We start from the raw sequence: 143712 nt of genomic DNA, 5'->3' as shown, positions 1-143712 counted from the left end.
ATCTAAGTGAAAGTTCTCCTAGAATTCTAATTTCATGGAAAGTCCTAAGTGATTTGATTAAGTATTTACGAGAAAATTAATATACAAAACACCACAATTTGTTTGTGGTGCCGACTCGCGGGTGGTATGCCATCAGACATCCAAGCTGCCTACGTACCCAAGCCTTACTGGGATCAGAGTCGACGTAGTTCGGTGCACCTAAGCTAAGCTACTTATGCCTAACTCAACTAGGACACCGACCTAGACGGGATTGACTGTTTCAACAGTTTTAGGAGAAGTTATTTAATTCAAGTTGAGGATTTTATTATCTTAGGATTTCATCTAAGATGCTATATGATTCTCATCTAAATGCAAATGGTCCCTTAGACTAATGCAGGTTTGCCTACATCCTAGTTTACTAGGCTTGTCCTAGGGAAAGATTGGGTGACTAGTGTAACTAGACCTATGGCACGGTTGCTATACATAGCAAACGTCCGTGATGAGGCTGGACTCCTAACTCTAGGACTCCCTAAAACCTAAGACTCCCTAAAACTTAGGACACGACACGACACCGGTGTTCCTAAATTGGGCTCTAAGGGTCCTTACGACGGAAACCATAATCCAATGGTTCCGAGAGACACGAGATGAATCGAGATGATGAATAGTGTGAGGGAATGGGAAAGATAGAGAAAGGTGCGACTGAACTTGGGAGTGCCAAATTGCCTACGTACCCCGTGATGGGGATCAAGCCACACGTAGTTCCACTGGGGAGGTTGCTTGGATTTTGGAAAACAGGTTTGGTATTTGGATCAGGAATCGGGTTTGTATTTGAGCATTGGACTTGAGATTCAAAAACATTGATATAACAATGGGATTTTGGAATTGGGAATTTGCATCAAAGAATTGAGCATATTGGAATCATCAAGGGTTTGAATTTTCGGAATTCAAAGTGGGCGGGCTTATGAGATTCGGCCAAATGGATTCAGACATGCGACTCGGATTGTGTTGGGATATGACTTGGTTGGATTGGGTTAATGGTTAGGGTCAAGTGAGTCGGGTCTAAGTTAGGAGCAAACCCGAGACTAGCCATGGTCTAACTAGGAGGAAGCAGGGTACAAACCAGGGTGCGGACCAGGGTGCACCAGGGTGCGAACCAGCAGGGAACCAGGGTGCGAACCAGCAGGGAACCAGGGTGCGAACCAGCAGGGGAACCAGGGTGCAACCAGCAGGGAACCTGGGTGCAACCAGCAGCGAACCTGGGTGCAACCAGGGTCTAACCAGAGTGCGAACCAGCAGGGAACCAGGGTGCGAACCAATATCGAACCAGGGTGCGAACCAGTAGGGAACCAGGGTGCAACCAGCAGGGAAGCAGGGTGCGAACCAGTAGGGAACCAGGGTGCGAACCAGTAGGGAACCAGGGTGCAACCAGCAGGGAACCAGGGTGCGAATCAGTAGGGAACCAGGGTGCAACCAGCATCGAACCTGGGTGCAACCAGCAGCGAACCTGGGTGCAACCAGGGTCTAACCAGAGGCTAACCAGGGGGAAAACAGACCCTACATGCTTCCTAACATGGTTTTTCTTTTAAAGTAAAAGATATGCATGAAAACAGACCCTACATAGAATTGAAATAAATGCCTACCTCTTTGGAAACCCACTTTGTGTTTGATTTTTCTTTGATGGTAATTCCTTGAAGATGATTCCTTGCTTGATAATGACTGCTTTTGATATATATCACCCAACGTATAAAATCACCCGATCCGGCAAGGATGGCCGAACCCTTGAAGAGATGAGGGAGAGGGATGAATTTTCTAAGAGAGGGGTTCTTTTTCTTCTTTTTGTTGGATGGTGGGATGAGAGGGTATTTATAGGAGAATGGGATAGGAGGTTAGGTGAGGTTAGGTGAGGTTAGGTAAGGTTAGGTGAGGTTAGGTGGTTAGGTGAGGTTAGGTGAGGTTAGGTGAGGTTTGGATGGTTAGGATGAGAGGAGAGGTTAGGTGAGGTTAGGTGAGGTTTGGATGGTTAGGATGAGAGGAGAGGTTAGGTGGTTTTGGATGGTTAGACCCAGGTCAAGATCTGCCATTGATCTAACGATTTACGGAAATCGGGTCTCGGAATGGAATCAGGGTTCGGGCTATGAAGTGACCCTATCTTATTTTGTCCCGATTGATGATCCGTAAAGTCAGATCAAGATATTAATGACCTAAAACATATATTAGGTTATTGTTGGTTAAAGTAAAGCAAAATGTGGGTGTCTACAGATGCCCCTCTTTGGTAGAGACGACGTAGTCATCGAATACCAAAGTTAAAATGACAGAACCATTTTGCGTAACTTTAATCGACAAAGGAACCCCCTAAACACAATGCAACCTAATATAATGCAAGACCTTAGATGAAATCCTAGAATTGGAATGCAATAAAACAAACCCGCTGCGGTGCCGCTGGCAACGAGAGAAATGGGGTACCATTTTCAAATGGATTTTCGGAGGGAAAGGAATATCGCTTTTGAACAGCTTCAGAGGAAATGAGACGTCATTTTCAAATGGTCTCAGAGAGAATAATGGATGACTTTTGAAAGATTCTTAATGAAAATGCAGCATCATTTTTGAATGGGCTTGGGCAAGATAAAATACCGTATTTATACGGATTCCAAGGAAATGAGACATCATAGTTGTATGATGTTCAAAGGGTATAAGAGATCATTGTTGTATGGACTTGAAGAGAATGAAATACCGTATTTGTACGGATTCCAAGGAAATGAGACATCATAGTTGTATGATGTTCAAAGGGGATAAGAGACCATAGTTGTATGGACTCGAAGAGAATGAAATACCGTATTTGTACGGATTCCAAGGAAATGAGACATCATAGTTGTATGATGTTCAAAGGGTATAAGAGACCATAGTTGTATGGACTCGAAGAGAATGAAATACCGTATTTGTACGGATTCCAAGGAAATGAGACATCATAGTTGTATGATGTTCAAAGGGTATAAGAGACCATAGTTGTATGAACTCGAAGAGAATGAAATACCGTATTTGTACGGATTCCAAGGAAATGAGACATCATAGTTGTATGATGTTCAAAGAGGATAAGAGACCATAGTTGTATGGACTTGAAGAGAATGAAATACCATATTTGTACGGATTCCAAGGAAATGAGACATCATAGTTGTATGATGTTCAAAGGGGATAAGAGACCATAGTTGTATGGACTCGAAGAGAATGAAATACCGTATTTGTACGGATTCCAAGGAAATGAGACATCATAGTTGTATGATGTTCAAAGGGTATAAGAGACCATAGTTGTATGGACTCGAAGAGAATGAAATACCGTATTTGTAAGGATTCCAAGGAAATGAGACATCATAGTTGTATGATGTTCAAAGGGGATAAGAGACCATAGTTGTATGGACTCGAAGAGAATGAAATACCGTATTTGTACGGATTCCAAGGAAATGAGACATCATAGATGTATGATGTTCAAAGAGGATAAGAGACCATAGTTGTATGGATTCGAAGAAAAGAGGCACCGTTCACAAACGGGCTCAAGGAGAAGACAAGACCATTCACAAATGGACTCGAGAAATGAGGCACCATTCACAAACGGGCTCAAGGAGGACGATACCATTCACAAATGGATTCGAGAAAAGAGGCGCCATTCACAAATGGGCTCAAGGATAAGACAAGACCATTCACAAATGGACTCGAGAAATGAGGCACCATTCACAAACGGGCTCAAGGAGAAGACGAGACCATTCACAAATGGATTCGAGAAATGAGGCACCGTTCACAAACGGGCTCAAGGAGAAGACAAGACCATTCACAAATGGACTCGAGAAATGAGGCACCGTTCACAAACGGGCTCAAAGAGGACACGAGACCATTCACAAATGGACTCAGAAAATGAGGCACCGTTCACAAACGGGCTCAAGGAGAAGATGAGACCATTCACAAATGGACTCAGAGAGTGAGACACCGTTCACAAACGGGTTCAAGGAGAAGACGAGACCATTCACAAATGGACTTGAGAAATGAGGCCCCGTTCACAAACGGGCTCGAAGAATTTAGAGATTTTTTATGAACTTGAATTTGACGTAGGATTGGATTTTTTTTATTTTTTTTTTAATTAAGGATTTGGATTTGATAAATTTTTTATTTTTGGAAAATGAGGTACCGTCCGCAAACGGGCTCAAGGAGAAGATGAGACCATTCACAAATGGCCTCGAGAACAGAGGCACCGTTCACAAACGGGCTCAAAGAGGACATTAGAGCATTCACAAATGGACTCAGAGAATGAGAAACCTGTTCACAAACGGGTTCAAGGAGAAGACGAGACCATTCACAAATGGACTTGAGAAATGAGGCCCCGTTCACAAACGGGCTCGAAGAATTTAGAGATTTTTTATGAACTTGAATTTGACGTAGGATTGGATTTTTTTTTTATTTTTATTTTTTTTAATTAAGGATTTGGATTTGATAAATTTTTTTATTTTTGGAAAATGAGGTACCGTCCGCAAACGGGCTCAAGGAGAAGATGAGACCATTCCCAAATGGCCTCGAGAACAGAGGCACCGTTCACAAACGGGCTCAAAGAGGACATTAGAGCATTCACAAATGGACTCAGAGAATGAGAAACCTGTTCACAAACGGGTTCAAGGAGAAGACGAGACCATTCACAAATGGACTCGAGAAATGAGGCACCTTTCACAAAAGGGCTCAAAGAGGACATGAGATTTTTCATGAACTTGAATTTGACGTAAGATTGGATTTGTTTGAATCGGGGATTGGATTTGATGAATTTTGGATTTTTTTTTTTTTTTTTTTTTTTTTGAACTCAATGAAATCGGGGACATTATAGATCGTGCCCAGTAAAGATATTGGAAACCAAGACTTTGACGAATGATGAGACGACCAACCTTATGAACGAAGAACCATTAGTAACAAGAATGGATTAGGAACACTTTTATGAAACTTCAACAAGATTTTTCTCAATGAGACTGTTGGTCTTGTCTTCTGGGGATTTTGATAACTGAAACCTTGAACAAGATACTTGAAATTGGTAATTTAGAACAACGGCTCTCTAACATGGAAAAGCGGGATCTGTTTTTTGACAGGTGCTTAGATGAACATTTCTTGACCAGGATAGTATTTAACTAACCGGAAGGAAATTCTGAATTTTAATGGTTCATCTTTCTGAGAAATTGGCTCAACCACCATTGCATCTGGGGCTCTTCCAAGCTTAAGGTGCCTTCCTGGGGTATGATCTTTTTACGGAAGCTGGGCTTTCTGATGTTTCTACTTCTGAACTCTTCTGAGTTGATCTTCTTTGAAATGTAGCTGTTTGACTAGATTCTCGAACCCTTTCAGGTATAATTGCAGGGAGCTGCCTAGGCCGGGCCTCCTTCACCAAGACAGTTACATCATTTGGACATAGGAACGACGATTGACTCTTTCTAAAGAGAAAACTTAGATGAAAGGCACTACTCAAAGGATTGAGCAGCCCTGAAGGAGTGAACTTAGAATAACAAAGATTGACTGACTATACTGACAAACACAGTGATGCTTCTGACTTAGTTAATATTTTGTTTGGTAAGTCTATCCTTGCAAGGAATAGTTTTTCAATTGGTAAACACCGGACTTCTTCCTCGAAACAGTAATGCCTCAAGAATTTAATTACGACCCCTAAGATTGCTTAGCTTCAATGCCCCCAGTTTTGAGGATATCACTTGAATTTGCTTGAACTTCAGTTGATCTTCAGTCTTGATACCGGCTGTAGCCTTCTTATAATGATTCTCTTACCGTGACCAAGTCACCTCTTCAGGGTTTTTAACTTGGCGGACCGCGCTAGCCTTAACTTTTGCCTGAACCACCTTTCTAGGTTTTCGATCCAGCAGGCTATCCCCTTAGCTTTTGCCTAAGCCGCCCTTTCGGGTTTTCAACTTAGCAGGGGAATGATCTTAAATTTTGCCTAGACCGCCCTTTCAGGTTTTCAGTCTAGCAGATCTTCAAACTCCGTTATTTTTCTTATTCATCATCATTTCATTTTTTTATTGTATCTCAGGACCTAGCTCATTAGTTCTGAACACCAGAAGGACTTTTATAGGTAAGATAGGGCTTTTCAAAGAATGGCTTAAGGCTCAACAAAGATTTCGACCGAACCTGTGAACAGGTCGCCTACATATCCCAAGGTAGGAATCAGGTCGTGTGTAGTTCAGGGCGAATGCCCCTAGTTTGAAGATAAATTGTTTGATTTTTTTTTCCTTTTTTCTTTTCTTTCTGGAACAATTAACTTCTCTTCTTTTGGAACTTGTCCCTCTCTTTTTTTTTTTGAAAGGATTGAATTTCTTTTCCTTTTTGAATCGACCGAACTCGGTTCAACCGAGTTGCCTACGTACCCCAGTATAGGGATCAGGTCTCGCGTAGTTCGGGGAAATGCCCCTGGTTTGATGGGTTTTCAAGAAAATTTTACTCAGGCTCGAAGGGTTTGCAATCGGTATTCTTTTGACGTTGGGTTCTGATTTTGGGATTTATTCGGCCAAAGGAGGCCTTCTGATGTTCAAATTGGGAATCGATCTAGGTTACTAGAGTCCCTCTGGTACTGATTATTTTTTTTTCTCTTTTGTTTTTTTTTTCGCGGAGTTTGACGGCATTTCCAGGTAAGAGATAATGGATCTTCTTCTTTCAAGATTCTAATACGTGCTTTTGACTTTCATAGAGCGAAACTTGTTCTTTGACATCCTCCATCTATGGATTCGTACTCTCGATATCTGATGATCACTTTTCATTGTTTGCTTTTGAACTTTTCATCTTGAATTTGTTGGCTTTATGAATTTGAGAACCAAGGTCATTGATTGGAAATATGAAAGTTGTTTCCACTCTATGCCCCTTGTATAGCATATATCTTCTCACTTTCTTCATATTCTTTGAGCTTTCCATCTATGTCTTGCCCCTGGTATCGGTTGTAGCTTTTCTAGACAATCTTCTTATTCTTGAAATAATTTTATCAATTCTTCACACTCTTTAGAGGGTAATGTATTTTCAATCGGCATTTACTGGATCAAGGTTTTAGTGCCAGTGTTTACCACTTCAATTTCATCTTTGAAAGGCTGAGGTTGGCGCTCCTCCTCTTGTTCAAGTAATTGCTGTGACTCAAGTGGAGTTTCGTCAATTTTGTCCTCATTTGAGGAGGGAGTCTTACTTTAAGATCAGAAGCATACTTAAGAAACAGACACAAGTGAACTATTGAAACTTGGAATTTTATTTAAAGGAAAGGCTGTTACATCTGACGACCTATCCTGAACATGCTCAGGATTCACAACTCTGAATAAAGAGAAAAGCAAACGATAACTTGCCTGGACTAGGCATTAACCTTGAACTGTAAAACCGGACTCAACAATTGCACTGACCATGATGACTGACTCAACATAAAATAGTAAACGACTAAAACTTTAACTGCCGCAACTGTCTAGCTCCGGAGGCTCGGCGAAAGCTGGCTCATAAGTGGTACTTTCAACTTCTGATTCTTTTCATGGCAACCGGGCCTGTGCTTCTTTGAACCCTCAGTTATCTAAGCATTGCGATCGGCTGGCGGCAGTACTGCATGATTCGGGTAGGCTAATTTTTTTTCATCAATCAACTTTTGGATCCTGAATTTTAAGGCAATGCAATTATCAGTAAGGTGGCCAGGGCCTCTATGGTATTCACAATACTGGTCCATTCTCCAATTTGCTGGTAAAGGATTAGGAGGAGCCCTAATGCCGGGTAGGGTAATGTGACCTGAAGCTAACCCTTGCTGCAAAATGACTGATGGTGGAAATGGGAGAGGGGTAAATTCCTTCTTGAGCGCTTGCTTAGGTGTTGCCGTTAACTGATTGTATTTGAATACCATAGGGTTTTGTAACTCCTTGATTTTTTTCGAAGTAAAATTGCCTCTGTTATAAACCCCATGTATTGTGGCCACTTTGATTTCCTGACCTATGGAGACCGGGCTCATCACTGTACATTGCTGGTCGTGATTATCGTGAGACTTTCTCTTCATTTGCTCAAACCACGGTTTGTGGTCATCAGGAAAGGATGAAGCTTCGCCGCTTGACAAAAGATTTTGAGGGTCGAGGAGCCCCATGTCTATAAGGTCTTGAATATCATATTTCAAGCTGAGGCATTTATCAGTTGCATGACCATGACGTAAATGATAATCACAAAATTCTTTCATTTGGAAGGTCCCAGGACTGGGAAGAGGATTAGGAACAGGCTCTGATTCCAATAGTGTTATCATTCTTTCCTTGAGCAACCATTTCAAAGCATCAGGTCGCGAGATCGGCAAGTCAGTGAATTCTCTTTTAGTAGTCTCAGATGGTGGCTCTTGGTTATATTCAAGAATTAAGGGCCCAATAAAATCCTGCTGGTGCTGAGAGATAGAGTTTCTGGTAACAACACCTTGGACTTTGGTATTTTTGTCAGCGAAATGCTTCGAACTTTGGGACTGACAATACCAGGTTTGCATTTGTTGCTTCATCTGATGAACTTCTTCTGTTAGCGCAGCCATTTGTCTAGAGAGATTCACAATTAGTTCTTCCAAACCCATAACCATGGAGAGGCTCGGATTTTTGCCCTTAGAGACAACAGTGGTTGGACCAAATTTCTCAGTAAGTTGAGCTTTGATGAATTGATTTTCTTCCTTCAATTCCTTCATCAGTTGGACGAGCTGGGCCAGGGTTTCTGTGACATGAAAGAGCTGAAAATTTTCCATAGAATCGGCCATCGGTAGGAAAAAGTGGATAGAGAGACTTCCAAAGAAAATGGGGAAATAGCTTCTTCACTGGCCACGAATAGATTCAAACCCAAGAAGCTTTCCTGGATTTTCAGCAGTGAGCAATCCTGACATAGGAACAATAAACACGAGATGCGAGCTTGAAATTCAGGGAATTTCTCCTTTCTATGATTGACATGATAATTATGATACGACTAGATAAGGAACGAGAGGTAAAATGATGGTTCCTCAAAACAAATACACACAGCAATGATGACATGACAGCACGCGGGGAATGCCCCTCGTTCAAGGATTATGAGAGTAAACTCTGAAGGATTCAGCAGAAATATTCTTGAAAAAGGTATCCCCTAGAGGAGGAAGAGACCAAGGGTACAGGCAAGATTGGATCATCAAGATTGCATGATCAAATGATTGAGACACAATTTCCGCCAATGAAGACACAATCGAATCCCACAAGAGACGAATGATAGACACATGATCAAAATGTGAGATTGCATAGGATTACTTTCAACGGGTAGATTAAGAATAACTAATCCTATGAGATCTTTAGAAATGATGGGATTTATATCCTAACCCCAAAGGAAAAGTTTTTAGTCTTCGCACATTTTAACAGTGTTACCTGAAGGCATCAACCCTAATCCTAATCTAGCGGAGTGGAGAGAGGATCTCGACTCATGACTTTGTTTGTGTACCTAGGACCGATCGTAGCCATTGGAAGATGGACTACGGCCTAATCTAGACACAAATGGGTAAGATATCCTAAACTAGGCTCACACATGTGGTGCACATGTGTTCGTATACTGCATGCATGTGTGGGTTAATCTAGGGGTAAGGCCAAGAGTTCCCTTAGCGCGAATCCATGTTCGATATACTGTACCAGTGTCCGGCGTATCAGTACGTGAACAAGAGATCCGTTTACGTACCATAAAGGTACTAGGCTAAGGGTGGAATGCTTCTCTAGCACAGAGGCACCAGGTGATGAAATCCCAGTCAACCATGCTAGATAACACTCCGGGTTCCTAAAATAGGACGTGTGTGCACGTGAGATGCAGAGTTTAGATGCAAGTGATGTAAGTGTGTGCACTAAGTTCACGCAATCTATGATGCCTTCAGGTTTTGTTAGATTAAGTTCAAGTAAAATGTGATGAGAAAATAAAACAAGACAAACTAATCTAACAAGTATAGAGTTTTTATGAGCCAGTTAAATTAAATTCAAATGAATTATCTTTTGAAATTTTAATGAAGTTAGGTGGTCCCCAGCAGAGTCGCCAGACTGTGGTACCCGGATCCCGCGAGAGGGGTGTGGGGCGCGAGCCGCCGCGCGCTCTCCTTTTGGTCTCTCGTTTCCACGCGATTGGCGTGTGCATTTTAATGTTGATTTGAATTAATCTTTCCTGTGAACTTGGGATCACTAAGGCAATCCGAATTCCACACGAAAGAGACTGACAGAGTCGCCACCTAGATGTGGGATCTAGGACCCGTAATTAACCAGAAATCTAGACTCGCTACCTGGTTACGAGAATGGAAGGTATGGGGAGTTATCCGCCACATGCACCATTCCTGCCCGATAATCGGTCTTCGATTCCAAAAGCTAACTCTTTTAAATTTATTTTAAATGGCTCATTCAACTCTATGTTAATGTGCGAACTAAGTGACATGCATCCTATGATCTAATTTCAATGAGAATCCTAAATGTGTATCTTGATTTATTAATTTGTCTGGATTCAATCTAAGTGAAAGTTCTCCTAGAATTCTAATTTCATGGAAAGTCCTAAGTGATTTGATTAAGTATTTACGAGAAAATTAATATACAAAACACCACAATTTGTTTGTGGTGCCGACTCGCGGGTGGTATGCCATCAGACATCCAAGCTGCCTACGTACCCAAGCCTTACTGGGATCAGAGTCGACGTAGTTCGGTGCACCTAAGCTAAGCTACTTATGCCTAACTCAACTAGGACACCGACCTAGACGGGATTGACTGTTTCAACAGTTTTAGGAGAAGTTATTTAATTCAAGTTGAGGATTTTATTATCTTAGGATTTCATCTAAGATGCTATATGATTCTCATCTAAATGCAAATGGTCCCTTAGACTAATGCAGGTTTGCCTACATCCTAGTTTACTAGGCTTGTCCTAGGGAAAGATTGGGTGACTAGTGTAACTAGACCTATGGCACGGTTGCTATACATAGCAAACGTCCGTGATGAGGCTGGACTCCTAACTCTAGGACTCCCTAAAACCTAAGACTCCCTAAAACTTAGGACACGACACGACACCGGTGTTCCTAAATTGGGCTCTAAGGGTCCTTACGACGGAAACCATAATCCAATGGTTCCGAGAGACACGAGATGAATCGAGATGATGAATAGTGTGAGGGAATGGGAAAGATAGAGAAAGGTGCGACTGAACTTGGGAGTGCCAAATTGCCTACGTACCCCGTGATGGGGATCAAGCCACACGTAGTTCCACTGGGGAGGTTGCTTGGATTTTGGAAAACAGGTTTGGTATTTGGATCAGGAATCGGGTTTGTATTTGAGCATTGGACTTGAGATTCAAAAACATTGATATAACAATGGGATTTTGGAATTGGGAATTTGCATCAAAGAATTGAGCATATTGGAATCATCAAGGGTTTGAATTTTCGGAATTCAAAGTGGGCGGGCTTATGAGATTCGGCCAAATGGATTCAGACATGCGACTCGGATTGTGTTGGGATATGACTTGGTTGGATTGGGTTAATGGTTAGGGTCAAGTGAGTCGGGTCTAAGTTAGGAGCAAACCCGAGACTAGCCATGGTCTAACTAGGAGGAAGCAGGGTACAAACCAGGGTGCGGACCAGGGTGCACCAGGGTGCGAACCAGCAGGGAACCAGGGTGCGAACCAGCAGGGAACCAGGGTGCGAACCAGCAGGGGAACCAGGGTGCAACCAGCAGGGAACCTGGGTGCAACCAGCAGCGAACCTGGGTGCAACCAGGGTCTAACCAGAGTGCGAACCAGCAGGGAACCAGGGTGCGAACCAATATCGAACCAGGGTGCGAACCAGTAGGGAACCAGGGTGCAACCAGCAGGGAAGCAGGGTGCGAACCAGTAGGGAACCAGGGTGCGAACCAGTAGGGAACCAGGGTGCAACCAGCAGGGAACCAGGGTGCGAATCAGTAGGGAACCAGGGTGCAACCAGCATCGAACCTGGGTGCAACCAGCAGCGAACCTGGGTGCAACCAGGGTCTAACCAGAGGCTAACCAGGGGGAAAACAGACCCTACATGCTTCCTAACATGGTTTTTCTTTTAAAGTAAAAGATATGCATGAAAACAGACCCTACATAGAATTGAAATAAATGCCTACCTCTTTGGAAACCCACTTTGTGTTTGATTTTTCTTTGATGGTAATTCCTTGAAGATGATTCCTTGCTTGATAATGACTGCTTTTGATATATATCACCCAACGTATAAAATCACCCGATCCGGCAAGGATGGCCGAACCCTTGAAGAGATGAGGGAGAGGGATGAATTTTCTAAGAGAGGGGTTCTTTTTCTTCTTTTTGTTGGATGGTGGGATGAGAGGGTATTTATAGGAGAATGGGATAGGAGGTTAGGTGAGGTTAGGTGAGGTTAGGTAAGGTTAGGTGAGGTTAGGTGGTTAGGTGAGGTTAGGTGAGGTTAGGTGAGGTTTGGATGGTTAGGATGAGAGGAGAGGTTAGGTGAGGTTAGGTGAGGTTTGGATGGTTAGGATGAGAGGAGAGGTTAGGTGGTTTTGGATGGTTAGACCCAGGTCAAGATCTGCCATTGATCTAACGATTTACGGAAATCGGGTCTCGGAATGGAATCAGGGTTCGGGCTATGAAGTGACCCTATCTTATTTTGTCCCGATTGATGATCCGTAAAGTCAGATCAAGATATTAATGACCTAAAACATATATTAGGTTATTGTTGGTTAAAGTAAAGCAAAATGTGGGTGTCTACAGTACCCAAGTTTAAGAACTGGGTTTCCAGTGAGTACCCAAGTTTAAGAACTGGGTTTCCAGTGAGTACCCAAGTTTTGTGAACTGGGTTTCCAGTGCGTACCCAAGTTTAAGAACTGGGTTTCCAGTGCGTACCCAAGTTTAAGAACTGGGTTTCCAGTGCGTACCCAAGTTTAAGAACTGGGTTTCCAGTGAGTACCCAAGTTTTGTGAACTGGGTTTCCAGTGCGTACCCAAGTTTAAGAACTGGGTTTCCAGTGAGTACCCAAGTTTTGTGAACTGGGTTTCCAGTGCGTACCCAAGTTTAAGAACTGGGTTTCCAATGCGTACCCAAGTTTAAGAACTGGGTTTCCAGTGCGTACCCAAGTTTAAGAACTGGGTTTCCAGTGAGTACCCAAGTTTTGTGAACTGGGTTTCCAATGCGTACCCAAGTTTAAGAACTGGGTTTCCAGTGCGTACCCAAGTTTAAGAACTGGGTTTCCAGTGAGTACCCAAGTTTTGTGAACTGGGTTTCCAGTGAGTACCCAAGTTTTGTGAACTGGGTTTCCAGTGAGTACCCAAGTTTTGTGAACTGGGTTTCCAGATATAAAAATGACACTGAATTTGCAAGAAGATTATTTATTCATAACAACAAATATACAAATATACAACTTTACAAGATCACCTTTTCACGCCGGATAATTCGACTACTGATAATATTTCCTGAGGTTTTTGGAGTTCCATGCATGAGGTAATAGGTGCTCCTCCAGTGTCTCTAGCCTGTAGCTTCCTGGCCGGATAACTTCCTTCACTCGATAGGGTCCCTCCCAAGTTGGGGAAAGTTTCCCTACTTTCGTCGGCTGGGAGACGGCTGCCTTTCTTAGGACCAGATCCCCTGTCCTGAATTCTCTGGGGCGGATTTTGGAGTCGTGATAATTCGACACCTTCTGCTTATAAGCGGCGACCCGGATTCGAGATTCCTCCCGGATTTCTTCTAGTAAGTCGAGGTTGGCGCGGAGTCCGTCGCTGTTCAGTTGCTCATGGAAACTGATGACTCTGGGAGATGGGGTGCCTATATCAACAGGTATCACGGCTTCAGTTCCAAAAGAGAGGTTGAATGGTGATTCACCAGTCGTCGTGCGAGGAGTGGTGCGGTAAGCCCACAGAACATGGTAGAGCTCATCTGCCCATCGGCCAGCCTTTTCATCCAGCCTTTTCTTTATCCCTTGAAGCAAGATCCTATTGGTTACTTCCGTTTGCCCATTGGTCTGGGGGTGAGCTACCGAAGTGAATCTCTGTTCAATCTTTAGGTCAGAGCAGAACTTCCGAAAGTTCCGGCAGTCGAACTGTTTGCCGTTATCTGTGATTAAGGCACGGGGAATCCCAAATCTGCAGACCACTGCCTTCCAGAAGAAATTCTGTATATTCTGCTCAGTGATCTGGGCTAGAGGTTCTGCCTCCACCCACTTGGTGAAGTAGTCGATTGCCACCACTACGAATATGCGCTTTCCGGAAGCCGGTGGAAAAGGACCCAGAATGTCCATCCCCCATACTGCAAAAGGGAGTGGACTGATAATTGGGGCCATCGCCACAGCAGGCTGGTGGATGGTGGGGGAGAATTTCTGGCATCTCTCGCACTTTTTAACCAGATTCAGCGCGTCTTGTCGTATGGTGGGCCAATACAATCCTCTGAGGAGTACCTTGATCGCCAGGGCTTTGCCCCCCAGATGTTCTCCACAGATTCCTTCATGAGTCTCTTGCAATGCGTACGCGGCGTTACTTGGTCCCAGACACTTCAGGTACGGGAGAGTGTAGGACCTTTTATACAAAATGTCACCGCTGAGGGAGAATCGGGCGGCTCTCTGTATCACCTTACGGGCTTCCTTCTTATCTTCGGGAAGTTTCGCGTCCCGTAAGTAATGAACGATCTCATCCATCCAGCACGGCTCGTTCTCCACCTGCATTATATCTGCGGCTTCTCTTTCGATGCTAGATCTTTGTAGAAATTCCATACGTATGCTTCCAAGAGTGGTGTATCCAGAAGCAGCCAGCTTCGATAGTACATCTGCTTTGGCATTTTCTGTCCGTGGTATTCTGATGACCTCGAAACTGGCAAACCGGCTGGAGAGTTGATGAACCTTAGCAAGATACTTAACCATACGCTCATCTCGAGCTTCGTAGACCCCTTGGATCTGATTTGCTACCAGCTGTGAGTCGCAGTATGCTTTTAATTTCCGGGCGCCGGTATAAATTGCTAGGTTCATTCCGGCAAGGAGGGCTTCATATTCTGCCTCATTGTTGGACGCACGGAATCCGAATCTCAGAGCATAATCCGCAGTGAACTCCTCAGGCCCAGTGAGGATGAGGCCTGCTCCACAGCCGTTTTTATTTGAAGAACCATCGACATATACTTCCCAAGTTGGTGTGCTGGTCATGGAGTCCTGCTCTGCCAGGGGTTGCAAGATTTCTGTCTGAGTTTCTGCTGTGCATTCGTCAGGAACCGCTTTCTCTGCAACTGGGAGTTGTACCGTTTCAGGGTCGGCGACTTGCTGGGGGATGGTGCACTCTGCTACGAAATCTGCCAGTACTTGGGCCTTGATGGCTGGCCTTGGAGCGTACTGGATGTCGAACTCGCTCAGCTCTACGGCCCATTTCACAAGTCGTCCGGAGATATCTGGTCGATGGAGTACTTGCCGGAGCGGCTGGTCAGTCAAGACCTTTACAGTATGAGCTTGAAAGTACGGTCTTAATTTTCTTGCAGCCATTACCAGCGCGTAAGCCAATTTCTCGACCCGCTGGTACCTTGTTTCTGCGTCGTGAAGAACCTTGCTGACATAATAGATTGGTTTTTGCTGGCGGTGCTCCTCGCGGACGAGGACAGCTGCCAGTGCCGTGGAGCTAACGGAGAGATATAGAAATAACTCCTCACCTGGCTCCGGCTTTGTTAATAATGGCGGGGAGGACAGATACCTTTTCAGCTCGTCGAAGGCAATCTGGCATTCTTCCGTCCAGGGCGCAGTTTTGAGGCCCTTAACCGCACTGAAAAAAGGCAGGCATCTCTCCGCCGATTTGGAGATGAAGCGACCCAGCGCCGCTATCATTCCCGTGAGCCGCTGAACTTCTCTGATGGTTCTTGGGGCGGTAAGCTCTATCACAGCTCTGATCTTCTCGGGATTTGCTTCTATCCCTCGCTGACTCACCATGAATCCCAAGAACTTCCCCGAACTGACACCAAAGGTGCACTTGGTGGGGTTGAGTTTCATGTTGTGCTTCTTGAGGACCTGAAATGTTTCTCTGAGATCAGACACGTGGTCCTGTGCGCTTCGACTTTTGACCAGCATATCATCCACATACACTTCCATATTTCGGCCGATCTGGTTCTGAAAAAGTCTGTTCACCAGCCTTTGGTAAGTAGCTCCGGCGTTTTTGAGGCCGAAGGGCATGACTCGGTAGCAATAAGTCCCTTGATCTGTGACGAATGAGGTCTTTGGTATATCCGATTCGTACATCCTGATCTGGTTATATCCGGAGAAGGCGTCCATGAAGCTCAACAGTTCATGACCCGCTGTGGCGTCGATGAGCTGATCAATCTTCGGGAGCGGATAACTGTCCTTGGGACAAGCCTTATTCAGATCAGTAAAATCGACGCAGGTTCTCCACTTTCCATTAGTCTTCTTGACTAGGACTACATTTGCTAGCCAGTCCGGATATCGAATCTCACGAATGAAGTCAGCCTTCAGAAGCCTCTCCACTTCTTCTTTTATTGCCTGTCGCCTTTCAAAAGCAAAGTGTCTCCTTTTCTGTTTCACCGGTCTGCAGGTTGAATCGACACCAAGCCTATGAGTGCTGATCTCTGGATCGATGCCGGGCATATCGGCAGGAACCCATGCAAAGACATCTGCATTGCCCTGGAGAAACTCGGTGAGTTGATGTTGAATGCTACTACTAAGGGAGGAACCGATCAGAGCGACTTTCTCACCGTCCGCCGGGCACAGTGGGATGGAGAGTAGGTCCTCAGCGGGTTGAGTACCCCTGAGTTCGTCCCTTACATCAAGCAGTTCGATTGGCAGTGATTCCACTGCGTTTTTTCCTTTCAGTGCCATTGCATAGCACTCCCTTGATTGAGGCTGATCTCCGCGAACTTCCCCCACGCCATTAGGGGTTATGAATTTCATTTTTTGGTGGTAGGCTGAGGCGACTGCTCGGATCAGATTCTGGCCAGGCCGTCCCAAGATAGCATTATAGACCGAGGTGGCCTTCACTACCAGGAAGTTAACCATGGCGAACGCTTGACATGGTGAATCTCCGACAAGAACAGGGAGCTCGATCTGTCCTACCACTTTTACGACCTCTCCGGAGAAGCCGAACAAATCTGAGTTCGCCGGCCTTAGACGGTCGTCGCCTATCATCATTTTCTCGAAGGCATGGTAGTATAGAATATCCGCTGAGCTCCCGTTGTCCACAAGAATTTTCTTTACCTCCCAGTTGGCAACGAGCATGGTTAACACCAATGCATCGTCGTGGGGCAAAATAAGGCTGTCCAGATCTGCGTCTGAGAAGGAGATCTCATTCTCCGTTCTTGACTTTTTGCTGGTTGTGTGAACGGCGTTAACTTGCCGTGCATATGCTTTTCGAGCAGCAGAGGAGGTGCCCCCGGCGGCTGACCCGCCCATGATTGTATTGATTACCCCCCTTGGTTGAGATCGGGGTGCCTCAGGCTGCGCGTCGGTGACCTGAGAAGTCTTATCCTGAGGAGGGGGCTGCGGTGATCTTCGAGGGCTACGGCCCTGGGGACTCTTTCCTTTGCGCCCTTGGGTGCGGCCGTCATTCTGGATGTATTTTTTCAAATAACCCCGGCTGATCAGCTGCTCAATTTCTCCCTTGAGTTGCCAGCAATCCTCTGTGTCATGGCCGTGGTCCTTGTGGAACCGACAGTACTTTGAAGGATCTCTTCTGTTTCCTTTGGAGATCATTCTAGGCGGCCACTTCACAAACTCCTCCTCACTGATCGCCGCCAGTATGTGCTTTCTAGAGGTATTGAGAGGTGTGAAGTTCTCTTCTCTTCTCTGAGGGGGTGGAGACTTCTCTTTCCTGGGAGGTTTATCCTCCCTACGCTGTTTAGGCAGATTCTTTTCTTCAGAGGTTATCCTCCGGTTTGAATTAAGAGCTGCCAGTGTTTCTTCCACTGTTATGTACTCTTCTGCCCCGGCCATGAGATCCGCCAGTGAGCGCGGATTTTGCCGAGCCACCGCTCGACGGAAATCATCAGATCTTGCACCGGTGAGGAGTGCGTTCATAGCCGCTGAGGGATCTAAATTGGGCACCTGTAGTGCCTCCCTGTTGAAGCGGCGGACGAACACCTTCAGGGGCTCATTGTCTTCCTGTCGCAAGGCCATCAGGGAAGCTGTTGTTTTCTTTGGCCTGCGGCTGCTCATGAAGTGGCGGACGAGGTCCTCTCCAAAATCATCGAAATTGTTGATGGAGTTTGGTTTGATCCTGGAGTACCAGTCTCTTGCCGCGCCAGTGAGCGTCGTTGGGAAGGCTCTGCAGATGAAGCCGTCGGAGGCGCCGTGGAGGAGCATCATTGTTCTAAATGTCTCCAGATGATCCACGGGATCGGTAGTGCCGTCGTACTGAGGGACGGCGGGCATCTTAAATCCTCTGGGTGCTGGAGCACTCAGGACATCCTTAGTGAAGGGCGTTCTGCTTGAGAACGCTCTAGAGGCGGGCCGGCTCTGATCCTTCGCAAATTCCTCTATCCGGTGGTTCATCTCCTCCATTCTCTGTAGCAGCGGATCCGTTCTGCGGTCTGGGGACCTGATTCTTCCCGCAAATGGGCTTGCCGCAGAACCGGACTGACTTTCCGGACTCCTACGACGAGGCCGAGATTTTGCCGGTGGCAAACGATCTTCGTGAGGCCGGTGCCTCTGCGTGGAGCGAGACCGCGATCTTTCGCGGTGATGAGGTTCTGTCTGGGCGTGCCTCACTATGGGGCGATAAACTTGTCTAGCGGAGTGATGAGTTCTGCCCTCCCCATGACGTGATGACTCTCCCCTGTGGACTCCTTGGGCAGATCGCGGGGCCTCCGGAGGAGGTGGAGGGGGTGCTTGAAGTAGTTGTTGGTACTGACCAACAAGGGCCGTCATCTGCTGGAAGAGGGCTTGGACTTGCTCCGAGGTGGGCACGGGATTGTGGTGCTCCGAGCGAGAAAGGCTTTGGTCGGCAGAAGCTGCCACTACCATCGAGGCGATTCGACCGCTCCGGGTCCTGCGAGGTAGCGCGGATTGGTCGTTCTGCGCAGAAGCTAACCGCGCACTCTTGCGCCCTGCCATTTTGTAAGTGAGATGTAAGAACAGCTTTTAGTTCTAGGTCCCACGGATGGCGCCAATCTGTTAGACCGAAAATCGGTAACAGGTACAGCAGTGGCGTAAGAACAGAGAGCGAGTGATGAGGGAGATTGAGTATGAGACCTGAGTGCTTAGTCCTGAGTGCTTAGTCCTGCACAAGGCAAACGAGGTCAGAAGACCAGACCGGATTTTACTCCGGACAGGTCCTTCGACACTCAAGTCAGTATGAGCAAGAGTGAAGGGAAATGTCAGAGAGTTTAGGGAGAGAAGGGATTTTCGCATTACCCATGAGTCTGAGCTTTAGTCCCCTATTTATAGGGAAGATCTGTTGAGGTGTCCTGGACAGGTGTCCAGGACAGGTGGCGGCTTGTGAGAGGCTGGATCTCACCTACTCTGAACAGGTGGCAGCCTGTGAGAGGCTGAGTCTCACCTACTCTGGGACAGGTGGCAGCCTGTGAGAGGCTGGGTCTCACCTACTCTGGGACAGGTGGCAGCCTGTGAGAGGCTGGATCTCACCTACTCTGAACAGGTGGCAGCCTGTGAGAGGCTGGGTCTCACCTACTCTGGGACAGGTGGCAGCCTGTGAGAGGCTGGATCTCACCTACTCTGAACAGGTGGCAGCCTGTGAGAGGCTGGGTCTCACCTACTCTGGGACAGGTGGCAGCCTGTGAGAGGCTGGTGTTTTCACACCCTATCAATCCCCAAAATACCCTCCTACTCTTTTACATTTTCTCTTGAAAGGTGATGTTGAAACAGTTCTTGATAGGAACAACCAATAGAAATTGCTTTTCTCTTGAAGGGTGTTCCTATCAATGAGAATGCAATAATTTTTATCAATCTATTGCGTAATTGTAAGGGTACTATAGCTGTTTACCACATCAACGTTACCTTTCTCTAGAAGTCCATCTCAAGGCCAAGATGGTCATTTCCCCAAAATGGAATAGAGGGCATGGTCATAATTTTACCTATGAATCGAGGGCAAATTCATAAGAACTCACTATAAATAAACTCAAAAGAGTGCCCACGAGACTCAAAGCCCCTGAGGAAGAGGAGAATGAAAATGATGAATTTGAATCAAGTAGTAACACTAGTAGAAGAAGAGCAAATGCTACTTTTCTCTCAGTGTTGCTCAGACTTATACACCAAGAAGCCACAAGGTTAGATCATAGCATCTACGCAGTTCATTTATGTTTCTCTTTAACTATTTGTTAAAGTGTTCAGATTTTAGACTCTGGTTCTTCTCTACTAATGTAGTAGTATTTTTTGTGAGTGTAGGTGAAAAGAGGGTGCGGCGAAAGAGAAAGAAGGCGAAAAGAGAAGGAGAGGGGGTGGGATGGAAGAAAAGAAAGCTGAGTGATGAGCAAATTAATTTCTTAGAGATGAATTTTGGGAGTGAACATAAGTTACAATCGGCTAGGAAGTATAGGTTGGCGGCAGAGATTGGGTTGGAGCCTCAACAAGTGGCTGTGTGGTTCCAGAATAGAAGAGCAAGGTGGAAGGGTAAGAAAATTGAAGAGGAGTATTTAAGATTGAAGACTATAAATGAGGGTATTGTCATTGAGAAGTGTAGGCTCGAAGCTGAGGTTGGTATCTGTGTTTCTGTTTCTATTTGTGTGTGTGTGTGTGTGTGTGTGGGTGTGTGTGTGTGTGTGTGTGTGTGTGAGAGAGAGAGAGAGAGAGAGAGAGAGAGAGAGAGAGAGAGAGTCATTCTGTTTTTATAGATACAGTTTCTTTTCAATACGTCCAACTCCCAAAGAGTTCTAACGGCAAACACTCCCCTCTTCACAACTTCTGGCCTTGAACTTTACGAAGAGTAGAAAAGAGTGAATGTGTGGTGTATAATTTTTGGTTTCTTATTTTATTATTAATGCAAGGAGGAAATGATATTTCCACCTCCTTTTTCAGTATTCATCCCTGCTCTTCCAAAAGATGACTGCATTTCCACCCCGTTGTTCTTCACTTCTTTGTCTTTTCCCGGAAATGAAGCTCAAGAGAAAAGAAACAGTAGGGGTTGAAATGCTAAGAATACATTGCAACTGGCTTAGTTTCAATTGGGATGGTTAGGCTTTGAACTCTGACTATCAAACTTTCTTTCAATATAAAGGAAAGGGATTTGCTAGGGTCCATCGCAAAAGGCATTTCGCAAGCCACCTCGTGAATGATTCATTCACGACGTGGCTGGTCTTACATGCGACAGACCAACTGCGAAATGCCTTTTGCGATGGACCCCAGCAATTCCCTCAAGGAAATAGTATCTATTGACATATGTTTCTCACTTTATTTTTCTGTTTTGCTTTGCAATGTAAAACAAAAAAAAAACCAAACAATAATAAAGGGCAGTGATAAATCAACCCCCTAATTTCTTAAAGGGAAGTGACATATCGGCCCCTTTTGATTACTTGGGACACCCAGCAGCAGTGTATCAATGACTGCAGAGGGGCTGACATGTCAAAAGGACTCCATGGGACTGATTGCCACGTACACTGTTCTGGGTGTCCCAAGTAATCAAAAGGGGTGGATTATCACCTCTCTTTCTTAAATCGACTACCATATCTCTCTCTCTCTCTGCACTGCCCTATATGGGTTCAATTTATTACTGCTCATAATAAAACATGTTTGAAGTTAAATTTAGAACAACATAAATATTTGTCTCTCTAAGAAAAATAAATACGGGTTGCAGGTATTGAAGCTCGGAGAGGAGCTTTCAGAGGCTCGGAAAGAGATACAAAAGCTTTCGGGGTCGGACGGCGAGAGGAGCCGCAGCTGCTCATCTTCCATGAATGCCTACCGCCCTTTTCTTGGAGAAATTGAATTTGAAGAAAATGAGAATTTGTTGTACACTCCTGAAATTAATTATAATATTGGTATGGAGTGGTGTGATTATATGTCTCCCTTTATAATGTAAAATTGTTAATCCATGTAAATGATCTTGTTCTCTACTTGGACAATAATAAAATTCTCGGCATATGCTGAATTGTTTTCAGTTTTTTCTTTCTTTTCTTGTTCTCTACAAAGTATAATAGTTTTATTATATATTATAACGGTCCAGAAATGAGATCAGCACTTTATTTTAAGGTTTTATTATCATGTTAATAGATTTTTAGGAAGTTTAACACCCTCTATTATTTAGCTAAAATACTGTGAAACAAAGAGTGGCATTATTAAAACAAGACTGCAGATATCCTCCCCCGAGACATGATAAAAGGAAAATGATTTGGTAACTGAGAATAAGACCAATGGGAGAAACCAACAGTAAGAATGTGGCGTGTCCCAAAAAAAAAAAAACACTTTTTTTGGTGAGTTTCCTAAACGGGTCACTTGTGATGTGTTCGGTTTCCTACTTGGTTGTAAAACAAGTTTCCCAGCATTACTCATGATAAAATTATGAAAATATTATAATCTTGGATTGAAGAAGAAATAGAGAGAGATTACGTAGAAAGTCTTTGGACTCAACACTTGAATGCATTTTTTGGACTCACCCCTAAGAAGAAGGAATAAAAAAGTTAGCTTTTTGAGTGCAACCGTAATTAAATGATGCTTAAGGATCCATGGGCCATCCAATCAAGGTGCTTTCAAAGGCATCTATCAGGACTTATAGTTGTCATTTGGATCAGTGTTTCAAAATGAAGAAGTAGATTAAAACAGGCCAAAGTAAATCCCTGTGAACTTGGCAAGATATAATTTAGGAGGGTGAAAAGAGTTGGGAAAAAACGCGAACTAGGACAAAAACACAGCCAAAGTAGAAGGAGTCTACTTGGGGAATACGACGATGAGGAGTATTGAGACTATAGTTTTTGGACCATTATTAGATCTGACACTGACACTGTACACGAAGCACAATGGAGCCTCTCTATTTTAGCAGTTTCTGTGAAAACAAGAGTGATAACCTGTTATCCAAATTATCCCTTGATACCCAACAAATAGCCAAAAATTCTACCAAGTACAATTTTTCTCACACATTACTGGGCAACTTGGATATCATAGATAGGTACAGAGAGGGGATGTTTGGATAATGCCTTGGAGAGACTAGTAAATCTATGACTATTTTGGACACCCCTGCCTTTTGAGTGTTTATTTTTTATGATTTTAAAAAAATATATACATATTTGTGGTTTTTTTTAATAATTTTAGGCTTTTCTTTTGTCGTGGTTTGGCTTATCGGTATTAGTTTCCACACATACAACAGTAGTTCTATTGATGAATTAGCTTTGAAATATTAGTCAATAACTATGCAGTTTTGTTTTTTATTCTGAATATTTTTGCAGATTACGTTCTCCTTGACTTGGCAAATTTTAAGAGTAGTTCTAAATTACACATTGTTTCAATTTTCCTGCGTTAATTTCCGAGGTCTGAAACTTTGTTATTTTGAATATTAGGTTTAAAAATGAGGTCTGTTTGGATGCACCAAGAAGTAAAAATCATATTTACTTTTCCTTTCCTCATGATTTATTGAGAAACCCAAAAGGCTATTATTTGATAAATTCCTTGAGTCCCTTTGAAAGAGAAAATGACATCACTTTAATTCCAATTCCCAGTGAAACACTATTTCGTTGGCAGCAAAACAGAAAACTTCTCTTTCTTTTAATTCTTAAGATTTTTCCCTAGTAATACATTTTCCAATTTCAAGTGCAAATTAGTTGTTTGTTTAATGATTTAGGCGTGGAAAGACGAGCGGGGTTCGTAGATGACTTTAATTATCAGTGCAAGTTTTCAGGTTCAACAAGGGCAACTTCTTGGGTACTAAATACTCAACACAGAGAGCAGTTTAACTTGTTCTTCTGGGACTAGAGTTTCTAGTTCTTTCTTTTGTTGCAAAAAGAAACAATTGAAGGGTACTCATGTATGTAATAAATTACTTAAAACCATGGGAATATCCTTCAGAAGTCGTATCCAATCCACATATATTATAAATCAACTGAATCATAGTAAGGATGAGAGCCCATCCCATATTCAGCAGAGGCAATCATGATCACATACACCTAGCCAATACTAAGGTTTGAGAGGCCAAATTTTACTTTCCTTTTCACTTCCTGCTCTCTTTTGAACCACTCAGAATGAGGGATCTCCAACTCCCCACCTTATGAGACAGAAGATGAAAAATCATCTAAAAGGTTCAAAGGATTTTTTAGGCCATCTTCAGTTTGCATGTAGATCACCTAGAACACTTCTTTCAGGGAAGTATATTGTGCCTTGATAGTCGCATATAGCTCCTCTAGAACAGTTCTTAATGTCTGGTTCATATCTTTGCGATAGTGACGTATATTTGTGCTAGAAACATCTCACTCAGCTTTTTTAATGTGGACGAGAGAAAGATTCCACTGAAGTGTGTGTTTTTTTTTTTTTTTTTGAAACATGTTCTCATTTCATGGAATAAGGTTGCTCCATTGTGACCTAGTGGTCACAGGTTCGAGTCACGGAAAGAGCCTCTCTGCAAAGCAAGGGGTAAGGCTGCATACATTTAGCCCTCCCCAGACCCCGCAATGGCGGGAGCCTCATGCACTGGGCTGCCTTTTTTTTATTCTCAATTCATGGAATGCTGTTTTGGTGCAGAAAACACTTACATTGCTAGAGAGGGTGTTTCTTAAATAGCTCTTAATGACACCCATACTGAGCATCTTAGGCCTATGTACATCAGTATACGACAGTATTATCATGTGAACTAGTAACAAAAGTATTAAAGACGCTAAAGATAAGTCAATATGCTTGATTCTTAGATATCACCAGTAGACTAAGGATTGATAATACCGAAGATGAAATCACTACTTCAAAAGTATGCAGTTATGTCATCAGGTGTGGCATGAAAACTAGCAAGCCCATATTTGCACCTGCAAAATGAGTAAGAAGCTTAATTTAGATGATGGTGGTCTGATTGTAGAATATAGAAGAGCAGTAGATGCAGTAGAAAGCCCTTCACTAGACTTGACATTACAGTTGCATTAAAGAGTTTTTTCGGTTAATACACAGATCCAAGACACCAACACATGCAAACTGTAAAGAGAATTCTGATATACGTACAAGGCGCCATAAATGATGGGAGCTACTCATGCATAGAAGCTATACATCTTAGAAATGCAAACTAGGGAGGACTAAATTGTAGCAGGTATACTTCAGACTATTTTATCTTCTTAGGAAGAAATCCTTTGATGCTGAGCACCTTAGGTCAAGTGTAGCCATGGAATATAGTCACCGCAAATTCAATATCTGAAATTATTTGTTTAGCCAAATTCTAAAGGATTCCCAAGAAATTTTCTTGGAGAGCTTTAAAAAGTAAAGTGGTAATTGCCTGTTTCGTAGTATTTGTCTAAGTAAATGGAATAGTGAAACCTGTGTTGGCCATCTGCATTTTACACCTGGGGTATCATTGGAGAGCCCTTGATATTCGTTTGTTCATAAACTTCTGATACATGAATGGACTAGATCAGCAGACACACAGTTCTCATAAGTCATAACATTATTGTGTATACTAAAAAGAGAACGAGAAAGCCAACTTTAATAGGCTGGCTTCTAAGCTTTTCCCAGAAAATGTTTACTAGTTGCAGGTTCAGCAGTATTTGGCCAAAATGGAATTGAAGTTTGGGTTTATGATGCAGATGACTAATGTAATCTTGCTTGCATCTGGTCAGCTTTCATCCACCACTACATATTCTCTGATATAAGATCCAAAAGATGGACGAATTGCTTCCACCGAGATTGGCCTGGATGCAAAAACGAAAAAAAAAATGAAATTGAAGAAAAGAAGTATGATTGCATATTAGTTGACCCTGGCTCATGCGGTAATTTTTTGTATTCAAAGCTTCTTCCCGATCGGGTTCTCCTGCAGCAGTCGCAGTTAGCCCTTGCAAAAGCCATCATGATTATTATGGAAGTGCCCATAAAGGTTACCTGATTACAAGTTTCCTTCTGATCATGAGTGCTCTCGATTGAGTATACATTTTTAGCATATAAGGGGATGTCTTTTGTCTTGTAAGCAGTACTAAAATGTGAAATTGTTAACTGTCTTTTAGAAGTTCCTCACTAAAATTTGGGGATACTCTGATCCCTATCGTGCAATGTCAAACATTTTAAAATAAGATTGTTAACCATTATGTTGGTAAAGTGTCTTGTTTCCTATTTTTTGTAGGAAGTAAAGAGACCCGTTTGGGCTTTTCGAAAGCCATTTGTATAAAAGCTCTTAACCTACATGAATAGTGAGTGAAGGCTAAGGCTTTTGGGCGTGAGAATGAGAAAGAGAAGGGGTGGGAGGGGAGAGGGTTTTCTTGGGCTTTTTCTTAGGTTTAACTCTCAGGGTTCTCTTAATCTCTTCTGTACGGTCTTGGGTTAGAGAAGCAAGGAAAGGGTTGCAGCGGGTTTGGGTTAATCTATTGTAATCCTTCTATATTATTTTTCTCATAGTGGAAGATCTTGTTCTCGCCCATGGATGTAGGCATCTTGGCTGAACCACGGAGAATCTGTGTGCATCTTGTGGCTTGGTTTTATTATTTATTTTTCTGTTTACTTGTGCATGACTGGATCGAATTTGCGTGACGGATTTTCTCAACACATTCCAATAAGATCCAATAATGCCGACCAAAAGGTGGTGGCTAAAGTGTTGGCTAATCGGATTAAAAAGGTTATAAAGAAGATTATCACCCAAAACGAGTCAGATATTATCCATGGACACCAGATTCTAGATGGAGCTTCGTTGCCAAATAGTTGGTTGAGTTCTACTCAAGCAATGCACTCAAAGGCATAGTGTGCAAGATAGACATAGAAAAAGCGTTCGACCCGGTGGAATGGGAAGTTTTGGAGTACCTAATGGGAAGAGTGGGATTTGGGGCAAAATGGAGACAGCGAATCAATAGCTGCTTATCTTCTGTATGGTTCTCCATCCTAATTAACGAATCACCACAAGTTTTTTCTTAGTTCTTTTGGAGGGTGAAGAGAATGAGATTCTTTGTACCCTTTCCTCTTCTCCATAATGATGGAATGTTAGCAAAATGCTAGAAAAGCTAAAAGAAGTGCCCCCATTGAACGGTTCAGGATAGGATCCCCAAGAATAGAGATTTCTCATTGCAATATGCAGACAACACTTCGCTTTTTAGAAAGTTGAAGATGACAAGATTTTAAAACGTTAAGCGATATAGAGGTGCTATGAAGTGGTGATGGGACAAAGGACCAATTTCATCAAATTAAATCTAACGGCACAAGAATCCGAAAGAGCTACGAGCCTACTAAGGTGCTCCATGGATACCTCAGCCTCTTGTTATGTGAAGGAAGACCCAAAAAAGCGCATGGGACCCAGTTATTGAGAAAGTAGAAAGACACCTATGAACCTGGAGGAGGAATTTGATTTCCTTTTTGTCGTGGATGCGCGAGCACGTGTGTGTTGTGGGGTGGGGGGATATAACGTTGATTAAATCAGTACTAACCAACTTACACCTTTATTACTTTTCTTTATTCAAACGTCTCAGAGCTGTTATTCGCTGCCTCAAGCAGATTCAGCAGAACTTCCTTCGGGCCAATTCAATCAAATAAAGAAGATATCATCTAATAAGATTGGAGGATCTGTGCCCTAAAGTAAATGGTGGTCTAGGTTTCCAAAACCTCAAGATGATGAATAAAGCCTTGTTGGGAAGATGACTGGAGATTTGGGGAGGAACGACCGTAGCTATGGGCCTCTATCATTGAACATAAATATGGGATTGATTTCAGTAGATGAGCAGCGTGTGACAAATACGGGCATAGCAGAACCATGGTTTTTTTTTTTTTTTTTTGAATGGTGATAGGTAGAACCATGGTGTGGAGTGCCATCATTAATAGGCAGATTACATTTAACAGAGGGATCTGATACGGAGCCTACAGAGGCGATATAATTCAATCTTGCACACTCTCGTGGTATAGAGAAGTGACCCTTAAGTGTATGTTCCTCGAACTCATTGCAGTAGCATATAGTAAGGATGTTTACATCATTGCCATCTTGGTACGTGATGAAGGAAAGATTTCTTGGGACTTATGCTTTGGTGCAATTTTTCGATTGGAAGATTGATAGGGTAGCATAATTAATGAAAATTGACATTTATAAGAAACACAAGGGAGGACAAAAGAATTTGGGAATGCAACTCTACTGGGTTCTTTACCGTAAATCTTTCTACCACAATGCTACCAGCTTTGCATGCTTTGCCGCTTAACAGGATCTAGAGGATTCCTGATCCGCCTAGAGTTTGTGCTTTTGGTTGGACCGCGATCCTCAAGAGCATTTTGACGGTGGATCACCTCCGAAGTAGAAAGGTTCTCATCGTGTATTGGAATGAGTATTTAGAACAGAAACCCTAGCAGTTGATGCATGTTGGTTCGTTTGGAAAAAAGATGACAGTTGGGCGTTTTTGTTTGGAAAAAAGATGACAGTTGGGTATTTTTTTGGCCTAGGTAGATGGCATCAGCTGGTTCCTCTTGGAGCGGACAACGTTCACAAGGTTCTGCCTTTACACCATGCCACTATGGACAACGAGCGCCAATGAGGACATCATGGACTAGCAGTAACTTCGGGAGAAGGTTTTTGGGCTGTTCTGCGTATGAGGTGAGCAATCTTTTCTTAATGGTCATGCTTTGGATATGAATTATGGGGTAACTCTAAATGTCATTTTCTGATTACAGATGGGTGCTTCCTGTAGTCTCTTTGAATGGGTCGATCCACCGATATGTGTTCGAGGAAGTGCTATGGTACCAAAGGTTATGGAGAGGTTCTCAAAGGCGCTGGAGGCGATTGAAATGTTGGACGCCCAAGTCAACAAGTATCGTCGCAGGGCAAAGATTTTGCAAACCTTACTTACCATGTCATGGGGTGGTGCTCTTCTATGTGCTATTTTCGTAGTAGGTGTAGTTTATTGGAATGGGACTATTAGTGGGAAGAAAATGTAGTACCCATGGATTTGTCTGTATTGATCTGATGTTTTGAAAGATTTCTAATCTAACTCTATGTAAGAAATGTGTTGAAGAAATGAAAGTGAATTTTAATCTGTTTCTTATAATGAAGCTTGCTTTGATTTCAGTGTTTACTTCTTAATTGGGAAATAATGAAAGCACTAAATGAACATCAATAGGCAATGGAATACATACACATTGAATAACCGGTGTGAATTAGAAGCAAAATTTGTACGAATACAACATGTTTGAATACAAACATTTCGGATTACACACCCATTACAAAACCTGGTTGAAACAACATGTTTGAATACAACCATTTCGGATTACACACCCATTACAAAACATGTTTGAATAAATCTGTTCCATTTTCAAAATCTGTTCCATTTTCATTTTCAACCATGCAAAATTTGTTCCAATCAACCTGTTTGAACACACACATGCAAAATATGTTCCATTTTCAACCTGTTTGAACCTGCAAATGAACCTGTTTCAATCTGTTCCAATCAACCTGTTTGAACACAGACATGCAAAATCTGTTCCATTTTCAACCTGTTTGAATACAACCTGTTTGAACCTGCAAATGAACCTGTTTCAATCTGTTCCATTTTCAACCTTTTTGGGTTGTTTTGCGCATTGAAACTGAACCTGCAACTAAAGCCTGAAGCCTACAGCCGCATTCATTACATCCAACATTCACTACATAACATTAGCATTGAAACAAATTACTGAAGTCTGAAGCCTGAAGCCTACAGCCGCATTCATTACAACCGCATTCATTACATAACAGTTGTATTTCTTGCAAAGGCTTGATGACCATCACTTGTTTCATTCCGTGTAAACTTCGAAAGGAAAAAAAGCATGAATTTGTTTCATTACAACCCACTGTGCAAAAGCATGAAGGCCACTCTATACATCATTTAAAATTCAAATGACGTTGTCCAAAAAAAACAACCGTGAAGCAAAAACACCAAAGCAAGCAGCTCCAACTCCAATCACCTCCAGATCCCATAAGCAAGCAGCTCCAACACCAAAGGGTCTCCAAATACCAAAATCAGTTGCCACCAGGAGCTGCGGAATGCTGAGTCCCAAAATATGGTCCCCCTAACTAAACACCAGAAGTACTTCCCACGCACGAAGTACTAGCACCTTGTGTTCCACTAGATTTCCTGGGTAAATAGACATGTTCCAACAAAAACAAGTTAGGTGATATACTATAATTCGTATACTAAGGTGAGATAACAACTACAAAGTTTTTGACTTACATGTCTAGTTGGATATGAGAAATAGTGCCCTTGATATATACCAACTTCAAAGGGTCCACCTCTACCACCTCTTCGTCCTCTTCCCCCACCTCTAGTAGCCTCTGCTCCACCTCTCCCACCTCTTCCTCCAATATCAACATTAGCTTGGGTAGTATTGAAACAAAAAAATTAGCTAAACAAATAATAGTAATTATTCTAAAGAAGCACCAAGCAGTGATTTGATTGAACTAATAGTACCTGGTCTGTGCTACTCCCAACCCCTCTGCCACCTCTTGATTGAACTAATAGTACCTGGTCTGTGCTACTCCCAACCCCTCTGCCACCTCTTGATTGAACTAATAGTACCTGGTCTGTGCTACTCCCAACCCCTCTACTACTTCTTCCCCTACCTCTAGTAGCCTCTGCTCCACTTCTCCCACCTCTTCCTCCTCTACCCCTGATAACTGGTTCTTTGCCTTTACGATGTTCAACATCCAAGGAAGTAGGTGCCCTTGTCCCTCTAGAAGGAGCATTTCGTTTCTCTTTGATTGGCCCCTTACAAGTGCGGGTGTTGTGGCCAAATTGACCACACTTACCACATTTTAGGGAGCTATGCCTTCTTAACAACTTGAAAGGATTAGCAGCTCTTCGAGGCTCATCTACATCCCTCCTCCTCAATTTCTTTGGCCTTCCTGGAAGCCTTCTCACTGGAGGTGGCTGAACAGGATCCATGTCTACTTGAGGCCACTGCTCTATGCTCGACATAGGGTGAATTATTTCTCTGTAACTCCTTCGGAAGGCATCAGTATGGTAGTATGGGTGGACCTCTGATTTTTGGGCAAATTGGGCCTTCGTACTTATACATCTTAGACCTCTGATTTTGAAACCTCCTCATTAGAAGCCTCCTGATGGTTTCCAACAATGGCAGAATAGGCTTGTCCCTAGCAGGTAGAATGAATCCATTGAATGTCTCAGACAAGTTGTTGACAAGAAGGTTGCACTTTGGCTTAGGGTTGAATGCCGATCGTGACCACAAAGTTGGATTAATTTTCTTCAAATATGCATACGCCTTCTTATCTAGCTTCTCCATCTCTTCCATTTTCTTCTGAAACTCAATGGGAGTGGTAGCATAGGCTGCTGACCGCATTGTGTCTTTTAGAAGCTTCCCTTTGAACTCGGCCTTAAAGTTGTTATACATATGCCTCACACAAAATCTATGATCGGCATTTGGTAATATTTCCTCAAAGGTTTCAACCAATCCCTACAAAAGAAGGTAATAAGGAACAATTAGATAATAACATAACAGCTACAATGTCACATAAGTATTGTAAATTATAAATTAATGAGTTATACCTTTTGTCTATCGGAAATAAACGTCCACCCATAAGTCTCAACTGACCCAATACCATTGAGGAGTGTCCTCAGAAACCAAGTCCAGGAATCCTTCAATTCAGCCTCAACCACTGCATAGGCTATAATGAACATCTGTTTATTTGCATGCTTCCCAACTGCACTTAAAATTTGTCCTCCCCAGGGCCTTTCAAATGGCACCCGTCCAAACCAATGAAGGGCCTGCAACCGGCCAAGAAACCATGTCTCATAGCATGGAGACTAACATAAAGCCTCTAGAAGGTTGGCATCATATCTAAAGTTGGCCTTTCAACCTTCAACTTAACAAAACTACCTGAGTTTCTAGACCTAACAAGGTCACAATAGTCCCAGACTCTAACATATTGCTCCACATACCCACCCTCAATGCATACCATCGCCTTCCTCTTCGCCCTATATATCTTTGAGTTGGAAACATCAACTTTGAAATCCCTTTTCACACTCTTTCTGATTGCATGTATGTTCCAGTTGGGGTCATCCCTGATCTTCTCAAGATACTTAGAAGACAACCAAGAAGAAGTCACCTGGTGATTCTGATATGATCTGAGGCACTTATGAGTGGGCACATAACTTTTGATTTGAAAATTTTTGCCCATCTGCATATGAGAAGCGTGTATCCTCCAACCACACTTACTCTTGCACATTATAGTCACTCTTGAACTATCATTATTCTTCACAAAAGTATAGTCGAACCCATGCTGGATAGCTTATTCCTTCAATGCAGCTTTAAAAACTTGAGGGGAGCTAAATTTCATCCCCACAACCAACATTGGCTTCTGCATATCCACATTCTCATTTAACTCTACTTTAGGTTTTCGCTCATCTGAGGAAGACCTTGGACTTCTTTTGCAATAGTCATCTTCATCTTCTTCATGCACATTTTACCTTAGAGGATCAGAACATACAACCTCCTATGGACATTCATCAGGTACGTCTCCTTCGTCATGTGTTTTCTCTTTCATGTCTTATCTTGGCGTAGTTTTATGCATTAGTTTCCGGCTTCATGCATTCTCTCTTTTTCGGGAGATGGTTTCCCATCATCGATCAGCTCTCTTACAGCGACGACTTAGTTTTCCTGTCGACCTTTCTTCTGGGCGATGGTTTCCCCATCGTTGGTCGGCTCTCTTACAACAACAACTTTGTTTTCCCGTCAACCTCTCTCGTCCGGGCGATGGTTTCTCCATCGTTGGTCGGGTCTCTTACAACAACAACTTCATGTTCCCGTCGACCTCTCTTTTCCAGGCAATGGTTTTCCCATCTTTGGTTGGTTCTCTTACAGGCGAAGGCTTCGTTTTCCGCTGACCTTCTTTTCCGGGCGATGGTTTCCCCATCGTTGGTCTGTTTTTTACAGGCGACGATGTTCATACCGTCGACCTTGTCTCCGGACGATGGTGTCTCTATTGTTGGTTGATTATCCTCTTCCTATCTTCTTATCTTCAGGTCACGATGTTCATGCCGTCGAACTTGTCACTAGATGATAGTTTCGCCATCGTTGGTTGGTTATCTTTCTCCTTCTTGTCTTCTTCTCTCCAGGAGACGGTTTCCCCGTCGTCCTTGTCTGCGATGGTTTCCCCATCGGTGGTTATCTTCTATTAGCGTGGTGCTGCTTAGCTGGTGTTCCTGCTCGTGGTGCTTCGCTGTTTCTCATGTGCACTCCCTTGGTGTGCCTTTTTTTGGTCGATGGATCGTTGCTATTTCCTTGCCGAGGTGTCTCTGTTTGATCCTTCGTGGTTTGCAGATCCATTCGCTGGGCTCTCATTCAGGGGGAGACCCCTGTTCTGATCGCTCCCGCCTAGTGCTGCTTCAGGGGGAGCTGTTCCTTTTTTGGTGGCCGCTGATCTCGACGATTGTACTCTCATGGTGGCCGTTATCTTTTATTATGCTTTCATTATGTATTCACCACACCAGCTTGAGGATAAGTGTTATACCAGGCTGGATGTATGTATCAGATTATGTAGTTTTTGTTATTTTTTGTTGTTGTTGTAGTTTTATTTGTACCAAGATGGAGTTCAATGGCACATACGCTCAAGCTTGAGAAGGAGTGTTGAATAACATGTAAGGGTAGTTTAGGTATTACTTGTAGTTTTAGGGGTATAGTAGTCATTGTACATCGGATGCCTTATTTGGACCTATATATACATCATTTACATGAGGAGCTCTCTGGTGGAGACTCTCCCATATCCCTACTCCTCTTCGTCCTCTCTTCTAACCCTAATCTCATTTCTAACAGAAATGAATGAGAAAAGAAATGGCCCAACTTTGTGTGCCATAACTTTATTCAGTTTGTACTAATTCAAAAACTATGACTATTGAACGGTAGAGCTGAAGACCTCATCGGTGGAGAGTCGAAAATGTAAAGGCTATCCGCTTCATGACCACTACCAATTATCTTCCCTGCCACCAAGTTAAAATGCACAATGACTAGGAAAAACTAGTCGCACAACAATTCAAAGTGTTACTATGCTGTTAATTGATAATAAATTTTCACACATCATGCCCTGGGCACAAGTTGAAGAAAGACAGGAAATGGCCAAAACCCAACGAATCAAATGATTTCGGGGAGAAACCAGTGCAAGAGCGAAGGATCCAGGGAGAGGAAGAATCTAGATGGGATGTAGAGCCAAGTGAAGAGGCGAAGCTCCGTGAAAAGGCAATCCATATTGATCCAGTTTGTGGATCGGAGTTGGGATCTTTGTTTGTGGAATTAGAGAGGTTGAAGGAGAAAGTGGTCGAGGATTTTCTCACTGGTTTGGTGGGAGATAGATGGAATCACACCTCAAATGCAATGCGATTCAAACTAATAAAAGAATGTTGTGAAAAAATATGTAAATAATACACAAGGAACGGTGAGAAGGCAGGTAGGCTACACTTGTCCTGAACAGGGTAATCACCAATTCTACGTGTGGATTGGTGGTGGGACATGTGATATGATATGACGTGTCCCAAGGGTATAGGCCCCATTCTGCGGACTAATAAATCTGGCGTTGGTTCCGAATCCAAACAAGCACATACTACTAAAGTTGGTTGAAAAAAAATATATGGGCCTATGTCGACTTGTATTAGGTTCAAGAAAAAGGAAAGGACCTCCGTATTGGTACTAGTCGCTATTGTTGTAATCATATTGTGGTCAGTTAATTTATATTTTAGAATCTAGAGTACTCATGAATTGAACAGGTGAAGTTCTTCATTCTGATATCTGTGAATGAATAGGAAGCCTTCAGTGAGATTCAGTAATATTCAAGGTACCCTTATTTTTTTGTCTTTATGATCTACATGGGAATCTAATACTTTCTGATGGGGTATAAAAACAGCAGCCAATCAGCTATCGACACGTGGCCCAGGAGGGCCCACCGCCAGCTCAACTGCTGCATAGGGGTATTATGGTAATTACCTCGGAGTAGGTAAACTCTAACCTATGACAAGCCAACACCTGTTCTGGGGTAGGTAATCCAACCACCCCAGGTTTCCCTCTATAAAAGGGCTTTCAAAGTTCAAACCAAGGGTAATAAATAACTTCTCACCCACCACTCTTAAAACTAGCTCTGCACTCCTGCTCATATTGACTTGAGTGTCGAAGGGCCTGTCCAGAGTAACACTCCAGGTTGGTCTTCTGCCCTCGCTTGCTATTGTGCAGAACACAGTTCCTTCACTTCTGCTCCTCACGTCTTCCAGCTCAGCTCTGACGTCACTGCCGTATTTGTTACCGATTTTAGGCCTAACACTGTCCGAAATTGGGCTAGCTAAGAAGCGAATCTACCATACGGTAATAGCCTATCTAGTATTTTACAGCAGAAACGCGATTGAAAATTCATGGGTCGCTTCCAAAATATTTCTAAACCAATGGGGTTTCTTATTTTACTTCCATATGCTTGAGTGCAATAGCAAGAGAAGCAGTGTGATCTTATGCTGTAATTTTCTTACAATTTCATCGCTAGTTAGACTGTTAAGAGTGACTTTGCCCATTGCTCTCATTGTTCTTGACCATATTGATAAATGGCTACATTCATATAGAAGATAAAAAGAATAATATCAATGTGTGTCTGCGCATGTAAAACTAAATAATCTTTTTGGTGTTCTGCAGGTTTGTTTTGCCAAAGACAATTCGGATACGTGATCTGTAAATTCTCTTATAGATGATTCTATGGTCACCAAAACCCCACTTCCGTACTCATACGTACAGTCCTAACCCAGAAAATAGGTATACTCTTTATGCATACAGTCCTAACCCATAAAATAGATATACTCATACATAGTAAACCTACTATTCAGTATTTGCAAATAGAGTAACATGATTTTGCTAATTTGCAAAACGAGGAATACCCTTTTTACATTTTTTGCGAATGGAGTGAAATTGACGGTGACTAGACTGAATTTAAACGGAAGAGGTATTTAAATTTCAAAATGACAATATTACCCTTTATTTAAGGAATGTTAGGGGTGGCATTATTAACTTCCCACACCCCATCATTTTAGAGTTTTTATATTTTTCAAAAAGTACTATACCGGCCACACCATAGGATGATCTAAACCGTCCATCTGAAGGGCCACAATGTAAACTTCTATAGATCGAAAGGCTAGGATCATCCTATGGAGATGATTCTTGGCTCGCAACATATTTACATTGTGGCCCTTCAAATGGACAGTTTGGATCATCATATGGTGTGGGCCATATAGTAAGGCTATGATCATCCTATGGTTGGCTAGGATCGTCCAGTGGAAAAGATTTTTTGGGTGCAACCTATTTACGTTGTGACCCATCAAATGGATGGATTGGATCATCCAATGGTGTGGGCTGTACAGTAAGGCTAGGATCATCCTGTGGAAATGATTTTTTGGGCACAACCTATTTACATTGTGGCCCATCAAATGGATGGTTTGGATTATCCTATGGTGTGGGCTGTAAACTTTTTGAGAAATACTTAACTATGCAAGCTTAATCACACCATATAAACTCAAAAAATGAAGGGGTATGGGAAGATTATAATGCCACCCTGACAGTCTTTTGAGTGTTGGAAATGGGGCAAATATGGTACTAGGCAGTACACTGACTATTAAGCCCAACTCTTACTTGCAAGGTAATTAAGGTCTCATGCACAAATGTTTATTAACAAGCTTGTAGATGAGAAATAGAATAGGGTTTTGCGTTTAAGGAGTAAAGGGTATTTTTGTCCTTTTCTAACATAGAAACTGCTGCCTTATGGTAGATACCATGTTTGCAAAAAAAATGGACAAATGATATTCCTCTTTTTGCCCATTAGCAAACCATGTTACTCTATTTGCTGCATAGCAGGTTACTCTTTTTGCAAAAACCCCTTTACATTTTAATAAAACTTTGAAAGATTTCTTTCAGATTTCCCTCCGCCCCTGGTGAGGAGTAAAATGGGTTGTGGGCTGTATAAAGACAAATAGAGGGGATGCAAGGGTAATTTTTCTTAGACAACCATTAAGGTCTTTCAATGAAGTTGGTTTTCATTCAAGAGAAGAGAACGTGAAGTAGTTTTTCTTCTTCCTCCTCTCATCAAACCTGCTAAATTTGGCCTGACCATCAAAGCGCACAGACGTTTAAGTTTTGTCGTGGTGGTGGGATCAATGGTGGGCGTTGTTGTAATCAGTGGTAGATAAAATTAAAGATTTGATTAAACTCGGCTAGTCCTTATTAGCAATAAAGAGTGCTTATATATGCACTTTCCGATAAACATAGTAGAATATAAAGATATGAGATAAAAATAAGGATAATAATTCTAATTTAAACAACCTACTACAATCAGTCTTTAAATAAAAAAACGGTCAAATCTAAGATATTTTCTAGGAAATAGAAGAAGAAGAGGATGAAGAAAAAACTAAAATTAGGAAAAAAAAAAACCGGGGTAAGAAGACCAAGAAGAGGAGGAAAATGAGCCGGTAGGGGTCCGCCTAACCCCTACTAATGAAAAAAGAGGAAGAAAAGAAAAGAAATTTTTTTAAAAAAATAGGCTTGTAGTATACACAGTTAAAAAAAATAAAAAAATTGTTGGAAGACTCGTTGCAACATTCCCCTTTCCATACTCAAGGAGAAAAGGGAGCAGTAGGGGTTGTTCGATTATAGGCTTGGTCTTTATGGATAGGAACTTATCTCGTGTTACCTTGTATTCTAGGAACACAGGTTAGTTTTTATTTTTGAAAACAAATCTTAATCTTCCAATAAAGGAGAAATGAAATTCTACCATTCCATTCCATATGAAACACAATGATTTCACCACAACCATGCGCTCTCCTAGCTTGACAATTATTATTTAATTGGCTTTTAAATGTTTTTTGGGAATCGTAATAATCTTTCTACAGCTATTTAGGTGCGCGTTTGTAACATGAACAAAATAGGAACTTCCTCCAACCCCTCTAAACTCTAGGGGGCCGGGCCGGGCCGGGCCGGGCCGCTAGAAAGTCACCAAGCGCATCTAATACTCTTTCACTTGCAACCATCATAAATGCACGATTGTGAGGTGCAGCCAATGGGAGCGCCCTGGTGCTCTCATTCCTCATGACACAACTATCTTAGTTCTCAAGAGATTTGCCGAGGCATTTTTGCGGATGGGCAGTTGCATGTGAGAGTTGCCACCTCATGAATGAAGACAGAATCTGCTGAAATGTGAGCCTATGTGGCTGCTCTCACAATCAACAGCCCATCGCGGTGAACGCTAGCAAATCCCACATTTTAGATATTAAGAATAAGAATATTTTTAGGATAGATCTCATCATACCTAGCTGTGCAACAAATAATGCCTGGAACATATCCGATTGATGAGAGCTTTTATATGGTGTAAGCTCTTGTAGTCCCGTATTTTTCGAATAATACTGTACGGTATGTAGATCCAAACTGTCCATGTGATCCAAATCATTTACATAGGATGATCCTAGGCATCCGATCTATAGAGGTTTGGATCGTCCTATGTCTGTTTAGTACATTTTGAAAAATAATAAAATCTCGCACAAAGAAGCCCCAGCAGCTAGCATTGGATTCCGGGAGGGGAGAGGATCTAGGCAAAGGAGGTCACCATGGTGGAGAAATTAGTATGAAATTGAGGGTATCCGTGGATACGCGTAATCTCAACGCGACTATAAAATCGCCGGATACGCATCTAAGATATCCGTGGATACGCGTAATCTCGACGCGACTATAAAATCGCATTCACCCATAGCGTACTACACAAATCCCAATACCAGGAACAGCAGAGCAGAGAGAGAGAGAGAGATGGAAGATCCTCTAGACTCGTTGAGACCTCTAATGGCTTCCCATTCCCCTCCTCTCGATGCTCTCATCGTACCATCTGAAGACTATCATCAGGTTAGATTCCTCTCTCTCCCTCTCTATTCTCTGTTTTTGATGACAAAACCCTAATACTTTTCTCCTCTAAGCCATATCTTTTGCAATCGCTATGATTTTTCTTCTGTTTTTTTTTTTTTTTTTTTCTTTCCAGTATATTCAATTAGGGTTTTAGATGATCATTTTGAGAGATTATACATATGTCAACGTGTATTTCTTCGGTAATTACCTTGCAGAGCGAATACGTTTCCGTACGGGACAAGAGGCGCGAATTCGTTTCTGGATTCACAGGAAGTGCTGGTAATTTTTTACTTATTTAGTTTCTTTTCGGTTTTGATTGATTCGCTTGTTATTGTTTTATGGATTTGAAATTTTGATGGATTTGTAAGTTTGGATATATTGGAAAATGTGAGAGAGCTATTATCTGGTTTGGTTTCTTTATTCTCTTCTATGTATTCTTTCTATCTGTTGGAATTGTATTACTTTATTTGCAGTTCTAAAATGTCTTTTTTTTCAACTTCATTCTTCTTCCATTTGAAATTAAAAAAAATTGATACCCTGAAGGATTTTCATCTATGATTCATTACAAGTTGCTCCTCTTCTGAACAATAACTTAAACCTAACCAGATGGGTGTGTGTTTTTAGGGTTTTCAATTACATTTTGTTAATTCTACTTTCGGACCAGTGAATATGGACCATGTCTGCTTTTTATTTTTAACTATCCCTTTAAAGGACACCAATCTAACACTTAGAGCATGTTTGGCTCCCATGAATTTCTTTCCATGATTAATCTGAGTCTGAAGTGGCTAAAAATCAGGAAACAAAAAAAATAGGAAACTAGTGTCTCTGGTGATGAGATATGACAAAAACAGCGGATCGGATTTTGAGAAAAGAACCCTCTTTAGGGAGTGCAATAGAGAACCTGAGATCCGTTGTGAACAATCAGTCGAATGAGTGTCTCTGGTGATGAGATGTGACAAAAACAGCAGATCGGATTTTGAGTAGAGTTTTTTGTTTCCTGAACTTTAGCCCCATCTCACCACTTGGAGACGCTAGTTGCCTGTATTTTGTTTCTTGATTTTTAGCCACTTCACCCGCCCAACTCCTCCCTCACCACTTGGAGGCGCCAGTTTATCACGAAAAAAAATTCCTGGTAGCCAAACGTGCCCTTAAGATCATCTAACCTGTTTGGTTTTGAGTATCGTCTGCATCCATGGTGGGGCCCACTGTAATGGCTGATCTGGAGACTGGGTTCCGGACCCATCTGTTGTACAAACATTTATGCACAATGGTGTGCGACAAACCCATCTCAGTTGATCACAATGCAAAAATCCATTAATTGGAGGGTTAGGATCACTTGATAGGTGTGATTTTTTTATTTTTCTACCGTGGCCCATCCACAGTGGGTCCCACAGACTGGTTGGTCCAGATCTCTGACTACAGAGGCACTTTTACAGTGACGATGCTTATGAATTCGTCTTGGTTTTGTTGTGATGGACCAGAAACAAGCTCCTTATTTGTTTTGAATGAGATTTCTCTTGAAATATATTCATCGGTTGCTTGCTGTACAAAGTCGCTGAGGCAAAAAAACTCTAAAAGGTGGGAATTAGTCCCTTCAAGAAATTACATTTGATGTTCAATTTGATAAGTGGTATTTTTTAGTCTATTAGATTTAGCTAACCAGGAATGTTACCTCTGGGCCATTTTTTTTCAATGGCTCAGGAATGTTACCCCTGGGCCAATAAACGTTCATATCATCTTAGCTGCAATGGATTTCATTTGTTGCAGTCTTCCCATAATATAACACATTTATACGATACAAGCCATTCATCCCCCGAGCCATTGAACGTTCATATCATCTTTTAGATGCAATAGTTTCCGTTTGTTGCTGTCTTCCCATAATATAGCACATTTATGCGATACAAGCCATTCATCCAGTGGCTTTAGTCCCTAATATCACAGCTAGTGGATGGTCCTAACCATCCAGTCGGAACATCTGCAAATGGATGGTTAACAACAATAATGGGCAATAGTCGTTATTCAATGGTTAAAAGTCCTCATTAGGTTAGGATGGTCAAATTTATGCTTTTCTCCATTATGTGGTCTGCTGGATGGCTGTTCTGAATCCCCTACACTTATGCCATGCACATAGTTTTAGATTGAGGGACACCAAATTCATGTCCATTGGGGACACTGAAGAGTGAAGTTCACTCCTCTTCGTGGCCATTTTGTCTTTCTAGTTTGCTTTACATTTTTCGTGCTGTACTAAGATCGATATAGATGTATACGTTTTGCAGTAGTCATTGTTATAATTCTTAAAAATATTTTTTTTTTAATGGTATAATTCTTAGGAATATTGAAAAATACCATTTTTATATGTCCATAATTGGATCCTTTGTTCAGGTTTGGCACTTATAACAATGAATGAAGCGCGGCTGTGGACCGACGGGCGATATTTCTTGCAGGCAACACAACAACTAAGTGACAGGTGGAAGCTCATGCGGATTGGAGAAGATCCAGTTGTAGAAAATTGGATAGCTGATGTGAGTCACTGTTTTCTTTAATAAAGTACTTGTTCAGTGAATGTTCTCAAGCTTATAATACCATTCAGATTCTACTATTGAGAACGGCCTATGGCTGATTGCTTCCAGATTTTCTAGTGGAACCCTGGAAACTGGTTGATGTGCTTGCTTGATGATTCAAAAAAAAAAAGGAACTCTGGTAAACTGGTTTTTTCAAACCTTGGGCACGCATCATCCATACTTCTTGTGGATGCATGTTGATGAACTTGGACCTTCTTGATTTTGGGTTTTGTAGCAGTTTTCTTGTCTATCTTTTGCTTGTCGAACTTGTTTAGTAATATGAGAATTCAAAACGGTTTATGTGGATGTGTTTATTTTGTTACCAGAACCTTCCGAATTGTGCTACTGTTGGTATCGATCCTTGGTGTGTATCTGTAGAAACTGCGCAAAGATGGGAGCAGACTTTCTCAAAGAAGAAACAGAAATTAATTCAGCTATCCACAAACTTGGTCGATATAGTTTGGAAAACCCGTCCTTCACCAGAAATTCACCCTATCATTGTACAGCCACTAGAATTTGCGGGCTGTTCTGTTGCAGAGAAGTTAGAGGACCTGAGGGGAAAACTTGCTCAGGAGAAAGCTTATGGTATCCTTATTACAACACTTGATGAGGTATCCCCATCGTATCCCTTTCACTGACATTGAAAGCCAATTAATTTATCATTTTTCAGAGTAGCCTGTGTCATTGTATCTATCATATAAGTGTGCCTGTGGAGAAGCATATTCATATACCTTTCGTTACCCATGCAGGTTGCGTGGCTCTATAATGTGCGGGGGAATGATGTATCTTACTGTCCAGTTGTTCATGCATTTGCCATAGTAACATCTGACTCAGCTTTTTTTTACGTGGAAAAAAAGAAGGTTTCTCCTGAGGTCAGTGTCTGATACACAACCACATTTCATGTAATGCTGTTTTGGTTAAACTTGTTGGAGAGATGTAGTTTTTTGTTAAAGTATTACGTATTTAATAACACGTTCTCCAACAGCTTAAGCTTTTGGAGTAATTGGTTGTTTCACATGGTATCAGAGCAAGGGTCCTCGGTTCAAACCTCCTTGATAGTAAAATTCCACATGAAATGGCCAAAACCCAAAAAAAGGGGGCCACATGTGCCACGTGTAGGCCAAACCTAAAAAGAGGGCCTCACGTGAGGGGAGTTTTTTTTTTTTTTTTTTGAATGCCAGGAAGATTTTATTAAGAAAAAGACGGGTGACATAGGGAGTCAACCCAAAGCATACAAAGACAGAAAAAAAAAAAACAAAACCAGCAAGGAAAAGGAGAAAATACAGAATTATGCCCAAGTCAAGGTGGGAGATAATCAAAACACTCCAAGGCTGTTTGAATTGTTTCCTAATTGCCTAATTGGATGGGAGTCTCTTACACAAAAATTGGAAAACCTTTTTTTTTAATGGTTTGTAACTGTTTTGCCTCTAGGGTTTCTTTGTGTTTATAAATTGTAGGCCTCATGGCCATTGTTGTATGATGATGACGGTCTCCAAACTTTTCTCCTTAGGGTGGGATTCCTACAGGATGTTAGAGATGGGATGCCTTAACCCAAGTTATCTTTAGTAGGTATTCGTCTCTTGTATTCTTGTTTGTTCTTGATTTCCTGACTCTAATCGTCTCGAAACTGCCACATTCATTTGATATCGGCCGTTGATCAAATGGTACAGTTTAGATGAAACTCTAGGGTTCCTCTCGAAACTATAGGCAACCGTCACCATCAAAATCCAACATGATCCAATGGTGAGATGGGGACTTATGATCATCCAGCCCTAGGAATTGATTTTTTTCTGCAGAATTGATAAAAACACCCAGATCTGAGTTCTATTGCTCCAATCAACCTCAAACTTTGGTATTAGCTACCAACAATGTTTTCCCACAACATAGCCGAATTTCATGAATATCCAACAGTCAGATCATTATCAATCTTCTATGATCGTTGCTAATTTTAGCATACTTTCTCCATTTCAAAATTACACTTGTTTCCAATTGAAGCTTTTGAATCAGATTCCATCTACTTCATCTCTAACCATCCAATCCTAATTTCCCAACCTTAGATCGCAACCTATCCTTTCGTAGAAATCCTATTTCAAGAACGTTTAACATTAGCCAAACACTGAAGGGAAGATTGGCTGGTCGTCCATCCTATATTCCTATGAATTACAAGCTTATAAGATTACAAGTGTAAAATGTCATATCAATCAAAAGGTACCTTACGTGAACCAGTCTTGGAACAACTTAAAAAGCACATGAAAAGAAAAACAAAGGAAATTAACCTAGGAACAATGTACAATGTATGAAGAATTAAAATACTAAATTCATTCAAACTAGGAACAATGTACAATGCAAGGAAAAAATTAACACCGGATTCCAATGCTGTCAACCTTTGGAAAATGCAACTCTCATAAATATCAATTGGGGCTCCCAACATGTAGTCATAGTATATATTGACCATAGTTCTTTTCTTTACAAAAAATTGCCACCTCCCTCTCTCCAATGCCTTGTCTCTTTTATTCTTTCCCATTCTATCATTTTTTTAGCATGGTAAATGTTGAAAAAGTCCTCCTTAAGTTTTAAACCTTTTTTATTGACTTCTATGCTTTGGACTGCATTACTTGTTATCTTCATTTTACATCTGGGGTATCATCTATGAAGAGCCCTCTGTCTATTCATCCTGCCATTGCCTGAAAAGAATAGATCGGAGTTCTAGTTTTCATAAAATCATTGCATGTACTGGAAACACTATAGGGGTAACAACTTATTGTCTTTTTAGCATTTATCCAACTAATGTTTATTATCCACAGGTTCACCATTATTTGGCCAAAAATGGAATTGAAGTTCGGGATTATGGTTCAGTGGAGTCAGATGTAGTTTTGCTTGCATCTGGTCACCTCTCATCTGTCACTAAAGATTCTTTAATTAAAGGCGCAAAAGATGGAGGAATTGTTTCTACTGAGACTGGACACAATGAAAATGGAACTGAAGAAAATAAGCATAATCTCATATGGGTTGACCCTGGTTCATGTTGCTTCATTCTGTATTCAAAGCTTCCCTCTGATCAGGTTTTCATGCATCAGTCACCTTTGGCCCTTGCAAAAGCTATCAAGGTAATTATGGAATTGCATGTACAGGTTAATTGATTAAGATTTTTCTTCTGATAGGTAGCTTTCTGCATTGAATATAATTACATGTGTTTCTTGTAAGTAGTGCTAAACTACAAAATTGCTGAGTGTATATCTGTTAAAAGTCTCTGTTTAAAATTTTATTGATGTACTGATCCTTGTTAGGAATTGTGAAAATTTCAAGTTCATTTTAATAGGAATTAATAAATCTGATTGGTAATTCTATTTTAAGAACTTTTATGAGGTATTTTAGACTTTTTAGATTGTTAACCATTCCAATAAGATCTAATCCTGTAATGCTAACACCAAAATAAATACCCTTGAGTTGCTGACATTGTCCAAATGAAATAAGGTTTTATATGATCAGAGTAGGTTATTAGTTACTATTTTTATAACCATGCTGTTTTATTAATAACTTTTATCCAGTCTTAAAAGATAGGGTTTTTGAAATTGTTTGATCTTTTGGTTCCTGTAGGATAATTTGAAGGACTAGCAATACCTGCAATATCCATTGCTTCAGGACACAAAACTAAAACAACTGAAACCTCCAAGCAAGGATGTTTCTTAGGCACATCATTATTTATAAATAAAAAACTGAAGATCGATATATGTCCTCTCTACTCTTTCCTCCTTTTGAAAAATAAGTTGTTCCAATCATGTCATGTCTCAACTATTGGAATGAAATGGTAAAGATGCTAACACTTGTTTAAGGCATAGTTGCCGGAAACTCCTAGGGCGGGTGGGAAGCCCGTTTCCCCTAAAACGCATTTCTCGCTGGGAAGCTCGTTTCCTCTAAAATGAGGGAAACACGTTTCGGAAACATTTCCAAAATATGATACAAAATTGGAGAAATGTTTATGAAACACATTGGAAACATCTGGAAAACTTATGTAAATAATGTGTAAATGCGTGCTAAATGTATGCAACACTCGTAGAAAATGCATATAAAACGTGTAGGAAACATGTGTGGAACTTACGAAAATCATTTTGAAAAAAAAAAACACATCATTTCCTAAGACGTTTCTCGTACGATTTTCTATTGTTTCTCATTTCTCGTTTCCCCCGTATTTTTTTTCATGCGTTTCCCATTTCCGTTTCACGTTTCGTTTCCCGAATTCGTTTCCCACCCTGGTAACTATGGTTTAAGGCTTCAGATGATCGTTAAGATGCATAAAAAATCCATGTTTTGGCAAATTAGGTTGTTAAGGTTGACCTTTGGTTCTTATAATTTTCTATTTGATATGAATGAATGAATGTAATTATTCAAAAATAAAAAATTCATATTCCATGGATATGTTTCCCATAAATAAAATATGATTTATTCTCTCCAACTTTGACCTTAGCTGTCATACCAAATTCACAGGCAGGGCTCAAAGAATTAAGCATTGCCAATCTTTGGTACTCTATTGATTTTAAATATAGCCTATTAACTTGTGCTCATTGACTGATAATTTGTTTGCACTCTAGAACCCTGCTGAGTTGGACGGTTTAAGAAAGGCACATATTCGAGATGGTGCTGCAGTTGTGCAATATCTTGTTTGGCTGGATATTCAAGTACGTTTTATACCCAAGTGAACCTTTTTTCCTTCAATCTTTATTGTGATAGCTATAAAACTCATGTCTGTCATCTCTTTATTGTTTTGTAAGCCATCCAATCTCATCCAAAATTTCTATGCCATTCCGAGTATTAATTGCCAGTGTACTTGGGACCTGTTATCATTAAATTTACATTGTTCCCCTTGTAGATCCATACAGGTATCATTATTCTAGTGTGTGATTTCATAATTTTTTCCAAGGATTTATAGATAATGGTTGCACTCTAAAGTATCTTTTCCTTATTAGGAGGGAAATTTTTCCTTATTGCCAATGCAGTTCAAACATGGTAATATTATTGCTCCCTTGTATCCCCATATTGGTATCATTATTTAGGTGTGTGCTTCTAGGAATTTTATTAAGGATCTATACTTTATATATGCTCTCTGAAGTTTTCAATTTCCATATAGTAAGGAAAAAAGGCAAATGCTTACCTAGATGGGAAAGCTTGGAGTGTTGAAACTAATGCTCTGAGGGAAGTTTGAATGTCAAAGAACTAATGGCTTGGGTTGGGAAATATTAGTTTGAGAAATAAAGCCCTCTTAGGTAAATGGATTTTGATGTTGGGAGAGAAGAGGGACCTGGCAGCTTGGCTCATTATAATGTGTTCACAAGTAGGGGGTTGGATAGGATGGGAAAGTATGAATGACATTGGATGGATCACACATGTATGAGGTTATCTAGAAACTGGAACAAGGGTGATAAACTATGAAGTTTTGGATGTCTTGGACTATGAATTACTACTAATAATAAACGTTGCATAAATTTGGATAGCATGTAACTCCTATGATTCAACCATGAAAATATGATTGAACAACATAGATTTTAAGAGTCTCCATAAGTAAATTTAATTATATAATAAATCTACACATAAGCATGCAAGTAGCAAGAATATCAAGAAGTCACAAACAATTAGAAAATTTCAGCAACCACACAAAGAATGTATTTCAATCCCTATAGTTAAAAAATGTATTTCAATCCCACTTACAAAATCTCACAAGATCTCAAAACAATAGCAATATACATACGAGGAAGATTTTGGATCTCAAAGAGAGCTTTTGGGAATGGCAAGATAGGTACTAGATCCTATTTAACCCTTATAAGTGTATTATTTACTGAATAATAGTTTGGAGTTTGGAAGCTTGATTGTGAGTTTGCATGTGCTTGTCATATGCATATGCGTTTGTTAGCCTTTGCATTCCCACCACGTACTTCTGTATTTTTTTAATAGTCAAACCTCTGATTTAGCCGACACTTCGAACTTATTGCTGACACACGTGTCCTGCCGTGTCCATAAGTTTCGACACTCCTTTGGACACTTCTAAATGAACGGCTAGAAGTGTTTAGACTTAATGTGGGCATGCATACTCATTTTTGTACCGTGTCAAGTGTGACATTCTTATTTATATTAAATATTGTATTGACCTCTTTTACTTTTTACTCTTCTTTTATTATAGACTCTTCTTTTAGCTCCTTTTTAACTAATATTTGCTGTTATATCCCCATGCCTAAACCTAAAACCCTAAAGAAATTGTTATTCTAGTACTATATAAGTCCATATTCATTGTATCATATTGGTCTCCCTTTCCCACTGTATATTGGAGACGGAAGGGAACCAGATTAAATTGATGAATGCGTTGTTATTTGATTATCTCATGTTTGTTTTAATAGTTGATTAATTCTGAGATTTATTAGTTTCATTCAAAAAAACAAAAATATATAAGATTTATTAGTTTATTAAATGAATACCATATTTATGTTGTTACAACTTATGATAGTAGTTAGTAATTTTATTTGTATGTACGTGTTAGCATTTCTAGAATTTTAGATGTTGCCATGTCACACAACCCATATCCGTCTTGCAACTCGACACTTAAGTATGTATCCACAAATCATGATTATATATACTTTCTATTTTAGCCGTGTCCCTATTTCTAAATTGTGGGGGTTTGCCGTGTCTGACACTTCATGTCCGTATCGACACGCGACACTCGTGTCCGTGTCCACAGATCATTTATTTGCTTCTCATGTTTGTTTTAGATTATAGTTGATTAATTCTGAGATTTATTAGTGCCATTCAAACAAAAAATAAGATTTATTAGTTTATTAAATGAATACCATATTTATATTCTTACAACTTATGATAGTAATTAGTAATTTTATATGTATGTACGTGTCAGCATTTCTAGATTTTTAGATGTTGCCATGCCAGACAACCCATATCCGTCTTGCAACTCGACACTAAAGTTTGTATCCACAAATCATGATTATATATACTTTCTATTTTTGCCGTGTCCCTGTTTCTAAATTGTGAGGGTTTGCCGTGTCCGACACTTCATGTCCATATCGACACGCGACACTTCATAGTAGTCAACATTATTGAGCTGTATATGTTTGAAGGTTATTGCATGAATAGCATCTAGGGTATCTTAGTGAGTTAACTATTCAGCCTACTGCATGTTTCATTTTATTTTTAAGACACCTAATCTTCTGGTCATTTCATGTCTTATATGCATTGTTTAGCAGGTTATTGAGATTCCATAATGCTGATTCTTGTTTTAGTGCTCTAATTTGTGAAGACTTATTAAGTGAATTTCATTTTGTAATTTTCCAATTCAAATTTTTGGTTTTTGTACTTCTTCGCCCTATGACCTCCTTGGTCATGGGCGTTTTTTTTCTCTCTTTGATAAAGATTTACCATTTCAAAAAAAAATAAAAATGGTGGACATTAACTTGTTTCAAATTTGCAGATGCAAGAGATCTATGGAGCTCCTGGTTACTTTTTGGAGCCACAGGGAACAAATAAGAGAAAGCATTCGTAAGCTTGTTAATTTGTTATCCACTTACTATCTGATACGCCTTTTCTAGTAAGATCATGAGATGATTTGAAATATATTTACATTCTTGTAGATAATGAACTTTTTAGCTCTTTGTAAATTGAATTTCTGTCTTTCTGTTTTCATGCATTCATCAGATGTTTATGAAGGTGCTAACTGGTTATGGAAAAAGTGAATGAAATGCTGCTTAGCGCTACGGATTTTCTGTTAAAAGTGCTTATTTGCAAAAGAGTTATGTTTGATCTCTCTTAGAGCACTGACACAAGCTCAAATGAGTCTAGAACTCCGAACTAACGAAATTAGAACCTTATGGAGGAAACAAACAAAAAAAAAATTGATGGATCTAGATAGTACTATGGGGAAAGGATCTATTCTTCCTTGAGAAGAAATTGTGTCTCTTTTGGGCAGGGGCACACTTGGGATCTTTTCCTCATCTGTTAGGCCTGTGCCTCGGCGCATGATCAGATGTGCTTTCCCAGGGTATAGGTGAGGCTCCATGCATGTCCTTGATCACCTTTGATAACTCCAATCATGAGGCATGCTTTGATTTCTTAGTTGAACTTTGTAGACTATAATGACTTATAGGTTGATAAATTCATGGAACCTTGCTCATGGGAAGAACTTGATGTGATTCAGTGCTGGATGTGGTAGATTTGATTACAATGCATCTTTGATCAGAGCTGTTTATAGGGCTGGGTCCATCTTTGCCATTGTTTCTAGGGTCTCCAAAATGTCTCATTTCACGCTTATTTGTGTACTTGTGACATTCTTTAGTCATGTCTGGAGAACTTTATGGAGCAAAATGGGGATACCACTGCAGTTTAATAGTGCTTATCATCTCTAAATAGATGGACAAACAGAGGTGGTCAATCTGCTAAGATGTTCAGCTGACGAGAAGCTTCATCAATGGGACTTGGTTCTACCTCAAGCGGAACTTGCTTATAATAGTTCCACTGGCAGATCACCTTTTGAGACCATTTACATATACCCCATTCCTCATCCTTTGGAACCATACCCCTTTGTCCTATCTCGGTTGGTGGTGTTGAGGCGTTCTTCACATCAATGAGGTACAATAAGAGGTGATTGAGCAGCTACGTAAGCAACAAGAAGTACAAGGTAGCTACATATTAGCACTGGAGAGACCAAACATTCATCATGGTGGGTTTGGTGATGACTTGTTTTCGATGAGAGCATTCCCAGTTTGAGCAGCTGGGAAATGGAAGCGGAAGAAGTTCGGACCTTACATGATCCTCAAGCGATTGGGTCCTAATGCTTATCTATTTGACGTCCCTGAGGATGTCACGACTTCTCTCATCTTCAACAGTGTCGATCTATACCAATTTCATGGAGACCTGTCACAACCCAACTCCATCATTGTTATATTGTTCACAACAATTTCATCTATAGGATCATGCTGATGACATCATGGACATCAGGACAACAAACACTTGTCTTAGATCACACCGATGATATCTTATTCGTTGGCACGACCAAATTTTGACGGATTGCATGTGGATTGAAGGAGCCGAGTTACGACGAGTTCGAGAGAACTTATATCAGTTATCGATGTTTACTCGACAAAGTCGAGTTCTTCCCATACAGGGGAACTGATGGGACACGACCCACTTAAGAATTCTATTTTCTTCATTATGTTACATACTTACATGAGACATTCTATATAGGTTTACTTAAGTGACAAGAAGAAAGAAAAGACACTATTTTTAGTAAAGACAAGGTTACTAAAATAGTGATGGAAAATTTCCAATGGAAAAGTTTACATGCCATCATGTCTTAACTAAGACCTTGACGCCACCATTGACCCATGCGATCTCATATGGGAGATTTAACGTCTCGGTCTTCAGCTGCAACCGCTCTACCATCATGGTTGGGACCATGTTCTCAATACTTCTTCCATCGATGATAGTAATAGTGCGGATCTTCCCACCTGCTGTGCAAGTGGTGTGGAAAATACTGTTTCTTGACCATTCATTCATGCTTAGGGTCTGAGGGGATACTATATCATGACGAATCACACAAATGGTCGTCACATGCTCCCCATCCCGTACCTCAAGCTCGTCCATCACCTCTTGTCAAGCATTCTTATCTTAGGACCCATGTTCTTCTTCAGGTTCGGTCTTATCCTCATGTTCTACTGGTTCTGCTATGTTTGTCTGAGGATTGAATGTCCTAAGCAGTCATTCAGACGACCCGTGGCCCGGTTTACCACACTGAAAATATTTAAAGATGGTAGTGACTAGTGAGTGGCTTGGGTCCTATAAGACCACGCTTTGCACTCGTCTTACCTAGTTAGAGAGGGGTTCGTTTGACTAGTCACAGGATTCCTATTGGTCGAACTAAAAAGGCCTCTATCAATATCCTTTCGCTGAAAACGATGGGTCGTCTTCTCATCCTTCTGGGCCAATCGGAAGGCATCATCAACAGCGAGGAGGGTGTGAAGGGAAACTGACTCCTGGATATGAAATTGCAGCCCATTGATGTATCGAGCGGTTGCCTGCTCTTTATCTCCCATCAATGCATTACGAGCTATTAAAAGATGGAACTCTTCCATCATTCCGTTTTTCCCTCACGGGTCAAGCTCCGCTTAAGGATGGGTCGTCTCTGGTAGAGGCTGCCCCCAAAATCAGATGGTAGGTATTTACCTTTCATGTTCTTTTTTCATTTTGACCCAACTACTAATCTTAGGCCTTTCCTCTTTGAGTTCTACTAGTTTGGGCTTGTTACAACCAAATATAGCCAGCTACCTTGAGTTTCGTAGTAATAAATTTGACCTCTTTATATTCTGGGAGATCTTTCCACTCAAAGAAGTGGTTGATGCTATCTATCCACTCAAGGATTTCGTCAGGATCTAGGTGACCCTTAAAATCTTACACACCATCTTGAATCCCATTGTCTTTAGATCCCTCTATGGCCCGCACTACCCTATCTGCATTGTGGGGCCCAAGCCCATTGTAAAGCCACATCGGCCCCTCATAACTCATAAGGCTCAACTTCATCTTAAGGGTCTGATCGGCCTTCTGAGGAGTCGTCCAGATTTAAATCTCTGGTGCCGACATTACATAGCATAGGTGGGTGAAGTGGGAGTGTAGGCCTAGGTGTCATGACACTTCTGGGAGGTAATGCCCCTATGTGCTTATCGATCCGGGTCATTGCAACGCTAATATCGACCAACCTGGTCTAAATCCCGGCTCAACCTGGTCCCTGACGTGGATCATTGACCCTGTTAGCCATGGCCGATGCATATGGATTCTCAATACCAAAAACCATAATGACTCAACTGACGCTAACTACAGACTAAGACAACCCTAGATGACGGAGGTGACACTTAACTGACCTAGACAAATCCTAAGACCCAAAAACACTACTGGAAACTCAATTCCTACCTGAGACACACTAACAGATTGTAATGAGATCTAAACCCTAAGTGGAAATCTAGCGAACCCCTAGATGGTGTATGGGTTTGGAGATGACTAGGAATCAGAGTGTTGGGCTCTGATACCACTTTGACGCAAAACTAGCTCTGTACCAAATTGGTATCAGAGTCAGATTCATATCAATTTGGTATCAGAGCTAGGTTTGCATCAGAAATCTTTTAGGAGTTCCACCTTATCACTTCTTGAAAATTATTAATTATGTCTCCACAAACCTTATATGCACCAATCAAAGCCTAATTTGGAGAGCTTGTATAATCATGAATTTCTGTATTTACAAACATTTGCAGTTTGTGAAGCTAATTCATAAATCATGTAACCAAACTTCTATTTTAGATGGTATAGATCAATTTTGGGCATTCAATTGATCCCTTCTCTCTCTTAATTTCAAGAATGATGATGATAGTTTATATTAGTTTTTATATTTCCAGTTGTTTTATGGGTTGAAGGATTTTACTTCTTTGTTTGCTGGTTTCATTGTTCCCATTACTAATTGATGATTGGTATAATTTTTAGCAGTGAAACCTTGAAATTAACAGAGGTATCTGTAAGCGATAAGTTAGAGGGTTTCCGTTCAAAGCAAGAGGTAATGGGCTCCTTCTTGTTCTAGGTTCCATGTTTGCAGGATGAGTCAAAAACTCTTCTTTAAAGTTTGAGTCATAATAAATGCCATTGTTCTTCATATTTTTATCTTTTTCTTTTTTGATGCTGGTGGAATTCCCTTTTTCAATGGCTTTCCTGCCTGAGACATAGGTGTCTGTTCCTTGTCATGCTCTATCATAGTTTATTCTGATTGGATTTTATTATCTTGTTTCTTCTACAGCATTTTAAAGGGTTGAGTTTTCCAACCATTTCATCAGTTGGTCCGAATGCAGCAATTATCCATTATGCACCGGAGGCAAAAACATGTTCTGAACTTGATACAGATAGCATATATCTATTTGACTCTGGAGCACAGGTTTTTTTTACAACTTTAAGTGATCAAGAGTCCTAAGCTGACATTTTCTAACCATGGATTATCATTTTTCTTCTTTTTGTTCTCAATCAGTATTTACTTTTATTCTATTTGGGATTTGCTGACACTGGTTATTGTGGTTTTGAAGTATCAAGACGGAACAACTGATATAACACGGACCGTTCATTTTGGAAAACCTTCACAGCATGAGAAAGCATGCTATACTGCGGTAGGTGGACTATTTTCTGACAATTTTAATACATTGATTCCCATAGAATATTTTCCCTCTCCCGGTATAGCTTTAGAGTAATGTAATTTTCACACATAAGCTCATTTTTATCTCCTGAACAATAACTGAGTTGATCTTATCCTTTTATCATTCTTGCTTGAGAAATCAGGCGTATTGATGTTTTGAGGCATGTATTAATTGGATGGATAACTTTCCTCGTGCTTTTATTCTGCAGACTCTGAATTGAATAATCTTGGTTTGTGGTATATGTTAGGTTGATTTATTCGTTGCTTGCCTATACTCCATTTAAAGGGATTGTTTTTATGCAGTAGCTTGATTTATCAATGTCTATTGGAAGCAGGATCAATCATATGGAATTTGTGATTCATTGGATACATTTTAGGTTGTTAAAAAGCATGTTGTGTTTTTGTCTCCAAAGTATACCTCTGACTCTGTCATCCTTAAGTGATATAATGTTTACATCAAGATGTAGAACTGATGTAATTATTTTTATTTGATCATCATATGCACTTCTTCAAGCCATTCAAAAAAAATATATTATATTTAAGTGCACAGTTTAATTAGAAAGACAGGAGTTAAACAACGCTTTGGGTTGTGCTAACTTTACCAGATGTAAATTATTCTCTAATTATATCATGTCATCATGTGCCACTTCCAATATCTAATGGGATGTGATTTAACTTGAAAGGGTTTTCTTATCCCATTTTTCCATTTTGTAGGCGAAACATTCTATGGCTTTTTGCTATTGTGTGACTAGTCCTTTTTGTTTAAAATATTTTTCTGCTTGCAAGCCTTTATGTTGGAGGTCCTAACTGATGCTTAACTTGGCTGATGGAGATAGGTCCTCAAAGGTCATATTGCATTGGATACTGCCAAATTTCCCAATGGGACAACTGGTATAATTGATTCTTTTTTACATTTTGTTGCTTGACATTAACTTTTTATATAAAATGTGAATGCAGTCTAATCTAGACATGCGCCGATACATTTCTAACAGTTAAGATTGTAATGGTCGCATCCTTTTAAAGTTTGAATGGGTTGCTTTGTTACAGGACATGCACTTGACATTCTTGCTCGAATTCCACTGTGGAAGGATGGTCTTGATTATCGACATGGTACCGGTCATGGGATTGGATCTTACTTGAATGTTCATGAAGGTCTGGAGTCTGTAGATAATTGACTTAAGAATGTTCTCATCAAATTTCATTATGCTTTGTATTCCGATTTCTTGCTTTGATGCGGTTGTGATCCTCTAAATGGGATTTTGTTTTACATTGTATTGGGGTTTATGTTGGGCAGGTCCTCATTTAATTAGTTTCAGACCTACTGCTCGAAATGTGGCATTGCAAGCATCTATGACTGTTACTGATGGTTAGTATTGTTCACTGCTATTGCTTTGTATCCAAGTTACAGAATTTTTATGGTGTGAAATTTACTACATTTTTTTTTTCGTCCAATGCTCATGCTTTCTACATTAGCTTACTGGTGCCTCTTGTAAGTTGTAACCTATGATTTGTGGACACAGACACAAGTGTCGTGTGTCAACACAGACACGGAGTGTCGGACACGGCGAACTCCCAAAATTTAGAAACGGGGACACGCCTAAAATAGAAAGTATATATAATCATGATCTGTGGACACGGATTCGTGTGCCGAGTTTCAACACGGATTTGAGGTATCTAACATGGAAACCCCTAAAAATCTAGAAATAGTGTCACACTCATACACATACATACATATAAAGTTACCAACACTTCTAGCCGTACACTTACAAGTGTCTAAAGGAGTGTCGACATGTGTGGACACGGGTGTCGTGTTGGACACGACACGACACGTGTGTTGGCAATAAATTTGAAGTGTCGGCCAAATCATAGGTTGTAATCAAGGATTTAGGATGATATGTACACAGGCCAAAATCTGATGTCTGCTATACAAATGACAAAACATTCCTAAAATATAGAGAATAAGTGGGGAAAATCATCATAAGTTATAATAATTATATAGAATATGATTTATCACATTGTTGATAACTTTGAAATGTATTTATATGGTATACAAGTGATTAATGTGTTCAATAACCGGTCCACTCTTGTGAAGTTGAAACAGCTTAATTCTGCTGCAATCATTGTTAAGGTTAGCCTAATCCTCTTTCTACCATACTGAAGAGAGAGGCTGCCTCTCCAGAACTCTTGATCAGTGTTAAAAATTCGTAGTATTGTGAGTAACCTGCAAAAAGGTAAAACTGAGTTGACTTGGGCGAGAAATTTTTTGATTGATGCCGAAACTTTCTAGGCGAGAATGTTTGGTGCGGCGCCTTTTTAATTATCGACAAATCTTTTTTGAGTAAATCGGTAGGGTCAAACCTGAGTCAATTTGGGTGAGTCAGTGATTGTCTCAAGGAGTTTTTTAATAACATTCTTTGTTGGAATAGAAAGAAATAATAAATCTTGGAAGGCATCACCCCAGTAGTTAGATTAGGCTTAGAGGATGAAGAGAGAAGGTAAGAAGGAAAAGAAGGCAGAGAATTGGGAGGATGATGTCCAACCCAAAGCTCCATAAGTTTTATACAAATCAACTTATGTGAATTACAAAAGTGCGACCAGGGCACCCATTATGATGGGCTCCTAAGAGCTCACTAAAACATCTGAGACCACACACATAAAAGCTATTAGATCTTAGTACTCATCAAGCTATTGACCAAGTACTCAGCCACGTCAACTGAGTACTCGATCACGCCGCGCCGAGTCAACTAGGATTTTCTTCAACCATGTTTTTGACACGCATCCGCATTTTGAAACACTGGCCTATGTTATAAAATGTTAAAATTTTAACAGCATGAAGTTGGTGAATGTGAAAAGGACACGGTGGAATGAAGGCAATATTCGTTTTATCTGGCTTGGGAAACTTTTACCTGTAAAACAATGCCTTTCTTCGGATCAAATTTGAAGATTTTGCATGTTATACGCTAAACTATTTTCCACTTGTTTGGTTTAATGTAAGGAAAATGATATGGAGACCTAGAGTACCACCTAAAACGGGACCTGCAATGAGAATATGCCACGTGTTAAAGAAAACTTTACTTTTTGGTGATTTCCCTAAACATAAGGGATTGCTCACGTCATTAGTGATGTTGTGGCATGAAACAATTTGTTGGGTCCCCTTTTAGGTCCTACTCTCGGTTTCCCTAGCATTACTCTTAATGTAATTAATTGTGTTTGAGTCTTGAAAGTTTGGTGAATATATTATTTCATATATCAAGACAATTTAATATTAAGTTTCATTTGAATTAAATTAGTAGTTACTGAGATTCTTATGGAAATGAACAATATAGTAGTGAAACAATGCTGGTTCTTTTGATCATAAAAATGTTGATTCTTAACTATGTTTTAACTCTTGTCACATGTTTTTATTATTCAAGAACATGAAAATGTGTGTTGGCACATTCACAAATTCTTGTAAAAATATCACCATTTTCTTGTTTTTAACGTTGCTGCCCTTGGATAATTGTTTTCAGAACCTGGTTACTATGAGGATGGGAAATTTGGTGTCCGATTGGAGAATGTGCTGATAGTCAAGGAAGCTGATACAAAATTTAATTTTGGTGAAAAGGGCTATTTATCATTTGAGCACATAACATGGGTGAGCCTATTCTTCTATTAGTGGAGATTATTACTTCCTATCTGATTAGGTCAGCTATTAATATCTATTTAAATTGATTAGCTTATATTGATAATTTGGTCACTGATCTATTTTGACTTCATTTATGTACACATCCAAACATTTAGGAAAATTAAAGGGTGGTACATAATGTCCTTGATACAGTTGCTGGAAAATCAAGGAAACGATGAAACAAATCAAAAAGCGATTCACTTTGTTTCAATTATAAAAGTCACTTATCATTTCTCATACTTAGCCACGTGCGGCGATCTGCGCACACACTTGAGAGAGAGAGATGGAAATAAACCCAAGAAAAATATATATATACCTTAAGAGAATCATGGCAGTTCAGTCAAAACCATGAATTTAAATTTAAGTTTCGGTTTCCCGAAATTTCGGCCAAAATCCGGTAATTAAAAATTATTATTTTATTAATTCCCACACACCCACCATTGATTTTCTTTTTCCTCTTACATTGTATTGTAGCTTCTCTTGTAACATTTGCCGAGACCTTCTTGGTCTGTTTTTTCAATATATTCTACTTACCATTCAAAAAAGAGAGAGGATTTGCCGGTTTTGTAGCGACGTGGGAGAGAGGAATTTAGAAAAATGTGAGAAAATGGGACGAGTTGAGTTGAGTTGAGAAAATGGGATGAGTTGAGTTGAGTTGAGAAAATGGGATGAGTTGGTAGCAGTTTACCCTACGAAGAGGCAACTGTTGATGGTGAGTAGTGCTAACTGGCTTAAGGAACTACGGTCGGTGATTTTATCAAACCTAAAACATAGGTTTTTTGTTTTCTATTGCGGCCCTCCCCCCATCCCCTTAAAAGGTGGGAGAGGGTGCTTCGCTTAAATAACATACTATAGATTAGTAATAAGAAGAGAAGGGGGCAATTGCTCTATGAAGAAGCGCTTGCAGATTCTCTTCAAATATAAAAATGCAATTTATGCATATGGCACATTGAAAGAAACGAGCTAAGGCAATTTTTTGGTTTTTATTAGTAGTTTGTTTGTTCTTGCAGGCACCGTACCAGAAAAAGTTGATGGACCAAACCATGTTAACACCTGAAGAAGTAGAATGGGTTAATGAATACCATTCTGCCTGTAGAGAAATTTTGGCACCATACCTGGATGAAAGCGAGATGACATGGCTTAAGAGAGCCACTGAACCCGATAGCGTGTAGTCTCAACTGAAGTTCCCAATTCGCCTCCGCTTCAACCGTTCAATGTCAATAGCTCTGGGTTTTTCTTCATTAGCTGAAATGTTTCTATTATCATCTATACATTTTCTTTTTGGAATTGAACCTGCAAACTCAAGGTAAGAGGCACCAACCCTCATCCAATAATAAAGCTACAGGCCATTATCATCTCAATTTCTCCAACACTCTGGAACTCCATCGATCAGTATAGTACTGACCCTTTGAAACTTATTTCAAGCTTAGTCTCCGACCGATTATTGGACAGAAAATTGCACTAAATTTGAGTTCAATAATCGGTTGGGGACTCCACAATAAGTTGTCATAATCTAAAACCGACAGGCCCTTAATGATATCATGGACATGGTTGGCATGCTGCCCTGATGAAGACATGAAGAGGCCAGAATGGGTATGCTTAGAGATGATGTAACAGTCCTGTTTCAAGAATATGGGGCATTGTTAAATGAATGATAGATATATCTACATGCGCTACGTAATTGAACTTTTTATTCTGTTCACACTGTTGAATGGCTTTTGTTCTACATGGAATTCTGTAACTCTTGGTCCTTCCCTGGCCCTTCAGATTCTTGGGTCTTGCTTTGATGGGTGTTCTGAACACCACAGGAGAACCTTCCTATGTTTAGTCAAGCGTGCATAATCCTTGGAAAAGCATTAGCAGGCAAACCAGCAGATGGGTTCTATCTATTTGATCATCCAAACTATTCATCTAACCTTTCAAAAAATAAAAATAAAATCCAAACTATTCATCTGCACTATTCTTTCCAATACCAGGTATAGAAGAAGTGATTTCAAATCCAAGTGTGAAAAGCCAAAACCTCAAGAACATATAACATTGGCCCAACCCAACATGGTCCCCATCTGTACGGTCCCTCGGAAAGAAACCCTAGTGAGACAAGAGTTTGTGGAGTGATGAGATCGTGGTGGTAGATTGGATTGATATGCAACCTATCTCCACACCTACATAAGTCCAGTTGCAGTGTGCTATCCTTAGAATAGAAATATTACTTGCACAAGAGCTTAACATCACTAATCTCCATATGGGGAGGGATTCTACCAATGTCAACAACAAACAAGGGGAATGAACCAGAATGGGAGATGTGGGCCCTCTGTCGGGATTGTATTTGAGTTATTGCCCACTTATTTCTTTGGTTGACTACCCAAAACGTTCATTGGATGAATCTGAGCCTTTGATTGAGCACGATGAAAAAGAGGACGATTAATCAATTGATATCAATTGATTTTTGTACGCGTCAATCTTGTGAGAGATATCTTCATTCGATGTGAGGCCTGGATTTGGAATTGAGTTTTGAATTCAAAATAAATAGATCCGCCAAGCTCATGCTGAGAGAGAGAGAGAGAGAGAGAGAGAGAGAGAGAGAGAGAGAGAGAGAGAGAGAGAGAGAGAGAGAGAGGGGGGGGGGGGGGGGGGATACTTCCTAGTGGAGGGGAGAGGTTGAGGAGTAAAGAGGGTTAACGAAACAACCAAATCGATGATTTCCATTTACTTATTTGCACAACATATTTGGAAATCTGATTTTTTCACAAAAATGGGCTGCAAATGTGAGAAATCAAAATCAATATCTTCTCGGCATCCAAACAAACGGGGCTTTTGTAAGCCAAAATCTTGTGAAAGATATCTCCGTTTGGCATGAGACCTGGACTTGTAAGGTTACTTTGTGATGGTCCATCAAATCAACAGTCTCGATAGATGTCTTTTGAGCCATCGATTTAAATCTCACGGCATCCAAACTAGGCCCACCCTCTAATGGCCCATGAAATCAACGGTTCAATAGCCATCCTTTAAGTCATTGATTTTTGTATGCGTGAAGGGATTATTTGCTAGCGCCCATTACAGAAGGCATTTCGAGGGGCATCTGTTGCACGAGGAAGCAGCCACATAGACTCAGATTTTGTCTTATTCATCTAATTCATCCGAGGTGGCTGTTCTCTCATGCAACAGACGCTCCGCGAAATGTCTCATGGGATTGTCTCTAGCAAATCCCAAACTTTTTGAAAATAGCCGTTAGAATACCACCTTCTTGCTTTGCTTAGCTTCTTTTCCTTTTTTTCTGGTATGGTATGGTGCGATGCTTTTTCTTAACGGTAAGGAACTTCCAAACCAAGTCTCTCTCTCTCTCTAAAATCCCAACCGTTCCCCAACAAAGGAATGAGACACACCACCTAAACCACTTCCAACGTCGGATTTCTCCACTTTAAACCTCCAAAACCCACTTCACATTTCTCAACAGCTTTCTATCGATACACGGAACCCCTAGACTGAGAGATTCTCGAGCTGGATGTAGCTGAAATTTCCGTTTTCTCTGAAACTGGAGTCCTGCAAAAAACCTAAGTTGAAGAAATCTAGGGTTTATCTCAATGTCTAACGCTAGGGTTTTGCTTTCTTTAACCGAACCGGAATCTAAAACTCTACCGCCCGGAAACAGAGCTAGGGTTTCCGAATTACCAGAATCGATTTGCAAGAAGACACTAGCAAAAAATCCTCAACGAAGATCGAGTAATAGGTTACTGAAATCCATAGTCCGTTGTAATGTTTCAGCAGATGGATCGTGCTCTTCAGATTCGTCTGCTAATGTTTCTTCTATGAAGAAACCGAATTTTCGGCGCCCTAGGATGCTCAACGGTGTGAAAAAGTCTGTGAAAATCGTGCCTGATGGTATTGATTTGTCGACATTACCAGAATCTGTTCTTGAGAAGCGAAGGTGCGGTTGGATCACGCCGAAGTCTGGTACGTGTTTGAATCAGCTTCAGTTGCTATAAATTAGGTGTTTTTTGTTGCCTAATTTGATTTTTTTTTTTGGGTTCTTTTCTGGTTATCATTTTGAGTGACTTTAGCTTGTGTATAATCTTTGGGAGATAGTAGTGTTTGGGACTCATGTCATTGTTTTCTGTTTGACCCATTGCTGGTACTTTTATTTTTTATTTTTCCAATTTTCTGGATTTCTTTTCTTAATGTCTGATAACATCTTGCACGCAGAAAATTACATGGAGATGTCTTTGGTTCAAGTTTTAGTTTAAAACACAGTGTTAGAGTTGCTATTTTTACAAGTCATGCTTGTGCGTTAAAATAGGACCTTTATATTTTTCTGAATTTGATATGAAGCTTTGTTAGGATTCTTTAGTTGTTAATGTTAGGAGTTTTTCAAGTGATAGTAAAGGAAAGAAGAATGGTGAAATCCTGTGTGTTGGGTTGCTGGGTCAAAATGTGAATTTTGTTGGTGGAATCTATGGCATTAACCTATACATTATTTGCGGGTTTGAGGTATTTTCTGCATGCTTATAGTTGAAAAATCCTTCTCTATCGGAATTTGATAATGGTTTGTCACTCTTTTCTGGGTTTTATAGAAGAACCTCTCTTTTTTGTTGCATATATGATTAGTGGTCCGATATGGAAATTCCAGCCTCTAGTTTGTTGCATAACTCTTTGTAGCACCAAGGTTGATCCCTATGGCCTCCATAGAGATCTTCATCTACATTTTTGGGCCCTTCTTTAGTGGATTGATTTTTGGTTTTCTCCAATCCCCCTTCATTTTTTTTGAAATGGTAGAATGATTTCATTAGAATAAGGGAGCGGGCCGAGGAGGACCACTCCCGAAAGTACAAGAGAAACAATAAAAATAAAGATACAAAAAAACTCTCAAGGAGGGAGGAAGTCAAACCACTCCAATGTCATACGACTAACCCCACCCCTAGCCAAAGAATCCGCCTCCCCATTGGTAGATCTCCGCACATGATTGAAAACAATAGCAAAGCTCGAGATTTGATCATCTATTTCATCAAAGATAGATGAAAATCTCCAGGGAGGCAACACCGCCCCCTTCAACCATCGAATTACATTGAGTGAATGACCCTCCAATCCCCCTTCATAATATTGGTCTAGATGTCCTTCGTCTTTCAGCAAGTTAACTTTGACATTTTTTGATTCTGTGGACATTCAAAATTCTATGTCCAGGCAAATGACAGTTAAAGCACACATATTGAGAGGCACGATATTGGCTCCTAGGCACAATAGCTACTCATCCAACAATTCCTTCCCCATTTGGGGTTCATCCTAGTTGGGATGAGTGGGATTGGTTGTTTCACACAAGCAACCATATGTTTATCCTCATTTTCCCTCTTTGTTGTTCATCTATAGATGTCAATCCATCGTTTCAAAACACCCGATTTAATCATTTACTTCCCTCAATCAACTCAGTTTTAGCCCCACTGAGTCAAACTTTGACTCCCTGAGTAATAAAAAACTCGCATTAATGCCATTCAAAGAAAAAAACCTCTTATAATCACTGACTCGTTCTAGTCGACTTGGTTTTACCTGGGGGAAGTTCTTACTCGAGGCCAAATTTTTAAACATTGGTAAAGCCTTATTAAGAGCGAATGCCCTCCCAAGGCTCTAACTGGTGATCTCCTCAGCCTTGAGATTCAAAATATTTGCATTTTTTTATCTTATCCTTATTGCTAATACCAATCCATGTTTTATATTTTGATTCAGTCCATTAAGATAACAAGAGGTCTTCTGATCCTCAAATTCTTTGAATCTACATTGAGATGTCAATCCATAGACCGTGTATATTAACTTACTGATTTTTCCTTTGCCTGCGATTTTGATGCCTTTGATATAGATCCCCATTGTAATTGATGGTTAGGCTCCTTCGTCGCATCTTGGTCTTCATCTTCTCCCATTAAATAAATTTATCTTACCATGACGAAGATGGTTGACTCAAGCATCATCCCACCGTGCCATTGCTTGTCCGATGAGCTTTGTTGCCACAAACTTCGCCAATGTTTGATGGTTCAAGCCATTATATTTGAAAAGCTTCCTCTGCATACTCTACCAATCCAGAAATTTATCTATGTGCAGATCTCCATAAAATTCTGGAATGTCAATCTTCACTCCTTATTTCATCTGCTTCAAACAATGGTAGGATACCTGTCTTGCATGGATTCAGATTTGCGTGTCGGGCTCAACAAGGATTCAAGGTGTCGGATTCAGCAAACCCCACGTGAATCCATGTCCGAAACGCGTACTCAAATTTCCTTTGAGTACTCAAATTTTTTCATGAATATATATATATATATATATATATATATATATATATATATATATATATATATATATATATATAGAGGAAAGTGTTTCTACTCGGCCGAGTAGAAAAGCTTATCTACTCCTCCCTTTAAAAAGTACAGTGGGCCCACACATTGTGGATGATCCAAAGCATTCATTTGATAGGTCTTATCATAGATAGGGTGTGCCCAAAAAATCAGCACCAAAGGGTCATCCTAGCCCTTCGTTTTGTTGGGCCTTGTAGAAACAGAATGGGCCCACTGTACTTTTTAAAGGGAGGAGTAGATAAGCTTTTCTACTCGGCCGAGTAGAAACACTTTCCTCATATATATATATATATATATATATATATATTATTTTATTTTATTTAATAAAAATTTCCGAATCTAAGATTTCTACTTTTTGGGGTTTGCCGAATACAATGTGTGAAAGTAGTCTCTTTTTTTTGTTGGGGAGGATTTTTCTTCTCACAGGTGTAGAAAATCAGAACCCTGTCTGTTCCTTAGGTTGTTTATATGCAGGTTTGAGTTTTTCTATGCATGTTTTTAGTTGAAAATTCCTTCCTGATTAGAATTTAACTTGTGATTTTTCAAAATTTCTAAGTTCTATTTAAGAATTTAATTGCAGATACATGATATAGAAATTCCGGCACTCTAGTTTCACTAGCCTTTTTGTATTAGTAAATAAAAAATAACCTTGCATTCCTTAATTTTTAGTTTATTTTTTGTGTTTTCCTGACAGACCCACTTTATGCTTCCTTCCACAATGAAGAATGGGGAGTTCCAGTCCATGATGACAGGAAGCTATTTGAATTGCTTGTTCTATCTGAAGCATTGGGAGAACTCAGCTGGCCAACCATTCTTAACAAGCGAGACACATTCAGAATATCTTCATATATTTTTAGATTTAATATTAGTTTCATCTCCATTAGTGTTTTCTTACTTGTTTGGTTATTGGATCTATTTGGTAGGAGGCTTTTTGACAATTTCGATGCAGCGTCCATTGCTAAATTCACTGAGAAGAAGATATTGTTGCTGAAAGCAAGTGGCAGCACTTTGCTATCTGAACCAAAGTTGCGTGCTGTTGTGGAGAATGCAAGGCAGACACTTAAGGTAAAGATGCTCTATCTCCAAAATTGCCAAATGTTATGCTTAAAGTCCAAATTATATACACAAGCGTTTCTGTTTAAAGAGTCTTTCGCCTTTTTAAAGGGGCCAAATTAAACACCACAAGCATGATCGAATGCAATCTCAAGACTTCCACTAATTTGCTACAACATATTCTATTTTAAGTAATTGAAATGTCACTGATTTGGCCAAAAATTTCTGCACTGCCGTCATTTTTTTTCCCAAACATTACTGAAAGCTTTCTGATATACAGAAATGATAGTAAATAAACCATGTTTCAAGATCCCCATGTCAGTTAATAAATCAAATAGAAGTTTATACAACTCCTTGCTACAATCTTGTGTTGTACCTGGGACTAACAATTACTTCAGTCACCTCGGATTCATTGGGCCTGCAATCCACGATTCTTAAATCCTTCTAAATGCTGAAATTGATTGGAGTGTATACTTAAAATTGGATCCTTTAAAACAATGTATGGGACGATCAAATTTAGAGGATCCCCAGACTAAAATATTGTCATATTGGTTACCCATATTTAATATCAACCATATCTTGGAACCGTACCAGTAGGTTATTATGCTTTCTCATATCCCCAGTGACAGATTCTGATGATATTCGGTTAATCTTTAGGAGAAAAAAAAGAAGGTCTTTGGTTCTTTAGATAACCTTGAATTTAGTGTTTCTCATCCATTGGTAGTGATGTTCATCTCTTTGCTTGCTTTCCACAAAAATTAAGGGACTCTGTGGTCTAAGTCACCATTCAGCTTTCTCTTTCTTCCTTTTAGTTTTTAATTGGCTTTCTATTCGAAAGGGGCACTACCTTGGATTCCTCTCAATTGACTCAAACCCAAGATTTTATTTCTTACTACAACTTTCTTGATAAAATCAATTTGAAGGAGCAGCTAGAGTTGATGAGAATGTCACTATGTCTTCTGTTACATTGTCATTATCCTATCAGTATTCCCTATAGAAAATAACCAGCTATATGGTTTCTATATTTTAAATATTGGTTGATGCAAGTTTCAGTTGGTTATTAATATCCAGCAAAGACTATCTTCCAATTTGGTTATTGTATTTTTTGTCTAGAAGTCTAGTATTACATCAACATTACTAATGATTTGAGTGATGAAGAATCAGATAGTTGTATCTTTATAATTCTCAGGATCTCAAAAGAAAAACAAAGTAATGGATCACTGGATTCCTCTCAATTGACTCAAACCCAAGATTTTATTTCTTACTACAACTTTCTTAATAAAATCAATTTGAAGGAGCAGCTAGAGTTGATGAGAATGTCACTATGTCTTCTGTTACATTGTCATTATCCTATCAGTTTTCCCTATAGAAAATAACCAGCTATATGGTTTCTAATTTGGTTATTGTATTTTTTGTCTAGAAGTCTAGTATTACATCAACATTACTAATGATTTGAGTGATGAAGAATCAGATAGTTGTATCTTTATAATTCTCAGGATCTCAAAAGAAAAACAAAGTAATGGATCACTGGAAAAACATGGATATAAACAAGATAGACTACCGATTTTGGTGCTTTGTTTTAGGCTTTTATGTTGTTACTTTAGTCATCAACCTACAGATTTGCTGTTTGGTGAATCAGCATTATAATTATGAGAAGTTTTGCCTTTGATGCAGATTCACCATAATTTTACGTTCTTCCTAGTTTGTGGATAAATCCCTTACAACCATCTTAAGAACTGATTGAGATGAGTGTGGGGTTTGTGGTAAATCATCTCCAAAGTTAACCACAACAATGGCTTTTATATAGATAAGGTGTTATTTGCTGTCGGCAGGTCAGCAAGTCACCGCCAAATTATTGGAACCTTTTGAAGAAATACACCATTTATTTAACAAAAGATAACCCCCCCAATGAAGTGGTTCAAACTCATGTGGATAAATTCCTTTTCTGAAAAATAAGTGAAATTCTAAAATGATGATGATTAGATTGCACATTTTCAACAACTTTTAAATTTCTATTCACTGTTACCTGGCATCTGGCCACGGTGTACCATTTTAGGTCCTCGTTATGATACCCTAAAACAATCATTTTGAGGGTTAATTTTCCTCATGCAACGAACACACTTCCATCTATATGTCTCAATTTACAAAAAAAAGAAAGAAAATGCCTATACTTTTTAGATTAAATGTCATTTTTATTGAAAAGAACTAAATTGCATTCATTTTCTTTGTCTTGCAGGTTGTAGAGGAGTTTGGTTCATTTAGTAACTATTGTTGGAGCTTTGTGAATCACAAACCAATTGTGAATGGATTCCGATATGCACGCCAAGTGCCTGTTAAAACACCAAAAGCTGAAGCCATGAGCAAGGACATGATGCGAAGAGGCTTCCGTTGTGTTGGTCCAACCGTCATTTATTCATTTATGCAAACAGCAGGTATAGTTAATGACCATCTTTCTAGCTGCTTTAGATACAAAGAATGCAATTCAAATTTCAAAGATTGTGAATCCAAGGTTGAGGAGATGAAGGCACTAGTAAAAGCAGTAGAGAAGACTTGCTTGTTACTAGCATGACCACCCACACTAATTTGAGAGAGAAGATTTAAAAGATGGGAAGAGTGAAGTTACTGGTGTTGAGTTAGTTTCTTTTGTAATTGTTGTTTCTTGTCATGTTGTTTTCTTGTAATGTTTGTATCATTTGGACCTAAATAATGTTTCCTTTAGTCGAAATTTTCCATTCGTTATTAATTTGCATTTGAGTTTCAAACTGATAAATCCCAAATTCTTTTGAGTCTAATCATATAATCACCCAATTATGTTTTGAAGAAAGTAATAAGTTTCTTATTTTTCAGACGTACTGTCGGACACTTACCCCCGCCCAAAAAAAAAAAAAAAAAAAAAAAAAAAAAATATATATATATATATATATATATATATATATATATATATATTAATGTTTCCTTTAGTCAGAATTTTCCATTCTTTATTAATTTGCATTTGAGTTTCAAACTGATAATCCCAAATTCTTGTGAGTCTAATCATATAGAGGATTTATATGATGGGTGGCCGTGAAAACACGTGAAGTCTAAAAAAAGTAGGTACCGCCCACTTTTTTTTATGATAAACCGTTAATCTGTTTTAGACCCCGCAAAATGGGACCCGTACCCGCGGGTACACCCGGCCCGCAGGGGTACAGGTATCAATTTCAATACCCGCGAAAAAAAATACCCGCACCCAACCCGTACCCGTGACCCGCGGGTGGGTCTAGGTCGGGCGTTGGTGCCCGCGGGTGCCAGCGGGTTACCCACCATTCGGTTTTTAACTTTTTATTCTTAAGGCCTAAACACTAAACACTAAAAAATAGACTATGAGGGTGGGCCAACAAAACAAGTCAAAAGCAATCAGACCATGTAACTGGTATCTTTGGTTGTACCAAAACAAACATTTGTTAAAGTAGATGAAAATTTGTATGATGAATGGGTGTATAAACATGTACTCATCATCCCATCCTTGATATTTGATCCAACAACAGCTGACTTGTTAAGAAGCTGTTGTTGGATTAAATATCAAGGCTTGTACATCCATCGTACCACATTTATGTGTTCATACACCCATTCATCATATAATTTCTTTTCGTAAATATATATATAATTTCTTCTTTAAATTTGCCGCGTTACCCGCGGGTATACCCGTACCTGCCCGGGTGAGTTCCGGGTTCATGAAAGGATACCCGTATCCGCGCCGGTATTTCTTACCCGTACCCGCCCGGGTTGTACCCGTACCCGCCCGGGTTACCCGTTTGCCGGGTCTAATATGTTTGGGCACAACGTAAATAGGTTGTGCCCCAAAAATCAGTTCCATAGGATGATCCTAACCCTCCGATCTGAACTGATCTGAATATGGAGATTTCCAAAAATCATTTATGGAATCTTCTACAGATCGGAGGGTTAAGATCATCCTATGGAACTGATTTTTGGGGCACAACCTATTTACGTTGTGCCCAAACAGATGAACGGTTTGGATCATCGAAAAAAGTGGGCCGTACCTACTTTTTTTTAGACTTCACGTGTTTTCACGGCCACCCATCATATAAATTCTCAATCATATAATCACCCAAATATGTTTGAAGAAAGTAATAAGTTTCTTATTTTTCAGACGTGCTGTCGAACCCCCCCACACACACCCACACCCACACACACACACCCACCATGGACAGTTTAATTTTTCTTTTGCTCTTTTGTAATAGTTTATATACTAAATATTAATATTTTAGAGCATTATTGTTTATCTAGCTATATCTCAACTCAACTCAACAAAGCCTTTGTCCCAAACTAGTTGGGTTGGCTAAATGAATCCTTTAGAAAAATCTCATGAAGAAGGTGAATGGAATCTACCCGGCTGTAGTTGGGTTCTTCTACGTGGATCATTTTCTTCCATTCTATCTTATCCAAGGTCTTGTTCTCTGTTACGTTCCTAGCTATCAAGTCTTTCCTCATTGTTTCTACCCAAGTTGTTTTTGGTCTATCCCTACCTCTTTTTACTCCCCAATTTGGCACAAGTCACTTCTTCATACCGGAGCATCCAAAGGCCTACGTCGGATATGTCCAAACCATCTTAAGCGGTGCTCTCTCATTTTCTCCTCAATTGGTGCCACCCCCACCTTTTTACGAATGTCTTCATTTTTAATTCTATCTAACCATGTGTGGCCGCACATCCATCTAAGCATTCGCATCTTCGCTACACTCATCTTATGCACATGTTGCTTCTTGGTGGCCCAACATTCTGAGCCGTACAACATGGCTGGCCTCACAGCTGTCTAATAAAACTTTCCCTTCAACTTGGTAGGGATTTTACGGTCGCACAGAACTCCTGAGGAAAGCTTCCACTTCAACCAACCTACTCTTATTCTATAGTTAACATCCTCTTCAATCTCTCATTTCTTATGTTTATCTAGCAATATAATTTATATAATAACTTGGATAGAAAAATTCATTGAGGTTATTGATCTTGGTGGTGTTTGTGACATGTAGTTTGAGGAAATCATCTATATCTAGTTGGAAGTTTGAGGAAATGCAAGATTTCTTAAGTAAAAACTTGGATAGAAAAATTCTAAAACAATTATTCATACTCTAAAATAACTGAAATTGAAGCAAAATCATTATATAAATGGAAGCGTATATATCAGTGAACATGGAAATATGTTTTGAATGTTTGCAATACAAACATGAAGAACAAGAAGATTAAAGAAAAAGAAGAAACTGAGTGTAACAGTTGTAGCTGTTAGGCTCGCTTCATCTTCGGTATTGGAACTAGACTTCTCTTGTAGTTGTATACTACTATGAAGTGAGGACTACATATTTGGCAAGGGTCATCTCCATAAGGGCAAAAATCACGCTTTATCCTATCAGGCATTTGGAACTCTTTCAGCTCTCTTGTCTTCGGATCATAAGAGAAGACCATCCATCCCATCCAAAACAGCACCACCTTTGCACCCTCACAGGGCAATGGCCATGGATTCCGAATGTACATACCCTTCTCTCTAAGTATTGTGTCCAATCCAATCAAATACCTCTTCAAAAATTGCTTGTATTCGTTCATGATCCCTATTTCTATCTCTCTGCCTCTGATTATAGTGCAAGCAAGCCTACCTTCCCATTCTCCGATCGCGATATCATATTTTGTCACCCTACCATCTTTAAATGGGATGAGACTGGCAGTGTTTCCATCCGGGTCGAACTCCACAATGTTATTGGAAAGGTAAGGTCTCCAATACAAAAGGCCGCCCATGTAAAATGAATGCAAACCAAGATAAAAGTTCCCAGAGAAGATTATATTCTTTCTAGATACCTCCCACTTGCCTGTCTTCAATGAGGAATTCTCCTTTTGATTTCTTTTCCATCTCCATGTTTCTTCTTTCAGTATAGGATTGGGCTCTCGAAAGGAAGCCTTGGAGAAAACTAAAAAACAAAACAGAAGAAAGAGCAAAATTGTGGGATTGGATTTATAATGATAAGATATTGGACGTTGGAGAGTTTGGAGACGTGGGAGAGTTATCCTATCCCTGATTTATTGTGATTTGTGACTAACTTCCTTTTCTGATGCTCCTACTGCTAACTTCCTCTTCTTATTTCCACAAAAAACTCAACTTTGATTTCCTATTATCATTCGATTCCCTATTAGCATTCAGTTTCCTAACACTTGACAGTTTAGAAACTGTTGATTGATGTTAAGAGGATTAACGGATCAAAGAGGTAGGACCATCCGATCAAGGTCTTCTATACGGTATTCGGCTGGACTTGTGGTTGCGGGTCGGATCATCAAATGCCATCAGACAGGTGGGGCCAGAATCTCTCTTAAGAACGAACCTAACCTATATAAGGTTGCAACTCGGGTTGGGTAGAACGGAATCGACTCTAAATGGGCTCAAAAATAAAACGGGTTGGTTTTACAAATCATGGGTCTTGGGTTGGGTAGGGACCCGACCCAATCTTGGGTTGCGTCGGGTTTTTAAAAAAAAAAAACCCGAAACCCAACCTGACTCTCATAAGTGTACTAAGACTTTCTTAAATATCTCTCGAATAACATGGCAATTATTTTTTAATATATTGATATAATTGTTTTCCTTGGGCTTTCTTAAATATCTCTCGAACAACATGGCAATTATTTTTTAATATATTGATATAATTGTTTTCCTTGGGCTGATCATGTTTGTGATGTGAAAAAAAACAATTTCCTTCTTAAATTCATGCACTTGATGATATAAACTTAGATTTTTAGCCTGAAAATTTATTGTTTTCTACAATCTTTGAAATTAGTCATTATCCTACGCTAAATAATAAAAACCCGACCCTACCCAGGCCAACCCGAGAAACTATCTAGGACGGGGCCGGGTTTATGAATCTAGATTTTTCCAAAGAAAACTAAACCCGACTCAACCCGAGATAATTTCTCGAGTAGGGTAGGGTTCTGGAAAACCCGACTCACCTTACACGAGTTGAAACCCTACCAACTTATTACCATTTTCCAATTAAAACAGAGAAATTGAAATCCACATTCCCTTGTTTCAATAACAACACTCTGCTCTTCCTTTTGTACTTTACAATTAGTTTTTCGACCCTGATATTGGCACTACCATGTTTTGATAATGGCCCGAACACTCCTTGTTTTTAGAAACAACAATGTGAGTTCGGTAGTGCCAATAGCAGTAGCCTCAATTTTATTTTTTTATCCCTTCTCTCTCAACAAATCTCCATAGGATGGACTGCCGTAAAGCTACAGCCAAAAGTACCATGGGACCCACATAATTAGATGATCTAAGCAATTCATTTGTTGGGCCCCAACTTAAAATCTTCCCCATAGGATGATGATCCTAACCCACTGATTTATGGAGGTTTAAAATAGATGGCTAGGTATAGAAACCCCAACAAATTAGTGTTGTAGCTCCTTTTTTACTGCAATGTTGCTAGAGGGTGTTCCCCGTATTGAAACTCTTCCCAACGCTTCTGATGAAAGTGCTTAACAATGTGTACTAGGGGTGCAACTTGGGTCGGGTTGAAGCTGACCACAATTCAACCCGGACCTCTAAACTGTCAACCTGAACCCGACTTGACTCTCAACCCGATGAAGGTTAACCCGGCGCAACCCAAAAAATTAATATCCTGATTTCCCAAGTCGGATTGGTTTAGGTATGGTGATATCTTTCCCCTTAAGGTTTTTATGTTCTAAATAGATAAAATAGAAAAATGGTAAAAAACATGTTTTGCTTTTTTACAATTGTCTGGTTTTTAGGTTTCAACTTCCTCAACCCGAACCCCAACCCCACCCGTGTTTTTTCACACGAACCCTACCCGTGTTTTTCAAGTTACACCCCTAATATTGTGTAGACTACAAATATCAAGATATGGGAGTGTGGATATCATCCCTCTTTAACAATTGCTAAAAAAATAAAAAGGAAAACACTTTCTAAAATGGAATTCCTTCCTAAAAATAAAGAGAGGGTAAATACGGTCGTTTGATTTGGAAATTTTAACGTGTCTTTAGGATTTGTTGAGATGCGCACCCCTACTTTTTTGGTCTATGGGCACGATTAAGGATTCCGTTCAACCCCCATATAAAAATGATTAAGAATGAGCATAATTATGCTCTCAAGGGGGTCAAATACTACCATGTTGGATGATGATTATTTTTGTCATTAGGAAGCCTTTTGTGTGTGTGTGTGTGTAGACTTAAATCTCTAAAAGAAGTCCTTGATCCAATACTGAATAGTTTTAACCATGATCCCTTTAATTTAGTTGAGACCATTAATTCGGGTGCATTTCTCTGATCATGCACAGTCAAGTGCAAGTGGTTTGCATATTGATTGATACCAAATCTTCTTGTGAGTAAAAAAAAAGACAAATAAGTTAAAAATGATAGAAATTTACCTTAAAACAAACATGGAAGATTGGGAGAAGATTAGGAGGGAAATTTGTGAGTGGTGTTTGGTTGCATGAGAAAAATTGTGGAAAATGTAGGGTGTCATTATCAAAATGTAGGGTGGAAGATAGAGAAAGAGAGAAAAAGAATAAGACAAGAGAGATTCTCCTAATTTTCCTAATTCTCCACACAAATTTCTCCATTTTGGTGAAAAAAAGGGAAAAAATTATGGGGGGGAACATCTCCGCCACGTAGGCGCCACCTAGGATAAAATGCAATAATGATGTGTAGAAGTTGTCTAGTGGTCAAATGTCTAATTGACAACCAAACATGTTTTGGGGAGATCTTTGGAAGATCTCAAGCATTTGAAACTCCCACAATCCCCCCAAGATAAGCAACCAAACAGAGCAAATGTCTGAAAATCTCTGAAAATTTGACAACATAAATGAAAATGTTTTGCGGATCACATCATAATTTCATTATCCCCTAGATAAGGTAGTTATAGCAAGTTAAATATGGATAAATAATCACAGCAATGCTCACAAAGTTAGCACTCGTTCCACCACAGTATCGGTAAAATCAATGGACAAACTATAACTCATTATTTATTTCTCTAGTAGTTCTATCAGAAATTGGCAAATGCTTTACATGTCTTGAAGTAAAACAGTCAAAAGAAGAATCGATGTAGAGATAAAGAGCAAGAGAGAATAGCTAGGGTTGTGAAGTGGGTGTGACTATGGTTTCATGCCACGGTTGTTCTTGTGCAGCTAGTATTTTGGCTGCCATAAATTTGAAAAAAAATAAAGAAATTGTTAAGTGGGAGATAGAAATGGCCAGAGATAAACAAATTGCATAAAAATCCCTGGAAATTAATAGGAGGAAATGGGGGAAAATATCAAATGACCATTGCAGACACCATAGAATTCTTTTACACATTTTCGAATGCAAATCAATAGAATGTGTGCAAAGATATCTACATAAATGTGAATGAGAGGTCCTCAAAATAGTGAAATCTAGGGTTAAGCGAGGTGTAATGTATTTTGGTCAATTATTTCATGTTGCCGTTGACAATTATTTCATCTTCATCTCGTGCAAAGACAACTTGTGTTCTAAGGAAATCAACTCTATCCAAGATTTGAATAGACGGCTTACAAATCCTGCTCAAAATACTCTACAAAATTATGGATAAAATTACCAAATTCAGAAACATTAATCAATTTACCTCGTAGGAAATTTGGTTGGAAGTATCTGAAAAATTAAAAATTTTAAAGCTATGGAGATCTAAAGAGTGAAGTAGATAGAAAAAGGCGAAATTCCTCAAACCCAAGAGGCCCTCCTTTCCCGAATTACGCCAAATTCATCTGGGCTAAATGCAGGTTCTCCATGTTCTACATAAAATAAGTAAACCTTGAATTTAGTAAATTAAGAGAGAGAGAGAGAGAGAGAGAGAGAGAGAGAGAGAGAAAGAGAGAGAGAGAGAGAGTAGGGCGTACACAGAGGTCGGAAATGATAATAGATTTCACCTTCGATTTTCTCCAGTTGCATTCACATCTCCAGTTCAGAAGCCATTTACGCCGAAACTTCAAACCCAGCAAAGATTGTAGAAACTATTGGCTCTATGTAGTGGAATCGGGATTCTTTGGTGTTGAGAGAGGCTTTGATAGGGCAAAGCTTATTTGTTTTAAAATTTTCAAAGTGTTTCCCCGGAAGAGGTTTCAGTAAAGAGAGAAGCTTCGTATGCCAAGATTTTTTTTTCACATAAAATCAAGTTCAAATTAAGAAAATAGTTACAAAATTTATCTGGTTTGATTTTACTTTATGTTGCTTCCTTTACTACAGATTGATGAATTTTTCTATTTTTAACTGATTTTGTTGCTTATTCACCACATATATCTTTGTAATTTCTTCTTCTCCATGCAATTTCCAAGAGGAAACTGTTAGTGAAAGGCATATCTCATCACGGCATTCTCTATTAATGGAAAGCATTGTCATTCCATGAATACTATCATAATACACTATAGCATTCCTTGTATAGAAGATTCTTTGTATATGTTGTTACCTCTTATATCCCTTGTAAAGTATATATACACACATGCATATGAGATGAAACACACTCACAGAAATAAACGTTTTCTCTTCTCTTTCTTTTATCCAGTCAAGTTTATTCACAGAAACAACTACAACTCGCCTAGCCAAAATCGCCTACCCATTGCTTGTACATTAATGTACAGGTTTTTGCCGTCATTAAAATTGCTATCTTGCTTTTTTATAAAGATACTATCCGTGTGAGGATTTTTTACAGTAATGATCAATTTATATGACAATGGTTTGCAGTAATTTCCATCCATTGTGATATCCCAAATAAATGGACTCTGTGGTTTGCAGAAACTTCCAGCCATTGTGAGATCCCAAAGGAATAGAGTCGTGCATTCATGTTCTATGCCAAAGACATGAATTCTTGCATTTCTATGACAATGGTTTCCAATATGCTTCTATTTCTGAAGTCTGTTTTTTACAAGACACACAATTACATGTATATGTGACCTCTCTTTGTCTAATAAAGCATAAAATTCAACTTGTTTTGCCTATTTACCTTTCTTCTGAGAAGCAACCAATTTGGTGTGTGAAGATCATCTATGGCTAAATGGTTACAATCTTAAAATTATTCAGAATTAGCTGGGTGGATATGAAAGTACCAAGAACGCATGATTTTTAGATCGTAGGTGCAATGCACGTACATATTTTCACTAGTAAATTTAAGTTCAAGCTAGCTTACCTATCCATTAAAAAGCCCCATCATAAAACACGACTTCACGGTTACCTATCCACAAGAACAAAAAAAACTTACCAACAATGGCTCTAAAAGTGGAGTGATTGGTAATTATGACATTGAAATGTTTTATGGGAGTCAAATAATACTACCCAACAAATTCAAATCTCTCTCCATATGGAAATTTGCAGACATTCAACATGGCATCAGGTTCTGACCGCCGGTCTGCTTTTCTCATCTCCGAGTTTAGAACTATCTCAAGCACCAATTCCACAAAGCAATGATTCAAACTTCTCAGTCGAGTAAATGAGAGAAACGGTTTTAATCAGATAATCTGATATCTACAAAAGAATCAAAAGGACCAAGTTTATAAGTCGATGACTCAGGTTTCAATCACAATTAACAATCTTAAGGGTTCAATTCAAATGCCAGACATAAAAGAAATTTTATAAATGACACGCTCAGAGGAGACACGAAAACGATGACAAAATAAATCTAATAAATTAGAATGTGAAGAAACATAACATATTCTGAAGCATGAAAGAACATGGCATCAGACAATACGCAAAGTTGTATTCTACATATGAAAGTTCAGTGTAAAGGATAAGATTATTTACATCATTTGCCTTTCCGAAGTGAGATTGTTTACATCATATTCCTTTCCCAAGTGAGTTGATTTTCATTCATAGAATGCAAAATTAAGACGTAATATTTTTCCAAACTGGGTGCATAAATAAGATTGGGTATATTAGAGTGTACACACTAATCTGGAATCCTAACCGAATACGGAAAGAAGACCCAAATCTCAATGAAAGGCACGATAGCCATAATTATGTCGCTCGCCATCGCATCCAAGAAATTCATTGAGGCTATAGATCTGGGTGGTGTTTGTGCCATGCAGTGTGAGGAAATCTTCTATGTCTACTTGGGGTTGGGGACACGTAGTTTGAGGAAATACAAGCTTTCTTAAAACAACTTGTATAGAAAAATTCTGAAACAATTATTCATACCCTAACAAAACTTGGGACAGCAATGGCTTTTATATAGATAAGGTGTTATTTGCTGTCGGCAGGTCAGCAAGTCACCGCCAAATTATTGGAACCTTTTGAAGAAATACACCATTTATTTAACAAAAGATAACCCCCCAATGAAGAGGTTCAAACTCATACGGATAAATTCCTTTTCTGAAAAATACATGAAATTCTAAAATGATGATGATTAGATTGCACAGTTTCAACAACTTTTAAATTTCTATTCACTGTTACCTGGCATCTGGCCACAGTGTACCATTTTAGGTCCTCATTATGATACACTAAAACAATCATTTTGAGGGTTAATTTTCCTCATGCAACGAACACACTTCCATCTATATGTCTCAATTTACAAAAAAAAGAAAAAAATGCCTATACTTTTTGGATTAAATGTCATTTTTATTGAAAATAACTAAATTTCATTCATTTTCTTTGTCTTGCAGGTTGTAGAGGAGTTTGGTTCATTTAGTAACTATTGTTGGAGCTTTGTGAATCACAAACCAATTGTGAATGGATTCCGATATGCACGCCAAGTGCCTGTTAAAACACCAAAAGCTGAAGCCATGAGCAAGGACATGATGCGAAGAGGCTTCCGTTGTGTTGGTCCAACCGTCATTTATTCATTTATGCAAACAGCAGGGATAGTTAATGACCATCTTTCTAGCTGCTTTAGATACAAAGAATGCAATTCAAATTTCAAAGATTGTGAATCCAAGGTTGAGGAGATGATTGCACTAGTAAAAGCAGTAGAGAAGACTTGCTTGTTACTAGCATGACCACGCACACTAATTTAAGAGAGAAGCTTTAAAAGATGGGAAGAGTGAAGTTACTAGTGTTGAGTTAGTTTCTTTTGTAATTGTTGTTTCTGTCATGTTGTTTTTTTTGTAATGTTTGTATCATTTGGACCTAAATAATGTTTCCTTTAGTCGAAATGTTCAATTCGTTATTAATTTGCATTTGAGTTTCAAACTGATAAATTCCAAATTCTTTTGAGTCTAATCATATAATCACCCAACCCCCCAAAAAAAAAAAATGTTTCCTTTAGTCAGAATTTTCCATTCTTTATTAATTTGCATTTGAGTTTCAAACTGATAAATCCCAAATTCTTGTGAGTCTAATCATTTTTTTTTTTGAATGGTAGCAGAATATATTAAATGAAGACTGAGGAAGTCCCCCTTACAGAAACAGAAAAACATAACACTCCCACGGAACTGAAACAGCCCCGGGAGATACAATTAAGGAGGGAGAAAATCATAAAGTTCTAAATCCTATAATCACCCAAATATGTTTGAAGAAAGTAACAAGTTTCTTATTTTTCAGACGTGCTGTCGGACCCCCCACCCCCCCCCCCCACACACACACACACCCACACACACAGACACACACACACCCACACACACCACCACCACCACACACACACACACACACACCAGCTATAGGGACAGTTTAATTTTTCTTTTGCTCTTTCGTAATAGTTTATAGACTAAATATTAATATTTTAGAGCATTATTGTTTATCTAGCTATATCTCAACTCAACTCAACAAAGCCTTTGTCCCAAACTAGTTGGGGTCGGCTAAATGAATCCTTTAGAAAAATCTCATGAAGAAGGTGAATGGAATCTACCCGGCTTTAGTTGGGTTCTTCTACGTGGATCATTTTCTTCCATTCTATATTTTCCAAGGTCTTGTTCTCTGTTATGTTCCTAGCTATCAAGTCTTTCGTCATTGTTTCTACGCAAGTTGTTTCGGTCTGTCCCTACCTCTTTTTACTCCCCAATTTGGCACAAGTCACTTCTTCACACCGGAGCATCCAAAGGCCTACGTCGGATATGTCCAAACCATCTTAAGCGGTGCTCTCTCATTTTCTCCTCAATTGGTGCCACCCCCACCTTTTTACGAATGTCTTCATTTTTAATTCTATCTAACCATGTGTGGCCGCACATCCATCTAAGCATTCGCATCTTCGCTACACTCATCTTATGCACATGTTGCTTCTTGGTGGCCCAACATTCTGAGCCGTACAACATGGCTGGCCTCACAGCTGTCTTATAAAACTTTCCCTTCAACTTGGTAGGGATTTTACAGTCGCACAGAACTCTTGAGGAAAGCTTTCACTTCAACCAACTTACTCTTATTCTATGGTTAACATCCTCTTCAATCTCTCCTTCCTTATGTTTATCTAGCTATATAATTTATATAATAACTTGGATAGAAAAATTCATTGAGGTTATTGATCTGGGTGGTGTTTGTGACATGTAGTTTGAGGAAATCATCTATATCTAGTTGGAAGTTTGAGAAAATGCAAGATTTCTTAAATAAAAACTTGGATAAAAAAATTCTAAAACAATTATTCATACCCTAAAAAAACTGAAATTGTAGCAAAATCATTATATAAATGGAAGCGTATATATCATTGATGTTAGACATAGAAATATGTTTTGAATGTTTGCAATACAAACATGAAGAACGAGAAGATTAAAGAAAAAGAAGAAACTGACTGTAACAGTTGTAGCTGTTAGGCTCGCTTCATCTTGGGTATTGGAACTAGACTTCTCTTGTATACTACTATGAAGTGAGGACTACATATTTGGCAAGGGTCATCTCCATAAGGGCAAAAATCACGCTTTATCCTATCAGGCATTTGGAACTCTTTCAACTCTCTTGTCTTCAGATCATAAGAGAAGACCGTCCATCCCATCCAAAACAGCACCACTTTTGTACCCTCACAGGGCAATGGCCATGGATTCCGAATGTATATACCCTTCTCTCTAAGTATTGTGTCCAATCCAATCAAATACCTCTTCAAAAATTGCTTGTATTCGTTCATGATCCCTATTTCTATCTCTCTGCCTCTGATTATAGTGCAAGCAAGCCTACCTTCCCATTCTCCGATCGTGATATCATATTCCACCGTACCATCTTTAAATGGGATGAGACTGGCAGTGTTTCCATCCGGGTTGAACTCCACAATGTTATTGGAAAGGTAAGGTCTCCAATACAAAAGGCCGCCCATGTAAAATGAATGAAAACCAAGATAAAAGTTCCCAGAGAAGATTATATTCTTTCTAGATACCTCCCACTTGCCTGTTTCCGAAGAGAATACATGGAAGTGCAGTTCAGGTTTGCTCCTACACTCGTTGTCAAGAGGGAGAACTAGTTTATAACAAGGGGTGGGTTTCGACGGGTTGAAAACCAATCCTGCAGCATGTAATATATAGCTTTTCCCAAAGACAGAAATCACATGGGGGTCAGGGATGAAATCCACTTCTCTAGTTACAGGGTTGTAAAAATGTACATTTTACTACTTCTGTTATGACGAATGACAAGCAATCCATTGCACGATGCAATGATCTCATAGTCCATGACACTTGTGTGGAAGAAATCGAGGGAAGACTCTAAATGGACTCAAAAATAAAACGGGTTGGTTTTAGAAATCATGGGTCGGTTGGGTAGGGACCCGACCCAATCCAGGGTCATGTCGGGTTAAAAAAAAAAAACCCGAAATCCGACCTTACTCTCATAAGTGTACTAAGACTTTCTTAAATATCTCTTGAATAACATGGCAATTATTTTTTAATATATTGATATAATTGTTTTCATTGGGCTGATCATGTTTGTGATGTGAAAAAACAATTTCCTTCTTAAATTCATGCACTTGATGATATAAACTTAGATTTTTAGCCTGAAAATTTATTGTTTTCTACAATCTTTGAAATTAGTCATTATCCTACGCTAAATAATAAAAACCCGACCCTACCCAGGCCAACCCGAGAAACTATCTAGGACAGGGTCAGGTTTATGAATCTAGAGTTTTCCCAAGAAAACTAAACCCGACTCAACCCGAGATAATTTCTCGAGTAGGGTAAGGTTCTGGAAAACCCGACTCACCTGACCCGAGTTGAAACCCTACCAACTTATTAGCATTTTCTAATTAAAACAAAGAAATTGAAATCCACATTCCCTTGTTTCAATAACAACACTCTGCTCTTCCTTTTGTACTTTACAATTAGTTTTCGGCCCTGATATTGGCACTACCATGTTTTGATAATGGCCCGAACACTCCTTGTTTTTAGAAACAACAATGTGAGTTCGGTAGTGCCAATACCAGTAGCCTTAATTTTTTTTTTATCCCTTCTCTCTCAACAAATCTCCATAGGATGGACTGCCGTAAAGCTAGAGCCAAAAGTATCATGGGACCTACATAATTGGATGATCTAAGCAATTCATTTGTTGGGCCCCAACTTAAAATCTTCTCCATAGGATGATCCTAACCCACTGATTTAGTGATTTATGGATGGCTAGGTATAGAAACCCCAACAAATTAGTGTTGTAGCTCTTTTTTACTGCAATGTAGCTAGACGTTGTTCCCCGTATTGAAACTCTTCCCAACGCTTCTGATGAAAGTGCTTAACAACGTGTACTAGGGGTGGAACTTGGGTTGGGTTGAAGCCGACCACAATCCAACCCGGACGCGGACCTCTAAACTGTCAACCTGAACCCGACCTGACTCTCAACCCGACGAAGGTTAACCCGGCGCAACCCAAAAAATTAATATCCTGATTTCCCAAGTCAGGTTGGTTCGGGGATGGTGATATGATATCTTTCCCCATTAGGTTTTTATGTTCTAAATAGATAAAATAGAAAAATGGTAAAAAAACATTTATTTTTTTTTACAATTGTCTGGTTTTTAGGTTTCAACTTCCTCAACCCGAACCCCACCCATGTTGTTTCACACAAACCCTACCCGTGTTTTTCAGGTTGAACCCGACACAAGTTACACCCCTAATATTGTGTAGACTACCAATATCAAAATATGGGAGTGCGGATATCATCTCTCTTTAACAATTGCTAAAAAAAATAAAAAGGAAAACACTTTCTAAAACGGAATCCCTTCCTGAAAATAAAGAGAGGGTAAATACGGCCGTTTGATTTGGAAATTTTAACGTGTCTTTAGGATTTGTTGAGATGCGCACCCTACTTTTTTGGTCTATGGGCACGATAAAGGATTATGTTCAACCCCCATATAAAAATGATTAAGAATGAACATAATTATGCTCTCAAGGGGGTCAAATACTACCTTGTTGGATGGTGATTATTTTTGTCATTAGGAAGCCTTTTGTGTGTGTGTGTGTGTGTGGAGACTTAAATCTCTGCATGAAGTCCTTGATCCTAAAGGCTACTGAATAGTTTTAACCATGCTCCCTTTAATTTAGTTGAGAACATTAATTCGGGTGCATTGTTCTGATCATGCACAGTCAAGTGCTAGTGGTTTGCATATTGATTGATACCAAATCTTCTTGTGAAGTTGTGAGTAAAAAAAAGACAATAAGTTCAAAATGAAAGAAATTTACCTTAAAACACACCATAAATGTCTGAAACTCTCTAAAAATTTGACAACTAAGTGAAATAGTGTCACATCATAATTTCATTATCCCCTAGATATGGTAGTTATAGCAAGTTAAATATGGATAAATAATCACAGCAATGCTCACAAAGTTAGCACTCGTTCCACCACAGTATCGGTAAAATCAATGGACAAACTATAACTCATTATTTATTTCTCTAGTATTTCTATCAGCAATTGGCAAATGCTTTACATGTCTTGAAATAAAACAGTCAAAAGAACAATCGATGTAGAGATAAAGAGCAAGAGAGAATACCTAGGGTTGTGAAGTGGGCGTGACTATGGTTTCATGCGATGGTTGTTCTTGTGCAGCTAGTATTTTGGCTGCCATAAATTTGAAAAAAATAAAGAAATTGTTAAGTGGGAGACAGAAATGGCCAGAGATAAACAAATTGCACAAAAATCCCTGGAAATTAATAGGAGGAAATGGGGGGAAATATCAAATGACCATTGCAGACACCATAGAATTCTTTTACACATTTCAAATGCAAATCAATAGAATGTGTGCAAAGATATATCCAAATAAGTGTGAATGAGATGGCCCCCAAAATGGTGAAATCTAGAGTTAAGCGAGGTGTATTGTATTTGGCCAATTATTTCATGTTGCCGTAGACAATTATCAAATGACCATTGCAGAAACCATAGAATTCTCTTACACATTTTAGAATGCAAATCAATAGAATGTGTTCAAAGATATCCACATAAATGTGAATGAGATGGTCCTCAAAATAGTGAAATCTAGGGTTAAGGGAGGTGTATTGTATTTTGGTCAATTATTTCATGTTGCCGTTGACAATTATTTCATCTTCATCCCGTGCAAAGACAACTTGTGTAGATCGTCATTTAGGTGTCTGGTTCTAAGGAAATCGACTCTATCCAAGATTTGAATAGACGGCTTACAAATCCTGCTCAAAATACTCTAGAAAATTATGGATAAAATTACCAAATTCAGAAACATTAATCAATTTACCTCGTAGGAAATTTGGTTGGAAGTATTTGAAAAATTAAAAATTTAAAAGCTATGGAGATTTAAAGAGTGAAGTAGATAGCAAAAGGCAAAATTCGTCAAACCCAAGAGGCCCTCCTTTCCCGAATCACACCAAATTCATCTGGGCCAAATGCAGGTTCTCCATGTTCTACATAAAATAAGTAAACCTTTAGTAAATCAAAAGAGAGAGAGAGAGAGAGAGAGAGAGAGAGAGAGAGAGAGAAGCAATGGGGCGTACACAGAGGTCGGAAATGATCATAGATTTCACCTTCGATTTTCTCCAGTTGCATTCACATCTCCAGAAGCCATTTATGCCGAAACTTCAAACCCAGCAAAGATTGTAGAAACTATTGGCTCTATGTCGTGGAATCGGGATTCTTTGGTGTTGAGAGAGGCTTTGATAGGGCAAAGCTTTTATTTGTTTTAAAATTTTCAAAGTGTTTCCCCTGAAGAGGTTTCAGTAAAGAGAGAACCTTCGTATGCCAAGATTTTTTTTTCACATAAAATCAAGTTCAAATTAAGAAAATAGTTAACAAATTTATCTGGCTTGATTTTAATTTATGTTGCTTTCTTTCCTACAGATTGATGATTTTTTCTATTTTTAACTGATTTTGTTGCTTATTCACCACGTATATCTTTGTAATTTCTTCTTCTCCATGCAATTTCCAAGAGGAAACTGTTAGTGAAAAGCATATCTCATCACGGCATCACGGCATTCACTATTAAAGGAAAGTACAGCTCGTCACAGCATTGTCATTCCATGAATACTATATTCATACACTATAGCATTCCTTGAATAGAAGATTCTTTGTATATGTTGTTACCTCTTATATCCCTTGTAAAGTATATACACACACACACATGTATATGAGATGAAACACACTCACAGAAATAAACGTTTTCTCTTCTCTTTCTTTTGTCCAGTCAAGTTTATTCACAGAAACAACTACAACTCGCCTAGCCAAAATCGCCTACCCATTGCTTGTACATTAATGTACAGGTTTTTGCCGTCATTAAAATTGCTATCTTGCTTTTTTATAAAGATACTATTCATGTGAGGATTTTTTACAGTAATGATCAATTTATATGACAATGGTTTGCAGTAATTTCCATCCATTGTGATATCCCAAATAAATGGACTCTGTGGTTTGCAGAAACTTCCAGCCATTGTGAGATCCCAAAGGAATAGAGTCGTGCATTCATGTTCTATGCCAAAGACATGAATTCTTGCATTTCTATGACAATGGTTTCCAATATGCTTTTATTTCTTAAGTCTGTTTTTTACAAGACAAACATAATCACATGTATATGTGACCTCTCTTTGTCTAATAAAGCATAAAATTCAACTTGTTTTGCCTATTTACCTTTCTTCTGAGAAGCAACCAATTTGGTGTGTGAAGATCATCTATGGCTAAATGGTTACAATCTTAAAATTATTCAGAATTAGCTGGGTGGATATGAAAGCACCAAGAACGCATGATTTTTAGATCGTAGGTGCAATGCACATACATATTTTCACTAGTAAATTTAACTTCAAGCTAGCTTATCTATCCATAAAAAGCCCCATCATAAAACACAACTTCACGCTTACCTATCCACAAGAAAAAAAAAACTTACCAATAATGGTTCTAAAAGTGGAGTGATTGGTAAGTATGACATTGAAATGTTTTATGGGAGTCTAATAATACTACCCAACAAATTCAAATCTCTCTCCATATGGAAATTTGCAGACATTCAACATGGCATCAGGTTCTGACCGCCCGTCTGCTTTTCTCATCGCTGAGTTTAGAACTATCTCAAGCACCAATTCCACAAAGCAATGATTCAAACTTCTCAGTCGAGTAAATGAGAGAAATGGTTTTAATCAGATAATCTGATATCTACAAAAGAATCAAAAGGACCAAGTTTATAAGTCGATGACTCGGGTTTCAATCACAATTAACAATCTTAAGGGTTCAATTCAAATGCCAGACATAAAAGAAATTTTATAAATGACACGCTCAGAGGAGACTCGAAAACGATGACAAAATAAATCTAATAAATTAGAATGTGAAGAAACATAACATATTCTGAAGCATGAAAGAACATGGCATCAGACAATACGCAAAGTTGTATTCTACATATGAAAGTTCAGTGTAAAGGATAAGATTATTTACATCATTTGCCTTTCCGAAGTGAGATTATTTACATCATATTCCTTTCCCAAGTGAGTTGATTTTCATTCATAGAATGCAAAATTATGATGTAATATTTTTCCAAACTGGATGCATAAATAAGATTGGGTATATTAGAGTGTACACACTAATCTGGAATCCTAACCGAATACGGAAAGAAGACCCAAATCTCAATGAAAGGCACGGTAGCCATAATTATGTCGCTCGCCATCGCATCCAAGAAATTCATTGAGGCTATAGATCTGGGTGGTGTTTGTGACATGCAGTGTGAGGAAATCTTCTATGTCTACTTGGGGTTGGGGACACGTAGTTTGAGGAAATACAAGCTTTCTTAAAACAACTTGTATAGAAAAATTCTGAAACAATTATTCATACCCTAACAAAACTGGAATTGCAACAAAATAATTATATAAATAGAAACGTATATATCATTGATGTTAGACAATGAAATATCTTTTGAATGGTCAGAATACAAATGTGAAGAACAAGAAGATAAAAGAAAAAGAGAAAACTAACCGTGGCTGTTAGGCTTATTCGTCTTGGGTATTGAAACTGGACTTTTCTTGGACACTATGAAGTCGGGGCAGCGATCTTCATAAGGGACATCTTTATAAGGGGTAAAACAATGCTTAATCATATCATGCATTTTGAACTCTCTCAACTCTCCTGTCTCCGGATCATAAGAGAAGACTGTCCTTTTCATCCAAAACAACACTGCATTTCCACTCTCGCAGGGCAATGGCCATGGATTCTGAATGTACACACCCCTCTCTCCTAGTATTGTATCCAATTCAATCGAATACCTCTTTGAAAATTGCCGATGTTCGTTCATGGTCCATATCTCTATCTCCGTGTCTCTGATTATAGTGAAAGCAAGCCTACCTTCCCATTCTCCAATCGCAATTCTATTTTCTGTCCGAACACCACCTTCAAATGGGATGAGTCTGGGATGATTTTCATAGGGGCCGAACTCATTGGAATGGTAAAATTGAGAATACATAAATGGGATGAGACTCACACCATTTCCATCCGGGTCAAACTCCATAATCTGATAGGAACGGAAAGGTCTCCAATACAAAAGGCCGCCTATGGAAAATGATCGAAATGGGAGATAAAATGAGCCGATGATCTTTGCTCTAGATACCTCCCACTTACCCGTCTTTGAAGAGAATACTTGGAAGTGCATTTCAGGTTTGTCTCTATACTCTTGGACAAGAGGGAAAACTAGTTTATAACAAGGAGAGGGTTTTGATGGGTCGAAAGCCAATCCTGCAGCATAGATCAATGCTTTGCCCTCTGGAGGAGGGTCAGGGATGAAATCCACTTCTCTTGTTACAGGGTTATATATGCAGATTTTCCTACTTATTGCATGACAAAAGACGAGCAATCCATTGCATGATGCAATGATATCATAACAGAATCCCATACAGTCGGGTTTGTTGATAGGATTTCCATTAGCATGGAGGAATGACCAATTTTTATAGTCACAAAAGATGAGGTTTAGGGGTGTTGGCAAGGTATTAGAGATTCGTATTTTCCATCTTTTGCATACGGATTTGAATCTCAATAGAGACTTCAAAGGGAGGCGAGGAAGGATATGAACATCAATTATGTCTTCAGGGAGGAATTCTCCTTCTGATTTCTTCTCCATCTCCATATTTCTTCTTCGAATATAATATTGGGGTCTCAGGGAAGATAAGAATGGTGGGAGAGATTTTAAATATTTCTTGGGAAATTCAAGCAAACATTCTTCACATTTGAGTATTTGAGTAACAGAGGCTTAGTTGTGGGAAGAAAAAGTTATAAACGCTTACCTGGGATCGCTGCACTTCATAGTATTAGTATGCAATAAAAGAACCTCGCTAGCCGGGTCAGGGTTTTGCTTTTTCTTAGGGTTAGGGTTAGGGTTTCCGCTCTAAACTCAGGATTCCATTGGAACCTGCTATACGTTGTAATGCTTTCTTTTGTTGTGTCTGTGGACTGTGGTAGGGGGGTCCTTGCTCTAACCCCAGCTTACCAAATAAAAAAACAAGGGTTTCAAGGTTGTTTGAAGCTTTGGCCCTCTTTGGATTGTAGGGAATTTTTTTTTTTCTTTGGAAAAGTTTGGAAAGGAAAAACATTTCTAAAAGTTCTTACCTTTTTTTAGAAGGAGAAAAAAAAAGGGATAATTACATTTACACCCCCTCTAGTTTCTGACACATCCACTTCTACCCCTATAGTTTAAAACGTGACAAATACACCCCTGTAGTTTCAATTTGTTTAAGATTTGCCCCCTCAGCTGAAGGTTCGTCTATAGATTAAAGGGTTAGGATGATCCGATGGAGCCGATTTTTTGGGCACACCTTATCTATGTCAGGACTCATCAAATGAACGCTTTGGATCATCCAAATAATGTGGGCCCATACCCGAATCCAAACACTACCAAAAAATCATCCAAATAATGTGGGCCCACATTGTTTGGATGATCCAAAGCGTTCATTTGATGGGTCCTGACATAGATAGGGTGTGCCCAAAAAATCGGCTCCATCGGATCATCCTAACCCTTCAATCTATTGACGAACCTTCAACTTAAGGGGGAAACCTTAAACAAATTGAAACTACAGGGGTGTATTTGTCACGTTTTAAACTATAGGGGTGGAAGTGGATGAAACTAGAGGGGGTGTAAATGTAATTATCCCAAAAAAAAATAAAAAAGGAGATCAAGTTGCCTGTAGAGACATTCAGATTTAGTCATAACCTTAATATCCCTATCTTGGGATTTTTCTATTCTCTTCTGCTCCTTTGACAATAGTTTTAAATAGGAATGATAGCATGAGAGGCCTTAAAATAAGAAGCCCTATCTAGGCCCACCCATATGGCATCAGTGCATACAAGCCATTTAGATGGTAGGCCCTACCATGGATAGGAAAGACAAAAAAATAGTCGTCTTTATTGAAGATCACAGCTATCAAATCAATGGATTGCAAATGAACGATTAGCATTTAAGCTGATTGATCGAATGGCTACGAATACTCGATCAGAGGGACTTCCACTTTGTGCCAACTCCAATCTCCGGATGCTTGAGTGAATGATCGGGATCATGCTGACATCATGGGGGTGGGCCCAAGTCAAGCTTCTTATGCTCTTCCCTATGATTAGAGCTTCCCCTACTATCATTTCCTTTCAAATGATATTCTCATCCCTCCAATTTGATATTGGTACCCCCTCTTTTCTGTAAAATTTCTGATACACACAGTTGTAAACGGCAAAATCTAAGTATCTTGGCTATAAATAAGGAGAAATTATATGATGCCCGACCGTTAAGAAACAAGGGCGGAGAGAGAGAAACTCCCCACCCTTGATTTCCTATCCAACAAAAAGTCAAAAATTGAGGCTTTTGTTGGATCATAAATCAAAGGTGGGGAGGATTCTCTCTCTCTCTCTCTCTCTCTGCCCTTGTTTCTTGACGGTCGGGAATCATATAAAATCTCATAACTAAGAGCTCATCAGTCTGATTAAGATCTTTCTGGGATAATATGCCAAAACCAAGATAAGGACTAGCTTCCCATTCTCTACTTGTTTTTTTTCCATTTCCTAACCCTAAATTAAGAAGCTCAATCCATAGTAAAAATCCATGGCTTCTTGGCTACGTGATCAATAAACGTTACGCACATCAAGGACTCCGAAGGCAAAATCAGGTTAACTTTGGTGAGCTGAGATTGACGGGATGATTTTTTTTCAAAAAATTGAATTGGGTGAGTTAAACGAGTTTTTTATTGACCCAATAGTGCTGAAACTGAGTTGAATTGGACGAGTCAATGATTGATCCAGTGAGTTTTATAACAAGAATGTAGATTAATATTTTCAAAGATGGGGTCAGTTCAGCCAAGGGCATTTTGGCATTAGGATTGGTTCAAACTCCAGACTTGGGGAGAAATGAAGTGAGCTTCCAAAATGAAATTGAAACAGAAAAAACAGGGCAAACTTGGGGAGGTGTGAGTGTTATTAAAATGTTTGGTGAATGAGAACATCAAATGGAGAAAGGTCACATGCTTCAAAAACATCTCACATGGGAATGGGCCTCAAGTTCTTAGATGCTCTTTGACCCAACATGGAAAAGAAGCAACAAACACTGTCATATGGATAAGAGAAGTCAGACCCTCCAACCCAACCACCAAAGACCAAGAAAATCCGTCTCCTCTCTTGAAGAATCCTTGAAAGAGACTCTTTTAACCCTTTTCCTTTTTTTTCCCCTAAACATAAAAGAGGATAAATATCACAAGATTCACCTTCTAAGTGCATTCTAAACCATATTTATGAGAAGTTAGTGGCAACACCACTGTGAGACACCGTAGGATTGGTCCTATCCATGGGATATCAACATGATCTGGACCGTTGATCTTGTAGGCTCTATTTACCATGAAGACGTCCATCATTATTGAATTTGGACCGTTGTGATTTCATTTTATACCCATTTTATTTGCTGGTCAATGATCAGATATTAAGAACCTTCCTGTTAAATCAATTTTGGGTAATGGAAGTGTCCAAGGAGGGCTCCACTATTTCGACAGTTCAGATCAATCAAATTGGCCTGGTGGAAATGCTTCCATTGTAAGGAGAAGAAAGACACAATGGGGGTGGAAATGGCTGAAAAGGAATGGATGTTGGACTCCCTTTGTTCCCTGTGAAATGTATGCCTTATATATATAAATAAATCACAAATTTTGATAGGGAAATGATATCTGGACTCCCTTTGTTTGATACACACCACTTCATTGACGGGTTACTAATGATAGCATTTTAGAAGATAGACAGAAAAGACGGTGGCAATTATCATAACAATGGAGTGTGGATATCATATCCCATTTGATATTGTAAGTAAATTTTCTCCCAGGATTTTTGTACCTTTCAAGGTTTTGTTGTGTGCCTCGAACCATAAAAAATCAGAGTATATAATCCCAAACTCTAAAACAAAACTCATGCAATTGTCTCTCCATTTCTTGTCTTACTAAAGAAATAAAACCCATCAATTCAATTGCAACTACAGAGCCAAGGATTTATCAAAACAATGGCGTGTGGATATCATTTCTCATCTGCGATTATAAATAAATTTTCTCCCCAGAGATTTTGTACCTGTCAAGGTTTTGTTGTTTGCCTCAAACAAATAAAAAATAGAGTACATAATCTCAAGGAAAACACTTTGAAACTCTAAAACAAAACCCATATGCAATTTTCTCTTCATTTCTTGTCCAAAGAAATAAAGCCCATCAATTCAATTGCAACTACAGAGACAAAGGATTTCTACATTTGAAGCTGATTGAGAACAAACCCAAAAAGGGTTTTAATTATAACAAAAAAGAACGAAAATTTCCTAGTAAAAGAAAGAGAAGAAAATTAGTCTCCCACCATTCATGGAAGGATCATTTACAAACCCAACACCAATCCCAAACGCGTAGAAAGCTACCCACGCATCTAGAGAAGCAGCTCCAAAACCATCACAATAAACCCAAAAAAATAGAGTAAAACTACTCCCAATGAATGCACCAGAGGTAAAACTAGGGTCCCAAAGACATAGAAAGAGAAACAATACAATCCCTGATCGAGCAAAACTAGGAACCTGCAAATGCGCAAATAGAGCAGGGAGAGGAAACTGCTGACCAGAGAACAACACAAGTTCTTCTTTGTCATCCCTTTATTCCTTCCCTAATATAACTCGTAACTCCAACTAGTTTAACTAAATTCTCTGCTTTCCACTCCCAAGTGTGAGCTCCAAATCATCCACCCCAATCTCATGAATCCTCTCTCCTTCCCAAGGCTTCACCCTCCCGCTCTCGAATTCAAATTCCGAAGCTCGCCCCCTCTCCACTGTTAGCCCCCACCCAATCCCTCCAGGTAGTGTCTCCGCCGAAAAATTATGTTGAGCAATTGGGTTCACTAAATTGAAGGTTGGGGACGAAGGAGCGGTGGTGGCAGGTGGACCCGTTTGGAAGCTAACCCATCTTCCCGAATCGACAGTAGAGGCATCAGACTCATCACATTCTGGTATTGTGGCAGGGGTGAGATGGTGGCGACGAGTGGGGCTTGAGGGGGCAGAGGCGGCGAAGAGAGGGTGTCTGAATGTGGCGAATGAGCTGTTGACGAGTGAGTCCCAATCGGGTTTTTGCTTTTTGGCTCGTGAGGTTGGGGAGGAGAGAGGGGGAGTTACGGGTGCGCTGTTGGAGATTCGTAGAGGGGGGAGGGAGGAAGGGATGGATGCGAGGTTTTGGAGGAATGGGAGGAGGTATGAGGAAGTGTTGGCATCGAAATGAGATGGGCTTGGGAAGGATGATGATGATGGGCTGGCATGGTATGAAGGGGCTGGGCTTGGGAAGGATGAAGATAGTGGGCTTGGTTGGTGTGATGAACAAGGGCTTATGTTTGTTGAAGTGCCTGCGATTTCGGATGATGGTGGTTTGCATCCCTGTTAAGAGGAAAAGTGAAGAGGGGCAGAAGTAAAGGTTAAAAAAGGAAATTGAAAAGGAAGAGAATAGATATTTGAGTGTAATATAATGGAAAAACAATTGATATATCAAAGAAATGACATTTTTTGTTTGAGATTAGAGAATGTGGTTTTTCAAGAACTGATAAAGAAAATGAATTGAGGAGCTCAGATCAGATCTGGGAGTTTATTGATTCTAGTGAACTTTTCTTCTTTGAAGTTAGAAATGAGGAGAAACTTATTTGATATTTAGTAGATTTTCATGAAAGAAAAGAGGGGTCAAAGAGGCGAAACATGCTAAATTTGGTTACTGAAATAGAAGATGCAAAGAAAAGAATAGCATTACCCAAGCAAGAAACCAAAATCGGTATGAGCTTTTGTAATTCTCATGCAGTAAATAGAAATAAATAGGAAAAAGGCTACAAACCAATTCTTTAAAAAAACAAAAGAGAGAAAAAGATCAAAATCATACAAGTCCCAGATAAAAGAAAACAGAGAGAAGCAAAAGAAGAAATACGAGCTCAAAATAAATGCAACAAACAAAAATCCATATCAAGAAAAAAAATTCTCCCAACAGAAACCCACATCAGCTCAAGCGATTTACAAGATCAAAACAATCAAAATGAAATGAAACACCAGACCCACAAAGACTACACTGATTTTGCTCCAGCAAATTCCTTGGTCAAACCCCAAGAATTAGAAAAGAAAATACAAAGGACCCAAATGTCTAAACGTGAGAGATCGACTGAGAAACAGACAACGCATCCAAGGACAATGAGAACACATCCAAAACTCACCCATCAACGAGAATCATGGACACTGCTCTCTACTGACCAGAAACAACATCTCAAAGTGTACCCACAAAACCAAAAGAACAAAAAAAATAAAAATTCATCAATTTAATTACGAAAAACATAACTTAGAAATGTTACCTATCAAAACAAAACATACACAAAATCACATAAAAAATATCTCCAACAACACAAATAAACCGAAAAAAAAAAGATATGCGTTGCTCATCCTAAAAAAAAAAGGATGGCTAAAAACGCATCACATCTCGACTAATCTACCAGAAAAAAAAAGCTAAAAAAGAACAAAAAATTAAAAAAAATCCCCATTTTTTCATACAGTGAATCCACGCATAGGAAAAGAAAAACAATTCACACCAAGAACACCCAGATTTTATTTTATTTTTAATAACAAAAAGTAGAAAAGAAAAAACGCGTTCAAACTATCCACCAAACCAGAAAATTGTAAACATAAAATCAAGCTAAAAGGAGAAATAATCAAATGTAAAACCCCAAAATAAATCTAATCAAATCCAAATCCAAATATATAAAGCAAAAAAAAAAACCCCAAATTCCATAACCCAAAAGAGATCGAACCATCCCCACCCAAATCTCACCCATCTATAAAATCCCATCTCCCACCCCACCCACAAAAACCCAATTGAAACCAAAAACCAACGACAAAACCAAAACCCCAAATTCCATAACCCAAAAGAGATTAAACTATCCCGCATCACCTTCAAAAACTCAATAAAACAAAAAAGAAGGAGGAAATCCAATCTCTAAAACTAAATCAAAACCTCCAAAACAAGAAGAAGAAAAAAAACAAGAGGAAGGAGTACCTTTCTATAGGTGGTTCCATCTTCTTCAACAGTCCACCCAGCTTCAGCACAAAGTGCTTTCAAGACCTCGTTATTGTCACAATGTTTAGGTAGCTTATAATTACCGAGGGCCCTCAAACCAGAGTAGATCTTTGCAGCAATCGCCCTTCTCCTCCTCTCTCTCCTCTTGTTATTTTCCCTCTCCTTCCACGTGGGTAGCCTACCTGATGATCCCCCTGAAGTCATATCTCTCTCTATTCTATCTTTTTTGATGATTTGGGTTTTTTTAACAAGGTAGAATAGAAGAGGGGTTTTTGATGATTTGGGTATTTTGCTTCTCTATATTTGCCTTTGCTGGTTTGGGTTTGTTTTCTAGAAGAAGGAAGAAAAAGAGTAGCCGAAAAAATGGGTGTTTCTTCTGCTTCTCTCTTCTCTCTCTTCTCTTTCTTTTTGCAGAGAGTCGTTGCAGGCGACTCACGAGGAGTACGTTTTCTTTATTGGAAGTAGATTAGATAGATTCTTCTCCCATTTTGAGAGAGAGAGAGAGAGACGTTTTCTCAAATAAAACGTCTAAGAAACGCGTTTGTTGACAAAAACTGCTTTATTGACTAAACCATCTTCTCCAACATTTAATATCTTTGAGCAATATTATGGAAAGAGATTTGCTAGTGTCGATCGAAGAAAGCATTTCGCGGATGGTCTGTTGCATGTGAGAGCAGTCACACAGCCACTTTTTCGCGGTTGGCCTTTTGTTATGTGAGACCATTTGGGGGTTGGTTTTTTCTTAGGTGCCTAATCGGCCTTGAAACAAATAAACAAAGAAAAAAGATAGAAAAGAGAAGGCGATGGTTGATTAGATGCAGCCGGACCTTCTAATAGCTCAATTCGAGAGGAGTGACAGCTCTCCAAGAAAATGTTTCTTTTGTTGCTATAAAAACTATCTTCTTCGCCATTTCATTGAAATACAAGAACTTAAATACAAGGACAAAGAGAATACCGCATACATCGCAAAAAGCATTTCCCAAATGGCTTGTTGCATATCGGAGCAGCCACCTCGTGCATGAATACAAAATCTGCTGAAAAGTGTGCTTGTGTGGCCTCTGATATGCAACAGGCCATCCACGAAATGCCTTTAGCGATAGACGCTAGCAAATCCCAAGAAACTAGCACCCATAAACTCTAAAACACATACCCACAGACCTTAAATGCATAATCCTACAATGACTACCTTCAACTACCTCCCATTCACCATACCATATACCAATCACTTTTGCATGTGAGAACAGCCACATAGGTTGGCTTTTTGGCATATTTTGTCTTATTCATTGATCTAAGGTGGTTATTCTCACGTGCAAAAGCCAGCTGCGAAATTGCCTCACAAATCTTTTTTTTTTTTAGATGTAAACTGGGCCCTAAAACAATATCTGCTTTCAATTTTTAGCAGAAAAGTTGGTGTAAATTTTGTTTTAGGCCAATTTTATGTAGATAGAAATTTACCCTATTTTAGGTTGATGGAATCGGAGACTTGAAAATAATAAGAGTAGCGGCCATGGGCTCCTTTCTACTTTCGCCTGCTTATTTTTTCTCATTGAAATATCGGATTTGCTACGGACCATGGCAGAAAGGCATTTTTAGACTGACCGTTGCATGTGAGACAGGCCACGAGAGATGAATTAAATGAATAAGACAAAATCTGCTAAAAATTGAGCCTGCCCTGCTGCTCTCACATGCAACAGCCAGTCGCAAAATACTTTCCTATGGTCCCTAGCAAATCCCTTGAAAAAATTATACCTGCAACATTAAAAAGTGATTTGCTAGATTCCACGGAAAGCCATTTCGCGGCAGGCTTTTGCATTTGAGAAGAGCCACCAAATCTGTCAAAAAATCAACCAGTGTGGCTGTTCTCACATGCAAAAGCCTGGTGCGAAATTGCTTTAAGTAAATTTGCCTAGCAATTCCGAGAATTGATCTAATTTCTTTAACAAAGTTTTAAAAACAAACTACTTTCCGTATATATAGACTTCATTATCTGGTTTGTTAAGCAATATCATAGGTTTGAAACCCCACCGGGTTCTGAAATAAAACGGCTTATAAACGCGTTTGCTAGCAAAACAATGTTTTACTGAGTAGACAATCTCTGCTCTGTTTGGATGCCGGGGTTTTTTTTTTTTCCTGGGATTTCTGTGGGTAAAGGTAGGAGACAAAAGAGGGGACAAGCATTAATTAGAGAAAGATATTATGATGAGTGGAGAGAGGGGGTAAAGAGAGAAAGAGAGAACACCTTTTCAAGACAAGATTTTGCTGATGTCAGCAAGAAAAAGCTGATGTGACCACTAAACCTTTACCCACATAAATCTTGGGAACAAAAAAAACCCAGCAACCAAACAGAGCATTTATAGGCAATACTTTCCGCAAATAATATGCGTGCCGAGGTGGGCCCCACTTCTACATTTACGCACTCATATTTTTCATGGGAAAAGAAACTCTAGGGAGAATTGGGCTAAGGTTTTTCAGCAGGTTTTAAAAAGAAACGTTTTTTGTGCATAGATTGCATGATTAGGAATGAGATTCAATAAAACGCGTTTCAGAGAGAACCTAGGAGACTGGTGCTTTTAGAAGGAAATGACCACAATAGCCATGTAGTGAGAGAGTAAATTCCGTGTGGCTGTGTTGGGTCCGGTTGAAGATAACCCTACTTCAACTTGAGATTGCATTCCCTCATCCCTAATATTATGAAAAATATTTTCATAAAAAAGTTGTCAAATGCTTGAAAACTCATTTTTCATATAAATTTTTTCCAAGATAAAATTTCCCTGCATCCAAAATTCCAAACAGACGAAGTTTCTAATAACAAAATCTACTAAACTGCACCTCTAAAATCTAAATATTCATTATTGGGAATTTTAACTCACTCTAGGGGCATATCTGTCTTTCACCCCCAACATTGGTAATGAATTTTTACTGTTCATATTGGGATTTGGTTGGCAATTACCAAGAAAGACATTTCACTGCTCACTTCGGAGGAGAGAAAAGTAGAGAACAGCCACCTCATATGAATCAATAATAAGACAAAATTTGGCACGTGTGGCTATTCTCTCTTCTTCAAAAGTGACCCGCAAAATGGCTTTCCGCCAAATTGCCTAGCAAATCCCATTCTTAATAACCAATAGGCATTTACTAGGGAATTTCGCAGAAGGCTATTTCGCGGGTGACTTTTTCAGGAGAGACAAGCCACCTCAGATGAATAAATGAACTAAGACAAAATCTGCTTAAAAGTAATCCTGTGTAGCTGTTATCTCCTGCAAAGTGAGCCGGAAATCGGATCAGAAATGCACAAACAACGAGCTATGTATGTTGGTGGGTCCCACTCGTAGCGAAAGAAAATTTTTTTTTCAATCTTCTTTCTTCCCCAGTGCAGAGCTCAGCAGTTTCAGGGGTACACGCGTCGGAGAAGTAGGGGACCACAAGAACCCACGCGTGTAGTCGGTCTGCATCTGAGTCGAGGCGTCGAATCCGACACGTGTTGTGGCCCCACGATGATGCAGAAACCAGAGTGGCACTGAATTGGTCGTCAATTCTCAGTCTTCCGAAAATACCCCTAGAAAAGGGCAAAATAACATAAATCTCCCCATTGGACATGAAGTTGTTAATGATTGATGGTTTAAGGACGAAAATACCCTCAAGCTGATCGAAGATGGATTAATTGTAGCACACTCCTTACTTTTGTCACTGGCACCCTCCTCCTTTTTATCTTTAAAAGAACGGTTTGGGAAAATGATATTTCCACTCCCTTTTACGGCGTTTTCTTTTTGTCTTTTCGTTGAAATAAGTGCATTTCCACCGCTTTTGCATGCGTTTTGTTGAAAATGAAGTGTCACTTCCACGAAAAGACAAACGAAAGAGGGGTGGAAATATCATTTACCAATGGTTCTAATCTCATAAGTTCCTAGCGGAAATTGATGTGATATAGCACGTGCGGTCCAGCTCATGGAGAGGCGACAGCAGAAACTGAACGTGCTAATGCACGTGCAACCTCAAGTGGGAGGCGCGTGGCCGTGTGGGGTCCACAAGGGTTCAGTTCTTTTACTCTCGCCAAGCGTTTTGTACGTTTGCGTTTGGTAGAAGAAAAGCACGTGGGTCGGTTCAATCATCGAAGCCCCATAAACACCTTAAAAAATTAAAATTAAATTAGCGTCTGATTAGCTACTAATTAATTTTTGATTACGGATTTTAATGACACAAGGAGTAGTCCGTCGTTGTATCTGAGGAGTGACCCCACTGTTGAGAGATATTACTCTTTGACCCCCATTTTCTATAATTTGGAAAAGGGAAATGATATTTTCACCCCGTGCATTACCCATGCACTCCTCTTATAAGGTGATTTGACGTGAACAGTGTGCAACTTTAAGCTCTTTGACGTCAAAATCACCTTATAAGGGGAGCGCATGTGTAATGCAGGGGGTGAAAATACCATCGACCTTTGGAAAATGAGTTACGATGTTATTAATTAAGGAGCTGTTTAGTTTCAGGATATATATATGAAAAACCGAATAGGGATCCGCTGAGGTCTATTTTACCCTTGGATAGATACTATGCTCACTTGTGCAGTTGTTCTTGGATGAAATATTACTAGTACAAAATTGGTAAACATCAAACAAGATAAACTCAAGATAAATTTATATAAGTAGGATTTCAAATCTTGAGAAGTTATTTAAGGATATCTCTCCAAACATTTCCTCTTTGTTCTGATCATAATTATTTTTTGTCTTTTGTGACTAATAGGGGCTGTTTTCCAAGGGATACTAAGTGGAGAATTATTTTGTCTTGGGGGAGGCTTTCTAAGAGCCCTAATAATGAATTACATAAATCAGTGTTTCAAAATGCGGATGCAAGTAAAAATGTGGCCAAGCCAAATCCTGGCCGACTCGGCGCAACGCAACCAAGTATTTGATTGACGCCAATTAACGTGGCTAAGTACTCGGGAGAGTCAAAGGAGTTTTGATTAACTTTGTAGAGCAAAATGCGGACTCGGATAAGAACACGGCCAATGTAAAAAGGAATCGACTCGGGTGAATCATGAAGACACAGGGGAGTTTTGAAAGTACGGATACTCTATGAGGAGGGGAGGGTAGTCAATTCCCAAGGCATGGATCCCAATGCCATTTCACCTACCCTTTTCACTTTTTATCTTCTTCTTCCCCAAGTCTTCCAAACGGTAAAACTCCATACCCATTGTCATTGCCATTAGAAAAAAAACTCCATTGTTATTGTTATTAGGATAAAAACTCCATTGATTCTCTTTGTTTTGCTTTGGATAATAATTGAACCACTCTTTCCATATTTGGCCAGTGGTGTACATGTGTTGGACAATGATAATATATTTTCGTTGTGGTATCAATATTTTAGACCATGAAACCACTATAATTCTTCTTTTGAAACCACAATTTTGATTTTGGCAGCACCTTTTTAAATTTTGGAAACGGAACCACTATTTCTGACTTAGGAACCACTCTTTTCATCCTGGTATATATCACTCTTTTGATGTTGGAACCACTCTTTTCATAATGCAATAGCCATTCTTTTCATACTGGAACCACTCTTTTGATATTGAAACCACTCTTTTCATAATGAAAGCACTCTTTTGATATTGGAACCACTCTTTTCCGAGTCGGACTCCCGATTGGGTACCACTTCCATCACAAAATATTGAACTCTCATTCGGACTCCCGAACGAAGTGATTCCAATATGAAAAGAATGGTTCCAGTATGAAAAGAGTGGTTTCATGATGAAAAGAGTGGTTCTAGTATGGAAATAGTGGTTTCATTATGAAAAGAGTAGTTCCAATATCAAAAGAGTGGTTCCAATATCAAAAGAGTGGCTTTTGCATTATGAAATGAGTAGTTCAAATATCAAAAGAGTGGTTCCTAATTAAGGCAGAAATAATGGTTCCATTTTCAAGATAGTGGTCCCAAGATTTAAAAAGGTGTTGCCAAAATCAAAATTGTGGTTCTAAAAGAAGAATTATAGTGGTTCCGAGGTTTAAAATACTGATACCACCACATAATTATATTATCACTGTCCAACACATGTACACCACGGGCCAAATATGGAAAGAGTGGTTCCATTATTATCCAAAGCAAAATGGAGGACAATGGCCATACCAGAGCATAGGTTTTGGAAAATGTTATCAGCACTACTATATTTTGATGAGGGACTCCTCACTTTATTAAAAGTATGGTATGGCCTGCACAATAGGATGATCCAAACCGTTCATTAGATGGCCCACGGCCTAAATAGTTTGTGCCCAAAAAATCATTTCCATAGGTTGATCATAACCCTCCGATCTGAATGTTAGAGGGTTGATCCTAACCCTCAATAGATCGGAGGGTTAGGATCAAACCATTGAAATTGATTTTTGGGGCACAACCTATTTATGATGTGGCCCATCTAATGGACGGTTTGGATCATCCTATGGTGTGGGCCATACCTGGTGCGGGCCATACCGTACTTTTAATAAAGTGAGGAGTGCCCTCGTCAAAATATAGTAGCGCCGATAACATTTCCCTAGGTTTATTATCCAAAGCAAAATAAAGAGAACCAATGGAGTTTTTTTTCTTAATGGCAATGGCAATGGGTATGGAGTAAAGGCTTGGAGACGAAGAAGATAAAAAGTGAAAATTGTATGTGAAATGACATTGGGATCCGTACCTAAAAGGTGATGGGAAAAGCAAGAAGGGTGTTCATGTCCTTAAACATATTTGTTCATGATTTTCAAAAGTATGCCCTTGATTCATAATTTCAGCAAAATTAAACTTTGCATTTCTAATTTGGGAGAATCACATTTTATACATTTTTTTAATACCTGCAAGGGGTATCCTTGTAATTTCAATGAACGTAGATCCAAACATTTACGAGTTTTTATAAGGGATAATTACATTTACACCCCCTCTAGTTTTTGACACATCCACTTCCACCCCTGTAGTTTAAAACCTGACAAATACACCCATGTAGTTTCAATTTGTTTAAGGTTTGCCCCCTCAGCTGAAGGTTCGTCCATTGATTGAAGGGTTAGGATGATCCGATGGAGCTGATTTTTTGGGCACACCCTATCTATGTCAGGACCCATCAAATGAACGCTTTGGATCATCCAAATAATATGGATCATCCAAATAATGTGGGCCCATACCCGAATCCAAAGCGTTTGGTAGTGTTTGGATTCGGGTATGGACCCACATTATTTGGATGATCCAAAGCGTTCGTTTGATGGGTCCTGACATAGATAAGGTGTACCCAACAAATCAGCTCCATCGGATCATCCTAACCCTTCAATCTATGGATGAACCTTCAGCTGAGGGGGCAAACCTTAAACAAATTGAAACTACAGGGTGCATTTGTAACGTTTTAAACTATAGCGGTGGAAGTGGATGTGTCAGAAACTAGAGGGGGGTGTAAATGTAATTATCCCTTTTTATAATTTCCCTTCACGTGGGCAAGTCTTTTCGACGTTTCTTATCTCAAAAACTGGGATTTAGACTCCGCGTTCTACACGTGATGACGTGCCACGTTGATTTTTTCTATGTGTTTTGCTAACACGGCAAATTGTTATTAATTAAATAATCACAACCGTTCTTCCAGCCCCCTTTTTTTATAATGGCACTATGTTTTGCTAACACTTTTTTTTGGTAATTAAGATAGGAATGGATTGACATTGTTCTAGAGGTTCAATCCCCAACTTTGCGAACACGGCAAGAGATTATTATTAAATTTATTAAAACCGTTCTTCAAGCCCCCTTCTTTTGATTTTGGCACCTTATTTTTTTCTTGGTACTTGGACATTTTTTTGGTAGGCCTTATCAGAGAGATGACTTTATCTCCTCTTTGAATAGCACTCTATTTGTTACAGTTTCTTATACTTTTTAAGGCTATTGATATTGGCACTACTATGTTTTAATAATTGCACTAATTCACCTCATTTTATCTTTTTAAATTTCCTTCTGAGAGCTATATGGTAATTGTAATTAAAAAAGAAAAAAACAAGGTGAATAACTGCAATTATTAAAATATGGTAGTGCCAACACCAGGTATTTTTTAATGAGCTGTTAATAATTCTCAAAAAGAACTATAATCGGCCGATACGATACAAAAGAAGTGTTTAAAATTAGCAGTGCTGTTATTAAAAGTTAAAAAACAGGAGTAAGGATTTTATCACCTTTATTGAATAATATATCTTAAGGGCCCCTTTGGATACCTCATATTTTGTATTTGGATTTGAAATTGAGTTTTGAATACAAAATGAGTAGATCCACCATCTCATGTTGAGGGAGACAGAGAGGGAAGGGGGTACTTCCTACTGGAGGGGAGAGGGTGAAGGAAACTGCCATATCTGTGGATTTCCAATTTCTTATTCCCACAACATATTTGGAAATCTGATTTTTTTCACCGTCAATTGTTGATTTTGGAAATCCAAGGATTTGATCCGGATCCAAATCACAACACAAAATGAACTGCAAATGTGAGAAATCCAAAATCAAAATCTTCTCGGCATCCAAACGGGCCCCAAGGGAAATGAGATTTCCACGCCCTTTGCTTGTTTTTTCTTTAAAATAATTGTATTTCTCCTCCATTTTGTTTGAATTTCCACATAAAGACAAACAAGAGAGGGTGCAAATCTTAGAAAAGGAGTGGAAATATCGTTTCTGAAGTCTTAATTGTGTAATAAATACAAATATAAGATAATGGTAGAACATGGAGCATATTTTGAGAAACAAAACGAGAAAAGATGTGAAATATAATAATCTCTTAAGAAAGAGTATGTTTGCTTTGTGTGCGTGCAGTATATTTATTAAAAACTTAGAAGATGTACCTTCTATAATCTCATCTTACTAGGACGCACGCTTTGTGGAGAAATTAAACAAGGAACAATATTAAAATGGGAAAAATGATATTTCCAGTCCCTTTTTCAGCATTTCCACTCTATTAATTTGTCTTTTCCTAACATTGAATAAAAAAACAAATGAGGGTGGAAATGATGGAAAAAGAGGTGAAAATATCATTCTTTTCCCATAAAATGTAAGTATCATTATGTGAAGGATGCTTAACTGAAGGGCATGCTTGCAAAAAATCAGCTACAAAGGGCATCCCCCATAGGAATATCTCACCAAAGTGCATTTACTATTTCTTTAAGGGAGCTGATATCCCCCCCTTTAACAGTTTCTGTGAGAATGGTTCACTGCTTGAGGATAAATTCACCCCCTTTAACGTTTTCTTTTGCCTTTAAAACTTAATGAATAACGTTAAAAGGGGAGATTTTACCCCAATGTCTCATTTATAAATGACATTAAGGACCGATTTTGGTGCTATCCAAATAGGCCCTAAATATCTCATAGCATTTACAGTCTGGCGTTTACAACGAGTGACGGTCACATAATTTTGAAATAAAATGTAATAAGAAATCATGGGTTTGATGGTTTGATGCTTCTGCTTATATGTTTTGGGTAGGAGGGTTATACTTATTCTGTTTTCATTGATGCTGCTTGTGAGTTTAGAAATTATATACCAAAGAAGCTTTAATATCTAATTTGCACTCATACATTTTTTAATAGGGCGATGATATTTTCACTCCCACTGCATTACCTGCACGCTCCCCTCATAACTTGATTTGACGTGAAAAGTGGGCAACTTAACGCTTTTTGACGTCAAATCACGTTATAAGGGGAGCGTGCATGCAGGGGGTGAAAATATCATCTTGCTTTTTAATGTCTCAAATCACTTCTGAGGATGTGGCGTCAATCAATTTGTTTGGTCTACTTTTAGGTCATACTCTCTGTTTCTCTACCATTACTCTTTTTATATTATGTCGAACTCATAGGTGGTTCAAGCAATAGAGGAAAAATACTTGTCCTCTTTGAGGGAGGAATCTACCGGGACACGGATATCTTAAGTCTTAGCTCTCAGTGGCTATATCAAAGAGGCTTTACTTTTTTATGATGCTATACTGGATTTGATGTCCACTTTCCAAAAATTCTGGCTTTAGGTGTTGAGGTAGGTTTTGGGATGACTGATGCTAGCTCAATCACGATGATGAGATCACGGAGTATAAATTCAAATTGGCCCCCATTTTCACGATGATGAGATCATGGATTATCTACAAACTTGACAGAGTTTGCAGATATCCTAAACTGGAATCAATTCATTTCATTACTTTGTTAGACATCCTAAACTGAAAAGTTCATCTCATGCTAAATATGATTTTGGAAGCACATTGATACTTCTGGTCTTAATTTTGTTTTATGATTTTCTTAATCTGCGACTAAATGGAATGAATCTTAAAGTGTTCCATAATTGATATATTCATGAGTTTTGAATCTTTAGTAAGACTTGTTCTGATCTCATTTTTTTGTCTAATGGAAAAATGCCAATGTATTTTTATTTTCACCATGTACTGGGTTTCTTACTAGTACGTGAAGAAGGACTCTGGCTATCAGGCTCGTTCATCTTGGGTATTGGAACTAGACTTTTCTTGTATGCTATGAAGTCAGGATAGAAGACGCTTTCTTTGCAAGGGTACTGAATCCTATCAAGCAGTCGGAAATCTCTCAACTCTCTTGTCTTATGATCATAAGAGAAGGCCGTCCTTCCCATCCAAAACATCACCCACTTTCCACGCTCACAGGGCAATAGCCTTGGATTCCGAATGTATGCACGCCTCTTTCTGAATATTGTCTCCAACCCAATGGAATACCTCTTTAAAAATTGGTTGTGTTTGTTCATGATACAGATCTCTATCCCTTTGCCTCTGATTACAGTGCAAGCAACCCTACCATCCCTTCCTCGGATCATGACAACATCTTTTAACATCTTACCAACTTCAAATGGGATGAGACCTGCATGACTTCCATCCGGGTACGGTCGAACTCCACAAATTTTATTGGAAAGGTCAGCTTTCCAATACAAAAGGCCGCCAATGTAAAATGATCGAAAATAAAGTTCAAATTGGATAATCTTCGTTCTAGATACCTCCCACTCCCACTTGCCCATCATCGAAGAAAATATATACTTGCAAGTGTAGTTCACGTTTGCTGGTGAAAAGGTAGAACTAGTTTATAACAAGGAGAGTAAGGTCCGGTTCGCTGTTGGGAGATGAATGCCAGTTAATTTTCATTAGTGGTAAATTCGAAACAGACGACGTTTAGGGGAGTTGGCAAAATCCGAGAGATTTGTGTTTTCCAACTTTGGCATATGGATTTGAATGTGAAGAGAGACTTCATAGGGAGGCGAGGAAGGATGTGAAACTCAATTATATCGTCAATCAGGAATTCTCCTTTTGATTTCTTCTCCATATCCACGTATCTTCTTTCAATATAAGATTGGGCTCTTGAAAGAAAGCCTAACTAAAAATAAAACATAACAAACGAAAAGAGAAAAAAATCTTAGGGTTGTGTTAGGATGATCCAAAGCATTCATTTGAAAGGCCCTTACATAGATAGGGTGTGCACAAAAAATCAGCTTTATAGGATCATCCTAACTCATCCAAAAGTGGAGGGCAAAATGGACAGACCGTGTTTGCCACAAATCTGCCCATTTTTTCCCTCCGCTTTTGGAGGGGTTAGGATGATCCAATGAAGCTGATTTTTGGTACACACCCTATTTATGATAGGGCCTTGCAAATGAATGGTTTGGATCACCACAAAAAATGTGGGACCCATGTGTTTTGGGCCCTCAAGCTCACCTAAGCTTGGTGCGCTCAAGCTTACAATCATTTTCCTCACACACACACACACACACACACACACACACACACACACACACACATATATATATATATATATATATATATATATATATATATATATATATATATATATATATATATATGAGTAAACAGTTCCTGAGGTGGCGCTAGCGCTACCTTATATGAGGTGGAGCTCACAAAACATAGGGGACAGTTTGTTTGGATGATCCAAAGCATTCATTTGATAGGCCCTCACATAGATAGGGTGCCCACAAAAAATCAGGTCCATAGGATCATCCTAACCCTTCCATTTGTGGAGGTTTAGATATACGCATCCATTTTAACCTCCACAAATGGAAGGGTTAGGATGATTCTATGAAGTTAATTTTTTGTGGGCACCCTATCTATGTGAGGGCCTATCAAATGAATGCTTTGGATCATCCAAACAAAGTCGGCCCTATGTTTTTTAGCGCCACCTCATATAAGGTAGTGCTAGTGCCACCTCAGGAACCTCTCTCTCTCTCTCTCTCTCTCTCTATATATATATATATATATATATATATATATATATATATATGAGGAAAGTGTTGGTGAGTTTGGTGAGCTTAAGCGCTCCAATCACATGGGTCCCACATTTTCTGTGGTGATCCAAACCATTCATTTGCAAGGCCCTATCATAGATAGGGTGTGTACCAAAAATCAGCTCCATAGGATCATCCTAACCCCTCCATTTGTGGAGGACAAAAATTGGCAAATTTGTGGACAAATAATGTCTGTCCATTTTTACCTCCACAAATGGATGGGTTAAGATGATCCTATGGAGCTGATTTTTGGTACACACCCCATCTATGTAAGGGCCTTTCAAATGAATACTTTGGATCATCCTAACAAAGTAGGCCTCAATGTGATTGGGCGCTTAAGCTCACCATAAGTTTGGTGAGCTTAAGCTCACCAACACTTTCCTCTATATATATATATATATATATATATATATATATATGTGTGTGTGTGTGTGTGTGTATGTGTGTGTGTGTGAGAGAGAGAGAGAGAGAGAAAAGTGTAGCTACACATACGTGTAGCTAACTTAGCTATACCGACGCCTTAAAATACAGTGGGCCCCACATTGTTTCGGTGATGCAAACCATTCATTTGATGGGCCCTCACATAGATAGGGTGTGCCCAGAAAATCAGCTCCATAGGATCATCCCAACCCTACAATTTGTGGAGGCAAAAATGGATGTGTAAAAACCTTCACAAATCTGTCCATTTTTGCCTCCATAGTTTGAAGGGTTGGGATGATCCAATCGGGCTGATTTTTTTGGCACACCCTATCAATGTGAGGGCCTATCAAATGAATGGTTTGGATCACCCAAACAATGTGTGCCCATTTTATTTTAAGCCGTCGGTGTAGCTAAGGATGGAACTGAAAAAATAGGCTTTATTTGGTTCCTGTTTTTTAGCTTTTTCTTCTCAAAAATGGCAAAACTACCCCTCCTCATGCCGTAGGCTTGCTCGGTTCCACTCTTTCTTAAGGCAGTGATGAATTCACCTCCTTGAAAGAAAAATACACCCCTTTTAACAGAAATCTTTAAGTTTTAATGCTTTGGAGTTAAACGCTTTCTCCTCCTGCCCTAAAACATATCTAACGATTTCTGTTAAAGGGGAGGTATTCTTCTTTCAAGGGGGGTGAATTTATCATTGCAGTTTCTTAAACCTAAAACCCAAGTTTAGGCTAACTAGGCTGAGGCACACCTAACGTGGTCCAACTATGTAACTTTAAAATAAGTTCCCAAGACTATGACGTTGGAAACAAGACAAAACCCCTTCAACTTTAGTGGAGAGAGAGAGAGAGAGAGATGTTCTTGCACATCAAATGATCTTCATCCTCCAATTTGAAATGCTTCTTGTATTTTAAAGTGGTTCGGGTTCTCCAATTTGTGCCTTGCAAAGGGCCAGTTAGAAAATGAAGGCAATTTCGTCCTTGCAATTTTTTAACAAACTACTCACTTGTTGAGGTCCCACTGTGGATAGGCCATGACGCAAATATTGTTCAAGAGCTAGCTCTTTCCCTGGGCACCAATGCCTGTCAAACATGTAACAGTGATCCACAAGTCCAGCCCATTGGCTTTGAAGTAGTAGAACCCACCTTGATCTCAGGTGATACTAGCTCTTCCCTCATCATCAAGTACGATTTTTTTGGGTTCTACCACGAAAATTAAACCGTTCAATTTTCGTATAACTTAATCTTACCAATGGGGAATGCCTGAAGAGCAATAGACCCAGATCATGTGGATACTCATGAAGGCATAGAAGATCAACACTCTCGACTACACCCCTTGTGGGACCCAAAAATTGATTGTTAAGGTTGATCCCAACAGTGAGTATCTACCAAATTGGAGTCTTGATTTTGTCGTGGGGTTTCCAACTAAACCTTACATAGAAGATTGTCTGCATCAATTTCCAGGCACTTTGTTCTTTCCTTTTTTTTTTAATCTCTACAAGTTTATGTGGGATAAGTTAGAATTGCCTTGCGACAGTATTAGGATCATTGAAAGATTGCAAATCATAAAACTTAAGTTATATCAAATTAGTTTCAGGACAAGGTGGATGATAAATTTGAAAGATAGCTGTTATATAATCATAAGTTTGTTTTCTATTAGCAATTTGAGGCCAAACTCCTTTGTTTTGCACCAAATTAAAGAGAAACATCACACAACATTTCAAACTAGTAAAATTATAGCAGACAACAAACACATCTTCCAGTTTGTGCTTTTCCTTTGGATGGTGCTCCAAGGAATTTGCCCTACAGCAGAAACAAGCTTGAAAAAGTCGGGGAAGATGCTTTGAAGTGTAATTTACAGCACCCGTGCCGAGCATTAAAAGTATTAATTGCAGAAGCTTATTGGCGGAAAATGCTATATGCACCTAGGGAAGAAGGTCTGACCCACATACCCTCCAGACATTGCCCTTCTTACGTTGGTTTCAAACAACTTCGGATTGTCCCTAAGCACTGCAGCTGCGTCGTGATTTAGGGGATCCTCATGGTTAGGTTGCTGCACACAAGAAAATCACAGAGGTTTGATAAATGAGGAGGACATTTATGTAAATCTGGAGTCTAATGAAAATCACACTATAAAACTACAATTGCATAAAGCAAGTGGTGAAGAAAATGCCAAAGATGGGTATAAAGGTGAAAACAATGTTATTTTTTTTTAAACCGATGTGATTATCTAAAAAATGTACCGTGAAAAGATGATGCAAGCCGTATATAATAGTGTTTATACTGAGGACAGGTTTCCAATCTTCACGGAGAATGTTGAGGCAGACATTTCCTTCCAAATCAATGTTAGGATGGTACACCTGTGTTCAACATAATGTAACAGGTTATCATGTATAAGCTGAACAAGATGTTAACTACAAACTGGTGACTAAAAAGTACTGTAGATTAAAATTAGGCCCTGTTCGTTTAATATTATGCCAATCGATTGCGAGACCAAAACCAATTATTGGACTCAAAATTAAACGCCTCAAAATTAACGTTTAATTTTGAGTCCAATAATTGGTTTTGGACTCGCAATCGGTTGGCATAATCTAAAACGAGCAGGATTAATGTGCTGGTCGATATTGGAACCATACCTTTGTCTTGCACTTAACCTTCGGTGCCTCATGAGGATATATAGGAGGGACTTGGAAAGTAAAAATAAATATACCACCCCTAAGGAAGACATGAGAAGCATATCATAAATTCTTAAATGGTGGTGATGAAGAAGATTGGACAAACACAAAAGGCAAGAAAGAAAGATATGTCTACCAAGTGGACCGTGTCTAATATAGACGAATGAACCAGTACACCGAGAAAAACAATGAGCAGAAAGATGAGATCACCAAGCAGAGCAAATTTTGTAATCAAAATGGAATCTTTGGAGATATGGGTGCTGGTCACTTACTGATAATATCCTTCATCAGGCCGAATAGCGACCTCAAAGTTCATTAGATCATCCTTGCCATTGGGAAATGTTATGGTCGTTGTTTTGGGCAGGTTCAATTCACTGATATCTACAAAATTACAAATACCGATATCAAGATGGAGCTCATGAGATTACAAACAAAGCAATGTGAACAAATAAAACGTTGGTTATTAGGAGAACCCAGTATAAATATCAATAATTAACAAATTATTAGGTTAGCCCAGTCTATAAGCAATGAACAAATAGATGTATTACTTCACAAAAATTGCTGAATAAACTCCTGAAATTAGCTTAAGCTTGAATTCAGAACTAACAATATGAGGAATTCTATTCTTTGGTTTGGTCTGCTTTCCATCATCACAAGAAGATACTAATTGTTTTTCCTACCAGATAAATCTTAATAATCAACAAAGGAAACAAATGTCGGCCAACACAGCCCTTGATGAAACCAATTAAAGCAAAGAACAGAAGAAATCAAAGAATATAAAGTGGATAGCAAGATGAGGAACAAAAACACAATTCAATCACTGCACTTAATTCCAGCAAGTTCCTTAAAATATTAAAAAACTACCAATTTCCACCTACACATCCATAGTTTCCAGCTGCAAAGCTCATTGAAGCTCCATGGTGAAAATATAAAACCAGGGTCAGAATGCCTGAAAATGTTAAAATATGGTTCCCTTTGCTACCGGCTTCCCGAAACATTTATATCTACTCATAAGAAATGAGAGCCTAACACACAACATTTTCTCAAATATGGTTTATGGTGGGGTTGAGAAATGAAAGATTAATGAACAAACTACAAATTTTCGCATAAGCATCCTTAGACTCAAAACGTTAAAATAGGGTTCCCTTTGCTTCCGACCAGGCTTTCCAAAATCATGTTACCATTCCACTCCTAATAAATGAGAGCCCAATGCAATAAATTTTCTCAAATATGGTAGTCAAAGTTGCATCATAGTGAAAGAGTATAATGTTGCATGTTTGCTAGCTTTTGCATTATAGACAGTTTTGTTATTTGTGTGATGGTTTCTAAGTATGTATTCGTTCTTTATAGCATTTCCTAAAGTTTCAGCTTAAATCATTAGCATATGTTTCTTAGAAAGGGAAAAAAAGTTCATCATTTGCATATGTTTCCATATGTTTCCGTGAATTTACAAGATCTCCGCCGAAATTTCCACCGAAACTGAAATGTTTCCATTTCTGTTCCAACCAAAACCGACACCGAAATTTTAAACCTTGTCTATGATTAGTTTGGAAGGGGTGGAATCACAGGATCTTCAAGGGCTTCATCAGAAGGGTGTAGTATTCAACAAGATATCTTCTCCTTCGGAGTTTATTTCCATATGCATTTTGGAGTCTTCCATTCATTTTTCATGAGATATAGTACAAAGCAGATATCAGATCGAATGGTAGACGCAAAGATTCTCACCCCTTCCATTGGGTTCATTAAGCTAAACTCTAATGGCCCTGGGTACTGATTGCAGTGTGGGTCTTCTTCGCAGTGCTAACAGCTCGATTAAGTGGGCCTTCTTTTGTTCGATTGGCGAGACAGACTCGAACGAGGCAGATATTCCGGTGTTGTTGAGTGGGATTCTGATGCGGGGATTCCCCTTGTCAACCCTTCCCTTCTTGATTCATTAACAGTTGACAGGGATTATGCCAATGTCCATTCAATGAGTGGAGGGCAAAGGGTTCCCATGGAAATTCTTTGATGCTATTGAGAAGGATTTGGACATAGAGGTGAATTAGTTGGCTCCCTCAAGTGTTGATAAAGTGGCTTTGGAGGTTTTCAATCACCATCCCCTTGAGGTTCTTGCTCTATTTTCTGTTTTTGTTTCAGTGTTGGTCTTGACTATCTGATCAAGGGGGCCTTTTATGCTCTCTCTCTCTCTCTCTCTCTCTCTCTCTCTCTGAATGGTAGGCCTCTTGTGTCCCTTTTATCAATATATCTGCACCGTTTAAAAAAAGCATGGAGACACGTTGATATGGTGGAATCAGTGGGCCCATCATTTACACCCTAACAGTTTAGAGATGGGCACACTGACTACACAAACCAAAGCACGTCAAAGCATGCCGACTTGGTTGGCGCATCAAGATAGCATTTCTTTTTTTAATTACAAGCATCGAGAAAACAATACCTAATAATAAAAAGAAAAATGATATTTCCACCACGTTTGTCTTTTCTAAAGATAACTATAATTCCACCTCCTTTTTCTTCGCATTTTCATTAAAATGAAGTCATTTTCAAGTAAAGACAAACAAAAGAGGGTGAAAATGCTGAAAAAGGGGTGGAAATGTCATTTCCCTAATAATAATGATAGCAACACCAATAAAATCTTGAATTGTTTGGATTAAGGCTCCTTTCTACAACCTTTCTACTAACCCTATGTGTCACTTTTAGGTTTACTTAATATTATTATTCAACAAGAAGTTTAGGGCTTAAAACTAACTGAGTGAACTTGTTTTCTGTTATCAGTATATTTTAGGATTTGCCAATTACAGTTCAACAAAAATGTTCCTAGGGAAAACAAGATTGTGTACCAAGATATGTTATTACATATTTTCACAAAAGGTGAATATGACGATTCCAGGTACCTGTTAATTGATATTCGGAATAAGTAGAAGATAAGAGAACCAACTGAAAGACCAATTGTATTTGAGGAAAATGAAACCTTTATGAAGACGTAATTCCCCATAACTTTGCTTCTTAACAGGTGCCTTTCCATTGGCATTTTCAGCAATTTCTCTTTGCTTCTCCTTCACTTTAAAAAGCCTAATCATTATTCCTACAATAAGATGAACTTGATATTAGGAGTCAAAGCATGTAAAATTGTTTCTTCCAATAAGTGTGCGCACACACAACAACAACAACAAACAACAACAAAAACAGCAACAAAACCATTAGATCGCAAGTACTTTTAACACAGCACAGAAAACAAAATAATACATTGAGCTACAAGGCTTATGGAAAAGCAGCAAGCCCCCTCAAGGTCAAAATAAAAGAGCTCAAGTACAAAACTAGTTGTTATTTGGAAGAGAAGACAGGTTTTGGTCGCAATATATGGTTGCTTGTACTCAGCTTGGATTTGGAGGTCCATCTCCTCGGACGTTTCAATCATCGAAGAAAACCAAAGCACTCATTGAGAGAAGAAGAATGGATCAGGCATCATTTCAAGGTGAGAAAGCAAACATCCATTGCCATCAAAATCGCTTTCGAAGCTACCAAATATTAATCTGGCAAGAGAGAAATATCAGAACTTTTGAAGGCAGCCGAAAGCAAAAGTGCCATCCTCACCACCATCCTCCATCATGTTCAGGCTAGGCTTCATTTTCTAAAGCTCAATGACGTCCCTTCGGAGAGAAATGCCCAAGTAGCATCCAAACTGAACTGCATGGTTTTCTCAAAACATTCAAATCCAAAGCCATGTGTATGGGTCAAGCCAGATCCAGGATCATAAAAATTAACACAGACACATCCTTGAGTGACACCCGAGCATCAATTGGGGCATACTGCGAGATAATGGCAGCAATATACTAGGACTTTTCATCCTCAACATCATGCTGGAAGAAATCTACGTCCCTGAGATCCAAGCCATCCTCCAAGGAACTCTTCTTGCCAAAGAAAAAGGCATCGCAAACATATGGATCGAATCGGATTCTCTCAACGCGGTCAATATCATTAATGGGAAGACCAAATGCCCTTGGAAAAGTATCACTAGCCTGGTTCAAATTAGAAAAAACCAGGGGGTGTTCAAGAGTGGGAGAATCTCCCACACCTGGAGAGAGAAGCTAATGGCGTGGCAGATTACCTCTCTAAACTAGATTACCCGTGTAAAGGGGAAAATATTCCTATTTCTTGTCCACTCCCTTCTCCCTTGCAGGATATAATCCTTAATGACTCCATGGGAGTCCTTTACTTGAGATTGTAATCTTTTATATGTTTTAATTAATTCTAGTTGAGGTCCTGCCAAACCCCACTTTGCCCACCAAAAAAAAGAGAAGACAGGTTTTGCAATCAATCCTAATGAACTTGATAACAACATAGTCAGATGGGAAATTAAAGGATTTTTTTACAAAGAGGACAATTTTTTATAAAAGAAGACAAATTACAAAACAAAATCGGCGAGCAACTCGGGCCCAAAAAACAGAGCACCCTAGAAACCCTTGATTTAGCCAAATTATCGGCCAAATCATTAGCACTCCTCAGAATGTGTGAAAACCTTCTCTCTCTAACCAAATCTGTGATCCCATCAATGTGTCGTGCCAACCTCCACGGGCCACGGCCTTACACTAATACCTTAGCCCAACAAATCACATCAGACAAGTCACCATCCATCTGAATTTGAAAACTTAGAAGACCAAAATCAATGGTAAATTAAGGAATAAGGATTGTGTCAGTGCCATTTGGACTTTTTAATGAAATTAAAGCTTGCATTTACACAATAGCATTAGGATGATCCTCATTAAGCCCAGATGAGAAATGAAATACATGAGAGTTGCATCCTTCCAATGTTTTTTTTACCTATACCAATGAAGAACCAATCATCACGTCAATCACAGTATCTTGATGCGGTGTGCCTTCACGTATCAACTATATCGCATATTGAAGTTGGTAATTCACTTATAAAAATAGGAGTTTTCATATGGTGCCCGGCCGTCAAGTACCGTCATTGCGGTACCACGCTTGATATTTGATCCAACAGCAGCGCACTTTTTAAGAGGCTGCTGTTGGATCAAATATCAAGGACGGTACTTCCATCGTACCACCTTCACGGGACTTCACGGTAAGCCACCATATAATTTCTCATAAAAATAGAGGGCAGTTAACTTTTGAGACTCAAAAGTTGAAACCATTCATTTAGTTGTCATTATGGAATTCAGAAAACAGCTCATGCAGAGTTTAGAGAGGATTTTCATGATCAGAACAGGAGTTGGGAGTAGTGATATGGACTTTCATGATCAGAACAGGAGTTGGGAGTAGTGATATGGACCAAACTGTAATATAAAAGGAAATCTGAGACTTGTTTCATAGACCTCAAGATTTAATCATATCTCTAGATTAGATTGTGGCTGCTACCACCAAGATTTAAACATATCTCTAGCTTGGATTTTGGCCGCTACCATTGGTCGAAAAAAATTCCATCAATGTCAAACCATCCTCAGAAACTCAGAGACCTTTATTTCCTGTGCTATTAATGTTATTAAAAATCATTGGCACTCGTAAGGAGACCAGTTCAATCATATAAAGGGTAGTAAGCATGGAGGTTGATAGCATGGTCTTAAATTTCAGGCAACAAGCGTCGGTTTTGGTAGGGATAAAAGTCTGAAACGAAGTCCAAAGTTTGATTGTAAGCTGGAATTTGGAAAGTAAAAAAATGGCACGATCATCAGCTTTCAAAACATGTGAAAAATCTATGTTTAGAATAAAGCTTATTGTTCCAGACTTGCGCAAACCCGCTTGTTAATAGTTTTTTTTTTTTTTTTTAAATGACAACAGAATTTTATCAAAGAAGTAAAAACAGCAAGCCATCAAAATAACCTCGATCAAGATTATCAAGGCAAAGAGCAAAAAGAAATCATTATGTGATGGTTTCTGAGTGTGTTTTGTGCTTGTTCTAGCATTTAGTAAAATTGCATCTTAAATTTCTATCGTTTCCACTGACATCCACAATTTCCTTGGACTTCATAAACTTTCACGATTCATTTTCACTTCCGCGGGGATTGATAACCAGACCAAAACCGAAGTTTGATTCGGTGATTCAAAATGCGCAGACAAAGAAAATCCTAGTCCGAGTGCTCGGTTGACTCTAGTCAACTCTGCGGGTGCGCCAGAGTGCTCAGTTGATGCTAGTCAACTCTGTGCGATGTGCCCGAGTACTCGGTTGATGTGGTCATAACTAGGGAGAATCAAAGGAGTTTTGATTGACTTCAAGGGCAAAACGCACATCGGATGAGAACGCGGCCAATGTAAAACTAAAAGGGAGTCAACAACGATGCAAGGAAGGTTTGAAACTATGGTTTGATTCCTTGGTAGAGGGCGATGTCAACGAATCCAATTCGAATAGGATCCACCTATGTCTTGGACACAATCCATTCTGATCCCTTATCGAGTGGATCCTATTCAGTGTCACCTTCGAATCCTACTTTCAGGGTCTAGGTCACTATCCATTTTGACTTGAACAGGTCCATCGAAGTGTCCTAGCCTCCTAGGTCCTACCTATGTTGTACACCATTATAATTTTTGAAAAATTTAGAATGTTTTTGACACTCCTAGAGTGTATGTAGTTTATTCAAGCGAATTAGTCCCTTCTTTGTGACTGATCTAAACTTCTAGAAAAGTAAAATAATACTAGTAAGCAAAGGTATAAATTTGAACCACATACAAGCACCTAGGGTTAAGTTAATCTCTAATCGATTAAATCTTAAGGTAAGGGAAAGAGCAGAGAGGGAAAAGGAAAACAAGAAAGAGGGGAAGAGAATCTACTTGAGACTCCATTCATTCAAAAGGAGTGAAAACGGCTTTGATTAGTGATTTTATATGGCACAAATAACCTCCATAAATACTCTTTCATTTACAATATGAAGGATATTTTTGTACATTAGCATCCTCCAATCAGATCTAGGATGCTCAGACGGATTTTGAATCTATGCCTGGGTCCATTTCAGCACAATTCTGGGCCTTAGGATATGGATATTAATCGGATCCAAGGGATACATCAAACCATAAACAGTCTTCCTAAAGAATTTAATGCTACGAGAGGAGAGCCTCAAAGTTATTTCTAATAAAGACAAAAGAAAAATCATGGAAATTTGTAATAGGACTGAAATATTGCCCGCCCCAAAATAGTTGGATCTCTTTCCATTTTTATAACAACCCATCCATCAAAATAAAGAAAATGTAATTACATGATGCCAACAATTTTGGCATCAAAATTCAAGCAGAGCTACGCCAATTTCTGCAAAAAGAGGGTACGTGACTACATGTCTCATTCAAAATGCCAAGAAGTATCATACAATGTCTTCGATTATTAATTATGTGATACACGATACGGGCCATGTATTTTATAAACCCTCGTACCATGCTCATTCAATCAGTTTCATCCGAGAAAAATGCATCTTAAAAACTTGAACAAGAATATATGCTACGATAAGCCACATGCATTTGACACATCTCTTAGAAATGACAATCGATGGCTTTGGAGTTTCTCTATGACCATTTTTATCCCATTCTACTGGCATTTCAAAGCTAAGGAACACCAATTACGTTATTTTTACAATTTCTGTTTCAAAATCTGACAAAAAGCTTCATTTGATCCCTCTAATTACGAATCAAAGTAGCAAAGTCTTGGATTTAGCCAATTATTTATTCAAGTACCTAAGTTTTCATTTTCTTCCAGTTTATTTGTTTTTCTTTCTTTCTTTCTTTTTGAAAGGTGATGCAAACCTAGGGTGCACAGATTTTTTTTCTATGAAATTTAGAGCTTAGAAAAGGTTTCTAATTCAGTTTAATACCAACATGCATTCCCAAATAAAAATAATCAGCACATAATAATAATAAAAATCTAGAATTTACATGAAGATCCAAAGCTTTTAAAATAACTCATCCAAGTAAAGCTCCAATATTAGTATCTAATCAAAGAGAAATCAAATACTAATAAAAGAAATCAGATATGTATATCAGTATATTAAAACAATTAGATCTACTAACTAATGTCAAACTATAGCCTAAAAGGTGTCTAACAGGGTATAAGACTAATGGGCGTGGGTAGGTCCAGATATGATGCAGGGGGTAAGAAGAGGGTATACAACAGAGGTGATACTACAACATTAAGGCCCTGTTCATTTGAGATTATGACAACCGATTGTGAGCCCCAAACCTATGATTGGACTCAAATTTACATTTGATTTGAGTCTAATAATAGGTTTAGGGCTGACAATCAGTTGTCATAATCTGAAACAAACAGGGCCTAAGGAGGAGAAAATCAAAATCTCCAATCCTTCCAATGCATACTCCCAATCTAGCCAACCAGGTATGCCTCTCAGCTTGCAAAACGCCATGTGTGTTGGAAGATTGCAGAATAGCCTCCCTCCAAGCGGTCAAGAATCACCGCAATCTCACTGGCGAGCCACTGCTTCTCATAATCACTTAAATTGATACCCATCAGGTAGATTTGCTAAAGTTCAGTCTCTATCCCGTCATCTTAATGAAGAGGTTTATCATCCTAAATTTTTATCTTTACCTTTTTCATGGTTTTTAAATTTTACTTTTTAGTGATTTGGAAGTGGCTGAGATATTGAATTTTGAGGTGCCTGAGACAACTCCCATGCTCAAAATGGTGAACAGTATCAGTGGAGAATATTCTAGTCAAATACAAAACCCCAATAATAATACTTTTGCTTCATAATGACCATTGTGGTCACATTAAGACCTCTTTGATCTGTTTTCTTGTGTTCTTAAATGGTGTTTAAGTGAGATGGTTTTTTTGTACAAGCATAATCAATCTTAGAATTGGCTAAAGACTAGCTATAAATGATATGCAAAAAGCAAGCAACAATTGAGACCATTTACGGCAAAAATAGAACAAAGCTAGAACCAGAAACTTACTTGACTATGTATGCTTATTTGGATAATTTTCCCCTGGAGCCCACACGTCGGCAATAAAAATTGTTCTGCCAAAGAACATCCAGAAAAGAGAGAGTATAGACAATGTTAAGCACAAAGAGTCCATCAAATGTCCAAAGTCAAAAGGAAAATCAAGTTAATACTGTAGATGAAAAACTATTTTTCTATTTACATGCATACACAAACATTGTTCCAGACAATTAAATACATAGAAAATTATCTAAAATTATCCTAATTAGTAAAAATGATGTAGGAAGGCCCCGATTTTAGATCATGGTGAAGTGAACCAACCCCAACCCATCCACACCCACAACTGACCACCCCAAAAAAACATGTGTAAATAAAAAGACAATACAACGGCAATAATAATATCATTCAACCATAATAATGATGATGGTGGTGGTGGTGGTGGTGGTGGTGGTGATGATGATGACGACGGTGATAATAACAGGGGGGAAAAGATATCATGATAAGCCATTTCTTCAGCCATATGATACAATCATGTAAGATGTAACATACAAGTAGAACTCAAGCAAGGTTTCTTACTATGTACTGGGGTACATATATAAAATGAATCAAATCATGTTTGTACACCAACCTGAAATATTCCTCAACCTCAACAATCAAACTGTGTCATAATTAGAAAACGAAACAATAAATCTTCTTAAACAACCAAAGTCACAGCGAATTAATAAGCACCTCGCACAACACATGAAGAACACATGCAACGAAAATGTAAAAGCATATGCACTCAACCATGACTGACAGTGCAGCTCTTAAAAAAAATAAAAAAATAAAATAAAAATCATGAATTCTCTCAAACAGCATATATAAATCAAATCAAATAGCCCACATGATAAATCTTCAAATCAGAATAATTAAACCAACAAAAAGCAAGCAAGCAATAAATTTGTGATGAACTTATCATCTCATCGAAAGTAATATTGGATCGAAAACTCCTATGAAGACTATACAAGAAAATCCACAAAATTAAGAATTGCATGGTCAAAAAGCAATTACTAAGAAGAAAACCAAACACAAATCAACAGTTTGATTACTATAAGAGACAAAACCACTACAAAACCCTAGACCTATAACCTAAAACAATAAAAATTCAAACGCAATTTCCAAAATCCACACAATTAAGAATCGCATAGTAAAAAAACAATTACTAAAGGGAGAAAACAAAACACGAATCAGCCACTTGAATACTATAAAAAAACAAAACCACTACAAAACCCTAGACCTATATAACCTAAAACAATAAAAATTCAAAAGCAATTTCCAAAACACACACAATTAAGAATTGCATTTGCATGGACAAAAAAGCAATTACTAAGAAGAAAACAAAACAGGAATCAACTGCTTGATTACCATCAGAAACAAAACCAATACAAAACCCTAGACCTATAACCTAAGCCAAAAAAAAAAAAAAAAAATCAAACGTAATTTCCACCAAAGCAACCTCACAAAAAGCTAAATGAAATAAAAAATAGGAAAAAGTAACACCAAAAAAGTCATCGAAACCCTAAAAAGAGAGACGAAATCAGGAAAAGACGAGTTTCCCAATACAGGGTTTCATCGTATGGTAGAGACATGAAATTAGGGTTTACTGAACTACGCAATCGAGAGAGGAGACAGAGAGAAATAGAAATCGAATAGAAAAAACAAAAGGAGAGGAAGATTACTTGATTAATAATCGTTCGAAGAAAATGAGCAGAGGTTTTTCACCCGGCAAAAAAGGAAAAGGGGGGAGAAGAAAAAACAGGGAGATGAATAATATTTGCAGAAGAAAAAGGCGTGTCTGCGTTTTAAAAAAGGTTTTCTTTCCTAGTCTGACAATGGACAGGTCCCGTCATCCGCTGGAACGAATATCATCTTACCAACTTACTCTTTTCTTTTTCTTCAATGACCGATGCATCCTACTCTTTGAAAGCAAGGAAAGGGCGATGATTTTTTCACAATGCCCCCACCCTCCCTCTTAACGTGATTTGACGTCAAAAAGGTTTTTAGTCTGCCCACATTTCACGTTAAAGGGGGGCGCATCATCCTATAACGGGGGTGAAAAAATCATCTCCCTTTTGGGAAACAAGGAAAATCAAACTACCATGATATTATTCATAAGATCTGGTGTTTCAGTTTTCCTTGAAAACAAGGAAAAAATTTCTACTAAAAAATAATTTACCAAGGAAAAAATAAAGCGGGTTCACATTTTCACATTAAACGGCAAAAATACACATTGATTTATGAGTGATAGGAGATCTAAAGCGAGACTTGAAGGATAAGGGGGTTAGATCATCTGATCAAGGTGTTCTCAATGGTGTTTTATCAAAGGCATTTGACCAACTTATAATTGTTGGTTCGATTCAACGGATCTGATTAAACCGGGCACCAACCGCATGATGACACATGGCCCCTGTACCTACGAAGATGCACAAGCAAACACCGTCACATGGCGGGCCAGTCAAACTTCGGTGAATGACGAAGCTCCTAGCCATCACGGCATTTCTATCCAGCACGATACCTCTGGAGATCACACTGACCAATCTTACATAGTAATGGAGCTCTTGGGATAGAGCGGCATCAATACCTATCATGACACCACCATATGTGCGACATCCCGGCACCGGTCAGACTCATCACTACAACGACTGGACTTACGGGCAACACAAATACAAGCACCAATGCCAGCATTTGACATGGCATGCCACTTTCCCCCAAGTTACGGAACCTCCGTCTATAAAAGGGAAACCCGCACTCTAGGCAAAAGAGACGAAACCCCATGTACACAAATTCAGTTACACAAAACAAAATACATTTCACCGTGCTTAACTTCGTCTATTGCCTCGAGCTGACTTGAGTGCCGAAGGGGTTTTCATGGCGTTCCAACTCCGAGCATTCCCGACCCCAATTTGTGAGTGCAGGTAATCACGCAGATCACCCCACCGATCACCTCCCCGTTGGATCTAGACCAGGAGGGACCCATTCGTCCATTCGAGCAAATTTAAGCCGCAACATCTCTACAGCTATTAAATTCCTTATAGATATGAATTTCTTTACATTTGTTAAATAAGAGGATTTGCTAGGAAATTTCATGGTGAGGCATTCCGCAGGTGACTTTTGCATGAGAGGATAGCCACCTCACATGAATTAAATGAATGACAAAATCTGCTGATAGTGAGCCTGTGTGGCAGTTGTTTCAGGCAGAAGTCAGCCACAAAATGCGTTTATGCGAAATTCGCTAGCAATTCACATTAAAGACCATATATTTTCCTAGCAAAAGTAATTACAAATGATTTTTTTATATTTTGCATGAGTAATACTGGTGCATAACGCATTATGTTTTCTTATTCTTATTCTTTTTTGGGTAACAGGGTAAGACAATTCTTACCTAGTTTTCTTATTCTTCATATGCAACAGAACAAAAATATATGTTGGACTCCACCCATGTGATGTCATCATGATCCATGCCATTCATTGTGGAATCTCGTCTAGGGCCCACTCTTGAAATGGTCTTAATCATAGTAAGCTTCTACCGTAGATGATTGCAACGTTTTGCTCCTGTGATAAGTGAGACTTTACAACCCTGGTTTTGACAAATGCACCCTTGTTTTCTGTTTTTAAACTTCTTCCCCATTGGGTGCTATGAATCCACAACATATGCAGTCTACAGTTCTAGATAACGCGATTCCTTACTTTCCCATTTTTTGTTTGGCCATTGATGGATTTTTGGAAGTGTAATCGCCTCTCACATCCATTCCAATAGTGTAGAATGAAGAGTGGAGTGACATCATCAAAACAAGGTACCCCAAATCGCCTCTCACATCCCATTCCAATAGTCGGCTCTGTTCACTTGCGTTCCCGGGAAAGCAAATCCTTGGAAAACAACCTCTTTTTTCCTTGACAAGATAGAATTCTGGTGTTCACTTGCTTTCCTGAGAAAGTAATAAGCCTAAGTGAAAAATGTCAAATAATGACATGGAAATTGCTAAAAATGATGTGGAAATGTCTCTTTTCTCACAAGTGTGGGAAACTAAATCCCACTATTTTGGTCAGATTTATTTTCCCGAAAAAACTAGTGAAAAAAGGTGGGCAAGCAGTTTCTCGGGAAACTTTTTCCTGAACAATTCCTGCGCACGTGAGCAGGTGCGGGAAACCTTTTCCTACACAGTTTCTCTGGATTTCTTTTCCTAATGCCACGTCAGATTCCCGGGAAACCTTTTCTTTTCCTTTCCCGGGAAAACAAGTGAACAGAGCCAAAAGACCCCAAATCGAAAAAGTAAATGAATGTGGAAGGGGTTATAACTTATAAGGAATTGGACACACTCCCATTTCCAGCTAGCTTTCAAGGATGAGTTCTACCTGGACCTGGGTCTCAAGTCTCAACACCAGCAATATCAGTTGCAATTGACACACCCCCGAGTTTTTGGTCTATTAATGCCTCGTATATTTGTATTTATCTTTAAAACTGCTCGCCATTAGAGTTTAGAACTTAAAAAGTCTCAATGTGGAAGGAGGGGTCACTCCTAAAAAGTTTTAAAGTAAAAGAAAATTAAAACAGGAAAGAAGGATATCCATAGAAGATTAAGGGAGTGCCAATATCAACTTCCATTGGCTATAAATTGCTCTTCATTGAAAGGACCAGACTTCAGAGAGTACAAAGTGATCATGGGAAATTCGTTTCATCTGCTGTGTTCCATTGATGAGAGAACAAATTCAGAGATGAATAAAAGAGTTGTTTACTTTCAGTTCAAGTAATGTAGTGGTTTTTTTACACACTTTGAGAATCAATGACGTCTCAACTTCAAATTGCATTATCCAATAAGGGCACTGCAATGACTGATGGTTGACCAACCCATAAATAAAATAAAGAGAAATGTTAACCCTATGTGCCAATTATGTCAGCATGCTAATGGTTGGTGCAACCATGGTTTCAAATTTTGGTTTCGAACTGAAACTCAAAATTTCGGCCTAAATCCGACGAAATGATTAAAAAGAATATTTTGTTCCGAGCTGAAATTACTGAAATTTTGGTAATTTCGGTTGAATTTCTGGTAAATATTAAGTAATTAAAAAAATCAAGAATTTTGGTGAATTTCCTTTTGGAAAAAGCGAAGTTTTGACCGAAATTTCGGGACGAAATAATGTAATGTTTCGTGTATCCCCAATTTCGGTTTCGGGGTTGACCGAAACCCAAAATTTTGGTCCTAAATTTCGGTTCTTGGTTGAAATTTGAAACCATGGGTGCAGTTAGTGGGACTATTTCTGATGATACCCTTATCGGGTGTTTAGAACTAAGAAGATTTTCTCCTGCAGAACCAAGTTTCAGGTTCCACTAGGTCCTGCACATTTTTTCTTGAAAATGGTGAAAAACAATTTCATGTAAGGGTGTCAATTTTGGCTCGGGTCGGAAGCTCGGCTTGAATCCTTAACGAGCCGAGCCAAGCCGGCTTGCCAGGCTCGTTAAGCTTAACGAGCCGAGCCCGAGCTAGGCCAGGCTCGGCTCGGCTCGTTAAAGATTTAATATATGTATATTATATATAAATATATACACTAAAAGGGTTGTCTATGGAGTGACAGGGGGAGGCAAAATATGTCACTTCTTTTTTGGAACTCCATTTGTTACTTGGACCACCCCCCGTGGTGTAAAAAGAGTAGTCAAATTAGACTAGATAGGGCTGTCCAAGGACGATGAGGGGTGTGAATATATCATTGCCCTTAATACAAGCCAAGCTCGATAAGGCTCGTGAGCCGCTCGAGAGCTTGGCAGAGCCGAGCTTTTGAGCTTAACGAGCCGAGCCAGCTTTTGAGCTTAACGAGCCGAGCCGAGCCGAGTTGGGCGAAGCTCGGCTCGGCTCGTTTACACCCATGGAAAATGAAAAGATCTCCAAGCTTTCCAAACAGTCTCTCAAGCCATGCTTGGCAACCAAGAATTTTTTTTCCATGAAATATTAATTTGCCTCTCTCCCACTACTTGATAATCTAATATTTCAGGAAAAGACTTCCATGGCCGGCAAATATGTGGCCTTAGTGGTAAAGTTTGCAACAAACACGTAAAGCGTTAGTGTCCGGATAATATTTTTATAGGACTAAAGATGATGTGTTGTGTGGAACTCCTACTTCACTCTTTTGGCCAATTGCTCTGTTATGAATGATCTAGATTACTCATATAGAATTGCCTCATTCACATTAGTTATCAAAAGAGAAAATATTCTTTTAATAATCGGCTAATTCGCACTATCCTTACTAAGCATGACAGCGATGAGGCATGTTACTCCTTTTTTTCAACTCACATGGGTCAATTTTGTCAAAAGCCCTGGCTACTTTGGTCATTTTAAAAAGCTTATAGATGAGTAGCATGTCTTAACACACAACCGGGACAAGAAGGTCCCTTTCATTCAAGTACCCTTTTTAAGTGCATGCATTATACTGATTACAGTATAGAATGGGACATTGATATTGCCACCCACTCCTTTTGCTACATTTCTTACTCACCAATTTTCTGACTTGCCACTTGCCAGCATACACCGGTGGAGAATCATTGATTAAAAGCTTTCCCAGCCAATCGACTCACCTGAGTTGACTCGGTTATGGGTCTTGCTCTGCGGCTCTGTCTGGTCGATCAAGTCTTTTTTCCTTATCAATTATAGACGAGTTAACCACGCCTTTTTCCGAGTCTGAGTCCGAGTGAAAGTCTTGAAACGCATGTAAGCAATTATAAAAGAGATAGGTGGCGAGGACCAAAACAAAGGGATGGCATCACCTGTCATTCCTACGAAGTGGATAAATAGATGCTTTGTGATTGGTTTCCACCTAAAAGCGAAAGAGATAAAGACACGAAGAAATAAATGTAGCACACGTCATCCAATTCCTAGCCTTTAGATCAACCTTTTCAAGCTAGAAAAATATTTTTGACTCTTGGGACTTTTGTGGAATTTCCGCAGGAAACATACGTTTGGTTGATAATCCCAGGACCAAAATAACCCCAGAACCAAAATAACCCGGCACGAAACCTCAGGAAGGGGAAAAAAATACTCCCAGGAACCAAAACAATTCTAAGAACAAAAAATAAGCATGTACAAGAATATTTTTCTTCCCAACAGTTCAAGTAACCAAACAAATTTCCCACCATAGTCTGGTCAACCAAACATGTTTACCGGATACTTTTAGGGAGTTTTTTTTCTCACTAATCTCCCAGGAAAGAACCAAAAAAATTTCCGGCAACCAAACAGAGACCGTGAAGTCCAGTGTGGGCCATACCACCCTAACACCCTTGATATTTGATCCATCAGCAAACTGAAATGTGGTCTGCTGTTGGATCAAATATCAAGGCATGAAAACTTTTTGCCAAGCTTTTTTTCTCCCTGGACTGCGAGTAAAACTTTCTGACGGAATTTTTTTTTCTTGCTTGTTTTAGAGGGAAATGAGAAGATTATGGTTAATCTATGGTATATTAACATATATTGAAGTCACTACGGGTAAAAAATGAACAGAAATAGTTCAAGTTATCCTTTAATCCAGACTGTTCTTTGTAGGGCATAAGTTGGAAATCCAATGGCCAATTCGGATGCAAGTTTACATGTATTATTGGGAGGACAATTATTGCCTTTATATGACTTTGGAATCATCCATTTGTAGGTTCCAAATTGGGTAGTTAGAATTACAATCTATGTTTAGTGGTTCATTAGTTTGACTAAGGAGGTTTATTTTTAAATGAAATGTTAGAACACCGAGTTGTGTGTGTGTGTGTGTGAGAGAGAGAGAGAGGTTTGAGAGGGAGTGAAGGAAGAGAGGGTGAGAACTGAGCACAAGGATTAAGAAAAAAATCCAATACTCAAAACAAGTGTTTTTTTTTCCTTGTTTTTACCCACTCATCACCCTCTCCTTAGGCTCTGTCAACCCTCCATTCTCTATCCTCCCTACCCCGTCTCCTACCACCACTTGGTGTGTTCATGTAAAACTCTTTTTTTTTCACATGACAGAATTTTTTTTTTACCAAGCCTCCCGCTAAATTGAAACATATGTCTCATCTATCATGCCTCAAATTAATAATGGTAGTGCCAATGCGTGCCTATTAAAAGTTTATGAGCCAAATTCTTATTAAGAAGCTTGTGAGAGGTTGATGGTTGATTCTAGTGAATGAAGAAGGTGGATGAAAGAAGAGATGGACGCATCAACTTTAATAGAAGATGGAATTTGGTAGACCAATCAAGGAGCTCAGGGCAATCTATTCTAGATGTGTTACAAGCAGGGTTTTAAATTTGAACTGAAATCCGAAATTTCGGGTTTCGGTTGATAACAAAATCGAAATTGGGTAAAGTCGAAATGTTACTTTATTTTGACCGAAATTTCGGAATTTCAGGGATTTCATCCAAAAATCTGGATTTTTTGAAAACTATTTGATATAATCCCGAAATTTTAGCCGAAATTACCGAAAATTTTGGAAATTCCGATCGAAATAAATTGGGAGAACCGTTTATGGATTTCGTCTAATTTCGCCTGAAATTTCAGTGAGGACCGAACGTATTCCGAAACCGAAATTTAAATCCTTGGTTACAAGTTAAAAAGACTTGTAGGATAATTTTAAAAGATACAAAGCTGGGTTGGTGGTAAAGGAGTACGCTTAGAAATCACACATCAACTTTAATAAAATCTTCTTACATGTTGGGGTAGGACCTAATAATGTTGGGGCCCAAGAAATACATGATTTGGATCATCGAACAATGTGGGCCCTATTGTATCTTCTAAAAATAAATGTACGCGCATGTGGGAACACTATGTAAAAACTCTCAAATTGACAACTCAAAGCCTTCAATTTATGGCCTTTAAATTGACAACTCAAAGGCTTCAGGTGTTTTGGTAATCAAAACCACATTGGACCTTCATTAGAGGACTAATGAAACAAAAATCACCTATACTGGACAATGTTGAGTTTTATACCGGACCTGCGCGTAAATATAAGTACATGTAGTGGGTCCACATCCTTGGACGATTCAAACCATTCATTTGTTGGGCTCCGAATTAAATAGCCCCTGCCGCAAAATCATCTCCTTAGGATGATCCCAACCCTCCGATTTGTAGAGGGTTGTATGACATCCATTTTAAACCTCTACAGGTTAGAGTGTTAGAGTCGTCATATAGAGATGATTTTTGGGCATGGCCTATTTAAGTTGGGCCCAACAAATGATTGGCTTGGATCATCCAATAATTTGGCAGCATTGCATTTTCTTTTTGCTTTATTTGTAAGAACGGATGGACACTATTAAATCCTCCTACAATCGTAACCCTATCTTTTGTGGAGTTTTTCACGCCCTACAATATGGACGGCTAGGATCTTCATTTGTGAATGATTTTAAGTACATGGACTATTTATGGTTTCCATCTATGCTTTTGAGTGCTGGTATTTTGACATAGGTTTCCTTTTTGGGAGCAATTTTGAGCAAATATGGAATTCAAAACAGAGTAACTACTAATTTCTAGGATAATCAGATCTCCACTACTTGGGTGAAAATGTCTCTTGATATCTTTCTTATTAATCCACCTAATTTAAATAAGAAAGCAACAACTGATAGGAGAAGATTTACATGAGAAGATTACTTCTCTTTACAAGCAACTAACTAAACAAAGATGAGAACTTCCAAATAAGCTTACTATTATCCAGGAGGTGAAATTGGGAGAGAATAAAGGAAGCTGCAACTGCTTATTGAGTCAAGTCTTCAATGCTAATCCTAGAGAGTGAGAATCGTGTATGCCCAAGTAGATCTAGCACGTATCATATATATATTTTTCCCTTTGAAAACATAATCATTCATCATATGATATAGAAAAATATAGGTATAGTTCCTCCTTTAACTTACTGTACAAGGGAAAAATCATCTCTACCCTTCTACACCGATTAGAAATGACACTTACTATCCATGCAAATTAAAATTTATTTTACTATTTTATAATTTTAGCTTCTCCCAGTTTAGGGAGGCACCGACTGATGCAATTAATTTTTTAAAACTCAATGAAGGATTGAGAAACTTTTTTTTTTTTTTTTTAGATGGTAAAAATGAGAATATATTAAAAGACAAACCAAGATGGTTCTAGCAAATTACAGAAAGAGAAAAAAACGAAAATACAAAATCAAGGTAGGAGATAATCAAACCACTCCAAGCTAGACTTAGAAACACCAACCCTCAGGAGAAACTCAATAACACTTACTCAAAAAATTAAAATTTTATCACATAATCGAAAAATTAATTTATAAATTTATATTTTTGTCTTATTCACTTGAGGGTCTCGAGATTGCAGTTGACACAAAGTAGAAGTCCCTCTGATTGAGTATTCATAGCCATTTGATCAGTCAGCTTAATCTTTAACCATTTATTTGCAATCCATTGATTTGATAGTTCTGATCTTCAATAAAGACGAGTATTTTTTATTTCAGTATCGATGGTAGGGCCTACCATCTAAATGGTCTGGATTGCAAGAAAAATATTTCTTACAGAAAATTTTTTATTGGAAATTTTTTTATTTCCTAAGTTTAGAGGGAAATAATATGATTATGGTTAATTTTTTATTGGTTATTGAAGTTATTAACATAAATTCGAAGGTCTCAACAGGTAAAAACTAAAAAGAAGAAGAATAATTCAAGTTATCTTTTTTTTTTTTTTTTTTTCATGGTGTAAAAAAAAGTTCAGAACTTTAAGAAATATTTTTCCTTCTCAAACTTTTCCAAAAAAATTCCGTCAATCCAAAGAGTGCCAAAGTTTCAAATAATGTAACAACAAATTAGGGCGTGTGTGGAAACCCTAACTCTAACGGTCTAACCTTCAAATGCAGGGATTAGGATGGAGTGTGTAACTAATTAGGATCATCTAACTAATTCAACAAGGGATCTGCATTTCGCTGATGGGCTATTGCACGTGATAGCTCACTTTCAGCAGATTTTGTCTTCATTCACGAGGTGGCAGCTCTCTCATGCAAAAGCCCATCCGCGAAATCCCTTGTGCGAAAGAAGGAGATATGGATCATGATTTATGAACTGTATAACTAATTAGGAGCCCATCGACAAAATGCCTTTCTCTATCTCCTTAACTCTGTAAAAAACAATGTCATTAGTTATATGATCCTAATAAGGCGCGAAGAAGAAATTCCTACAATCGTGATTCGTGAAGTGAGTTAGTAAGCCATTCCATTTTTAGAGAGGAAACCCTAACCCTAACCCTAAGAAAAACCAAAACCCTAACTCAGAAGAAGAAACATGGAGATGGAGAAGAAATCAAAAGGGGAATTTCTCTCTGAAGACATAATCGACATTCAAATCCTTGCTCGCCTCCCTTTGAAATCTCTATTGAGATTCAAATCCGTATGCAAAAGGTGGAAAATACGAATCTCTAATACCTTGCCAACACCCCTAAACCTCATCTTTTGTGACTATAAAAATTGGTCATTCCTCCATGCTAATGGAAATCCTATCAACAAACCTGACTGTATGGGATTCTGTTATGATATCATTGCATCATGCAATGGATTGCTTGTCTTTTGTCATTCAATAAGTAGGAAAATCTGCATTTATAATCCTCAAACTAGAGAAATGGATTTCATCCCTGACCCTCCTTCTGAGGGCAAAGCATTAATCTATGCTGCAGGATTGGCTTTTGATCCTTCAGAACACTCTCCTTGTTATAAACTAGTTTTCCCTCTTGTTAAAGAGTACAGAGGCAAAACTGAAATGCACTTCCAAGTATTTTCTTCAGAGATGGGTAATTGGGAGGTATCTAGAGCAAAGATCATTGGCTCATTTTATCTTCCATTTAGACCATTTTCCATAGGTGGCCTTTTGTATTGGAAACCTTACCGTTCCTATCAAATTATGGAGTTTGACCCAGATGGAAATCGTGTGAGTCTCATCCCATTTATGTATTCTGGATTTTCCAATGAGTTTGACCCGTATGGAAATATTCAAATACTCATCCCATTTGAAGATGGTGCTGGGACAGAAGATAGAATTGCGATTGGGGAATGGGAAGGTAGGCTTGCTTTCACTATAATCAGAGACACGGAGATAGAGATATGGATCATGAATGAACATCGGCAATTTTCGAAGATGTATTCGATTGGATTGGATACAATACTTGGACATAGGGGTGTACACATTCGGAATCCATGGCCATTGCCCTGCGAGAGTGGAAATGTAGTGCTGTTTTGGATGAAAAGGACTGTCTTCTCTTATGATCCGGAGACAGGAGAGTTGAGAGAGTTCAAAATGCATAATATGATTAAGCATTGTTTTACCCCTTATAAAGATGTCCCTTATGAAGATCGCTGCCCTGACTTCATAATATGCAAGAAAAGTCAAGTTCCAATACCCAAGAAGGATAAGCCTAACAAACACTGTTAGTTTTCTCTCTTTCTTTAATCTTCTTGTTCTTCATGTTTTTATTGTGACCATTCAAAAGATATTTCCTTTTCTAACATCAATGATATGTACGTTTCTATTTATATAATTATTTTGTTGCAATTTCAATTTTGTTAGTGTATGAATAATTGTTTCAGAATTTTTCTATCCAACTTGTTTTTAAGAATCTTGCATTTCCTCAGACTACATGTCCCCAACCCCAACTGGACATAGAAGATTTCCTCAAACTGCATGCACAAACACCTCCCAGATTGAATTTGACTTGGATGCGATGGTGAGTGAAAGAACTATGGCTATTATGCCTTTCGTTGAGATTTGTGTCTTGTTTCTGTATTCGTTCGGGATTCCAGATGCGTACATTATAATATACCCAGTTTTTTTATGCATCTGGTTTAGAAACATATTATGTCATACTTTTGCATTCTGTGAATGAAAATCAACTCACTTGCGAAAGACAGGTGATGTAAAATAAATAATCTTATTCTGATTCGTGCACACTGAACTTTCATGTATGGAACTTTGCCTATTGTCTGATGCCATGTTCTCTTTGCTTCAGAATCTGTTATGTTTCTAATTCATCAGATTTATTTTGTCATTGTCAGTTCCAAAATTTCTTTTATGACTGGCATTTGAATTGGACCCTTATGATTGTTAATTATGATTGAAACCCGATTCATCGACTTATAAACATGGTCCATTTGATTCTTTTGTTGATGTCAAATTATCTGATTAAAACCATTTCTCTCATTTACTTGACTGAGAAGCTTGTACTATTGCTTTGTGGAATTGGTGCTTGAGGTAGTTCTAAACTCAGCGATGAGAAAAGCAAACTGGCGGTCAGAACCTGATGCCATGTTGAATGTCTGCAAATTTCCTTATGGAGAGCGATTTGAATTTGTTTGGTAGTATTATTAGACTTCAACATAACATTTCACTGTCTACATAATCACCGGTGATGTTGACTCGGTTCACTTTTAATCCCATTATTGGTAAGTTTTTTTTCCTTATGGATAGGTAAGCTAGCTTGAAGTTATGTTTTATTATGGGTTTTTTATGGATAGGTAAGCTATCTTGAAGTTAAGTATACTAATAAAAATATGTAGCTCATGGCACGCGCGATCTAAAAATCGTGTGTTCTTGGTATTTTCATATCCACACAGCTAATTTTGAATAATTTTGAGATTGTAACCGTTTGGCTGTGGATGATCTTCACACACCAAATTGCTTGCATCTCAGAAGAAAATTAAATATGCAGAACAAGATGGAAATTATGCTTTATTAGACAAAGGGAGGTCACATATGCGTGTAACTGTGTTTGTCTTGTAAAAAAAGACTGTAAGAAATAAAAGCATATTGGAATCCTTTGTCATAGAAATGCAAGAATTCATGTCTTTGGCATAGAAAATGAATGCATGACTCCATCTCTTTGGGATCTCGCACTGGATGGAAATTACTGCAAACCACAGAATCCATTTCTTTGGGATCTCACAATGGACAGAAATTACTCCAAATCACTGTCATATAAATTGATCATTTTTTTTTTGAATTGTGGAAAATTTCATTAAGAAAGGAAAGACAGCGGTGGTCAAACCAAGAAAGGTACATAAATAACAAAACAAAAGACAACAAAAGGAAATAAAAGCTCAAGAGGGAAGATAGTTAAACATCTCGAGTCCCTCCTTGTGAACATCCATTCTCTCTAATCTGTCTGCCGCTGAGTTAGCCGATCTCTAGACATGAAAGACCTGAGCGAATCTCCAAGGGGGAACAAGAGCGCCATGAAGCCAACAGATGACATTAGGGAGTCTCCCTCCACAATCACCTGATCCAAGGAGCCTCTATCCAAGCATTTTAACCCCTGATAGGTTGCTCGGACCTCCGCCTCACTAACATTTGAGATTCCGATGGATAATATATCGATCATTACTGTAAAAAATCCTCAGATGGATAATATCTTTATAAAAAGCAAAATAGCAATTTTAATGAACGCAAAATCCTGTACATTAGAGTATGAGCAATGGGTAGGCAATTTTGGCTAGGCGAGTTGTAGTTGTTTCTTCTTGGAAATTGCATCGAGAAGAAGAAATTACAAAGCTATATGTGCTGAATAAGCAACAAAATCAGTTAAACATAGAAAGATCCATCATTCTGTAGGAAAGAAAGCAAAATAAAGCGAAATCAAACCAGCAAAATAAATTTTGTAAATTTTTTCCATTCCATTTAAAAAAATTATTGATTATGATTGGTTGGACAAAATCCACTTTCACTATATAGGTCATATTTTCTTCATTCTCTCCATCACAATCCCCTCAAGATTCTCATCAGCCATTACTCTTTTTATTAACACTCGACCGTTGGCCTTAACTTCACAACTGAATTAATTCCCCCACATTAAAAACACTATAGCTCAGTGACAACTGTAAGAGATTATATAACAATCATTGTCATGAGAATAACGTAGTCTTATGAGATAGGATTGATCAAGACTCCAAAAAATTAATAAAAGCTGAAATATATGAGGTCCGCTTCAGTATTTTTTTTTTTTTGAAAGTAGGTCCGCTTCAGTATACCGCGCCTATGTACGACAGTTCATGTTATGGAAAGCAAGAACACAAGTAATGGCGACTCTTACATGGTACATATTCAAGAACAAAGGAATGGAGACTGTTACATAACACATGTTAGCTAAGTTTCAACTTAAATGTACATGGATTATACAGACATCAAAGTGATAAAATTTACGGAAAAAGAATTCATATATTGTGCAAATGGAAAGTTCTCCAGTTTCATGAGCTGTAATGAAGAATTCAACTCAATCAGCTACCAAAGAAAAGCCTTTTAAAGTCCTAAAAGAATGCTAGACATATCCTGTTTATACTCGAATCTCAAGTGTTCTTCCAAGACCGATTTATGGCAACACATTCTGTCATCTGTGGCCCTCATACTCGAGAACAAGTTCATAATATCCATTTTTGATATGGTTCTACATGACATCTATCAATATCTATCTATAATATATACTAGGCATGTTTCTTTGCATTGTCATTCACTTTTGTTCCCAGAAATTTTTTTATTGAAAAAATACAAAATTTAATAACAAGAAGAAAAGAGAGGGCTAGGAGTGAATCGAAAAGTACTAGCTCATCCTTGGACACTCCCTCCCTAGCCAGACGATCGGCCACTTGGTTAGCAGAGCCCCGAACGTGATGAAAGGACCAAGAAGATCTATCCATCCAATCAAACGTGATGAAAGGCCACTTGTTATTAATTTTTGTTTCTTCTTATCTGCTTTGTATCTTGACCACCTCGGTCTTTTTTTCAATAAAACCAGATACCATTATAAAAATAAAAGTTTTTCCCTTTCAAAATCGAATTTGTTGTTAATAATTCGGGTTTGTCGCCTTTACGGATTTGATTTTGCGGTCCGTTTGAGTTTGTCGCCCCTACTAAATCGATTTTGCCGCCTACTAATTAAATTCCCCACTTTCTGTTTGATTTTGACGATAAATTATCTCCCCCACCTCAAACCCCCGGTTTGAAAGGAAGCCCCTCCTACGGAAATGGTAATTTCCATTTGGAAACCCCCTTTTCACTCCAGTTTTCCTTTTTTGCCTCTATTAGAGAGGTCTGCCTATCCCATTGGCCACAACACCAATGGATCCCTTGCAATCCGAGTTGAATGGCAGCTCCAACCATGGCGACCGCTTGATGAACAAATGTGATTAGAGTCAGTAGATCAAGATCGCGGCCCATCCATTCGGCCAAATGAAGACCAGTGTTAAGGAACCCCCCTCCCTCTCATGTAGCATTGTCTCATCACTCTCCATGACTTTCTGCAATTCATACCCGCTACTAAAAGCCTAAAGCCCTCCCAAAATTTAACCCTAACTCTTCCGACCGTCCAATTCCATACCTGCCATCGATCCAATTTAGGGTTTCCAATCATCATCTTCTTCTCTTGCCGGACACCCCTTCAAAGCCTCTCTCAATACCACAGAATGCGATTCCACGGCATAGAGGCAATAGTTTCTGCTATCCTTTGCTGGGTTTGAAGTTACGGTGTAAGTGGCTTCAGCTGGAGAAAATCGAAGTTTGAAATCTGTGCTCATTTCTGACTCTGGGTACGCTCCGATGCTTCTCTCTCTATCTCTCTCTTTTACTTATTTTATGTAGAACATGGAGAACCTGCAAATAGCAGAGATGAATTCGGCGTGATTCGGGAAAGGAGGGCCTCTTGGGTTAGTGGAGTTTTGCCTTTTGCTATCTACTTCACTCTTTAAATCTTCGTAGCTTTTGATTTTTTTAATCTTTTAAATATTTCCTACCAAATTTCCTACGAGTTCAATTGATTCCCGTTTATGAATTTAGTAATTTTATATATAATTTTCTAGAGTATTTTGAGTGGAATTTGCACCAAATTTCCTTAGAATCAGCCACTTAAATGACGGATCTACACAAGCTGTCTTTGCACAAGACGAAGTTGAAATAATTGTGCACAACAACGTGTAATAATTGGCCAAAATACAATATAGCTTGCTTAACCTCAGATTTCACTATTTTGTGGGCCATCTCATTCACACTTCTGTGGATATCTGTGATTTGCATTCTCAATTGTGTAAATGATGTCTATGTTGTCTGCATTGGCCATTTGATAAATTTCCCCTTTTCCTCCTATTAATTTTTCAAGGATTTTTATGCAATTTGTTATCTTTGGCCATTTCTATTTCCCACTTAACAATTTCTGTATTTTTCTTCTATTTTATGGCAGCCAAAAAAACCAGCCGCACAAGAACCAACACCGCATGAAACCATCAATGTACCCATTTCACAACCCTAGGTTTTCTTTCTTGCTCTTTATCTTTTTCTAATGGGTTCGGAGCTGATCTCTACATTGATTGTTCCTTAGACTGATTTAATTCATGACATGTAAAGCATTTGCCAATTTCTATTAGAAATACTAGTGAAATAAATAATGAGTTATAGTTTGTCCATTGATTTAACCGATACTGTGGTGGAGCGAGTGTTAACTTTATGAGCATTGCTAACTTGCTACAACTACCATATCTAGAGGATAATGAAATTATGATGTGATCCTCAAAACATTATTTCATTTATGTTGTCAAATTTTTGGAGAGTTTCAAGCATTTATGGTTTGTTTTTTGGTAAATTTCTATCATTTTTAACTTACTGTCAATCAATGTTCAATTATATTGCTTAATACATTTTTCTATTTGAAAAAATTTAATGCTTCTTTTAATCAACCATTAATTTTTTCTTAGTCATCCCATGCATTGCGTGGGGTTTCTTACTAGTAACTTTCATAAATTCGTAAAGGGTTCAAATGGAAGGTGATCTGTGACCCAACATTTGGGCATGGGTTCAATTCCAGCATAACTATCAAATACTAAAAAAAGACAAATTAGGGAGAAACAATAAGAACTGATAATTGTACCTATGGCAAAGGATCTGTCATGACCTTTAAAAATAAATTCGAACTCAGTAAACAAATGGTTTCCACCAACTTGTCCATGTAGACAATGTCTGTTAACCTTGATGAGAAGTTCTTGGAGTACTGTCATTTATTCAAAAAAATTGAAGACATTAGTTGGTCTTCCTTGAGAGATTACTATGCCTTTATGAAATTTCCCGGTAGTTTAAGCATGCCTTGTGAAACTCCAATGCGTTGCCACCAGTCTTACGAAGCTCCACCATGTGGAGCAAAGGAGCCACCTCAAAGACCTGAGGAAAACAAATCAAATGCTTATAGTATTACTAGGTAAAATACTGTGATCCAACTTGCCCACCTTATGCGAGATCGGTCATGGTCAGAAGCAATTTACTTCTAATTGGGCATATAAAGATCTTCATAATACTGTATATATATTTTCAAAAAAAAAAAAAAAAACTATATATATAGTTTATAAATAGACAATTGTAGTAAGCATATAAATACCAAATGCACAATTGCCTGTAAATTCCCCGTTAATTCTGAAATATCAATAGCCAAGGATGTTTGCTGAGGAGGAGATAGAAAGGTGGTTTTATCATTGGGGAGAGACAGAGCACCCTGTCCCAATGGCTTCTGCCTTGCTTTTCCAAGCAATGTTGGGGCTTGGCAGTATGTCAAAGAAGATATTCTGAGATTCTTTAAAGAATTCTATGATGACTTAGAGTGAGACAGAGGAACAGCTGCAACCTTATGGCTTTAATTCCCAAAGTAAGAGGAGCTGTAACTGTAACCTACTACCGCCCCATAAGCTTAGTTCGTATCCTGTATAAGAGAGTGTTTAAAAATGTGGATGCGGCGCGGAACGCAGTCAAAGAAATTCCTATTCAACTCGGCACAATGCAGTAGAGTACTCAGTTGATGCGGCTGAGAACTCGGTTGACGTGGTCATAATTCGGGAGAGTCAAAGGAGTTTTTAAAAATGCCGATATAGAAAAGCATGAAACGTGGATGTGGCGCAACGCGGAATGCAGCCAAGGTAAAAGGAAGTCGACTCAGGGGTGTCGACACGGACGCGAGGGAGTGCTAAAACTATTGTATAAGGTACTAGCTAAATTTCTAGCGGAGCGGTTGTGCAAATTCCCAACCATAGAACTAGACACTTGGGTTAATTGGTCTCACATTGGCAACCTTTCTCTAAAGGGAATTTGTCTCCTGTCCTGGTTACATGTCAGCTATCTAACTCTTGAAACCTCTAGCATCCTTGGTTGTTGCTGATAGACTTAACACCCAAGGTTAAAGTAGCTGGATCATTACTGCCATTAGAAGCATCATTCTCCTTGAATGTCAAACCTCGATACAGTCCAAGTGTCAGTGTTTCTTACTGATCAAGATAACCCTTGCTAACCACAAACAGAGCTAGGAATTCATTTTCAACTCGAAGCTGTGTTTTGAATCAATTATAACTATTGCTAATGCCTAATATAATTGTCTCAGTTGTATAAACGTGATACAATACTGAATCGTGAACAGGTCCCCTAACAGGTTTCCCCACCCCTCTTCAAACTGTACTTTGTAGACCATAAATTGGAAATCCAATGTCCAATGGCATGCTGCTTAAGCAATCTTAACTATCAGATACACGTTTACATGTATTATTGGGTGGACAATTATTGGTTTACATGTATTATTGGGTGTACAATTATTGCCTCTATATAGCTTCGGATCATCCATTCGTAGCCTCCAGATTGGGCAGTTAGAATTACAATCTATGTTTAGTGGTTCATCAGTTTGCCTCTGTGTGTGTGTGTGTGTGTGTGTCTCTCTCTCTCTCTCTCTCTCTCTCTCTCGCTATACCTGAACTAAGGCAACTGGTGAGAGATTTATGATTTGTTGTTTGAATGGATCTCCCAATCTCCTTTTCAATATCCATCTACCCTAATTAAATTTAAGTTTGGGTTAGGAAAAGGGGAGTTATGTCTGCTATGCCGGAGCTCTGTGCTGCCGGAAGTGTTCGCCAATAGGTTCACAAAAGGCATTCTCCTGTCATTTTCCCCCAAAAAAAAAAATGCATTCTCCTGAACGAACGTCAGGTTCCTAACAACCCCAACACCACGACCATGGTTCTCAAAGTTCTAAGCCAACCAATCTTATCCGGGAGAATTCTTAAAGTTGAACCCATTTGATTGGAGCTCTTTGAATACAAATCTTGTCTTTAGAATTGAAGCTATTGCATATAGAAGTAATAACTGGTATATGAAGGACCCTATTTTGCTCGTTGCTTCTGTACGGATAACAGAAATGGTCTGTATACCTTTGTGGATTTTGTTGGTATAGAATGAATGGTCTGCATTGGTTTAGAAATGTTTCTTTGTGCCTTGTATGATTTGCACGCTTTATTGATAGGCATTTTCACGAACTAAGGACAAGCCCAAGGATATAATTTTTGTGCCTTCTACGATTTGGTCTCCCCTTTAAAATTGTTTTGGTGCTAGAATTTTACTGTGCCAAAGGGTTTGTTAAGCCAATATAAGAATAAGTAACATTATATTCAATGTGACTGTTTTTAGTTGTTTGTAACTTGCAAGTTTATCTTGGCCAACTACCTAAATGTGTTTTTGCTTACAATTCTAGTATAACTACACTGTTGTTTCTCTTGATTATATATGTCTGGTAACAACTTCATGTGGAAAGCTTGTCTGTGTTCCTATCTAACCTTCTATTCATTTTTTGCAGTTTTGATGAAGCCTTTAGTTTTCAATCTATTAGATCATCTTTTCTGGCTTTTTTGCACAAATCAGTCCTCTCTCCTGGTAAACTTTTGTTTTCTCAATTCATTAGAAATGACAAGGAACAAAGGTAGGGTCTTCTCCATTGTTGGATGCCAATTTGTAGGAGTGATTATCCAATAGAAGAGGATGATTAGGGTGGCTAGATTAAATTACTCTGCTGCATCTCTAATTTGAAAATGTCATCTGTATTCAGTCCTCCCCCTTTTCATTTTTCATTAACTAGTTATGAGTCTTATGACTAGACCCAAGATTCTAAGAAATTTATATTCATCATGCATATAGTTTGTCTGAATAAACGCTAAAATCTCCTTTCGCTGCATATGTTTAGGGATTTCCTAGGCAATTTTCGGAAATCCGTTTCTGGCCTCACTTTTGCGGCAAAGAGCTGCCACCTTGGATGAATTAAATGTATAAGACAAATTCTGCTAATAGGTGAGCATGTCTAGCTATTCTCTGCTGCAAAAGTGAGCCCTCAAAATTGCCTAGAAAAACCGTATTTTTTATTTTCTAATTTATATTTTATCATATATTGTACAAGGGAATGGCCCCTTTTTCTTCCCTGGGCCACCGCCTTGTAGTGTAAACGCGTGGTCATAAATACAGTAGAGGGGGCTAGCTGAGGGAAAATGGAGGGTAATTATATGATACCCATTGGACAATTTTGAGTTCTATATGGGGTCCGCACATCCATGCAAGTATATGCAGTGGGCTCACATAATTGGATGATCTAAGCCTTTTCATTTGTTGGGCTCAGAATTAAATAGGCCATGCCCAAATGTATGTCCTTGGTTTGATCCTAAGTCCTAACCCTCTACATCAGCCCCTCCGCAATCATTGATACACTGCTGCTGGGTGTCCCAAGTAATCCAAAGGGGCGGATATATGACTTCCCTAAAAAAAAGGTACGGCACTAATTTGTTGGGCCCAGGTTAGATAAGCCGTCTACCAAAAATCTTCAGCACAGGATAATCTAAACCCTCCAATTTGTTGGGGTTTCAATAGCTAGCCATCTATTTATGTTGGCGTTCAACATATTGTAGTTGGGGCCCAACAAATAAATGGCTTTGATCATCCAGTTATGTGGGTCTCACTGTACTTTTCCATCTCATGGAGATTCGCTGCGAGAGAAGTGGTATAAAAGAAAAGAGCTAAGGCTCATGGCAGTGCCAGTATCAGTAGCCAAAAACTAATTTTAAAAGTGCAAAATTAAGAGCGGAGTGTAATTATTGAAACGAGGGAATGTGGATTTAAATTCCATTGTTTTGATTGGATAATGCTAATAAGTTGGTGGGTGCTATTCGTTATTAAGAGAAAGTCTCTAGGCCCCACCTGTGGCACGTCTAAGTGATCCAAACCGTTGATTTTTGTAGTTATTTATTCTACACATGAGAGAGGGGGGCAGAAAAGGAAATGACATGCTAATAGGAAATCAAACCCGTTTGGATACCTCATGCTTTTGTATTTTGATTTGGATATGAGTTTTGGATACAAAACACATCAATCATCTTCATGATCATGTTTTAAGAAAGGGAGGGAGGGATCGCTGCTGCCGGAGCAACGTCGAGGAGCAGTAACGCTGACGGAAGTTGCCACAAATATTGATTTCCAAAGAATGTCTTGCAAAAAAGATTTGAAAATCGAAATTTTTTGCACTGTTGTAGCTGATTTGGAAATCTAAGGATTTGGTCCAGTTCAAAATATCAACTAAATCCAAATCTAAATCTTGCCGGCATCCAAATGTGGCCTAAAGGAAAGTGAAAATCAGAAAAGGAAATTAAGTAGGAATAAATCCGGGATCCATACAAAAATTAACGGTTTAGATCCATACAGAAAATCATCTGTATCTAAACCGTTAATTTTGTAGTCCTTTATCCTCAAATCAGAGAGACTTAAGCTGTATGGAAAACTTGGGCAGAAAAGGAAATTGAATGTTAATAGGATATCAAAGTATATAAAAAATTGGGAATCGTTACGTTTTTGGTGAGAATCAGAATAGCAAGTTAGTAGAGCAATAAATCCGGGATAAGAATAGCTCTGCTAATAACTCTCCTCTCCCACGTCAGCCTACTATTTTTCTCTTTTCTTCTTTTAATGGAAAGCCCAATCTCATAATCGAAGGAGAAACATGGAGACGCAGAAGAAATCAAAAGGAGTGTTCCTAAGTGAAGACATAATTGATGTTAATATCCTTCCTCTCCTCTCTGTTTAGTCTCTCTTCAGGTTAAATCCGTATGCCAAAGGTGGAAAACACAAATCTCTCGTATCTTGCCAACTCCCTCAAACCTCGTCCGTAACTATAGTAGAAATTTGACATTCCTCTCCGTTAATGGAAATCCCATGGGCGAACCAGACCTTTTTCTCTTGATTTTTTCCCCAGAGGATACTGTGAGATCATTTATCATAACCAAAGTAAAATCTACATATACAATCCTGTAACTAGAGAAGCTGATTTCATCCCTGAACCCCCTAGGATTTCTCTCTGGAGAATGTACAAATTACATGCTGCAGGATTGGCTTTCGACCCGTCTAAAACCCCTCCTTGTTATAAACTAGTTATCCCTTTTGATGAGGAGTGCAGTGACATATACAAACCTGCACTGAGCTTTCAAGTATTCTCTTCGGAGACGGGCGAGTGGAAGCTATCTAGAACTAAGATCATCTACACTGGGGAATTTTTTCTTGGTTTTCGAGCACTTTACGTAGGCGGCCTTTTGTATTGGAGACCTTATTATTCCAAAAACATTATCGAGTTCGACCCGGATGGAATTACTGCGAGTCTCATCCCATTTGAAGATGGAATGGTGACAGAAACTTTTATATTCCGATTGGAGAATGGGAAAATAGGCTTTCTTGCACTATAATCATAGGTAGAGAGATAGAGCTATGGATAATGAACGAACACAAACAATTTTTGAAGACGTAGTCGATTGGATTGAAGATAATACTCGAAGAGAGGCATATAAATATTCAGAAGCCAAGGCCATTGCGCTGTGAGGGTGGAAACGTGATGCTGTCTTGGATGGGATGGAAGGCCTCCTCTTATGATCCAAAAACAAGAGAATTGAGAGAGTTCCAAGTGCCTGACAAGATAAAGAGTTGTTTTCACGCTGTTGGAACTGGTTATGACACTTACAGACAATGCAGTCCTGTTGCTTTCTTCAGTAGCTTAATAGTATACAAGAAAAGTGTAGTTCCAGTACCCAAAATGAAAAGAGCCTAACAGCTAGGGGTGGCAAAATTGGCCGAACAGGAACCGAGTCGAAACCGAACCGAAAATTCGGTTTCAGTTTGGTTAAACCAAACCGATTCAAATTTCGGTTCGGTTCGGTTTGGGGATCAAACTGAACTGAAACCGAATATTTCCAATGATAATGAGTAAGGGGTGGCAAAATTGACAGAACCGAAGCGAAACCGAAGCGAAAATTCGGTTTCGGTTTGGGGAAACCGAACCATTGCCACCCCTAGTAACAGCCATAGTCAGTTCTTTGTTCTTCATGGTTTTATAGTGACCATTCAAAAAAAATTTCCTTGTCTAACATCAATGATATTTATTATCTTATATATATAAGTAAAGCGGAATCCTCTAGGCCGTGGTGCCACGTGTCAGCCCCTCCTCTATCCTGCAATTTTAAAAAGCCCTCTTTTATTCGGAAAAAAGCTATTTAATCTCATATTAAAAAGCTGATGTTGGTTGCAGTGGATATTATTTTATTTATTTTCTTTTCCTGGTTTATGACAGGTTGTTGTTGGGTTGTGCAATATCAGGTGATAAAATTCCAATGCCATTTTGTTTTCCCTTTATGAAGTTATATAGAGGGAGTGAGAGGTTGGTTAAATCAACTGATGGAGCTGTTGAGAAGAGAGAAGTGAAAATTCTTTCATTTTTAATTGCGTGGATTCCATTTAGATTTTGTGAATTGTTTCTTCCTTGCTTTATTTGGCTTAATGATTGATGCGTGTCGCGATAAACTTCTGTTAGTACTGCGACTTCCATGTTGATATGGTGAGCGGTTGAATCTTACTACCTTTTCATATTCGTATTTCACCTGGCCACCTGGGACTTCGCAGCATCTATTCCTCCCTAAAACCGAAATCTCAATGTCTCATTTAGTTGTTCTTACGCTAAAATTAGAGGTAGGGGATGAACATAGCCTTTCATTTTCTTTTGTATTTTGATTTTTTTTTTTCATTTTCTTCTATATTTATATCTTTGTTGTTGTTCTGCATTTCAGTAAGAATTTGGGTTATTTGTTTACGTCTTCATTTTTCATAATTTTAGGGTTTAGATGTTGGGGTTAGATTATATTGTTAACAGTGTCATATTTTTGTTATTGTTCTCTCCATTGGATTTAGGGTTATGGTTTTTTTTATGTTACGATTTATTTCTGATGGAATTAGGTTTTCCGTGTTATATGAAAGTGAGTATTTTTTTTCGCCAAAAAGTGTGACGTGAAAAATGTTTAGGGGTATTATAGTCCTTTATACCAACTTTATTTAACATAATACAACCTGCTGTATGGGATAAGTAACCAAGAATAACAATGACCATAAGATTAAAACCCTCTGCAAAATATTCTGAACACTCAGATTTCCATCCAACACTCTCTGGATAATGCCAATAATAGGGTGGTTATTCGGTTATAACCAAACCGAAATTTGATAACCGAAATAATTTCGGTTATCAAATTTCAGTAACCGAAGCCGAACCGAAATTTTTAAAAACCGAAACGATAAAACATTCGGTTATTTCGATTAACCGAATAGTGTGAGAAAAAGAGGGAAAAAAATAAAATCTCGGTTTCGATCGGAGGGCTAAGATCATCCAATCGAAATGATTTTTTAAGCACACCCTAATTAAGTTGTGATCAATTAAATGGACGGTTTTGATCATCCTACGGAGTGCCTATATAGCACTTCTTTTTAAAAAAATAATGGTTTTTATCAAAATTTCGGTTAACCGATTGTTTTTTAGATAACCGAAACCGAATAACCGAATTTCCCAACAAAAAAAAAAACGAAACCGAACCGAAAAAGAAAAAAAACAGAACCGAACCAACCGAATAATGAACACCCCTAGTACTGCCCAATATATGAGAGTGCCAATATATCATACAACATATAATAAGGAAAATATGAATCGAGATAAATGGAAAACAGTTAAAATGAAGCCCAATAATTCTGTTTT

General features: G+C 38.9%; 9 protein-coding genes and 2 non-coding genes across 15 annotated transcripts; 4 read left to right on the top strand and 7 right to left on the bottom strand.

Annotated features, from left to right (window-relative positions):
• Positions 1–7221: 7221 nt before the first annotated feature.
• LOC143875560 (uncharacterized) lies at positions 7222–12276 on the bottom strand. Its single transcript, XM_077377138.1, has 2 exons — positions 12096–12276; positions 7222–8856 (listed from the first exon to the last, which is right to left on the bottom strand). The coding sequence occupies exon 2, from the start codon at positions 8738–8740 to the stop codon at positions 7547–7549; it is 1194 nt and encodes a 397-aa protein (XP_077233253.1). The 5' UTR covers positions 8741–8856; positions 12096–12276; the 3' UTR covers positions 7222–7546.
• Positions 12277–20082: 7806 nt separating this feature from the next.
• Positions 20083–22010, top strand: LOC143875893 (homeobox-leucine zipper protein ATHB-21-like). Of its 2 annotated transcripts, none has more exons than XM_077377476.1 (3): positions 20083–20193; positions 20312–20619; positions 21717–22010. In XM_077377476.1, the coding sequence occupies exons 1-3, from the start codon at positions 20091–20093 to the stop codon at positions 21939–21941; spliced, it is 636 nt and encodes a 211-aa protein (XP_077233591.1). In that variant the 5' UTR covers positions 20083–20090; the 3' UTR covers positions 21942–22010. The 2 variants fall into 2 exon arrangements, with proteins under 2 accessions (XP_077233591.1, XP_077233592.1); XM_077377477.1 differs by lacking the exon at positions 21717–22010 and adding an exon at positions 20942–21117.
• Positions 22011–30982: 8972 nt separating this feature from the next.
• LOC143875660 (uncharacterized) lies at positions 30983–32213 on the bottom strand. Its single transcript, XM_077377266.1, has 3 exons — positions 31845–32213; positions 31534–31752; positions 30983–31441 (listed from the first exon to the last, which is right to left on the bottom strand). Exons 1-3 carry the CDS (start codon positions 32211–32213, stop codon positions 30983–30985), a joined length of 1047 nt encoding a protein of 348 aa, XP_077233381.1.
• Positions 32214–38512: 6299 nt separating this feature from the next.
• On the top strand, positions 38513–58687 carry APP1 (aminopeptidase P1). 2 transcript variants are annotated; one of them, XM_077377135.1, is made up of 16 exons: positions 38513–38890; positions 39106–39169; positions 41273–41412; positions 41778–42062; positions 42201–42323; positions 44256–44558; positions 46041–46127; positions 48917–48984; positions 52969–53038; positions 53276–53410; positions 53556–53636; positions 54499–54553; positions 54710–54814; positions 54957–55028; positions 57172–57296; positions 58337–58687. In XM_077377135.1, exons 1-16 carry the CDS (start codon positions 38798–38800, stop codon positions 58496–58498), a joined length of 1968 nt encoding a protein of 655 aa, XP_077233250.1. In that variant the 5' UTR covers positions 38513–38797; the 3' UTR covers positions 58499–58687. The 2 variants fall into 2 exon arrangements, with proteins under 2 accessions (XP_077233250.1, XP_077233252.1); XM_077377137.1 differs by having other exon boundaries at positions 38514–38890; positions 52972–53038.
• Positions 58688–59973: 1286 nt separating this feature from the next.
• On the top strand, positions 59974–67463 carry LOC143875891 (DNA glycosylase superfamily protein). Of its 2 annotated transcripts, XM_077377475.1 has the most exons (4): positions 59976–61277; positions 64356–64497; positions 64585–64726; positions 66951–67463. In XM_077377475.1, exons 1-4 carry the CDS (start codon positions 60908–60910, stop codon positions 67281–67283), a joined length of 987 nt encoding a protein of 328 aa, XP_077233590.1. In that variant the 5' UTR covers positions 59976–60907; the 3' UTR covers positions 67284–67463. The 2 variants fall into 2 exon arrangements, with proteins under 2 accessions (XP_077233589.1, XP_077233590.1); XM_077377474.1 differs by having other exon boundaries at positions 59974–61277; positions 64356–64726.
• Positions 67464–75865: 8402 nt separating this feature from the next.
• Positions 75866–87530, bottom strand: LOC143875558 (putative F-box protein At3g10430). The gene is made up of 3 exons (XM_077377134.1): positions 86008–87530; positions 82586–82653; positions 75866–76235 (listed from the first exon to the last, which is right to left on the bottom strand). Exons 1-2 carry the CDS (start codon positions 87146–87148, stop codon positions 82586–82588), a joined length of 1209 nt encoding a protein of 402 aa, XP_077233249.1. The 5' UTR covers positions 87149–87530; the 3' UTR covers positions 75866–76235.
• Positions 76441–76524, bottom strand: LOC143876313 (small nucleolar RNA R16). The gene has a single exon (XR_013250369.1). It is a non-coding gene; the product is annotated as a small nucleolar RNA R16 (small nucleolar RNA).
• LOC143876312 (small nucleolar RNA R16) lies at positions 85403–85486 on the bottom strand. The gene has a single exon (XR_013250368.1). It is a non-coding gene; the product is annotated as a small nucleolar RNA R16 (small nucleolar RNA).
• Positions 87531–90679: 3149 nt separating the features above from the next.
• LOC143875557 (protein BZR1 homolog 1-like) lies at positions 90680–94107 on the bottom strand. Its single transcript, XM_077377133.1, has 2 exons — positions 93579–94107; positions 90680–91930 (listed from the first exon to the last, which is right to left on the bottom strand). Exons 1-2 carry the CDS (start codon positions 93801–93803, stop codon positions 91205–91207), a joined length of 951 nt encoding a protein of 316 aa, XP_077233248.1. The 5' UTR covers positions 93804–94107; the 3' UTR covers positions 90680–91204.
• Positions 94108–107897: 13790 nt separating this feature from the next.
• On the bottom strand, positions 107898–119721 carry RCE1 (RUB1 conjugating enzyme 1). The gene is made up of 7 exons (XM_077377132.1): positions 119572–119721; positions 117866–117930; positions 111933–112046; positions 109237–109345; positions 108926–109004; positions 108533–108649; positions 107898–108342 (listed from the first exon to the last, which is right to left on the bottom strand). Exons 3-7 carry the CDS (start codon positions 112039–112041, stop codon positions 108205–108207), a joined length of 552 nt encoding a protein of 183 aa, XP_077233247.1. The 5' UTR covers positions 112042–112046; positions 117866–117930; positions 119572–119721; the 3' UTR covers positions 107898–108204.
• A 9221-nt stretch (positions 119722–128942) lies between these two features.
• LOC143875890 (F-box protein At5g49610-like) lies at positions 128943–138800 on the top strand. 2 transcript variants are annotated; one of them, XM_077377473.1, is made up of 4 exons: positions 128943–130266; positions 130472–130563; positions 135058–135105; positions 138472–138800. In XM_077377473.1, the coding sequence occupies exons 1-4, from the start codon at positions 129132–129134 to the stop codon at positions 138475–138477; spliced, it is 1281 nt and encodes a 426-aa protein (XP_077233588.1). In that variant the 5' UTR covers positions 128943–129131; the 3' UTR covers positions 138478–138800. The 2 variants fall into 2 exon arrangements, with proteins under 2 accessions (XP_077233588.1, XP_077233587.1); XM_077377472.1 differs by having other exon boundaries at positions 135058–135126.
• The last annotated feature ends 4912 nt before the right edge of the window (positions 138801–143712 follow it).

Source organism: Tasmannia lanceolata, unplaced genomic scaffold (assembly GCF_043159265.1).
Source record: "Tasmannia lanceolata isolate RefF3 unplaced genomic scaffold, GAP_Taslan_0.1 ptg000004l, whole genome shotgun sequence".
NCBI classification, from domain to species: domain Eukaryota; kingdom Viridiplantae; phylum Streptophyta; class Magnoliopsida; order Canellales; family Winteraceae; genus Tasmannia; species Tasmannia lanceolata.
The sequence above is the reverse complement of the archived record's forward strand: the minus strand, read 5'-3'. Positions and strand labels throughout refer to the sequence as shown.

Bases quoted from the DNA above. Each gene is read 5' to 3' on its own strand.
- LOC143875890 (XM_077377472.1), top strand. From the start codon at position 129,132: ATGGAGATGGAGAAGAAATCAAAAGGGGAATTTCTCTCTGAAGACATA. The intron at 130,267-130,471 runs GTTAGTTTTCTC...GCATTTCCTCAG, and splicing joins GGATAAGCCTAACAAACACT to ACTACATGTCCCCAACCCCA. The intron at 130,564-135,057 runs GTGAGTGAAAGA...ATTTTATGGCAG, and splicing joins AATTTGACTTGGATGCGATG to CCAAAAAAACCAGCCGCACA.
- LOC143875893 (XM_077377476.1), top strand. From the start codon at position 20,091: ATGAAAATGATGAATTTGAATCAAGTAGTAACACTAGTAGAAGAAGAG. The intron at 20,194-20,311 runs GTTAGATCATAG...TTGTGAGTGTAG, and splicing joins ATACACCAAGAAGCCACAAG to GTGAAAAGAGGGTGCGGCGA. The intron at 20,620-21,716 runs GTTGGTATCTGT...TACGGGTTGCAG, and splicing joins AGTGTAGGCTCGAAGCTGAG to GTATTGAAGCTCGGAGAGGA.
- RCE1 (XM_077377132.1), bottom strand. From the start codon at position 112,041: ATGATTAGGCTTTTTAAAGTGAAGGAGAAGCAAAGAGAAATTGCTGAA. The intron at 108,650-108,925 runs GTATGGTTCCAA...TGTTGAACACAG, and splicing joins AGGTTAAGTGCAAGACAAAG to GTGTACCATCCTAACATTGA. The intron at 108,343-108,532 runs GTACATTTTTTA...TCTTGTGTGCAG, and splicing joins GCTTGCATCATCTTTTCACG to CAACCTAACCATGAGGATCC.
- LOC143875560 (XM_077377138.1), bottom strand. From the start codon at position 8,740: ATGGCCGATTCTATGGAAAATTTTCAGCTCTTTCATGTCACAGAAACC.
- LOC143875558 (XM_077377134.1), bottom strand. From the start codon at position 87,148: ATGGAGATGGAGAAGAAATCAGAAGGAGAATTCCTCCCTGAAGACATA. The intron at 82,654-86,007 runs GTTAGTTTTCTC...AATTTATGGCAG, and splicing joins GAATAAGCCTAACAGCCACG to CCAAAATACTAGCTGCACAA.
- APP1 (XM_077377135.1), top strand. From the start codon at position 38,798: ATGGAAGATCCTCTAGACTCGTTGAGACCTCTAATGGCTTCCCATTCC. The intron at 38,891-39,105 runs GTTAGATTCCTC...ATTACCTTGCAG, and splicing joins CATCTGAAGACTATCATCAG to AGCGAATACGTTTCCGTACG. The intron at 55,029-57,171 runs GTTAGTATTGTT...AATTGTTTTCAG, and splicing joins ATCTATGACTGTTACTGATG to AACCTGGTTACTATGAGGAT.
- LOC143875557 (XM_077377133.1), bottom strand. From the start codon at position 93,803: ATGACTTCAGGGGGATCATCAGGTAGGCTACCCACGTGGAAGGAGAGG. The intron at 91,931-93,578 runs GTACTCCTTCCT...TCCTCTTAACAG, and splicing joins ATGGAACCACCTATAGAAAG to GGATGCAAACCACCATCATC.
- LOC143875660 (XM_077377266.1), bottom strand. From the start codon at position 32,213: ATGTGCAAGAGTAAGTGTGGTTGGAGGATACACGCTTCTCATATGCAG. The intron at 31,753-31,844 runs GTTGAAAGGCCA...GGCCGGTTGCAG, and splicing joins GTAGTTTTGTTAAGTTGAAG to GCCCTTCATTGGTTTGGACG. The intron at 31,442-31,533 runs GTATAACTCATT...CTTCTTTTGTAG, and splicing joins TTATTTCCGATAGACAAAAG to GGATTGGTTGAAACCTTTGA.
- LOC143875891 (XM_077377474.1), top strand. From the start codon at position 60,908: ATGTCTAACGCTAGGGTTTTGCTTTCTTTAACCGAACCGGAATCTAAA. The intron at 61,278-64,355 runs GTACGTGTTTGA...TTTTCCTGACAG, and splicing joins TTGGATCACGCCGAAGTCTG to ACCCACTTTATGCTTCCTTC. The intron at 64,727-66,950 runs GTAAAGATGCTC...TTTGTCTTGCAG, and splicing joins ATGCAAGGCAGACACTTAAG to GTTGTAGAGGAGTTTGGTTC.